Raw genomic sequence first — 109,978 nt, 5'->3', positions numbered from 1 at the left:
TTTTAATGATGCTGAGCTAATCCATTGTCATTGGCCATATAAGTACACCTGCCATATAATGGGAGCAATCCATTTTATGTTAACCAAGGAAAACCAGTTCTCTGCCGTTCTGGATTCTGACTTTTGACTGTCTGTGAATTTCAAGTTGAGCTCAGTCTTCTCTCCTGACTGTACTTCCTAGTCTCCTGACTAGATTCCTGGCATCTGGAATCCAGAGTCAGAGCCGATTTTCTATAGACCTTCTGCTTGTTCTCATATTGTAGACGTCAATTATTTGTTCTGTAAGCATATGCAACACACCAAGTGCCAGGCGGAGCTGATCTGGGTTCTAAAAAAAGGCAGATAAGTAAGACACAACACTTTCTCCAGTGTTAATTGGTCTCTAACCTGCTTATTTTGCAGTTTTGCTTCCTGTCCTGACTCTATCTCAAGTTTTATCTCTTGGTCTTGAGTCTTACCGTTTGAGGGTGGGACAGGGATGGGCTGGGCAGATGGGTGGGGAGAATAAAGAAGAGCTGAGGGAAATACTGTGGACCTCTAAGGAAAAGCTGATCAAACTTCCTAGAGTTTGCACATTCTTTTTCTAAGAAGAGATAAATAAAAGCTTCTCAATCATGAACTTCTCATGGCCAGTAGTTACCTTGCTTGTCTTCTCTTCTCTAACCATTTCTTCCTCCTTTATATCTCCAGAGCCTTCTTCCTCATGTTCAAAAATATAGCCTGTGGAAAAAACCAACAAAAAAGAGGCTCTGGATTTTGTTTCATTCTTTGTTTTCATCACTCCTTTAGTAACTGTATGTAAGATAGTGCTCACCTCATCAGGAATTATTGGTTGAAAAATATACACCCTTTCAAGGCCCCTCATTTAGGATGGCAAAGGGGAGCAGAGCAAGGAGACGGAATGGTCTTAGGAAAGAGTGCAGAGGAAGCATTGCCTTTTGCTGGCTTGCTTCTCTGAAGTCCATCGCAACTAGTTTCGAGGTATGGGTTCTCCATCAGCTGTGCCAAATTGCCCCCCACAGCCCTTGACCAACCAGAGTTCATCATGGACCAGTTCTCTGCAGGCTTCTTCCCACAGCCCATCTCTCCCATAGAAAGGAACTATGCTTTATCTTAACTTTCTGAGGCCAGGCTCTCAGGTGACCCTTCACAGGAACTGGCTAAGTAATTCAAAGAAAAAAATCCCTACAAACATAAGACTAGAGGGGAAATAGTCACCTCCATCCTCCCAGAGGGGTCTCTCTTCTGGGGTCACTGGTATGTTAGGCCTTTGGGAGAAGAGCAGGCAGGGCCCCCTACCTGTGCAGCCACCACAATGGGGGAATCCACGGCAGATGGAAGGGAGAGGAGGACCCTTCATCACCTCTCTGATGGAGGACTGATATCTTGCTCCTAAAATAGAGGTAGGAAATATGGTGTCTCTATCCATGAAGACAGGAGAAGTAATAGGAGGTTCCAAGGGAGGCCACGACGAGGATCAGGAGGCCTGGAACCTTGTCACTCTCATGCTGTAGATGTACGTGCTTCATGGAATAGTCCAAGCACAGCAATTTCCCTTTTCCCACGCTCAGTTTCTTCATTTGTAAGATGGGAGCATTGGATAGAAAGTGTTTTTCAAACCTCAAATCAAAATTCATTAGTAGGCTGTAAAATCAGTTTAGAGTTTTCACCAGCAGGTTTTTTTTTCCTCCATGGAATGAAATAGATGTGCTGCTGTTCTTAGCATCATAAAAAATTGTTTTGTTAAACTTTTATTCCATTTTGTGTGTGTGTGTGTGTGTGTGTGTGTGTGTGTGTGTGTGTGTGTGTGTGTGTGTCTGGCTGTGAAAGCAAATGTGTTTCTGTGGATCACGGTAAAAATATTTTAAATCCTCATGATTTCTGAGGCTCCTCTCTCCTGGTGTTTAGGTTTTCCTGTGTCTGCAGAAGGCACTCCCAATAGATTCACCTCCATGGTGATTTGGGAGAATGTTTCCATGACACCATCCCACACCCTCAAACCAAGCAGCAGTCTTTGCACTGAGCCTGTGATGAGCACAGAACCTTAGAAAGTAAGGAGGGGCTGAGGTGTAACTGTGAGCCCTGTTATTAAACAGTGGATTCCATGACATCGTGTGGGCTTTTTTATATATGGACAGAGTTTCTCACACATCATAGACCCTTTGGTTTTGTGGTGATGCTTTAGAAGAAACTCTTGCTTTAAGCAGGAAGTGAAACAAAATAATAAGATCCCTTCTCTAGAGGGAATATCTTACGATTTCAAGAAATATTTACATCTAAGGACATTTTTCCAGCAACAGTAATGCCACAGCCCCTCCGCAGGGAGGCACAGGTCACAGACAGCCTCTGGTCATTATCCCACTTCATCTCCTCAACAGTCCTGGGGCCCTGGGTCAGCAGCTTGTGAAGTGTCGAGCCAGGACTTGAGTTCAAACCTCCTCCGCCCAAAACCCTGTTAAATTCCATTGTACCACGTAGAAAGGGACTATTCTTACCAAATTTAAATGATCAAATATGTTTTTCCTTCTTGTGACAGTAAATTTAATTCCATTCAATATACTTCAACAAACATTAGCAGAGCCCATGCCAGTGGTGGGACACTGCAGTTGACAAACCTGTGCTGTGCTTTGGGGACACTTGGTGTAGATGGACAAAGCATGGGGAGCCAGAGGCCACCAATAGGATGCACCCTTACAATTTGGGATAGGGGTGGACAGTGTTACCCTCTGCAAATGAAGCTGATTAAGTATCTAATCCACAGTTCTCATTTCAGAATATTTGCAAAGGCAATGCTGCTAAAGAATGGGTTTCCCCAAACCTCTTTAGTGATACTAAAATATATCTGAGATAAACTGTAGTATGACTGAGTTAATGCTGTTGGAATGGAAGGATGGAGTGTGGGGTGGGTGGATTGGGGTTAGACGTTGAGGAATTGTGTTTGGGTCTCCAACAGTGACATGCAGAGAGGCAAGTGACTGAGCCAAGGTCACACAGATGGTAAAGTGACAGAAGCTCATCTTCTGATTACAAGAGCTCTTGCTTCCATAGCCTGTGTCTTCTGTTGTAGGGTGTCAGTGTAGCACAGCTTGGAGACATTTTCTACCCAAACACTATTCAATCTTCTCCTTCTCCTTCTCCTTTTTGGTGGGGGTAGATACTTAGGTTTATCTATTTTTTTATTACTTCCGGTGGAGGTACTGGGGATTGAACCCAGGACCTTCTGCATGGTAGGTCCTGGGTTTAATCCCTAGTACTCTCCCCCAAATTCAACCTTCTTAATCTGGTTTAGGATCCCCTACTAGAGGTTAGCAAAGGTTTATGAAACAATCAATAGTATGAAAACTGATGCACAGTATTTTGCTTTTAAAGACACTTTATATGAAAACAAAATACTTCAAGAAAGAAGTCACTGCATTACAAGTTATTGCATTAGAAAAAAAGGAAATGTTGAAGTTACTTTTAATTAGAAATGTAGAATGGGTAAACGTGTACACACAGTGAAAACTTATCCATTAAAGATGCAGGACTGGGTCTAATATCAGCTATAAAATGAAAAGAGTATCTGTATTAGGCTGGTGTTCATTGTCTTAATCTAGTAGAGCATATGCTTTACTGTCAAACTTAGACCAAAGTAAAAATAAAAATGTAATCGTTTTTACTGTGTTAGCAATAACCAGTTAGAAGTTCTCATGGAAAAAAAAAATCATTCACAAAAGTAGTGACAACAATTTCAGCAGCAACAAGAACATGAAAGTGAGCTGCCTGAAAATAATCCTGACAAGAGATGTGTGGGATCTACATGAGAAGCATCAACAGCATCAATAAGAAAAACATCAATTTCCCCGTTGGAAATTGTGGCGAATGACTAGCAAGAGACCATTTATAAAAAGGGATATACAGATGATTAATACATATGATCTTTGTCACTTTTAACCAAAGATTTGAAAAATAAACTAATAATGACATTTCATCTTAATCCTCAATTGGCAGGATTTAAAAAGTCGTATTTTTCCATGCTTCCTGAGGTGCACTAACATGGGCATGCTCATGTAGTGCTGATGGGAGTACATATTCATAAAAGTCACTTTAAATTTGATCAGTGTATTCAGTGCTTTAAAATATTCATATGCTTTTTACCAGTAATCTCACATCTAGAAATTTATCCTAAAAATGATCAGAGATGCTGATAAAGATTTGTGTGTAAGGGTGTTTACTGCAGTATTATTTATAATCCTGAAAAGCCTGAAATAAGTTATATGTGCAGTGATAGGAAGTGGTTAAATAAATTATAGGCTATCTCTATAGCTGAATCTTTTATAGCCAGTAAACTTTTTTTGAAGAATATTTAATAATATGGGAAGTTATTTATGACGTGGTGGGTTAAGTGAAAAAACTTCAGGTTACAAAATTGTATATCAATTTGCTAGGGCTGCCATAACAATATCACAGACTGGGTGGCTCAAACAATAGAAATTTATTTCTTGAAGGTCTGGAGGCTGGAAGTCCAAGATCAAGGTGTCAATAGGTTTGTTTGGTTTCTTCTGAGGCCTCTGTCCTTGGCTTGCAGATGGTTGCCTTTCTCCTGTGTCCTCACATGACCTTTCCCTGGCATCTCTCTCTCTCTCTGTGTGTCCTAATCTATTCTTCTTATAAGACCTCCAGTCAGATTGGATAAGGGCCCACTCTAATGCCTTCATTAACTCCTTTTTTTATAGGCCCTATCTCCAAATACAGTCACACTCTAAGGTACTGGGGATTAGGGCTTCAGGATGAATATTTTAAGAGGGGACACAATTCAGTCTACAACATTGTGATTCTGATTTTATTTAAAAATGCAGAGAAAAAAAGACTAGAAGGAAATGTAGTAGATTTGTGGCTTTGTCAGGAATCCTGAAGATTCATAATATATGGTAATTGCTAAATAACTTTGCTCATGTACAAATCTAAGTCACAAGGACTTTTTTGGAGGGGAGGGGGGTGTTAATTTTGTTTTTATTGTGCCTGACAAAATACAGTTATCCAATTGTTCCTCAATTATGTTATTTTAATAAAATAAATTAAATGTAGGTTTAATGGCTGTTTCCTCCTTTTAAAGTAATACTGAGCTCACAGGTTGAACTCCAATTGTTCATCCCATCTGGAGCAGAACTCAAGAGCCCAGAACCTCTGCTAGGAACAAGGGCCTTTGAAGGTGGCCTATGGTAAAGTCTACCAGGCATCCTCATCTCATTAGGTTTCTTTGTTTCATTCCTCATCTTATACGTAGCAATTTTCACTAAAAGTTAAAAGACTCATGTATTTTTTTTGTGATACATATACCATGTTTTATAGGGGAAATATGCAACAATTGTAGTTACAAAATTGATGCTCTATCTTCCATATATATATATATAATTAAAAACTATTAAGGGTTATGAAGTTATTTCAGTGGTACAGTAATAAACTTTAAATTTTTATTGTTTTAATGTAATTTTTATACATATAAAATATATTAAAATTTTATTTAAAAATTTGTTTTTAATGTATAATATAGTATCTGCTGTAATAAGTATTAATTTTATAATTTAACAAATTCATGTTGTTTAAAAAATATTGAATATTTTCCACCTGAAAATATAGGACCAACTTGATGTGCTCAATTTCATGCTTTGTGCTTTGTGATTCTCAAAATTTTTTTGCGTTCGATTCAATTTGGTTCAACAAATACTTGTTCTGTACCTACACTATGCATGGTACTATGGTTCAGCTCTATGAGACATCATCTGACCTGTCTGAAAGTTCTTACTCTAATTAAGGAGATTGAAAACCACTCTACTGACTGAGAAAACTGTTATAAATAACATGGAAGTCTGGAGGAAAATTGATAAAGGTGACTTCATTTTAGAGTTAAGCCCTGAAGATAGAGTAAGAATTCACCATTCAGAAAAGGGGAAAGGAGGATAGGCAAGAGTGTATTTATTCCTCCCTTATTTATGTACTTGATTATTTACTTAGATCACTATTGACTCATGGATATTTATGTTATAATTTGTGTTATAATCTGTATTTTTTTTGGATGTGCTTTCTTTGCTCAATAAAACATTGTGGACAATTTTCAATGTTCACAGAGGTGAACAACATAACTTTTAGTGGTTATATAGTACATATTTAATCAATTCTCTACTGATGCACATTTTTGCTTCCACTTTTTCTTTATTTCCAACAATGCTGGAATAACATCCTTGCACATTTATTTTTGTGCACATGTGTGACTATTCCTTAGTTTACCACTGAAACCTCATCTCTAAGACGTATTATACTTGAGCTTTGTTCCTTGTACCTCAAGCACATCCTGCTTTCCCTTAGCTAACACTGTTTTCTCCACCTAGAATGCTCTTCCCTTATCTTTGCTCACTGAAGTTGCCTGTATGATTCAGGGCTCGGCTCAAAGGCTATTTGCTATAGAACCTCTTCTCTAGTGTTTTGAAGAGAATTTAATGGTTTTATCCCACTTCTCTTTGTTGTACATGTATTATAACACATCATCTGAGCCTCCTATTTTAGACCAGGACTTCTTCCTACTAGTTTTTGAACAGGTAGAGGCAGAAATGAGATCAATCATACTCATTTGTGTACTCCATCATAAAGTAACTAGCTATTTTGACTTTGAAGTGAAGAATGAGTAACTGAGAAATTAAGAATTGTGCTCAATATTGCATAGCTAGTTACTCTTCCTTTCTTTTACATACATTGTTGGTCCATGCTTAGGGGAGACAAAGGAGTTGAATACAGGTGTTAGTTTTTGTTTCAAGTGCAAACAACTGTGCTATAGTTTAAAAGAAATGTTTTCTAGCTGTCAAAAATGTTATTTGAAGACTTCGGTGCAAAATGAGCCTCTTCAATATGCCAGATACTCATAGGAAACTGTGTATGAATTCAGGAGAAATGAAGTAATTAAATAAGGCCTCTGATCTTTCCAACTTCCTTTTTAAGTAAGCAGGTGGCACAACCTACCTTATATATTATAATCAGTAATAAGAGGTGAATGCCAAAAACCAAACCAAACCAAACCAAACCAGAGACAATGTTAGTTTGGCTGTGACGCTGTGTCAGTGAGCTGAGGTTAAAGAAGGCCCCCTACTGCGGTCCTGATGACCACCTAGTCTGCACCTAGGACACGCTCCCTGTCCGTTAACACCTTGAGGCCCGGTGACCTACACAACTGTGACCCCCACTGCGTAGGAGGCGGCCCGCTGCAGGCGCGCGCGTAAAATCCGTCACCTGGGTCCGCACGCCGCGGGCGGGGGGCGGGCCCCCTGCGCTCTTCCGAAGCCCAATCATCTGGAGATTCCGGGGCAGGTCCTGCCACCGGCCACGCCCCCAGGCGGCGGGGCCGGGGGCGTCTTTAAGAGCTGGCTGCCCGGCCGCCTGCTCAGTCCGGGTGCGTGACTGGGAAGCCGAAGTCCTATCTTTGCGTCGCCCGCCAGCCCGCCAGGGGCTCCACCGCCCTCACTTCGGCCTCGCTAGCCCGCCTGCCCCGCTCGGCGGCTCCTCCGCCAGCAGGCGGGGAACTCACGCCCCTCGCGCTCCCCCGGCGCCCGAGGGGGCCGCCTCGGGCCATGGTGCCCTCCCAGGAGGATCCCGCCGCCGCGCGGGGGACGAGCGAGGCGCAGCCGCCCGGCCCGGCGCCCCTTGGGGCCGCTCCGCTGCCCGGCCTGGGACCCTCGGACAGCCCCGAGGCGACGGCGGCCGAGAAGGTGGAAGTAGAGCTGGCGGGGCCGGCGGGCGCCGAGCCCCCCGAACCCCCTGAGGGCGGCTGGGGCTGGCTCGTGATGCTGGCGGCCATGTGGTGCAACGGGTCGGTATTCGGCATCCAGAACGCCTGCGGGGTGCTCTTCGTGTCTATGCTGAAGACCTTCGGGTCCAAGGACGATGACAAAATGGTCTTCAAGACAGGTGAGGAGCAGCACCGGCTGCCGGCAGCCCCGGGGGGCGAGCGCGAGGACCCCAGCGCATCCCGCGTGTGGAGTGCGCGTTGGCGCCGCGGCTTGCGCCTCGGTGGCTCCAGTGTGTGCTGGAGGGTGTGAGGGGTGGGTCTGTCCAATGGCAAAAGGAGCTTGCAGCTCCCGGGGCCTTGGTGCGCCTGTCTTTGTATTGAATCCTTATGTAGCGACTGGATTTGGAAGGAAGTCGGAAAACTTATTTGCCTACATTTTCCTGCTTTCCTCTCTGCAGAATAGGTGCTAAGAGTCTACGGTAGACTTTGTCTTGATTTTTGAAAACAAACGGAACCTTCTGAACCCAATTACACGCTCTGTCATTTTTACGGTCTCTTTCGTGACCATGACGGTTGGGTTTTTGTTCATCTGTCCCCGGCGCTGCAGAGGGTTGTATATACTGGGGGGAGGCAGGTTTGGCAAGATGAAAGAGACGTATTCCAAGGTCACGGGGAGTTCCGAAGGGAGCCCTGCAGCAGCCACAGTTTCGTGGGTTTTTTGAGGGGGGTGGGGAGTGGAGTGAGGGTCTCACCCTGCGAGATATAGGAAACATAGGAGGCAGCCAGATCAGGATCTGGGAAGAGCAAGGTGAAGGGTTGCCCTTTCCTGTTGTGTGTTTTTTTTTTTGGTCATAATTAACCATATACCAAACTAGATGAAAAAGGTGCAGACTCAACATTTTTTTTCCCCTGTAGAGGGCCATTACCTGATCTCTTGACTGATTAGGCAAAAAACAAGACCTTCTGCATGACTTTTTTATATACGTTATTTCACCTCATCCTGCAAGGCAGGCATTGTCCACCCCATTTAGGTGAGAAAAGTGAAGCTTGGTGAAATAATGCATCTTAGTGAGCCCAGAATGGAGATGGAACACACATCTTATGTCTTAAAGGGATAAATGATTTCCAATACTAAATCAGGCTCCCTCCCTACCGTTTGGGGAACTTTATAAAATAGTCTTTTTTTTTTTTTAAACTTTGATTTTCAAGTTTTTTACGAGTGAATTTTTCCTTAGGTTTTTTAGTGTGCATACAAGGTATATGCAAGACTGTCATAACAAATTCTAAGGGAGCGGTAAGGTTGAGAGTTTTAAAGCCTTAGGTATAAATAGTATTTATTATATGTATATTGTGCAACTTGCTTTTCTTCTCTTCTGCATTATGTTTGTGACTTTATCCCCTTAGTACCTCAATTTGAGCTGATAACATAAATTCTTTGCATTTTAACTCCATTCTCTGTTGTAAGAATATATTATACTTTATGCATTCTTCCTTTAGTAAACATTTAGATTACTTCTAGATTTACTATAGACAGTGCTGCCATGCATATTCTTATATTGTCTCCTTGCTGAAGTGAATCAGGTACCATATTTAACCTGGAATTTCTGTTCCTTAAATAGCTCTTGAAGCTGTTGTGTTATGCAGGTCACAGGGCTAGGTACAGAAGTGTTCAAAATGTAATACCATGTATTTCCTTGGAAGACAGGCATTGTGAAGTTTAGCAGGATAGATATGCATATGCAGTAGTGAACAAAAATAATTTTGTGCATTTAGAATATTCTTGCCCAGGATTACAGATTTTAATGTAGTCAAAACTCCAAGATAGAACAGTCTTGTTTACCACTGGTTTGGCAAACTCAGGTGAGTAGGTTCATCGGTGTCTATGGAGGTTTTCTTTTCTTTCTTTCTTTTTTTTTCTCTCCTTCCTTCATAACGTTTTTTGAGAGAGAGAGAGTGAGCAACTGCTAGAGAGAGACTATAACTTTGCCAGGGGTCAGAGTTTTGCAGTGTGGATGCCTCTGCCTTCCTCCTGTCCCCCAAATTCCCATTGATTACAATATCCCAATTCTGGGTAGCTGCAGGGCAAGGGAGGCCACAGGGACCTCCTCTCTTGAGCTTTTTGAAAACTCTAAACATATTTTCAGCTTTGAATATCTTTCTCCATTTACTCAGTTAAATCCTTTGCAGCTTTCAGTCATATTTATATATGTGTGGGTGTGTATCATATAAACAACTATACAGGTGTGCCAGTTAAACATTGAAGATCTTTGTGCTTGTCTGCGTGACTGCCATGTATAGTTGTGCCCTTGCACAAAGATGCACAACTCAGGTAAATGGTGACTGAAAACCAGCCTGCACTCTGCGTGCCCGTTATCTAATTCCTGCAAAGGGGCCCTGTGCACTTGTAGTGACCATGTGTAACACAGCAGCTGGATGGAACAACAGCCTGAACAACAGTCGATATGTGAAACATGTACAGCAGATAAATTTTAAGCTTTGAGGAAGAAAACAGATTTAACCTCACCTGTGAAAAAATGGTGATAGGATAGTCTTTAAAGCCAGTTAATGTTGAGATTTCTCGCTCTCCTCCACTGCTTTCTGTTTCTCCCTCCCTCTATCCTTCCCTTCCTCCCTTCCTTTCTCCCTTCTTCCCCCTCCTTTCCTCTCTCCCCACTCTTTTGCTGTCTCACACACAGGTGTTTCACATAAACTACATCCTCTACAACAGACATTGAAGTATTGGAGAATACCTGCTTTGGAGTTGGACTGTTCATACTTTTCAAATTTTGATATTGTAATGCTGAGTCATCCGTAATCAAACATATGCAAGCTTCAAGTACAATGCAAGGAATATCGCGAATTGTTTTGTTTTGTTTTTTAATTGGGAATTGTTTAAGGCTTTTATTTTCAAAGTTTTGGTCATTTTCTATTATCTTATTCATGTTTGAGAATCTGGGTATTAGAGGACAGTTAATTGTCTCCATGTGTTCATTAGCTTCTTCATAGTGAGTAGCCCAGGGACACACAGGGAGGTGGTGGTGGAAGGGGAGCCTAGACTTCCAAATGGTGGTTCACATTTCTTGAGAACTTCCTATGTGCCAGGCCCAGTGCCAAGCACTTTACATTCATTCCTGTTTAAACCTAACCGCAACTTCATGAGATAGGCTTTATTTAATCTTTCTTTTCAGATGTGGAAACTCAGGCTTATAGAGATTAAGCAGTGGAGCCAGGGTTCAACCTCAGGTTTATCTGAGTCCAGAAGCTAGGTTTTTGGTTGATCGTATTGCATGGGCTAGATAACATTCTGCTAATCCAATGTTCTTTATGTTTGATTAACTCAAGTGTTAGCAATTGATTGAATGCTATACCAATAATTCTGAGGTTAGAAAAGAAGTCTAAAAGATTAGGGTCCCTGCTTATTGGTCTTATTTTGCTGTCAGTAAACAATTGCCAATTGTTAATATTCATTGAAATAGATCTTTGAAGATGTTCATGGAGAAACAAGATCATTTCATAGGGCATTCAAGCAAAAGTTTGGAGTTTGCTTTGAAGAACCAGGCTCCTTTAGACTGATCTGCAGCAGAACAGTTATTTCCAGGCAGAACTGCAGAGGAGTATTCCTCAGTCTTACTTCTCTTTATGTAACTAATGATCCACCCAAAATTTCTCAGGAAAGGGCCTGAAGAAGTTCTTTCACACTAAGATATAAGTGAGTTTACTCAACGTTACTCCTCGTTCATTCTATGAATGTTTAGATACCCTCTGTGCTGGCCACTGGAGGTGGTAACTGAGAGAGACAAGGTCAGCTGTTTCCAAGGAGCTTTTGATCTGCTGTGGGGTGCAAATAAGTAAACAGATAGAATACTTCCCTTTGCAATATACTAGGACTCTAAAAAGGAAATTCCAGCGAATGGTGGAGGCTGGGAAAGGCATTTGATGGCCTCTTTCTCTGTGGTAATAAATCTCACTATGAAATTAAGACTTTGGAAAGAGGAAGCAAGCTGAACTCCAACTTAAGCAGTAGAACCAATGAAAAATGTTGAGTGCATCACAGCTCCGTTATATTATCCTGGCCGCAGATGACATGGCACTGGGAGACATGCCTTGCCCGTACTGCTGTTAGTAAGGTCCATCAGAGGGAGCAAGCTGAGCTTGAGCTGTCTCTTTTCAGATCAGTTTGCATCTGTTCACATGTGCATCCTTCTTGCCTGGGTGGGGGGAAATCAGACACTTTTGGGAAAACTTAAACAGATACTATAGATTAAGTGGAATATTGTTTTCCCTTAGACATTGCAGCTTTGCTTTCACTTTGCTGGTTGTTGGATAATCTGTTTTAGTTCCTAGGTTTCTTTTAGCTTCCTGATGAAGTGCCATGGACACTCTCTGGGATCTTACTAGGGTATTAATCTTGTTTACTTATCTGCTTTCTTCCTGGAAAAAGAAAAAAAATTGTAATGGCATATTGACATTTAAAAAATAACTATTTAAAACAAATATGTCTTCAGAATCAGTATTTAGGATCATTAATAATATTCTTCTGAAGAAAGCATGTCTTTATGGTCCAAAGTCTTGGTCACAAAGACCTCTGCTTCCCAAAATGTGTTCTTTAATAGCCTTTCTTTAAAGTAGGGGCCTGTGGTTAAATAAGTTTTGGAAACACTGCACATTATGTTCCTTTCTTGGATATTTCCAATCAAGGTAATATTTCAAATGTTACAAATCAAGGTATTAAAAGTTAAATAGTTTTAAAGGAAAGTGGGCTATCAAAAAAGGTTCCAAAAGGGAGGCTCTTTGGTTACAATCTTTAATGCAACCCTGCCATTCCTGTATGGAGGCAGATTGCTCTTTAGACAGTTACAATCACAAAGTAGAATTTACAGTAGCATTTAGGGATGAATGCATCTTGCAGCACCTCTCAGTATAGTCTTCCTGGCACCTCTGAAACTTTAAGTCAGATAATTATTCCTGAAGATTTTTTTTTTTTAAAGTTTTGCATCTACAGACTGATAGTCTGCTGTTATTTTCATACTGCAGTTGTATGCTGCACCTGAACTTACAGGAGGTTTTGACTGTAGTTCAGAGCTTGAACTGGTATGTCTGGCTTTTATGCTGAGGGCTTTATTTTTGGTGGGGAAAGCTCCCTGTGTAACTAACCATTCCTGTATCATAGAAAAGTTTTTAGTAGTGGTGCTTTGTCGAGATGGTTACAGTGAACAAATGATCTGGCTCATGGTCCCACACTGTACATCTTTCACTATTAGAAAAATACCTGTTATTTGCACTCAGAGCGAGGTTGCTAAGCTAAGAGAACTCACTTTTGACAGCTGTTAGGATGCCTGAATTTCCTTCATTCTCCTCTGTCTTAAAATATCCAACCTTATATTCCACATGATTCATCTAAACTGCTGCTAAAATAAGCCCTTAAACCACAAAAATGCTTCCAGGATTTTGGGATAATAAAGAAATTAGCATGGTGTGAGCATTTCATATTCCATTTCCAGAATGTGTCTGAATTCAGAGCAAGACTGAAGAGTGTAAATAGAGTATAGTGAGTTCTGATTAACTACAACAATGTGAGTGTTCCTATGGTGCTTTATTGTGGGATTTTTATCAATAAAACTAACTGCTAAAGGAACCAAATCTACCCAAGACAAAAGCCTAGCGAGTTATTTCAGGGAGAGGTTTTGAGATGGCTTCTAGAAGAAAGTGTTCTGGGTGCTCTGGGTGTGATCTGCTGAGTCGTTTTATATGGGTCCCTGTTGAACCCATGTTGCAGTTCCTGGAGGCTTAGTCGCAGGCCAGGTACTTGCATCACTTTTCCTGCCTTTCCTGCCTGTCTCACATGCCAGTGGCTCCAGCCACTTTCTTGGGGTTGTTATTTCCAAATACTCTTCTTTGTATTCAAGTCCCATACTAACTTTCTGGACAGGTCCATTTGGATGCATAGGTGCATCATACTCAACCTAAAATGAACTCATTTTTTAGCCACCCCATATAGTCTTCATCTACCACCAAAACCAACAGCCCACCTGTGGACGGGTGTAGCCTTCTTTCTGAATTCTCAGTGCATACATAGCACCTCTGGCTACTCAGGTCAGAAACCTGGAATCCACCTTAATTTCTTATTTCCCCCCTTTCCCTTCCTACTTTGTTAAGTCAGACGGAGTCCTTTTGGGTTTACCTCCTTAATGCATCATCCGTCAATCCTTCTTTTCCTTTAGTGCTGTGCCTTAATTCATGCCTTCATTACTTTTGGCTTCAGTTATTGTCTTAACCTATTAACTGGTCTGCCTGTCCTCGGTTATACACGTAAGTGATTTTTCTGAAACATTAGACCATATCATTTTTCTGTGTAAAAGCCATCAGTGATAACCCATTAGTTCTAGAAATATGTCCAACTCCTATGAAGGCATTCGAGCCTTCTCACCCTCTCGCCTTGCTTCTCACCTCTCTCTCTGTTCTGGCTCTTACGCTCCAGCCTGCCTGAAGGTCTTGCACTTTCCTAAACCGGTCCTGCTGTCTTCTGCCTCTGTGCCTCTATGTGTGCCACTCCTCTCTTCAGTGTGGTTGTTGGTCCTTAGAAGATTCTGACGAAATGGTTAGCCATTTTATTCCCTTTTATCATGGCTGTGGGGTAAACAGTGCTTTTATGCAACTGTTGTTACCTTTTTTTAAATTGAAGTATAGTTGATTTACAATGTGTTAGTTTCCGGTGTAGAGCAAAGTGATTCAGTTATACATATATATGTGTACATATGTATATTCTTTTATATGTATATTCTTTTCATATTGTTTTCCATTATGGTTTATTACAGGATATTAAATACAGTTCCTTGTGCTATACAGTAGGACATTGTTGTTTATTTTACATTGTTATATTTTTGATGCATATGTGCACATGGAATGTTTTGGGGGTAGCAAGAATTCAGATGGATTATGAATTAAGCTGAGAATGGAAGACAGAGAACCTAATTTCAGCCTATTCTAATCTAGCATTCTGTGAAAGACACTTTTAAGATGACTCATATTTAGGCGATAATTTGCATAGTCCTTTACCATAAAGAAAGAGCTTTCACATACATTACTTCTTTTTATTTTTTAGAGTAGTCCTGTGGTGTGTCATTACCTCCATTTTTAGATAATGAAGCTGTGACGTGCACATTTTTAGGGTTGGGGCACATGATATCAATATTTACATCCATTAAGTTGAATTAAAAAGCGTCTTTTTAGCTGGGTGTAATTTTATCCATATGTTAAAGTTGTCTTGAATTGTAGAACCCTGCCTTTTTCCCCGCCTTGAAACAATTTTCTCTGTACTTACCTGTATGTTGCCTAGAACCTTAATGGTGTCTCCTACCCAAGTTATCAGAAATCCTCTGAAGTTGTTTTTGGAATCAAATTCCATTTAGAGTTATCACAGCTCAACTAGGGATTTGATCTCATATTCAAGTGAAACAAACAAACCTTAACAAAAACAAACAAAACCCCAAACTCCGCTCAAAGAGAGCGCACCACAGCTCTGTGCCCTGGCCTCATCTGGAGCCACCCACGTAGGAACCGTGGGTGTTTTTGTTGGCAGTGATTGAGAAGGGCCAACTCCACCCCTCCTGGGAGCTGCAGGGAAGCGCCACACAGAGCCACCCTCCACCTCTGGGACTGGAATGGTGGAGAAAAGTAGTGCTTTTAGTCAACCGTGGTCCAAATGTGCTAATAAGTTTTCTTCATTAACAGCAAAAGTAACTCCCCGCCTTACACACAGGAACTACAGCTAAGGAACTGTGAAGATGACTTGCCTTATTCCCAAGTTGGAAGTCTTTTTTCGTTTCAGTAGTTTTTAATTACGGGGTACACATGAAATAAAAATTTGAAATAATATTCATGAACCAAAGCAGTGTTTCTAACCCCCTTTGTTCCCTCTTGATAAACATAAAAATCTTGCTGTGCTTGGACACTGTGATACACACCTTCAAGGGTAGTTTACCTTTTGAGTGAGATTCCCCAATAACCAGAAGATAAAGCGATGTGTCTGTATTTACCCACTAGCTAAGATTTTGTCACTTTACTTTTAGTGGTATTATGGAAGTGATTAGGATTCTTTTTTTTGTTTGTTTTTTTAAAATACAAAATTATAATATTGAATATGCTTTTTAAAACTGAACGTGCCTCTCTGGGGCCTTCCTCCTCCAGTCTTCCGACTTGAGAATCACTGACTGAAGTTTTACATTCAATTCAGGGTATGCTTTTCTATCATTAGATGGTTAAGTCTAAGTGAAAGACCCTGGTTAAATTAGTGGATAAAAGTCAGGGAAAGGTGCATTGGTCTGTAGTTCAGCTATTAATAGTTTTTTGTTTTTGCTAAAGAGTAAATTGCATCAAGAGAGTTCTGTATGTGATCTGAAAATCAAAATTTAGTCTTGTGACGAACTTAGATTGGATCCAAAACCCGGTTTTATGAAAGTAGAAGAAAACCACCCACTACTCATTAAGTGGGGATATTTATTGACTTTTCTGGGTAGGTAGGTATGAATGCCAAGTCAGGTGGGTTAGTCTGCTGACTGTTTTTAGTAGTAAAAACCTTTTCATCTTGCTTAATTATCCTTTTTATTAGTTTTGACTTCATGTTCCAATTTCAAATGGCAGCATTTCAGAGGATTCACATTTGTCCATGGTTGTTTAAACAGTGACATTCCACAAAGTTAATTGATGTTTTAGCACAAATAGGGGCAGAAAGTTGTGGTTGTCCTATAGTAATGCAGCACTTGACCTTTAACAGCAATGTCCCCAACTCCAAAGTTACCTCCCAGTGCCGGGTTTTTGGATTTCTTGCTTTCTGTTGGTTTATCTGTAGCTTCTAATTTTTCTATGTTGAACAAGTGTTACTTTTATAATAGCAAAATATTAATATTAAAAATAATTAACCATTAGCATTAGAAATATTAACTTTAATGACTATAATAGTAAACTTGTCCTAAGAATAAGCAGTTTTGTAGGAATAAATGATAGATGTATGGAGTTTTTGTTGTAGGTGTTATATTTTGTCTCCTCAGAGAAAAAATGTTAATTATAGAACAGGCTGGAACTGGTAAAGGGACCTGATTTTAAATAAGATCAGATTATTTGGCCACATTTTGTTTTGGATGAAAATGGAGCTACATAATATCAGATGGACAGTCGTTAAAAGTGAGATCATACAATGCCAATCACACCTGAGCCCTAGCCAGACACTGCCCATTAACTTCTTGTTGATATTTCTCTTTTTGGGGGTAAAGGATGATAGAGGAGCTAGGTCAGAAGAGATAATAGATGAGTATTTGTGTTTGTATGCATAATTGTATGGGAAACATTAAATCCAGAGTGATAATTCATAATCGAAAATCCTCTTGTTTGATAGTACTTGTGTGTTTCTGGTACACAGGCCCCTTGTATGGGGGCAAAGGCAAATAGAATGTTTTCCCACATTTTGCTGCTGGCCACCAGAAATAAAAAAATCTCAAAGACACATTTTGTTGCCACCAGGGGGGAAAAAACTTTGCCTAGTAAAAAAATGTTTACATATTAAATGTTCATTTAAACTAAAAGATTTAAAGTAATGCTTTTACATGGCTTAAATTTTAGATTAGTGTTCTTCATAAAACATGAGCATTTATCATTTCTTTTAATAAACTTGTGTCTTTAAATGATGCTCAGTAGGACAGAAGACTGACTGTTCTCCAGAAATGCTGTGAAATCTTCTTGAATCTAAGTAAAAAGAGAGAAGTTCAGTTTTATTGGTTTGGGATTTGGTTTGTCTTTTTCATACACTCCTGAAGATGTTAGCATTATAAGGAGCCTTTCTGAGAGAATACACTCCTTTTGAACACTTTTCAGCAAATCCAAGGAATATCAAACTTTAACTCTTTTACTTTATTTTTAAAAAGTTTTATTTATTCATTTATTTTTGGGGGGTAATTGGGTATACTTATTTATTTTTGGAGGAGGTACTGGAGATTGAACCTAGGACCTTGTGTACACTAAGAGTGTGCTCTACCACTTGAGCTATACCCTCCTCTCCTTTAAAATTTTTTTTGTGATTTTTTTTAACTTATTTTAATTTTATTATTATTTTTTATTTTGCCTTTTAACAGAAGCACTGGGGATTAACCCAGGACTTTGTGCATGCCAAACATGTGCTCTACCACTAAGCTATACTCCTCATGCCCCTCTTTTACTTTAAATTTATAACTGATGTCATCAGTACAGAGTCACAGTCCGTTATCTGAAACTCTTGGGGCCATTTGTGTTTTGGGATTTTTAAAAAGTAACCTGATTCATACACCTATATTAATACCTCACATTCCCAGTGAGTCTGAGGCAGCACCCTGTAATCAAATACACTGATGTTTCTGCCATAAAATGTATGGCTATTCAGAGCAATCAGAAACCATAAATAGCCGCATGGCAGCTCAGATCCTGTTTTGCTTCCAAGTGAGTATTGATACCATCTTACAAAAAACTTTGGGTTGAGGATTTCAGAATTGGAAATAAGAAATTGTAGGTTTATTTGTGAATATTTTGTTTTTCTGTTTCTCAATGAACAGAATTTTAGGTATGTTTTTCACATATCACATAATGTACCTGCTTCTGTTTTCAATATGTGCAGTGTTCAGCAGCCATGCTGACCTACCCTGGATTACTCAGCCAGGCCTCCTGTGCTGGGTCTTTGAATCATAGGCCGTGTTATGCAATGTAAATGGCGTATCTGTATGCATCTTTGAACAAATTATATTTTTTCCCCTTTTGGATTGCTTCCTTGGGGTATATGTCCAAAAGTGAGATTACCAGTTCAAAGGGAATGAACAACTTTATAACACGTGTCATACATTGCCAGATTGTTCTTTATAGAACTTGAGTCATTTTACTGGGCACCAGCAATATACTGGCTTCCTGAGAAACCTACCAATGTTAGCTTTTATTTTTATTAATATTTGTTAATTTGATAATTGCCAATGGGATTTTTTTTATTTTGGGGGGAGGTAATTAGGTTTTATATATTTGTTTTATTTGAATGGAGGTGCTGGAGATTGAACTAAGCATGCCGTCTATCACTGAGCTATATACCCTCCCTCTCCAATGGTACTTTTAAAAATTAGTTTTAAATCACATTTCCTTGCTTTTAGGGCAGTGCGTTTTCCAGCTTTTGAGCCCTTTAGAAGCAGCAAATGACTTGGGAATGATATCTAAGAGGACACACATCTGTGAATATATTGGAGTAAAACTTGGTTACCACAAGTGGGAACACTGGAAAGGCCTGAGATCATCCTGGGCCTTAGATTCTCATCTGACATACCTTGGCAGGTGGGGCATGCTCTTCTCTTGTTCCTTTTCCTCCACTCTCTCAGCCCAGGTGTCAATGAAGGCCTTTCTTGGGGTTGGGAGAGAGGATGGTAATTTAGCACCTGGAGACTTGGCCTCGAGGAGTTAGTGACTCCTTCAGGTGACATCTCATCTGCAAGAGCAGCCCTGTCTCATGCTCTCTGTGCTGTCGCCTTGCCTCAGCCTCCCTTGGACCCCGCTAATTTTGAAATAGCTTTAATTAATTAATTTGGTTGTATGTGTTTACAATTATTATTTGTGCTCTTATTTATTTTTAAAAGTGATACAGATATCATTTGAGCACGAACTGTACTAGGAGCCATGCACAAACAGGAATTTGACTTATTCCATACTCTTGAGGTTATGAGAAGAGAGGAAATGCTATGTACATAAATAACTCGAAGGCAGTGTGCCAGCCATGTTAAATGCAGTGTAAACAAGGTATCAGATTTTAGAGGAAGGCAAAATGACTTCTGACTGAGCTGATCAGGGAAAGCTTTCTGGAGGTAGCTTTAGAGTTAGGTTTTAAAGGATTGGTAGATTTTCCTCAGCAGATTTAACAGAAAAAGATATTCCAAGGCCTGGGTAGGGGCCAGGATGCAGTCTAATAACGAATGTGTTAACCATACTGCACTGTGTATTTTATAGTGTTTTATCTCTCCAGGAATCCTGTGGTATAACTGCTGTTATGACCCTCACGTTTTAGGTGGGCAACTGAGGCTAGAAAGTAGTGGAGCTGGGTTTGAACCTAAGTCTCTGGTATCACGATTCTTTATACTCGACTACACACTGGGCTCATTAAGTGCATGACAAGGAGTTTGATTTAGCTAGAGCCCAGAATATGTAGAGGAAAGTCCCAGAAGATAAGGCTGGGAAAGGAATGGTGGAGCTGGGGAATGGAAGGTTTGAGTGCCGAGTGAAGAAATGTGGATGTGATTTAATAGACAGGCAATGGGGAGATATCAGGGGTTTCTGAAGGGTGCCTTGAAAGGTTGTGACCGGGTTGCAGAGGGAAAGAAGTAGGAGGAACACCAATTCCAGAGTTCTTGGCTGGGAGCTGGGGTGGATTTGAGGTGCAGCAGTGGAAGCGGGCAGAAAGGGGCAGATGTGAGACATTTCAAAGGACAGACTGAGAGAAGTCTGGGAAATGATGGATGTGGACAGTAACACGGAAACAGAGATGATGCCTGTGTCTGGAGACTGCATCTAAATAGTTTTTGAACTGGGAGCCCCACATTTTCATTTTGTACTGGGCCTTACAAATGATGTAGACAGTCCTGGATGGTGCCATTGACAGGGCCAGGGGCATGTGGAGGAAGAGGTGACAGGGAAAGGCTGACTCAGATGCTAGACATGTGAACGTTAAATGCCAGCAGGACATCAGGGAATGATGTCAAGTAGATAACTGGGCATGTGAACTGGGAGCCTTTGAGTGATGCTGAGGCCGGAGGTGGACCACGCTTTGGAAGAGCCCTTGTCTCTAAGAAGAATGTGGTGTAATAATAGAAACTGAGAAATTCTGTCTCAAGAAGCCCCAGGGGCTGCTCCTAGGAAGCTTAGTTGGTTTCTATTGAAATCACCTTATTTAAAAGTAACAAAACTTCATTCTTAAAAAAAAAAAAAAAACTTCCCAGCATTTAGATTTCTCTAATTCAGATTTGCAGCTTTCCAAAAGTCAGATTGTATTTTTTACTATCATTGTCTTAAGTATGTCCAAAACTTAGTCCTAAGACTTATTTTTTTTTTCCTTTTAGTTTACATGACCTTTGAGACTGTTGGTATTTACTCTTGCATTCATGATGTAATTAAGCCAGTGTATAAATCTTACTTTAAAGATTTTCTAGACCAGGAGCCTGTGAGAATGGCTTAGAATTTTTTCAATTAATTTATATATTTCTCATTTAAATGTAAAGTATTGACAGTGGTGAAAAACTTGTTCAACAGGAAGATGTTATCTTATAGATCAGCTTTCACAGAGTTTAGGAACTGAGTCAGCTACTTGACTCACAATTCGTAATGAAAACAGCTCTTTTAGGTGTAGGCCCACTCTTTAAAAGCATTTTCTAGGAAAGCTACTAGAAAACCAGAATAAATGAAATGAAGTTCTCTGTTGACTAGGACTAGGATGGAATATTATACAGTTCCTTAAGAAACAGGACTTGACTGTGGCACATTCACTCCAGGCATCTGAGGTTTGATGGAAAGGAGGAGGTGTCATCTTGTGGTGCTCGCTGGCCAGGAGTGGAGTCAGTCCTAATTCAGATAAAAGCTGACGGCCTGGCTTCAAAAAAAGCCACTTGCAGTTTTGCTTTACCCGGGTTTCCTGGTGCACAGCGTAGCGGTAAGACTCCGGTAAGACAGTGGAACGTCACAGTGGTTTGGATGCACAGAGCACCGCAGAGATGTCAGACACTCTTGTTACTGAGTAGGTTGGCACACTGCCTAAATGTGGGCATGTGTGTTGACTCACGTGCTGTGCTGTAATCTCTCAGAATTCAGGTCCTGAATTGCTCTCTTGTGATTGAAACCCAGCTGAAGATGCTGGAAGTGCAGTGACCCTGGAGGAAGAACCAGTAAAAGCAGGGGGTGGATGAAAGGGAACTGATGGTTGTGCAAGAAGAGGGAGGGTATCTGCCTTATTTTGTAAGCCAGTACACCCCTACCCTTCCAGTAACCCTTTCGTCTTTCCATACCATTTGGCTTCTTTACAAGGTCTGTATTAAAGCGCCTGTCAGGGTTTGAGGCACTGTCTTGACCACGCCTGGCTGCTGTTGTGCTTGTTGAGATGAACTGAGGCCCTGGCTTGCTGACAAGTGAACTTGATATTCAGTAATTCTGGGGAGGGGGAGGCAAAGGGAAGTCAAACTAAAGCATTTTTCCCTCAAGAGTTTGGGAAACAGAAGTCATATAGCCTTTTAAATCCCGTGTCAACACACCAGACGGATATGCTAATTTCCAAGTTCAGGAATCACAAAAAAGCAATGTATGTTTTTTAGTATTGACTTCAAAATACACAGTTTTCTATAACTTAGTGTTCATTTGTTAAGTTTGTGCTATTGTAATTAGTTTTGTCTATGTGATAGTTGTTTTCTGTAACTTTGATTAGGAAACAGATATTGAGCTACTTAAATCAAAAGGCAGACTGTAACTCTTTTTGGAAAAAAAAATCAAGTAAAAGTAATGCTTAATCCAATTAATCTGTCTTCTTCCTCTAATTCATCATGATGACTTCAGGTGTCTGGTGGCAACTGAGAATGGATTATGGAAGAATGTCAAGGCAATATAATCCCTATTATTTATGGTCATTTAAGAAGATAAATTAATCATTGGTGACTAATCTTTGGATAATTACTCTGGTTAGCTGGAAATCTTCTTAGTTTTTTGGAAAGCAAGTCAGTGAGTCAGTAGAACTGTCAAAATCGATCTTTTCTAAGACTAATAATAAGTGAATGGAAACTAGTTGCCTTCAAGCTTTTCTCCCCTGCATTATAGCATGATTATTCTATAACTCTGGAAACTGTATGTACAACCACAGGGAACATACATTAATACACCATCTTGTGGTTTTCAGGTAGGCATTCATAACTCATCTCAGTGAAAGATTAAAAAGCTATCTTAACAGGTAAAGGCTTGTGACCTGTGTATATGTTTCTGGTTATTAGAATTAGGCAAGTTGATAACATTATAAAATTTGTTTAAATATAGACTGTTTAGGAAGTGAATCTTCCCGTGACAGCAGTTCCATTTATTTATGCATTAAATAAATAAATATTTTGAAGGAGTCAACATTAAGTACTGTTTACTAGGTGCTAGGGCTCGGGTGGGAATAAAGAAAAATGTATATTTCAATTCCAAGGAATAAAAAGAGGAGGAATATAGGGGAGGGTATAGCTCAGTGGTAGAGCACGTGCTTAGCATGCATGAGGTCTGGGGTTCAACCTCCAGTACCTCCATGTAAAAAAAAATAAATAAACTTAATTACCCCCCCCCAAAAAAAAAAGTTAAAAAAGAGGAAGTCCTTGTCCTGTATTTTCCACATAGGTACAGTGTCTCAAAGGCAGAGCAGTGTTCTCGCCTTTTGGAGTTAGAGGTCTTCCTTCATTCAGGAGTTTTCCTTATTTGAGAGTAAATGAGCAGGTGGAATCCGTGACATACTACCTAATTATCATAGTCAAAGTACTACTCTGTTGATGATAACAGAATTCACTCTTTTACGTTGTAAATTGTTGCCTTGATAAGGCTTCTGGAAATAAAACAGAATTCTATGTATTGTTTCCAGTCAGTTGAGAAGGAGTTGCATCATTATGAGAAACACAAGACTCTGTATAGGATTGAATTACCCTGGAACTACAATATGAATTAGGACTATGGAAAACAAATGCAGACTCAGAAATCTTAACTAGGATGCACTTTAGAAGACTCACTTTAATTAACTTCCAGAAGTCAACTTTATTGAGGGGTAATTTACAAATGATAAAATTCACTAATTTTAGGTTTACAATAATAGAGTTCTGACAAACGCATACAGCCACATAACCACCATCACAATCGGTATAGAGCCTTCTGCCACCCCCACGTTCCCATGTGCCCCTTTGCAGTCAGTCTTCCCCTACACTTCTGCCCCTGACAACCATTGATCTGCTTTCTGTCACTGTAGGTTTGGTTTTTCTAAGATTTTCTATGAATGGAATCACACAGTATGCCTTCTTTCATGTCTAGCTTTCGCTCACATGCTGCTTTTTAGATGCACCTGTGTTGTTGCACGTACAGTTGGTCCTCCCTATTCATGGGTTCAACCAACCACAGATAAAAAATATTTGGGAAAAAATTCTAGTAAGGTTCAAAAAAACAAAACTTGAATTTAACACGTTCCAGCAACTATTTACCTAGCCTTTACTTTGTATTCACAACTATTTACGTAGCATTTACATTAGGCATTATAAGTAACCCAGAGATGATTTAAAGTATGTATACAACAGGATGTACATAAATTATATGCAAATACTGTCATTTTATATAAAGGACTTGAACATCTGCAAATTTTGGTATTTGCTGGGGTCCTGGAACAACCCCTCTAAGATACTGAGGGATGACTGTGTTAGTAGTTCATTTTTTTTTTTTAGTGTATGCGCTGCCGAAATGAGCACAGTTCATTCTTTTTTTTATTGCTGAGTAGTATTCCATTGTATGTCTATGCTACAATTTTTTAACCATTCACAGGTTGATGGACATTTGGGTGGTTTCCAGTTTTTGCCTGCTGTGAATAGTGCTGCTACAAACATTTGTGTGAAGGTCTTTGTAGGGACATATTTTGGTGTTTCTTGTGTACCTTATTCCTTATTTTAATTTTATCCTATATGCTTATTTGTATTTTAAATTTTAACAGGAAGATAATACTATGTTTCATTTTTTTTTTTAAGTCAAAAGAAATCGTGACCGAATAAGAAGGTGAAGTAGTGAGAGAAAAACCTGGAGAGACAGGTTTTTGACTTGGGTGATTTTGGGTGAATGGTGGTCCTGCCAGTCAAGACAGTTGAATATGGCTAAGATTTTCTATTTTTAAAAAAGATTGAAGAGGACCCATTGAAATGAGTCAATGGGAAGTCACTGATGATGTCGGCCAGTGTACACTCGTTGGCCTGGGTGTGCAGGGAGTAGGGCCTGACTGTAGTCTGTGGAGCAGTGAATGGGAGGTAGGGATTGGGGAAATGAGGAAGGGGAGATAGAGGGTGGGAGCTAGAGGAGGGTTAGGGTTGGGATGGGTAACAATTTTTTAAACATGGGAGTAGCTTGAGGACCAGGAGCCTCTAGAGAGGGAGAAGGTAAAGTTACCAGTGGTTAATGGATGGGATAGGGTTCATGAGGAGGGCAGAGATGAGGAATCCAGAGCCCAGCTGGAGGGGTGGGGATGTTATTTGCCAGAGATGCCAGCTACTCAGGACCTGGAGAAAGGAAAGTAAGAACCAGAGGAAGTGGAGGTGGGGCTGGTGGGGGTGGGGAAGCCAGGGGGCCTTTGCTTTCCCTGAGGAGAGGATGTTGCGTACTAAGCGCAGCATGTGGGATTGAGTAGCAGATGAGAAAACGGCAAAGGTTTGGGAGCTGATTAGTGGTAAGGAAAGGGACTGATAACAGTTCTGAGAACTGAACCAAGATTGAAAACCATGAATTTGTAGTGAAACCCATTTTTCTAAGGTTGTGGCTTTTCTCCCCCCACCCCACAAGCTGTACTCTACAGGCTACAGGAGCAGGGAAGGTAAGCTGAACAGTTCAGTAAAGTTAGAAGAGAATCAAAGCATGGTAACTCCACGTTTTCTGTCTGGTTTCAGCTGTCTGCTGCCAGCTTCCTCTTCTCTTCACCTCTTCTGCACCATTCTGAGACCTGGAAGTACTCATGGGTTTTAAGTCTTTGGTGAAGCCAATTAAACATTTAACAACCGAATGCAATTTTTAAATGCTATTTTTTATTTTTAGTAAAATATATATATCATAAAATCTACCATTTTTACCATTTTTAAGTGTACACTTTGGTGGCATTAAGTACGTTCCCAATGTTGTGCACCCATCACCACTATACTACAATTTTAATTTGAAGCATGACTTTGTCATCTCTTTTCCTCCTTTGTATCACTCCTGATTTATAAACTAGCATAAGTCTTTTGCTGGGTAGACTATTTGTATTTTTGAAATTGAGGAGTATATACTGAGCTTAACTTTGGCAGGTGCTATGCGAGGCACAAATTGTGGCTTTAGCTTTCTTGCTACTTAGTAGTAATTATTTGTTAATGTCTGTCTTCTTTACTAGATGTATAAGGTCTCTGAGTGCAGGGGCTATCTCTGCCTACTTTGTTTACAACTGTATCTGTGTTGCCCAGCATAGTGCTTGGCAAGTAGCAGGTGTTCAGTGAAGGTTTTGAACAAATGAAAGTCCTTCACTGAGAGAATTTGTTTCTTTAATAAGTTCTTTCTGAATGCTGCATATGAAGTAGGCAAAACTTGTATTCACACATTAATGCAGATTATACAGCATGGCACATTCCAGTGTCTGGTTAATGAGTAGAAATCAAAAAGGGTTTATATTTGCAATTTCACCTGGCAGGGTATTAGAGCAGACTGTGCATTAAACAAATGGTTGTACAGAATTGCCAGCAATAATCCCAAAGTTTGAAGGCTGTAGGTTAATTAGGATAACTTGACAGAAAGTGAGTTAATCAAATTTGAGAGTTGACAGAATGTTCCAATAATTTATGTTGAAACACATTCCAAGTATGTCAGCAGGTAAAAGGAACTTTAGTTGCAGAATGCCCCCAAACACCAGAATACCAGTGGATTTTATGACTTACAGTAATGTTTTGGAGAAAGAAAACCAATAAAATGATTGGGAGCTGTTTGGTTCTGTTACCCTATATTAAGTAAAATACACTAGAGTTTAAAATATTACCTTTGTTAAAGATGAAAAGATGTAGTTTATTAATTAATTAATTTAGGAATTCTATTTTTTAAAGATATATTTAATAATAAATTAGTAATACTTTATTTAAGAAATATGTGTAAATATGGGCATTTCTGTTAGCTGCTACTCAATAAAGTAGTATCATATAATTATGGTTAAATGGAGGTAAAGGGGCAAAATACAAATTAATTAACAATATAACACATCCTGTAAGAGTCATCACAATATGTCCTCTGATTTTGAAAGGTAAGGGCTCTGTATATGTAGAAAAACCCACTGAGGCCCTTTGTAGAAAATAAAATCTGCCTCCACCAAGGTATTTTTGTGTCATATGGGAGCAGAAAAGAAAAAGCTATTAGGAACTCTAATTCTATGATTACCCTTTTTAACTCTTAATAAGCTATAATTCGAGTTTGGCTTTAGGAACCAGTAATGGAAATTTTCTTATGTGCCATCAGCAAAATCTATTATGGAGTGATTATTGTGGCTTTTCATTGATGTGTGTGTGGGAGAATGGACAGACAGATAGTGCACACAGGTCTTTGAATGAACGTCCTTAGTAAAGCAATAGAAGGAGGAACATAAATGAACAGGGAGAGGGGAGTGGAGAGAGGAGGTGGGAAGGAGAGGCAGGCAGGAACAGAAGCAGAGGAAACAGACTGAGGCTGCAGTCTCTGTTGTGTAAATGCCACTTGTTTGTCTCTCCATCCCTGTCCCCTGCCCTGCCTTATGCTGGTGTTGGGCCCCCTTGAGTGAGTGAGAGGAGTCTGCTGTGTAATGGCCGGGTCAGGGGTCTTAGTGCCTGCCTGGCTGACGTCTCTGGCTGGGCTCTGGAGTAGCAACAGCACAAATTTCCAGGCAACAGTTCCTCCTGTCATCATTTTTATTCTGAATCATCATGTTTGGCTATGCTGCTTTCCCCGGCTACTTACGTATCAAGGAAGCTGCTTCTGTTTATCTTCTTTCCTTCCCGTTTTTCCATCTTGTCACTCCTTTTAGCCAAGCGCACACATTTCACACATTTGAACAAAAATGGTTAATATTGCCACTACTTGCTCCTTACCTAATCCTGTGGAGTGTAATGGTTAAAGGTGATACAAATTTGTAACAACATTTGGTAACTCTCAAAAACATAGTTTTGGATGAAAATATGAAGTTGTAGGATGTTTAATGTGATAGCATTTACATTTCCTTTAAAAAAAACATGGAGAAAAATACTACCACAGTTAGTAGAATCTAAAACACTATTGATGCTAAAATGCACCCCAATTTTATGTACACTGACAAAGGGGAAAACCTACAGATTAAATTGTGATGTAATGCTTTATTATGGATTATAAAATGTATCCCAGTTTTAGAGATGTTATAATATGAAAGAGATGCACATTTTAGTATTGAATAAGGTAAATACATTTTATTGAAACATGCTTATGTAATAAAAATGTAAAAACATGCATAGAAATGATACAAAGCCAATTTAGGATGTAGTTCATCTCTGTAAAGGGAGGGAGGGGGTTAGATAGTGGGGCCACACAGGGAGCTTAAGATCTATAATTTATTTTTTTTAAATCTAAAGCAAATAGTGCAAAAAAAAATAAGATCAGATAGAGCTGATTGGTGAGTTCCTACATTTTTCTGTAAATATTTCATAATGAAAAGTATATATTTAGAAGCTACATAAAAAGCAAGTTGCAAAAGTCTTTGTATAGTGGATCCTATTTTATTTTCTAGTATAGTAGAGTTGGCCCTCCATGTATGCAGTTCTGCGTCTGTGGACTCAGCCAACTATGGATGGAAAATATTCAGGAACTGAAACTCCAGAAAGTTCCAAAAAGCAGAACTTGAATTTGCTACATGCCTGGCAACTATTTACATTGTATTAGATATTATAAGTAATCTAGAGATGATTTAAAGTATGTGGGAGTAGGTTCTGCATTTTCTAAGGTCCCCCCCACCACACACACAATCTCTTCCTCTCCTTGAAATATGAGAGATGTACATAAGTTATATGCAAATACTAAGCCATTTTATAGAAGAAACTTGAACATCCATGCAGTTTGGTATCCAAGAGGGTTCCTGGAACCAATCCCCCGCAGATACTGAGGGACAATTGTATGTGATTTTGTGTTCTTTCGGACTCTTTCCTATATCTGTCATACTCCAGTGGTGGGGTTTGTTTTTGTTTTTGTTTTTGTTTTGCTATTATTGGAAGGCTGAGAACTTTCTACATTTTCATTTTTGTGTATGAATTAAAAGCTGTACTGTGGTGTCTCAGTAATGATAAAAAGGAGAAGGTTGTTAATGATAAAGATGTTATAGGATACATAGAATTGACTGGTATTGTTTCTTGCTGTTTATAAGTAGCAAGATAATGTTTCCCTTTTTTTTGAAGCTGTTTTTCAGGTTGCTCCCTTATTTCTTTCTTAGTCATATGGTGTCTAGAGAAGTGTCAGGTCTTGAGAAAAAGAATTATTGTACAAATTGAACAAAAATAAGTACTATCACAAAATAAATAGTGTACTATTAAAATAAATAGTATCATGCCTAGAAATCAGATAAAGAGACATTTTTAAAATGAGGTCATGAAACTTACAAACATTTTTTTTACCCTTTTATTGAAACCTAGAAAGAGAGTTTTGCCCTTCTATCCCAGATGAAAGAACTGTAGTAGGATGTTTGCTTATTATACCCCAAGGATTTGAGGAGGGTATTTGTTGTATCACGCTACCTTTAGTGACCCACTGCCTCCTACAATAGTGAAAAAATAATATTTTTCATATTCCATAATATTTTTAGCATCACACTTAGGTATTTAATAGTCTTTACTGTTTGATTGAAAAACAATTTGGCAAGATCTATTAAAAAATGCAAAATATACATGTATCCAGAAGGAACCTTAATTCAAAAATATACGTGCACGCCAGTGTTCATAGCAGCACTATTTACAATAGCCAAGACATGGAAACAACCTAAATGTCGATTGACAGATGCATAAAGATATTGCATGGATAAAGAAATTGTGGTATATTTATACAATGGAGTACTACTTAGCCATAAAAAATAACCATAATGGCAGGGAGGGTATAGCTCAGTGGTAGTTTGTGCTTAGCATGCCCAAAGTCCTGGGTTCAATCCCCGAGACTACCATTAACATAAGTAAATAAACCTAATTACCTCCCTGCCCTAAAAAGGCAAACAAACAAAAAACACAAAACAACAACAACAACAACAAAAATAACCATAATGCCATCTGCAGCAACATGGATGAACCTGGAGAATGTCATTCTAAGTGAAGTAAGCCAGAAAGAGAAAGAAAAATACTGTATAATATCACTTATATGTGGAATCTTTAAAAAAAAAGCCAAATTAACATATTTATAAAACAGAAACAGACTCACAGATATAGAAAACAAACTTATGGTTACCAGGGGGAGAAGGGTGCGGGAAGGGATAAATTGGGAGTTCAAGATTTGCAGATACTAACTACTGTATATAAAATAGATAATCAAAAAGTTCCTACTGTATAGCACACGGAACTATATTCAATATCTTGTAGTAACTTACCATGAAAAAGAATATGAAAATGAAAAAAAAAAGTGCCAAATAGAGTTGCACCACTTTACCCAGAATCTCATTCTCTGAGACCTTGCCTAATGATTCATAAGAAAGAAAAAGCTTTATGCATGAAGATCTTAGGATAAAAAAGTAAAACTTGGGAGTCAACTTAAATGCCCTCAAATATAGAAGTGGTTAAATAAATGATGTCAGTCTACTTTATGAATTATGTTGCAACTGATAAATGATATTGACTTCTGTGTAGCAATGTGAAAAATGGTGAAAAAAGCAGATGTCTCACATGACTATGACTCTAAAAATGTGCATGAACGTGAACAAAGATGAAGGGGATATGGAAAAACAAACCAATAATAGTATTAGAATGAGAGAATTTTGAGTGGATTTCTCCCCTCGCCATTTAAAAAAATTGTACTTATTTTTTTGGGAGGAGCCAGATCTTTTAAAGAAAAATGTGAATTTCTAAAAAAAAATGGCAGATGTTAGGATGGGGGATACTAGAAAATGAAAAGTAGTGGCCCCTTTGATGATAAAACTGAAGCATTCTAAACCAGGATTGCTTTAGCAATGCACAAATTGATTATTTAAATTTTGTCTTTTAGAAGTAAGTTGGCTGAGGGCAGTTGTGTGGAAATCAGAATATTGAAGAGGATTGGTACAAGAAGTGGGAGGATCACAGCCAGTGTGACTGGCTTATTCTTTTGCTCTACCAAATAAACCAAAATTTGGACTGTGTCTGTGTCAGTCAATATTGGGTTATTTGCCTTGAAGCTATTTGTTTGCAATAATGCCATTAACATCCTCAGCAGAGCCAAAGTCTGATCCTGACGTGGTGGAATCTTAACTAATTTTATCATTTACATAGAATCCAAAGCTTAAAAAAATTTTATTTTTTATTTTTAATAGACTTTATTCTTTTAGATCAGTTCAGGTTCACAACAGAATTGAGCAGAAAATACAGAGTTCATGCATAGCCCTCCCCACCTACACAGATATACTCCTCTACCCTCAACATCCCTCATCAGTGTGGCATATTTGGTACAACAGATGAACCAACATGGACATATTATTATCAACCAAGTCCATAGTCTACAGTAGGGTTCACTCTTGATGTTGTACATTCTGTGGGTTTTGACAAATGCATAATGACATGTAGCCACCACTATAGTGTCATACAGAATAATTTCATTGCTCTAAAAATCCCTTGTGCTCCATCTATTCATTCCTCCCTCCCTCCCTCTTCCCAACCCCCTGGAAACCACGATCTTTTTATTATTCCTGTAGCTGTGCCTTTTCCAGGATGTCATTTGGTTGGAATCATGCAGTTTGTAGCCTTTTCAGACTGGCTTCTTTCATTTAGTAATATGTCTTTTAAGTTTCTTCTATGTCTTTCCTGGCTTGATAGATCACTTTTTTTTATTGCACATGTATTTTTAAATTTACATATATGTACTGTTCATTGTTTCTAAGAACGTTTAGAGCTTTAGCTTTTAAACTTACATAGTTATCAAAGGAATACAGCCAACCACAAAATAAGTAACTCAGAAAGATACATACACCCTGCTATTAACAGCAACATTATTTATAATTGCCAAAATATGGAAGCATCCTAAGTGCACATCAATACTTGAATAGATAATGAAGATGCAGCATGTATATATATATATATATATATATATATATAATACAACTCACTCATAAAAAAGAAGACTTTTGCCATTTATGGCCCTTCATTCACTTTTTTTTTCCACTTCAAAAACCAGAATTTTATAACTGGAAGAGACATTTCCATTACATAAAAAAAAACAGAATACCTAGAAATGAACTTAACCAAGGAGGTTACCTATACTCTGAAAACCGAAACGACACAAAGAAATGGAAAGATTTCTCATGCTCTTGGTAGACTCCAAAACTTTTGAGGACACAAAGGACTATTTCTTTTCCCTACACTTCTTGTTTTTGATGCTGCCAAAAAAAAAGTCATAATTAACATGTCAAATCAACTTGCTGTCATAGGTAGAACAGGGCTGGTGATGACTGAGGAAGTACTAGAAAAAGACTAATAGACCGAAAGAATTTTAGACATCTAATTCCTGACCAACTAATCCAGCCCCTTCACTTTATAGGTAAGTAAAATCTCAGGGACTCAGCAATGAACCCTGTGTCTTAAGGCTTCAAATCTAGTGACCTTTCTATTGTACTGCAAGGAGAGGAGGAGGGAAAGGGAGAGAGAGCAGAGCAAAATTATTGACCTTTTAGGGGCTACTTTTTCAGAATGGACAGAACATTGGATATGATACCATTATTATTTAGTTACAGCTTTTGTAAAAAACGACCACTCCAAAACAAAAATAGATAGAAGACATCAACAGATAATTCACCAAAGAAGAAATACAGTAACACAAAAAAATATGCAATGACATTGAAGAAATGTGAATAATAAATGCATCTTTCTGCCTCACGGTGAAACATTTACATATGAACTTTATTATTCAGACCATTGGTCTTAGAGGGCTTCTTGTTGATTAGTTCTATTTTTAGGAAATGTAATTATACTTGAGAAAACTGGTGCAAATAGTAAACGGCAAAGTACAACCTGGAAAGGGAATTTCATGAAAATTGTGGTAGCTTTACACCTCCTTATTTATTCGCTCAGTCCTGTCTGGCACCCATAGATGAATGGTCTCAGGGGACATTTGCCAACAGTGGACCATGAAAGGAAGCTGTGAGGGCTCCAAGTTGAGAATAGGTATCAGCACCCAATATTACTTTCCTCACTAGAAAAGCTGATTCAGATCTGACTAAGGGAATGTCCTCATCCCCATGCAGAAGATACTTCAGGGCCCCCAGGAAGACAAAGCCAAGGAAAGAGAATCATCCAAACAGAAGCAGGACCAAAGGCAAGCACGGTTACTAAAGGGTGTCCTGCTGAAGAAGACAGGGGTGGCACTCTGCTATGACTCTGAAGCCAAGTGTGGTTTAGTGAAGCCAAGATTAAGGGGACTGAGTGGGCTCTCTGTCCTCGGTAACCATGTGCCACATCTTCTGAACAGACCTTATCATCTGGGCTAAATCAGCCCAGGAGTTCTGATAAGAGGATTTAACTTGATATCACTGACACGCAAATAGTTCCCCTCAGATACTATATGGAAGTAAGCAGGGTAAAAGTAGTAAGTATTCCATGGTGCTTTCAAAACTAAATTAGACATCCTAGAGGTGGGCCCCATCAGACCACAAAGAGATGCTTCACTCTTTTTCATCGTCTGTGGCAGTAGTTGGCAAATGGCCTTTGTAAAGGGCCATATGGTAAATATTTTAGTGTGGGCCAGATGGTCTCTTCAGCACTGCTCAGCTCTGCGGTTGTACAAAAGCAGCTACACATAGCGGGTAAATGATGGGTATGACTATGTTTCAGTAAAACTTTATTGGTCACTGACATTTGAATGTTATATAATACTCATTTGTTATGATGTACTCATGATATTTTTTAGCCACCTAAAAATGTAAAAACCACTTTTAGCTTGGCTGTACAAAAACTGAGCAGATTTGGCCTGCAGGCAATAGTTTGTTGGCTCTGTAGCAGCACTGCCTATAGAAATATAACACAAGCTGTGAATGCCAATCAAGATCTTTTAGTAGTCATATTTCAGAAAGTAGACAGAAACAGGTAAAATTAACTTTAGTACTATATTTTATTTAACCCAGTATACCTCAGTACTATTATTTCAATATGTAATCAAGGTAAAAATGACCATTTTGTATTCTTTTTTTTTTTTGTATTGAGTCTGAAATTTGTTGTGTGTTTTACATTTATAGCACATTTCAATTTGGATGCTTGATACTGATCTTGTATTTAGAATTCTTAAAAAGTAAATTCACATACATAAAGTTTTTGCAAATGTACTTAAAAGTTTTCCCGTAACTAAATTGCATATCAGGTTTAAGTTTAATTTTCAAGTGCTTAATAACCACATGTGGCTGCTGGCCACTCTGTTATATAGTACAGCTCTGCAATATTCCATTGTGTGGATGTCCATAATTACCTGGACATCCTTTACTGTCCTAGACCAGTTAATTAAACTGGATATCTAACTGGTCCTTTTAATGGACCATGTATGGTTTCCAATCTTTTTTAAACAATGTTATAATGAATATTTTTGTACATATAAATTATTAACATATGTTGGTAAACTTGTAGATATATTCTGAAAAATGAAAGTTTTGAGTCAAAGGGTATGTGCATTTTTCACGCTTTTAAAAACTTTACTTAGCAGTAAAGTTTCAAGAATAAGAATAGTATAGTAGTATAAATATCTATAAACCCTTCATCACCTCCTAACATTGTACTCCATTTACTTTATCATTTTTGCTCTTCCCTGTGTCTCTCTGTGTACATATACATATACACACATATATTTGAGAAAAAAACATATTTCTGAACCATTTAAGTATGAGTTGAATATATTATAACCCTTTTCCTCTAAATGCTTAAGTGTATATTTCCTCAAAATTAGGATATTCTGTTATGCAACCACAGTGAGTTATCAACTTTAATAAACTGAACATGGATGAAGTACATTTCTCTAATATATATCATCTGAATTCAGTTTCATCATTTGACCCAACTATATCCTTTTTTGGTATGTATTTATAATTTTAATAAAAATTACCGTATTGTCTCTGTAGAGGTGGTGCCACTTTACATTCCCAAAAGCAGTACATGAAAATGCATAATTTACCCTCAACAACACCAACACAATTAATTTACACTTTCTTACAGTCTGTCAGAGAAAGAATGTTATTTTAAGTATGACTTGCATTTCTTTTATTCTGGGTAAGATTATATTATGAATAATTATTTGGGTCATTATTATGGTATCTTATACGGGTAATTATTATGAATAAAGTCGAGGATCTTCTCCTAGTAGACAAGGTCACTTGTATTTTTTCGTTTTTGTGAGCGGTTATATCTTTTGCCTATTTTTCTATGGGGATGTTGGCTTTTTTTTTTATTATTGATTTGTGGGATTTCCTAATTTATTGAGAAACTCAGCCATTTGTCAGTGACGCGAGTTGCAGATATTTTCCCCAGTTTGTCATTTGCTTTCTGTCTTTGTTTAAAGTGTTTTTTAAATTGTTGTTGCCATTTTTTTCATTTGAGGTGTTTTGAAACCATAATGTACAGGCAGGATAATTCGGAATATTTTGTATCATATTTAGATTTTACAGTCAAATCCACAAATGTGTTTATTAACATATCAGCAGATATCCTAATAAAAGAAAGGAAGAGGCAAGTTTTCAACTTTCAGTATAAGGCGTGAGTAATCCAAATAAAAAAGATGCATTTATTTTGGACTTAAATAATTGCTGTTAACCCCACTATGCCATGAGTTCTAAACTCTGGCTCTCAGGAGAAAAAAAAGTTATGGTGAATATATTTCATATTGTCTGAAACTTGATCATATCCAGGCCTTACCTAGGACTTGGAACTTTGGAAACTAAACAACACTGCAAAAGAACACTGTAACCTTACTGATTGGGAAACCATGATACTGGTATGATTTCTGCTCTTTATTTTTTTTATTCTGGATATCTTCCATCAAATATTATATTTATTCAAACTCATAATTTCCATGATAAAGGAATTTCTTTTAAATCATACTAAGGGCAGTTTTTAAATATGAAGTTGGTTTAAACCATTAAGCAGTGTTAATGGGGATAGCCATCATAGAAGTTAACTTAAAATATTTGGAAATATTAAAAATGTAGTCATAACTGCATTGCCTGTATCTGTTTCCATGAAAGCTTTATTTGCACATGTCTTCATATTGCAGAGTCAGACTGATCTTCAGAGAAACATGCTGACATTGTTCTTCCAACATCTCTAGTTTGGGTTTCATGAAGCATTTTTTCTATTTCTTCTTTTTCTCTGTGTAATACTTCCTCAGATTCTTGGAAAAATAATCAAGACATTTTCCTCTGGGTCTATTTATAATCATTGGCATAAAACCAGTGTGAAAAGTACTCATTAAGATTGTTTTAAAATATACATAAACATGCAAAAATGGGTCCCTACTTCAGAGGTTAGAGTTGATAAATGTCAGTTTTCCTACATGTCACCATTTTAAAGATTTAACTATTTAACTTAGTTTAGGGCCAGATAACTTTGGCAGCCTTTGCATTTTCAATATGTTTTTCTATAGTTAAGAGTTTGCACACAATATAAATTTCATACCTTAAATGGAAGTAAAATAAAATATCAATAGGAATCTAAAATTGTGTGTCTGTCTGCGGTCCAGAGTTACTGGGAAAAAAAAAAAAAGAAAAAAGCAGGCATATGATTGTAGATTTGTGTTTTCTATTATAAGTCTATCAGACATAAAAAATTACTATTTCAAATTGCTATAAACATTTCTAAGCACTATCAACTTTCTTTAGTTATCATGCCATTAACTGGTAATAGTTCATGGTCCAGTACCCATCCGTGGACCTCTTTAAGCATTGGTCTTGGTAACTTTAACTTCTGTTATTTGCCACTGGGTATTGTAGATTACTTGAAAGCCTTTTAAAAAAGAGGATGAACATCATGACTTCCCTGGTTATTAGTATTTGAACAAGATGGTAGAATTGTCTCAATCACTGCAAAGTGGTTAATGTGATTTTTTTTTTATTGTTGTTGTTGTTAAGAATTGATTTGACAATATCTGCCTGAAGGTGTCAGGGTTATTTTTACTCTTCAGAACTTCTGGTATAAACTGACCTACTCTGAAGTAAAACTTATTTTGTGGGGAATAATTTTTAAATTGTGTATGTATGTGTGTGTGTGTGGATATGAGGCAAGTAGGAATTTTATTTCCTTAATGGGAAAAAATCTATAAAGTGTTTTGTCAAATATTCATTCATTCATTCATTCAAAGTGTATTTGGAATGTTTATTACCAAGTGATTTTGGAATATACACTACGACATCTCCTTAGAACTCCAGTTTAGTGAGGCATAGTTCAAATAATGACTTGTAAAATATAATGACACAAACGGTTCTCACACTTTTTTGGAGTTCAGGTATCCTGGTTACCCTGTAGGCCTGGATTAGTTTAGTTCTTGGCACCAGCATTATCAAGATTTCATTTTATTTGGAAGAGCATAATTTTTGGAGAGATTCTGAGTAATTCTTCCATTTCCATTTAAAGCATAGTTTAAGGAAACTTGATGGAAAGCTACAGCCTAACCTAATTTCTTTTTAAGAAATTTTCATGTTATACCAGAGAATCAGGCAGGGCTGGCTTCCTAGGCATGACACATAGGCTCTGTGCTCAGAGGGGTTCTGTGCTTGGTTTAATGCTTCGCTGTCAGGATCTTGAAATTCTTAATAATTTTATGTTTGATCTTGTTCTATAAATGAAATCCACTGGGACAGTGGAGCCTGTGCTTTGGATTTGGGGCCTTGGCTCATGTGTGGTTCCGCCTTTTTACCTCCCTAGGAGGCCCTGCCCTGCTTCCCTTTTCCATCCACTGGCTATGACCACTGCCACCCGGGGTGGCACCTGGATCATGTTGGGGAGGAGGAGGCCCATGTTCTGCTGCCACCTTCCATGTCTCTCAGTGTTGTAGGGAGAGGTGGCAGCCAACCTTGTGACAAGCTGGCAGCCTTTAGCTCATCCTCAATCCATGTGCCTTGCGTTTTCAGGTGTGGAGGTTTAAAAACCTTTGGGCATCCCTTACCATGGATTACAATGGCTGACCAATGGTCTGGGGAGATGCCTGGCTCTGCTTCCCCACAGCCTTGGTCTTGGTCCATAGAAAGAAGGGAAAACCCAGCAGCCTCAGGCCTGAGCAGATACCTGCAATGCTCCACCCCCATCCCACTTGCCCCTTAAGAGTCCACACTTTTCCCATGAGTATCCTTGTGCCCAAAGGAGTGCTCCTATTGGTTCAGCTACAGGCCCGGGGCACCCACTTTTCCTCCTTCCAATGTTCTTGAGTCTGGCTTGAATTTGTCTCTTCTCGTTAGCTCGAGGTACCTCCTGGGAATTTCAGTGATTCTGCATATAGTTTAAACATTCCTATATTTGCACTTAAGACTGCCATTGCACAGCATAAAGATGATGGTGAAATTCATGTTAATTATTTAAAAAATGTACTTTAAATAAAAATGTATGACTGCGCAGTGTCAGTGGCATCTATTGATTTGTTTCAGATAGAAAGATAAGCTCTCTTCAAGTTGGATCATACAAACATACATGAAATCTGATGTATGATAAGTGGAGCTGTGAAGCTTTTTTGTCAAAAGAGTAATCTCACTCAATTTACTGTTTTCCCAGCTATATACAGTAAATTTTGCCGGAACACATCTTTCCTATACTAAGCATGCAGTTTTTACGTGAGCATGTAATGCCAGGAATGATTTCTGCTTCAAACTGAATTGCTTTGCCATCCCTGTGCCTGTCACCTTCCTGGTTTCTGATTGTGGGAGCCCTTGTCCTTTTTGACCATGGCTTGCCCTTGTGGTTGCTTGTGAGTCTCCTCGCCTTGATGGATATGGCCCTTCATTCATTCGATCATTCCCCTCTTTGACAGCCGCCTGTGTCTTGCTCTTGTATGTCCTGAACTTGGACCTGGCTCTGCCCCTTGGCTTTAGTCTCGTCTACTTCTCGGCATTCTCTAGAAACCCACCTCAGTTGCACAGACAAGGGAGATGCTTTGGGATTTTAAAGGTGGAACCCAATATGCTGACTATCAGAAAGGAGTTTTGATTCTGGCTTGGACTGGGTCACTGATTTTCCCTGCAAGAGAAACGTTAATGCTTGTTGCACTGCCTACCAGTGAGAACTGTTTTCTCCGCAGTGGCTGGCTGGCGAGGAACTCTGGCCTTTTATCTCACTGTGCTCTTTAAAGCTTCCAGGGCATGACTGAGATCCTTAGGTGCAGCTTTTCCACGCAGGCTTAGCACTTGGTTTAGGTGAGGCCTCTCGTTGCCCTGTTCTTACCGAGTTCTTAGCACACTCAACACAGCTTCTGCTTCCTGCTTCCCGGGAGAGAACTGGTGGGTTCTGTTTAGGCTGTTTGCCTGGTTGGAGTTCACCCTCAGTTGCTGACGGTCTCTTGGGAGAGGGGTGCTGAGTATAATCACTAGATACTGCTGTAGGTATTTTATTTACTACCAGTTCGTCAGTACTTAAGAACCATTTCATTTGGAAAATAAACATTGCCTCTCCTGTTCGTGGCATAATATTTTCACATTTGCATTCACTCACATGTGGCATATTAACTTTCCTTCTGAGAAGATCAGCGTGATCTTGGAGCTAGTGTGAGCTGGATCTCGTTACTCCCCATGTTTGTGTTTTTATCATCAGGCACTGCTTTGGACTCCAGCCCCATCTTTCCACCTGTCATCATCCTAATAGGCTGATCTCTGCCTGCTTCCACACTAACTTTGCTTTTGGATTTTAATTTCTTCTCCTTACATATTGTTTCCTCCCCTGTCAAATATGATTCTCTCATGAGCAACTGTGCCTGAGAATTGCAGTGTGAAGGCCCAGTATGTTTTAATGCTTGCAAGGAAGTCTCTTCAGATTATTGTAAAAGACTCCTTCCCCTTTCAGCATCTTTTCGCTTACCGGATCAATTATTTATTCACCTGTGTAATTCATGTCCTTGCTCAGGTATGTGTTGGTGTAGCACTGAGACTGTGGCTCCCTCTGGAGAAGGGTCTGTGCCTGACGTTAGCCTCCTTCCTCAGCGTCTCATTAGTGAAAACTAAACTGGGGAGACCTGCTAGCTGAGATTCACTGTTCCCTCAGTTACTTGGTTTTCTGTTTGAGCCTCAGAGTCAGGAGGTGACAGTAACTATGTCTGATCTGTTGTGTTCCAATAGACTAACAACTAGTAAACATTCCTGAATATTCTGATGTAGGTCTAAGGGGCAAATAGGAATCTGAATTGGAGCCCCTTATCAGGGATGGTTTCCCTGGGATGCTGGATTTAAGTCTTTGTCCTTCCTCATGCTAACTTCTGTGACTCTGAGCTCGAAGGGTCCTTTCTTACCTAACTGCCCTCCTGAAGAAGGTGCCAATATTCATGCATCAGAAGAAGAGCCGTGCAGTTTGTGTTATGTTACCATCAGGAAGATGCTGGCTTAAATCCCACCCTACCTTTTCTTTTTTTCCTTTTTAAATCTCCAAGAAATTGAGGGGTCAGGAGTGGATGAGAAGAAGCTGGAAGGTTAACCTGTCAGAGGTGGGAAGGAGCCAAGGGCCCCAGTGCTCTGCTCCAGGGCACGTTGAGAGGAAGCATTGGAGCAAACAGAACACTTCCAAGGTCCTGAGAGAAAATCGCTGTAAATTCAGGATGGTCTCATCCTAAGACATAAGTTGGAGGGGTTCTTGATTACCAGTGGGCTTTCTCATTGCCACGAAGTAAGTAAATGCTGGCTGATGGGATTGGCCTTGGAAATAAGTACACGGGGCCCTGTGCTTTCAGCTCTTAAGTTAGGCTTTTACCTCCTTATTCCGAGCTTAAGTGTTCAGGGTTGGTTGATGGCTGAGAAATAGACTTTTGTACTTTTGTTTGAAAAAAAAAAAAAAAAACTAACCAACTTTAAAAGATTTTCATTTTCCCCACTAGAGTGCTTTTCCTTTGTTGAATCCTTAAAACTCTATTCTGGCTTAGGTTATTGGGTGGGATTGGCTGTAGAGTGGTCATTTTTAGTATGATGTAAAAATAAATCTCTGAAGATAGGAAGTAGAAAATGTTCTTTACAGTCTTTCTATAGGAAAAATAAATGTTTATAAACTCTGCTTATCAGCTGTTTGTTTTTCCTACCTCTGCAGTTTCATCCATTAATAACCATAAGAGTTCAAATTCAGTTCATTGCACAGTATCTGGAAATTTTCCTCACTGTTAATTAGTAAGACTTTGAATTATATGTGTAACTGAGCGAGGGCTCGTGTGCCTGTGGTGCAGAAAGCCGAACTCTGACAGTGGGTGTTTGCTGCAAAGTAAGGGATTACTTGCAGGGTGCCAAGCAAGGGAATGGGAGATAAGTCTCAGATCTACTTCATCTTGGCCTTTGAGTTTAGGGATTTTTTAAGGGGAAGAAGAAAAAATCTGGGGTTAATCATCGTCTTGTGACATTTCTGAGTTGTAGTTTCGGGAGTCAGGATGTCTCCGGTTTACGATCCTCTGGCCAGGTGGTCCATGGTTTGGGAAACTTTGAGCTCATCTTGCCCTGGAGAGACAATCTGAGTTTGACGTTAATGATGATATCTGCAACAGCAATTTTAGTACAATAACGATGCTACTGACAACAGCAGTCTTAGTCATTTGACTCTGGTTGATTAGTGTTCAGTTGGCACAGGTTTGAGGTCAGAGGGGACAGAAAGGGAATAAAGTTTTGGATAGAGAGATTAATCATAAACTTGGTAAGGGAACTCAGTTTTAGGGGGGCTTAGTTTCTTAAGTGCTGATGGCTAAATAGCACAATTCATTAAATGAAGATAGTCATACTTTAGTACTGCTGTACTGGGAAGATGAAATATAATTAGAAAAGTATTTTATTAAAATATCTTAAAGTTTATTAATAAAATTAATTTTAACCCTGAATGTCTTTATTTTTGTTTCTAAATTCCTCAACTAGATCTAAATAGATCATGAAATCTCTAGAGACTTATTTTAATCCAAAGATCTTTCTGTTTCTATAACTGACAACACTAAAGCTCACATTGTCAGCCTTAAAAGCAATGTTACTAAATTTTGGATTATTAGTTCGTCTCCAGGGCTGGTGGAAGTAGTTTAGGGTGAACCTTTGTAGAAGTGGTAGTTACTGGGAATTATCTTAAAGTCTAAGAATCAGGGATATCAAGATTTTTGTTATTTGATTTTTTAAATTTTGTTTATTTTTTGTTTTTAATTTTTTTTATTAGAGATATTAAGATTTTGAAGGCTGTTCAAAACAGTGTCCTAGATTGTGTGTTAATCTCATTTTTCCCCACATGATGAATGAAGGAACCAATATGCCGGTGTTTGGTTATACAGATGAAGCTGACTTCACAAGGAGTGTTTCTGTGGTATCTATAGGTCCTCTTTTTGATGCTAATCCTTTGGTTAGCTTCTTCCCATACTGCATACTTAGGCCGTTGCAGCTGAAGGGTAGGTGGGTAGGACATGTATTGACTTACATTGAAATATCGCTAGGAGTGTCAGATTCATGGCACGGCTGACAGCTGTGCCAGAGATGAAGTGTGAGATTAAAGAATTTTATTCCATACTGAGTTTCTTTTTGACCTAGTTAGATGTATCCTAGGCAGTTTGTGACTATTTTAGGATTGTAATGTATCTGCCTAGCACTTTATATTTTCCAATCTGTTTTTATATATTTGCACCTCGTAATAAACCTGTTAAGTCATGTAAGATGACATGGTTAGTATCATATTAGAAATGAAGAAATCTGACTTGGAGATAGTACAGTACTGTGGTTAAGAATATAAATTTTTATATTTTTATATATTTTTTATGAATCAGACTAGAATCCTGGCTCTGCCAATTACTATCTGAGTGACCTGAGAACAAGTTAATCTCTCTAAGCCTTGGTATTCTAATCTGTAAAATGGGGGACCTTGTAAGGTTGTTGAGTGTTTAAATGAGATAAATGAATACAAAGTGTTTAGAACAGTGAAGGCATCAAGCAGTCAGTCAGTAAGTATTAGGTAGCGTTATCATCTTCAGGGGTTATTACTCATTTATTTATTAACTCCACAAAAATTGAGAGCCCTTTCTATGTGCTAGTCACTAGGCTATCAGGGACATGATGGTGAGTTAGACAGATAGGGCCCTTAGTCTAACAGAATTTACGCTTTAGTGATAGAAATGGTAAGTGCATCAATATGAATTTCATAGAGTGGCAAGGACTCTGAGGTAAGCAAAGTGGGACAGTGCTTGGAAAGGGCATTCTTGGCTGGGAAGTCCTGTGGCAGAAAGTGGCATTTGATCTGAGACCTGAGTGGCCACAGCCATGTGAAGGTCTTGGGGTGATAGTCTTCCAGGAGGAGCAAGACAGAAAAGTGTAAAGGCTGAGAGGAAGGATGAGGGCATCACAGAACAGGAAGTTGTTGTCCAGTGTGGAGAGGTAGAGGGGCCAGGGGGAAGAGCTTGGGTTTCTTCTAAGTGTGGGGTGTTGAGCAGGGAAGGGATGTGTCTCATTTGGGACAAGCACCAGGCCAGGTGTTGTGAAAGAAACAGAGGTATAGCTTAGAATCTTCTGTGTCATAAAAGAAGTGCCTGGCAGACGAGCAGTGGGAGCACGCACAGTGTTCTGCTGGTGTACGCCTCACCTGATAATGGGTGCTGTTCACGTATTCTTGTAGAGTCAGCTCTCAAGTGGTAGGGCTCTTGTTCTCTGCTTCTCTAACAATCTAAAGCGAATGGACGGTGGAGACAGTGGGGGAAAAGGGTAAAGAGGCTGTATCTGAACACTGGGTACAAAATAGAGATTAGGAAGTAGAGGAGTGAAGAGAAAAGCAAGATCCTGCTGTGCACAGAGAATGGGGGATGCTGTTTAAACAGTGACTCCTCGAGGTTGCCCGGTGAGCCTGCATGGGCTTGCTGTGAATCCAGGCACTGCAGCCTCCGATGTTGCTGCCTTGGCTCTATAGCCCAAGACGATGTATCTTTTCTCATCTCTACCGAGGACGAAAGGGGCAGGGATGCTCTTGTGTTTTCTTCTCAGACAGAACAGGGTTCCAGTCCCTTGGAAGTGTGTTTCTTTGAATCATTTCACCAGTTTAGCTATGATAATTATCAATGAACATTTTGCTAATCATATATCATTAACATGGTTGCTAACATATATTGAGTGCTTACTGAGAGCTAGTTACACTTTACCTGCATTATTCTCCTAATCCTGAAACCCTCCATGGTGGTGCTTTCCATTTTACCAATGAGGAAAACGAGGCAGAGAGCTCAGTTAATCTGCTTGTGGTCCCAGAGCAGGTCAGTGAAGCCAGGGCTCAAATCCATGCTTCACTCTAGACTAGAGACTATATTCTTAACACTTCTTCACACTTTTATATATTTATCAGTTACTTTAGAGGTCCCATAAGAAGAGGGGTGGTGGCGTTCTTCTATTGGGAAAAGTAGACTAACTGATCAAGGTAATACCAGTTGTTTTTAAAAAGGACTAATATAGAAGATAATTCCATAGCACCATACAATAAACCTTTCTACTCTGAGGGGTTCCACTTCTACACCACATGAAGTGCAATCCTTTAAGAAAAGCTGTTTGTTGAGGAGAGAGCTAATACCTCTGTTTCTTCAAAAGAGGTTGTGTTGTTCCTTTATAGAGGAGGGCTCACTCAATGAGAGACTGGGATTATTACCTCCTTGGTGTTTTTATTTTTTTATTGTACAAACAATATAATGATAGTAATGTATAAATCAAGAAGAATCTTCACCCCAGCACATTAACTGCTTTTATTTTTCTCACATTCACTTCCAAGTTCTTGTGTTTTTTTGGTGTATAATTTGTACATAGTTACAGAGTATTAATTTTTCACTTAACATTATGTTATGGGTTTTTAATTTAATCAGGAAGCCTCTCCAGTGAAAAGGACAGGAGTGAAATATGAAAAGGCTACAAGGCATTAATGATTGATTGGGGTGATACCTACCAGGCCGCCACGTCAGTTTTAGAGCCGGCCTTGGAAGGAGCAGCTGCATGTGTGTGTGTGTGTGTGTGTGTGTGTGTGTGTGTGTGTGTGTGCACCTTGGAAAGTCTTCATCTTTCTGTGCAGTCTGTCAGGCTTCCAAGAAAGCCAGGAGGAAATGGAAAAATACAGTGATTTGGAACCATGCGAAACAAACAACGTGGTTGAGCTCAGTGTTTGGAAAAGAGGAAAAACAATCCCTACCTGATATGGTACTTTAATTGAGGGTAAAGCTTTAATGATGCGACAGTGCATCAGAGTTTGTCAGAATTATCAATATTTTGCTCTTTTCGGTGGCTTTAATGGTTACTTATTGTTTATAAAACCAGCTTTATTGGAGTGGAAGAACAAAGTACATACTTGACAAATACTACTTGAGTGATAAAGCTGTTATTCTGTATTTGCATTCAGTTTAATTCAAAGTGTTTTTTAAGTTTCCAATTTGTGTAACTATAGACTGCCACTTGGCATTCAAGGCCTCCAAGATCTAAATCAGGACACCCTGAGGATGGAATCCCATATTCAGCATCTTTACCAATAGCTCCCCCATCCAAATTGCCCCCTTTCTCTTGGTCTCCTGGATGTGACAAGAGGTAAGTGAAAGGCAAAGTAGAAATCCTGTTAGACCTGTGTGGAGAAGGCCTGAGATGATTTTGAATTTTACTTTTTTTTTTTTAATGGCTTTGTCACATTGGATGCCATCTGGTTGAGGGAAAGTAATTTACATAAACTAGAATTCCAGAATCAGGTTTTATGTTAAATTCAGGCCATCACACTTTGAATTAAGGAAGCCTACATTTGAGTTATCAACTGGAGTATTTAATTATAAGACACATAACTGTATCAGAATATGTAGATGGCTTTAAAGCACTTCTTTGTGTGCTCTGAGACTTTTCCCCCTATAGACGCTAGTACTGGAGCATATATATAGGTCAGGGGCGTGTGTTCTAAATGAAATGCACCACAGTGGACAGCACCGTGAGATTTCTGGGGGAGTAGCTCTTCCTGTTCAGTTCACATTGAGGCTTTCTTCTGTACTTCGGAAACTTGTTTGTGTTACAGTCTTTGGTGTCCTTTGTTTACATATAAATAGTGCCTAGAAAGAAGCATCTTTCCCCAAGCTGTTCTATTTTGGGCTGGGCAGTTGAATGGCTACATTCGTACTCCGAGCACCAGACATCCTGGTGTGTGTGTGTGTGTGTGTGTGTGTGTGTGTGTGTGTGTGTGTGTGTGTGTGTGTGTGTTTGTATGGAGTGTATGGAGCTGCCTTGTGGTTTGGTAGGCATTACGCCTGCCCTCCGGGAGGCTGCAGCCTTACCAGGCCAGTTGTGTTTGCTGCTGCTGTTTACCAGTACCTCTCTTTCTGCAAGTGCACCCTCCTCCCTGGGCACCAGACTTGAGTTCCATTTGGCCATCATCCATGCTCCCACCTGCCCATGTCTGCTTTGTTCATGTCCTCTAAGGTAATAGAGTAGTGTTTCCCCACCAGGATAATCTTTTTTTTCAATAGACAGGCAGCGATGTATAGCAGTTAAAAGCACAATCCAACTGCCTGTGTTCGAATCCTGGTTGGATTACTTACTAGCTACGTAACCTTGGGCGAGTTACTTCATCTCTCTGTGCCTAGGTTTCCTTGGGTTAAAGGGGGATCGTAATGATGCCTTCCTCATAAGGATTATGTGAGTTAACATTAAAAAAAAAACCACTTAGAACTATGTCTGACATATGGTAAACATTATATAAGCATAAAGTGAAACAAATAATTTTCCCCCCAATTATAGAATTCACTAACATTGTAGAAGACTTGGAGAATTCAGAAAGGTTGTATTACTTAGTAAGAGTTGGAATGAGTAAATAAATGAGGTGTCAGGGTGGCAGGAATGTATTTCAGGCAAGGAAGTGTGTAATGTCAAGGGATTAAAACTAGAATCTGGTCTTTGAATCCTTAGCCTGGTTGTCTTACTCATCTTGTTGGTTCACTTGTTTTTCCAGTTCCTAGATCTTTCTTCCACTGTTGATGAATCAATAAATTTGGTGTATTTGATGAGTGAATCTTTAGCAAGCTGGCCCCGAGCCAGCACTCTACTAGCTAGCTCTGTGGCCTTTTGGAGAATTGCTTAATCTTTGTGAGCCTCAGCTTTATTACCAGTGAGGTGGAGCCCGTGCTCCCTGTCTGGCAGAGTTGCCGCAAGGATTAAATGACATTTGTATATGGAAAGCCTTTGGCTTGTGCCTGGCCAGGTGCTCCTTGGACGTTCTTTTCCCTTGGTTCACTCCCAGCTCTTCTGACAGTATTGGAGTTGATCACTTAGAAGGTCCCTGGTTGTCTCAAGGAGCGAGGAGGATCCTGGAGAGCTGTATGCTTGACTCAGATCCTCCAAAAGCTGAATTTGTATACAAACAGTGAATGTGTACTGACGCCACGTCACCCATACTTTATCTAAAGTTTAGTTGAAAGATGTGTAGTGTCCATCAGGGTCAAGTATTGTGACCCTCTGAGTTGCTTTTTCCTTTTCCTTTCCTCCTTCTTTTACTGTGAAATATAATCTTTGTACAGAAAAGTGCACATACATGTGTAGTTTGAAGGATAGTTATGAACCCCCTTATGAAGAAACAGAACGTTGCCAGCCCAGCCCACTTCTAAAGTACAAATGGAGTCCTGCATGCCTTCTGTCTAAAAACTCTTAAAGTATGCTCTCCACCTTGACAACCTTCATAGCAACAAAACTAGGAAATAGTTATGGCTTTAAATAATTGAAAGTTAGCAAAATACCAAAGATGACTGAATTTAATTGTTATTTCATGTATCTTAGTATTCTTTTAACAGGCCTGTGGTGTTTTGATGAGTAATAAATAAAGACATATTCAAAGATTACTATGTAATTATTCTATAAAATAATTGGCCTTTATTTCAGCAAAATCACTAATTATTATAATCATTATTATAATCAAGATATTTTGGTGTACTTATAACAAGATCTAGTTTCAGTAATGATTTAAGGATTAAAAAGTAATTGTATTCAGGCCACAAAATTTGGATGATTTTCAGCAAAGATGTAAATTAAAGTAAATACCAAAATAGATATTGTATGATTCCATTTATATAAAAGTCTAGAAAATGCAAAGTAATCTATAGTGACAGAAAATGAATCAGCAGGTGTCTGGGAAGGGACAGGAGGGAGAAATTACAGTGGGGCATGCAGAATCTTTTGGAGTGATAGAAATATTCAGTGTGGATAATGAATAATGATTTATAGAAAAATTCATTGATTGTGGCAATGGTTGGGTGAGCGTACACTTGTCAAAGCTTCTTATTGAACACTTTGTGTGCAGTTTATTGCATAACAATTATGTCTATAAAAACCAAAAAATAAATGAAAATTTTGTTTTATAGTGTTATTATTTTTCTTCTAAATATTAAAAATTATTAAGATAAAAACGCAAGCCAAGACAATTCAGTAGGGAAAATGATGGTCTTTTTAACTAGTGGTGTTGGGACAACTGGAGAATCACATGAAGAATGAAGTTGGATTCTTATCTCACACCATATACACAGATTAATTCAAAATGGATCAAAGACTTAAATGTAACAGCTAAAATTATGAAACTCTCAGAAGAAAACATAGGCATATGTCTTCATGACGTTGGATTATGCAGTGGTTTCTTAGATACGACATCAGAAGCAACAAAAGAAAAAATAAATAAATTTGGCTTTATCAAGATTAAAATCTTTTGTGCTTCAAAGGAAATGGGAAGAAAGTGAAGAGAACCCACAGAATGGGAGAAAATTTTTTGTAAATCATATTTAAAAGACTAGCACCCAAGAAAACAGAAATAGACTCATAGACATAGAATACAAACTTGTGGTTGCCAAGGGGGCAGAGAGTGGGAAGGGATAGACTGGGATTTCAAAATTGTAGAATAGATAAACAAGATTATACTGTATAGCACAGGGAAATATATACAAGATCTTATGGTAGCCCATGGAGAAAAAAATGTGACAGTGAATATATATATGTTCATGTATAACTGAAAAACTGCTCTACACTGGAGTTTGATACAACATTGTAAAATGATTATAAATCAATAAAAATGTTAAAAAAAAAAAAAGACTAGCACCCAGAATATATAACAGACTCTTGCAACTCAATGATAAAAAGACAAGTAACCCAACTTAAAAATGGGCAAAAGATTTGAAGAGACATATCTCCAAAAAAGATGTACAGACGGCCAATGAGCACATGAAAAGATGCTCAATGTCAGTAATCGTTATGCAAATAGAAGTCCAGTGAAGTACCATTTCACTCCCACTAGGGATAGGCATTACAAAAAAGGATGAACAAAAACAAATATTGTCAAGGATGTGGAAAAATTAGAACCTTCACACATTACTGGTGGGAATGTGAAAGGGTGCAGTCACTTTGGAAAACAGCCTGGCAGTTCCTTAGAAAGTTACCATAACACCCAGCCATTATGCCTGCAGGACCTTATACACAAACATTCATAGTAGCATTATTCATAATAACTGAAAAATGGAATCATTCAATAAATTGATAAGCAAAACGAGGTGTATCCATAAATGGAATATTACTCAGCCACAAAAAGGAGCAAAGTACTCACATACGCTACAAACTGTGTGAACTTTGAATACATTGTACTAAATGAAAGAAGCTGGACAAAAACAGAAGCACATTGTATTTCCAGCATAGTAGTTCTATAAAGACAAGTTAGAAAGTGGTTGCCTGGGCTGGGGGGGGTAAGGTATGGGAGTGACTGCTTATGGGTACAGGGATTCTTTTTGGAGGTGAGGAAGATGGTCTGTAATTAGATGATCATGATGGTTGTGTAACTTCGTGAGTATGCTAAATACCACTGACTTTTATATTTTAAAAGGTCAAGTTTTCTGGTATGTGAATGAAATTTTATTAAAATAGTTACATGAGGGGGAAAAAGGCAAAATACAGAATATAAATCAATAATTTATATTTCAAAATAAGAACTATAGCTGAGTTTGATTTATGTTTGAAATTTAACAGTCTTATTAAATAGCCTTTATAAAATCAAACTGTTCTAGTGTTCAGTGTCTATTAATTTCCAACACAGTCAGTGTCATGTTTCACTCATGTTAGTTCCACCAACATGTGTATGCATTTAAAAGTAATTGCTGTGGCTACTGTGCTGCTTAGTGAGAACCACCACCAGAACTGTGACCTGGAACAGGAAGAAAGGCAAGAAAACGACCACTCAGCAGTACTTGGAAGTGAAGCTTCGTTACGCGGGAATCCGTTATATTCCTGCTCTCGTGGAGGAAAGATTTTGCTTTTGTCTTACCCAAGTGCTTCCACCATTCAGGTCCTCTGCACATACCCAGTCAAGTCCTCTGTGGTGCCAGTGTCTGAGTTTGGCAGTGGCACAGCCACAGCTTTGTGACATTTGGATGAAATCTCTTTTTGTTTTATGGACGTAGGACAGCAGGTGTGGAGATGCGCTCCTCTGAGTTCTGAACGAGGGCAAGTGCTCAGAGTCTCACTGTATCTGTGCCGAGAATCCATGTGTTGTTTAATGAGATTTCCGTGAGCGTGTGCATCTGTGATCTGCTGGGCCCCTCCTGTGGAGCTCTGGGGAGTGTTGCTGATCACATCACACCACCTTTAGGCCGTATGTGGTCATCAGTCTACCTTTTCACTATTATACTGTCAATAAAATAGATGCCTGCTATTTAAATTTGATTTTGAGATTAAACAGAATGGCAGAGATAATTTTGATTTGTTCCCAAACAAATCTTTCTTTCCTTTCATGCTATGGACGAGAAGATCAAGATTTCTAGAACATAGTAGAAAGCAGCAAAGGGTGAATGGTTTAGTATTCTTTCTTTCTTTCTTTTAAGCAATTCTTTTTCCCTCAGTCATTCATCAACTCAACTTGTCTTAATAAATTTTTTAATATAAAAGATGATCTGGGTCCAATATCCACTGTCAGGGAGGAATATAATTACAGCCTTGTCTTGTAACCTGCCTATATGTGCAGTTTATGTTTATTTTGGCAGTTTAAATGTTACTTCTTAATTTCATGCCATTTAGTAGTGACTCTGGCAGATTGTAGCTTGGAATGCTTTATCCGAGTATCTTTGTTTAGTTGGTACCTAGGACAGGGCAAGGAGGCATTTGATTCACAGGGATAGGTTTCTACCTAACAGATGGGTTTCTACCAATGTGGGTTGATGTTTTCTTAGATAATCAAGACTTGTTTTGTACATGACAGTTTCAGGAGGAGGTGCCTCAGTGTGTTGCCAAAGGTTTGCTGTAGCTCTTTATAGAAGTTGGCTGCTCTTGGTGGGGAGTAAGGCGTGGTTAAGAACACGGCCTCCAGACTGTCGGGTTCCCTTCCTCCACTCTCATCTTTGGGGCCTTGAGCACCCTGTTTAATCATTCTTTGCCTCAGTTTCCTCCTTCGTACAAGGATAATAAGAGCACATCAGTCAGGTTTGTTGTAAGGATTAGACAAGTAATGCATATAAAGTATTAACTTAAACACATGGTAAGACCGGCACATAGTAAAACCTGTATAAATGTTACATAGCACAAAACTATAGGAAGTATATACGAAGTTCTGTGTTGGGCTACAGAAAGGGTGACGGTTTGAGAGTAACTGGAAATTTTACCTTGGGGCTTGTCCTAGACCTACCGGATTACTTGTACCCAGATAAACCCCTTGGAGTGCAGTGAGCAGTTCTTTCTTCCCTCTGGAAGGAAACAAGAAGACTGTGGCTGTCTAGGATGACCGTGTTACTCTGAGCTCTGCAAGGTGTAATGCTCCCTTTTACTTTTTAAAACAACTCAAGCTGCTGTTCAGTATTAAAGAGCAAGATAAAGCTTTATGATTTTGAATTACTTAAGTTCTTTAAAATCCCACAAAGGACTTTTTTTGAAGTAGTTGTCTTCCTCTACTGGTGCTGGCCTGATATCTCCCTTCCTGGGCAGAACTGATAAATTGCTTGGAGAAGCAGCCTGTTGGCAGTCAGGACCGTTCTCCAGCTTGCTGTCTAGCTGTTACTTTAACCCTCCGTTTCCCCTTCACATTGCAGATACTCTCATTGCTAAAAGAAGGACAGTTGTCTTTATGCTTTCAAGGGCTAGATGTCCTGGCAAGTTAGTACTTGCACTAAGTTTCTAGCTCAGACAAAACAAGTTATAAGCATAAGGTTGCTTTCTATTACCTACCTGCCTGCTCCCTGGTCAGGAGAAGCTGTGTTCTGACTTGGCTTAGGAATGACCTCTATCCTTGATGTTTGACTCACAGATTCAATATCTTCCTAGGAATTCGGATCACAGTTCTCAAATCTTGAGTCAGACCATACTACCATCATGACTCTCCTATTCCCAGTGGTTTGTTCTCAGCTTAGGCTGTTTGCTTGGGTAGTTTTATTAAATTATTTCATCATAAAGGGGTTGTATGGTTTTTAAAAGCAGAGACTTGGTATATGCCCTGATTAATAACTTCTAACAAACTTGGTATCAATTTTCTTTCTAAAATTATTTAATTTTTATGTTATCATGTAATTAGTTTTTATGTATATAGTATAAAAGACCCTATTTCTGAAAGGCTTATAACAGAAAGTAGCATTCCCCTGTCCCATTCCCCCTCACTCTGGGGCGTCCTGCTGCAAAGGCAACTGCTTTCAACTCTTGCAGCCGTTTCTTATGGTTATCTTCATATTTCTAAATGAAATGCTTATATGGTTGTATTTTGAATTTTTAGCTGAATCTATAGACTTCCTTCTTTAGAAGATGAAGATTTAACTCTTTCATCCTACTCCTTTTCTCATCCTATTAATGTAGGCTATATTGCAATTTTTGGTTAAATCATTTCAAAGGCAGTATAACATAGTCAGGGCTCTGGACTTGAATTTCAGCCTCACCACCCACTAGAATTGTATGCTTTTGAGCAAGTTTTTAATTTTGGTGCTTCAGTTTCCTCAAGAATAACCTGCCTCTTAGGATAGCTATGGCTGTTAAACAACTTAAGTATGAAGCACCCAGAATGTCTGGCACATAGTGAGTTTTAAATAAATTTCAGCTGTCACCATCATCATCAATATCATTAAGGTCTACAGCCATCTAACATCTCCCTCTGCTTTTAAAGGATGGCACTGGTGACATTTACAAATGAGCTGGCCACCTGTAAATCTCTCCTACAGGCTTTGCCCTGTAAGGTGTATCCTGGATGATCAGAGAGTTTGGACCTCCTGAGGACAAGCCACCAGGAAGGAGGAGAGAGAAGCCTGGAAAGGGGCTGACTGAGCCTGCTCAGTTCCTTCTAACAGCGGCACCAAGCAGGTAGTCCTCGTCCTCAGGAGAAGTCGCTCAGGGGTGGAGACAGGACTTGAGTTGACTCCACTGGAAAGTCCCCAGAATGGAAACTAGAGGCTGAGGAGTAAAGAAGGGTCCTTGTGGCAAGTCTCTACTCAAAAAATTTCAGGACAGATGTTTTTGTCCTATGGGAGCATATTTGTGATCCCCACGACATAACTGCTTACTCATGGTGTTGCTTTCTGGAATTTGTGACATCCAAACACCCAAGGGTGAGGTATATGCCCCCAGGACAGTTATAAACCTGTGTTAAATTTCTTTGCTTCTTTTTAACCAATTCTGTCCCTCAGGTGACTCGGGGAGCATCCAAAACAAGCAACAGTTGAGGTAGTTTCTGGCTTATTTGTCTTCCCCAACAATAATTATTCAAAATATGGAAATTGAGAAAGTGCCCCATAATATGGGAACCTTTGAAGGAGAATTTAATATAAAGCAAGTACTTCTTCCCTGAGGAATAATTTCAGAAAAAGAAACTTATCTTACATTCAGGAATATTGAGTAAGTTGCTGATGTTTTTTGGAACAGACTCATCATATTCCCCTTTCCTCACTCCCCAAACCTGATCATTTTATTTATTCTTAGACTCTGCCCCTCCACCACATTGTCACCTAGTCAGATCTTTTGAGTCAAACTTCTTGCTACTCCCTTCATCTTTTTATGTCTAATGAATCATAAGTTCTATTGACTCCATCTCTTCATTCGGTCTCTTTGAATACCCCACTACGTCAGAGTTCAGATCATTGCCATTTGTCACTTGTAGCAGCTGTCCAACTGCCTCCCTTCCAATCTCCCACTCTCCAAACTTGGCAGAAGTGAAGTTTCTAAAATACCGTGTGATCGTGTAATTCCCAGGTTAGAAACTAATGATGACTCCTTAACATCTAAAGGATAAAGTCTGCATTTGACAGGCAAGGTTGTGGTATGATTCCTGGCTGCACCCTTAAGCAGTCCCTTTTGGATATTAATTTGGTAGATGCTTCTCCCTCTATTTGGAATGTTCCTGCTTTCTCTTTCCTCCAGCCTTGCCTGATAAAGGCCTGTTTGTCCCTCAAGACAGTTTGGGTGGTACTCTGGAGGAAAGAGTGATCTTATAGTGATCCCATAATACACGATTCACAGCATGGTCAGTTATCACACTGTACACTGTTGTGTCCTTGTCTGTCTGTCTTGATTATGAGCTCCTTGATATTAGAGACTTGAGATCCCCAAGGCCCAGCAGAGTCTGTGACTTGGTATATATTTATTGCATGAATAAAGCTTTATTTCCCATTCATATTTGTCCATGTAATTTCCTGGACTCTACATGTAAAATGCTATATATTTTTTCTCCATTAAATTTCATTTTGTTGCTTTCAGTTTTTTCTTTATATGGATTTTGAGTCCTGATTTTGCCAATCAGCAAGTCAACCATCCTTCCTAGTTTTTTTGTGCCCTAGTTTTTTGCTCTGAATATAATTTTAGTGTTCCTAATGACCATTATTAGTTCAAGTTTTAATTTTTGGTGTAACCACTACCCATGGTTCCTGCAAGTAAGAAAAGAGACCAAGGTTCACCATGAGGGAGAAGAGGTAGACAGAAATAGGTGTAGGGAAAATGGCTGTTTGAAGGGGATCTAATTAGAAAAGCATTTTTCTTCATAGCCCAGAATTTATAATAATGTCATAGAGCCTTATTAGAAAATGATGATCAGGTGAAAAACAGTTTATTTCCTTGAAATTTTGAAGAGTATTTTTCAATACCGTATATAAGAATTCAGTAAAAGAAAAAAAAGAGTTCCTCTTGACTAAATTTCCCACTGTAGGCCATTAATCCTATTATTACTGCAGAGTTTAATCAACTGTAGTGATAACAGGGTTATATGTATATTAATTTATGCTGCCTCGTTCCGCAAAGAATTTGAATTGGTTTTCAGCAGTATAAAAACACTACACAAATAAAATGGTAAGGTGGGAACAGAAAATAAGACACCAGGAGCCATTGAAAATATATGGTATATGGGTAAGGCCAGGGGGAAAATAGTACCTAATCCATAAGCTGCAGGGCCTGTGTTATAATGTAATAACAAATTTGACTGTAAGCTTCCTGGCACCAAAATGAAAAGGGAAGCATGGTGGACATGCTTAAGGAGGAGAACATGTACCTCTTACTTAAGGAAGCCAGGTGTTTTCCCACTCTTAGCTTTCTGCGGGAAGCATAACAACTCACAAACCTTACTCCACAATAATTGGGGGTGTGTCAAAGGGTGACTAGAGCCAACTGAAAGAGCTCCCAATAGCCAACCAGATAAAACAGTATTGGGTTATGTCAGAGTATAAAGTAAACATCCACGAGTCTGTATTGATATAAATAATTGAATAAACAAGTAAATGTAGGAGAATAGATAATTCTCCCATGCAGAAGAATTCCAAATAATTTATGTAGGTAGACACTTTGCCCTCAAGGAAGTGGAGCATAATTCCTTCCTCCTTAAATGTGAGCTGCGATTAGTGACTTGCAGCAGTGCGGTATGGAAAAGGGGAAAAGAAGGTCCGCTCTGCAGTGGGGAAACCTGACAGACACTACCTGAGCCACGTGACCAAGGTTAATGTCTAAAGTGGTAAGTCATATTGGTACTGTGGACTCTTGATGTGATGTGATGAAATGGCACTTTACTTCTATAAGTGTCTAACTTCCCAGAAGCTCCTAACTGCAATCTAATCATGAGAAAAACATTAGACAAATCCCAATTGAGGGATATTCTGCAAAATACCTGATCAGTACTCCTCAATACTGTCAACGTCATCAAAAATGAGGAAAGTCTGACAAACTGTCACAGTCAAGAGGAGCCTAAGGAGATTTGTTGACTTACGGATAACGTGGGCTCCTGGATGGGATCCTGGAACAGAAAAAGCTTAAACCTAAGGAAATCTGAATAAAGTAAGGACTTTAGTATAGGCTGAATACTGTATCATTATTGGTTCCGTAATTGTGACAAGTGTACCATACTCGTGTAAGATGTTAATAATAGGGAAACTGAATGTGTAGTATATGGGCACTCTCTGTACTGTCTCCACAGTTTTTCTGTAAATCTAACACTATTCTAAAACAAAAGTTATTTTTTAAAAAGAAAAGTCTCAAGTTCGGACCTCATAGGTGAGATAAGGCTTGAATGTTTTTATCTGAAAATGAGGTTTCCAAGAATTATATATACCAGTTAGCCAGGCAGTCAGTATCAGTGAAACCACAGACTGTAACCTCAAATTACCTGTGGTTTTAAGGCATATGTACACCTTAGAACATAGTCGGAACTCTGATCTTAACTGCCAGCACCTGTGAACTTGTACCCCTCGCAAAAGATGCCTTTCTCCTCTGTAAACATCGTGAAATGTGATCAGTATACAAAAGTGATGGAGGGGGGAGGAGTAATAGCTTTTCCTTTGTATTTGTATTTGATGTTTTAAAAAGAGCCATTAATAATTGTGAAGTGAAGAGAAGCTTCAATTCCAGAGTGGTGGAATATTTGAAATTTAAAGGTTTCAATTTTGCCAAAATAATCTCTCATTTTTAAAGTGAGCTTTAGTGGGGAGGGTATAGCGTAGTGGTAGAGTGCATGCCTCGCAAGCTCAAGGTCCTGGATTCAATTCCCAGTACCTCCATTAAAGAGAAATAAATTTAAAAAACCCTAATTACCCCCCTGCCAAATAAAACAAAAACATAAAGTGAGTTTTAAAATGGAAGCAGTTTGAAATTGTTTTCCTTGTTTTTAGCCCTTTTTTGTAAAGGTATTTTACCTCTCCTGGAATAACCTTTTGAGGATCTGAAAACTAGCTTTATGTATCTTTTTAAAAAATTATTCAGTTATTTGAAACAAAAATGTAGAGAATAGTATAACAAATGCCTACTCTATATAACTACCTCTTAGTACTCATATTCAAATATTTTCTCCCTTTTTCAAAAAAATGTTTTTCTCTTGTCTGGGATAATTTGATTGATTGATTGATTTAATGTAGGTACAGGGGATTGAACCCAGGACCTTGTGCATGTTAAGCAGGCACTCTACCGCTGAGCTATATCCTCCTTTCCAAATATTTTCTCCTTTTTAAAAGATGTAAAACATTAGACTCAGTTGTTAGTCCCTTGTGTACCCTCCTCCATTCCTAATCTTTATTCATGCCTTCACAGAGCTAATCACTATCCTGAATTTGCTTTTATTATTCCCATCATGTTTTATACTGTTAATTCTTATGTGTGAATCCGTATCCCATTGCATGTGAAAAATAAATAAAAAAAGAAAAAGAAAATAGAAAAGAAAATAGAAAAACAAAAACCAAAAACCAAAAAAACCATGTCCCATTGCATGTATTAATACCCAGGTTTCTTTATTTGTTCTAATGGTGGTGGGTGGGCATTTACATTGTTCCCAGTCTACTATTATTAACAGTGCTTCCGTGAATACTCTTATTCGTGTCTCCTTGTGTACCTGTGTGAAGTTTCTCTGGAGTACATACCTGGGAGTGGAATTGCTAGAATTTGGGTATGCACATCTTGGCTTTTATAGATGTTGCCAAATTGCTGTTCACAATGGTAATTTCAATTTCTGTTGGTATACATAAGAGTTGTTATTTCCCCATCGTCTCACTAAAACTTGGTGTGGTCAGCCTTCTTAATTTTGGCCAAATTACGGTGATTTATTATTATTTTAATTTGCATTTTTCTGATTGCCAATGAGCCTCTTTGTCTGTAGCCTCCTCCTCCCCTAGAGGCTTGCAGAGTTCCATATCTTTAATGTGTATAGGAATCACTAAATTCTCACCTCTAGTGCTCTGTCACACGGTGTGGGAGAGTTCCAGCTCTGGCCTTAGTCCATGAGCTTGGCTCTCCTTTTCTGTCTCACAAGGAGCACTTTCAGTCCTCTTAACGATCGCTGATGCCTGCTTCCCGACCAGAAGCCCAGAAGGCAGGCCCAGCCTAGCCCAGTAGCCCATCCCTTTTTGCAGTGAGTCTGTAGCTCATGACTTCGTCTTTTTTGTGTATTTTTAAAAAGTAATCTAACTGTATTGTTAATTTGGAATAGAGGATGAATTCATTGATTTACTGTGTCATCTTGATTGAGGTCTGAAGTTTGTTTTAGTTTAACTAGATTGTGAGCTTCTCCGGGGAAGGATAGCTTTTCATTTACATCGAGCATGGTGCTGGCTATGGGTGCCTGGTGGGTTTTTAATGAAGGACTCTTGGGCATGTCTTCTTGTTCCTGTTTCCAAAGTGGTTGTTCGATTTTTATATTCCCAGTAGCAGCGTATGATAGTCCAGTTGCTCTGCATCCTTATGAACACTTGGTGTGATTAGCCATTTTAGCCATTCTAGTAGGTATACGTGGTTTTAATTTATATTTTCCTCATAACCCATGATACTGAGCATCTTCTCAGAAATGTGTATTTTTCATTTGTATGTCTTTTTTTGTGAAGTGACTGTTCTAATCTTTTGCCCAATTTTTTTGATTGGGTTGCTTGGTTTTTATTGAGGTCTGGGAATTATTTTTATAATCTGGTTACAGGTTTTTTAAATTGTATATATAACTTGCAAAGCTTTCTTCCCAGATTGTGGCTTATCTTTTCATTCTCTTAACAGTGTCTTTCAAAGAAAAATTCTTAGTTTTGATGAAATTTAATTTATCAGTTTTTTCTTACATGAGTTTTATTTTTGATGTTGTATCTAAGAAATCTTTGCGTAACCCAAGGTCACAAAGATTGTCTCCAATGTTTTCTTCTAGAAGCTTTATAGTTTTACATTTAATGATCCATTTTGAGGTAATTTTAAAGTATGGTATAAGGTAGGGATCAAATTTCCCTGCTTCCTATATTTCTGAAGCTCCATTCTATTAGGTATTCATACATTTATCATTGCTGTATCTCCCTGATGCATGGACACTTTTATCATTATGAAGTATCCCTCTTCTAATGCTACTTGTCTTGAAGTCTGTTTTGTTTGGTATTAGTATGGCCACTCTAGCCTTCTTAGGGTTATTTTTACATGGCATATCTTTTTCCATCTTTTATTTCAAAGTTATTCGTATTTAAAGTGCATCTCTTTAAACAGAATATAATTGATTCTTGATTTTTGAAAAAATCCAGTTAAACAATCTTTGCCATTTAATTGGGGTCTTTAGTCTATTTTTACTTGATGTAATTATTGATAGGTCATATTTAGGTTGGATGTTTTGTTATTTGTTTTCTATTTGTCTCAGCTGCCTTTTGTTCTTCTGTTCTTTCTCTTCTGCCTTCCTTTGCATTAATCAGGTACTTTTTAGTAATCAGTTTTAATTCCTCTATTGGCTTTCAAGCTATACCTGTATTTTTTAGTACCTTCTCTAGGGATTATAATATGCATCTTTAAGCTATCTCAATGTAATTTAAGACGGACTTGCTTAAGATAAAATATAGGAAACTTGCAAATTTTCATTTACTTCCATCTTTAGTGCTGATATCCTATATATAGTACATCTATATACAGTGTTAAAATTTTTGCTTTAAAAGCTATGTATCTTGTAAAGCAATTATGAGGAAACTGTGTGTGTGTGTGTGTGTGCACGCGTGTATGTGTGTGTACTTCATTCCTTCCTTTAGACCCAAGTTGCCACCTGATATCATTTCCCTTCAGTCTGAAGAACTTTCTTTAATATTACTTGTAGTGGAAATATCCTAGTGAAAAATTCTCTCAGTTTTTGCTATCTGAAAATACCTTTATCTTGCCATAAGTTTTTGAAGGCTAGTTTGGCTGAATATAGAATTCATGATTTACAGTTTTGTCTCTTTTTCAGCACTGTAAACATGACATTTCCAATGTCTTCTGTCCTCCATTATCTCTTATGAGAGGCCAGATGACAATGGTATCATTGTCCTCTCTGGATATAGGAGATCATCTTTTCTCTGGCTGCTGTCACAAGTTTCTCTTTATTTTTGGCATTCAGAAGTTTAACTGTGGCCTGCTTAGGAATGATTTGCTTAAAGTTTATACTGCTGGAGTTTCTTTGAGCATCTTAGTTACTGTTTTTCGCAAAATTTGTGATTTAGGTGGAGGGGTTCTTATTTCTTCATATATCTTTTTTTGCTCCTTTCTCTAAGACTTCCATTATATTATGTTGGGGTTCTTGATTTTTGTCCCACAGACCTTTAAGACTTTGATAATTTTGTTTAATATTATTTTTTTCCTCTGTTCTTTGGATTGGGTAATTTCTGTTCGAATTCCCAGATTCTTATCTTTTATTTCCAATCTGCTACTGTGTCTATTGAATGCATTTTTTTCAGTCATTGTACTTTTCACCCCTCGAATTTCAGTATTTTTTGTAGTTTACACTTTGCTGTTGAGTTCTCGTCTGTTCACTCAGTAAAACCATATTTTAATTTAATTCTTTGAAAACGTTATCCTTTAATACTTCTAACATATTTATAATAGACGTTTTTGTTTTGTTTAGTTTTGGGGGAGAGGTAGTTCGGTTTATTGAGTTATTTTTAACAGAGTTACTGGGGATTGAACCCAGGACCTTGTGCATGCTAAGCACACACACTACCTCTGAGCTATACCTTCCTGCTGCTTATAACAGACATTTTGCAATCTTTGTCTAATACATTCAACATCTGAGCCCATCCAGAGTCAGTTAATATGGATTACCTGTTCTTTGCATGTCTAGTAATTTTAGGTTGAATAGATACTGTAGATAAGATTTTGAAGCAATTCTGAATAAGTGTTGTGTTCTTCCAAGGATTATTGAGTTTTTGTTCCTAGTAGGCAGTTAGCTTGCCTGGACTCAAACCACAAAATCTGTCTGTGTGATTTGTAGCAGCTGATAATCTTTGCTCAGTTCATACACTTCCAACTGTTGCATTTTCCTTTTTGTCCAGCTGCTGCTTTTCTTTAACCTGGCCGCCTACTAATCTACCCAGCACCTGCATAGCTTCTTGATCCTCAGGAAACTTGTACTACTTATTTCTTCCAGTTGCAGCTTTTCAAGAGTAAACTCTCCTCCCACTTCTGTTTTTAGACATTTTCCAGTGTGTTTAAATAAGTACCCCCACCCCCAATTATATAATTATTATCTGCAGGAGGGTTTACTTAACCACTTCCCTCTGATATCATTAACATAAGTTGATAGCAAATAGTTTTAAAAACAGTTCTAAGTAAAATGTAACTTCTAAATAAACTTTAGGGTGGCAGTAAAATGGTTAAGTACAATCTACTCATTCCTGAATTTTTGTGTAGTTGCCAGACAACTCCATGCCCTAAAAGCCACTGGGACTTTGTTAAATAATATTTTGCATTTTAATCTCGGTTTTGCATAGTATTGCTTCATTTCGCTTGAAGCTATTATACCGATGTTCAGATACTATAGAGCAAAGCTGTCATCTTGAAAGAGGCCAAGATCAAGTGGAAATGGGGGTTGGAGCTATCAAAACAGGGCAAAAGAATATTTATCAACCTTTAACTGTAGTAAATCTTCCCTTTGGGTGTTTTCCATTGCAAAAACTTTGTCCTTGCGATCATTTACATCTGCATAATTATAACACCTTGTTTTACTTAACATGTGGAAAAGTGTTCTTAAATCTTAAACCTAACCACTTCCTCTGAGTGATTTGCATTCTCCTTTGGCCATACACTGAGAGCTGAGGGTTTGTTCTCAGCATGGAGTAGGAAACAAAGAGGGTCTGGATGGGGAAATTGGAAAGTTTTTAAGCTTCTTGTTTTTTAAAAAATATGTACAAGCACATTCTAAAGCCTTCCCTCCTTCTTTCCATCCTCCCTTTCTTCCTATGGCTAACTTGAATCATAGACGAATGTCAGCCTCAAAATCAACTTCTTACATACATATACCACCCCACAAACAACAGTAAATATATTCAAGTACAATTCATTGAGAAATAATATCGAAGAGGTACTATGAAGTCGTTAGTGTTGGCATTTCACTTAATTGTAAAAGTGCCTTTATCCAAAAATAAATGTTGGGGGAGGGTATAGCTCATTGGTAGGGTGTGTGCCTGGCATGGATGTGGTCTTGGGTTCAATCCACAGTACATCTGTTAAAAAAAAATACATAAATAAACCTAATTACCTCCCCCTCCAGAAACAAAACAAAAACATAGATAATCCAGTTTCTTAAAAAAAAGAAAAACCTCACAAAAGTAGATATTAATATGCTACTTCTAGTCTTCCTAGATGGTTTAGATTGTTTCATAAACATGATAGATGACTTAACTTTTTTTTAATAAGATTACATTATTATGCATCAGTGACATTTTAATGTGACATAGACTAAAAAAATCTGACTTCTCCTTGAGCAGACCCATACCGAACAGCTCTGCACATATAGGGAGGGGCTTGTGCTAATTTATCTGGCCAATCACCTCTCTCTCTCTCTCTCCTATCCACTTCTGAATCCCCCCACCAACACCTAAGTCAAGACTGCATTGGTTTTTACAGTCTCTTCATTGTGTTTTGTTTTAAGATCACAGTCTCCTTTCTTTCTGGTAAAGGAAGAAAAGAAAGAGAAATATGGCTGATTAAAATATAGATACTTTACAAAATAATTTAAAATGTGAGAAGGCAAAGAATTAAATGAAGTTGTTAGTCTGGTAAAACTCCATTTGGACCCTGGTTATTAAGAAGTGGTCATTTGCATAGTCTGGACTTACTTCCTTTGCTGAGGACATAGAGTAAGTACTATACTAGTAGACTGTCAGAGCTGGATGGAGCTCTAGAGATAACTTGTTTCATTTTATAAGACAATTTGTTACTGTTGTTAAAACTCTAAATTATTAAGTGCTTCTGTGCTAGATACTGAGGTTTAGATATATTTTCTCTAATTTTTAATAATTCTGGAAATGTATGTGTTCCATCCTTTTTCAAGATGAGAAAACAGACTCAGGAGAAGAGACTTGGTGAAGGATGTGTTATAGTTACAGAGCTGGACCCAGAGCTGTTTGTTTTACATAGCCCATGTTCACTTAGGTCCCCTTAGCTTATTATACCTTTTAAGGATTTACAGACCTGATATCCTATAAGATCACTCGTATCTTTGGCACAAATTTGTGATCATTTGTACTTGATGTGTTTCTCTTTCTTGTTTTCCTTTTATTTTGGTCTTTACAGAATCAGAACAGGAAATTAGGACTTCCGATTCCTAAATCTTCTGTTGTGAAAGATAACATACTTTCAGAAAAGAAGATAAATACCTAGTAACTATTGTCCAGCTCAACAAATAGCCTACCTGTGTATGACTTGATTCCATTAACAAAAGCACCAAGCCTAGGCAAATATTCAGTTTGCAATTACTGGGTCCAAATGATTATAATCCCCTTTCCTCCCCTGTCTTGGTCACCAGTGTCTTGACTTCAGGGGTCATTATTTCTTTGTGGTTTGATTACCTAGGCATACATTCAAAAATGAATTTTCGTGGATTAAAAGTCGCTTAAAATCATAGATACCAGGATAGAGATTGGTAGTGTTTAGGTCACAGGAGACTGGCTTATTTAAGAATCCAAACCTTGAAAAGTTCAATTAAACACAAATAATTACTATGCTAATTACAATGAGTATTGGCCAATCCTTTGAGCTTTGATTCAAATTTGTTACCAGCTTACTCCAGTTTCTCCCCATTCATCAGTCTGGGTGATATCTTTTTTGCGACAATACTTTTCTAAATATATATTATGTCCTATGAGATAAAAAGAAACAGAATTACCATGTCATAACGTCCTTTTCCCCCCCTCTTTTACAGCATGGGTAAGTTCTTTGTCCATGGGGATGATTTTCTTTTGCTGCCCAATAGTCAGCGTCTTCACAGACATACTTGGTTGTCGGAAAACCGCTGTCATGGGTGCTGCTTTTGGATTTGTTGGACTCATGTCCAGTTCTTTTGTAAGGTAAGGACTTGGTTTCTTCATGTTGCTTTTCAAAAACTGTTAGATACTTCAGAGTCTTCCTTTCAGACACTTTGCTGTTTACAAGGAAAAATTCTCCTTTTCGTTGCTAAACTTTAAGCAGTATCATTTATACATTGTTGTCCACAGCAGCAAATCAGAGTCTGTGAGGTTGAATGCTGTTGCTTACAGTGTCTAAGAGTTAGGTGTCAGCGGGATACCTGTGTTCCCTGGAGCCAAGAAAAAATGTTTTCTCCCGCTCACATAAAAATCCTAAAGAACTCACGTTATAACAGTGAGTTGTCTAAAGCAGTGGCCTTTGTTTAAGGTCAGCTCAGTCCGAGGCCCAAAGGGTAAAAGAAGTGGTATTTTGGAAGCATTGTTCATAGGCTTGATATGAAATATTTTTATTAATGAGATAAAAGCTTTGCTGTTTATTTCAGCTCAGGTAGAGAATTCCTGTCTGCATTTTTTTTTTTTAAAAAAGAACGTGATGAAATTTAAAAAGATCATGACAAAATGAAGTGGTCAAATGCACCTTAAAATAAAACTTCCTATCAGTATACTTTGCCTGTGTCTATTAAAAGATTCAGCGCACTGCAGAGGAACCAAGTGTAAGGAGCTGATGGGCACATTGCTGTGGAAGCGCCTCTCCCTCCTGCTCCAGCTGTGCCGGTAAATCCCCTTTCATTGTTAAAGTAATCCCCAGTTAGAGAAGCGCTGGTTAATAGGTATCTCTGGCTAGCAGGAGGTGATTAACAAGAAAACCCTTAGGATGACTTCCATCCTCGGTCTCTGTCTACTTTAGTGGTTTATCTTCATTTCCTGTCCCTTTCCCTTCCCTAGCTATCTTCATGCTCTAGTTGAAAACATTATTGTGGTTATTAGAGAAAAAAAATCACACTTACATTTCTTGCCCTCTATATTTTTAAATACCCGGGATTTAATCAACAGAATCCTTGGTTTACTGATTTTATCTCTCACTCCCCCGACGTCAACACTGAAGAGAGCCTCTTTCTTTCACCTAACTTAGAAATTTTATTTGTTTTCTAAACAACTTTTTTTATGAAAGTATAGTCAGTTGTAATGTGTCAGTCTCTGGTGTACACCATGTTTCAGTTGTACATATTACATACATATATTCTAAACAATTATTTTTATTTCTTATTAGAAAATAAATATTTCACTTTTAAAATGCCTTTGTGATTTCTTTTTTCTTCTTGTTAAGTAATTTTTTAAAGAAACAAAACCCAGTTTTGTTTGGAATAAGATTCTGCTTAGGTAACTCTGTGAAATCATTTACTTTTAGTTCTTCTTTATCAGTGATACAACACTGTTTTGTTACTGCCTCATCAGATACCTGCTTTGACCTGGAAGCCTGTAGGTACCACTGTCAGTCCCTGGGATCCTAGCACTTGCCGAACGTATTAACACTCAGGTTTCGGTGGAGGGAGAACTAAGAGATAGCAAATCCATGTAACTTACTACCTAGTTTGGTAGATAAAACACATGTACACAAACCTACTTACAGCAAGCAGGGTTTCTCAAACTTTTTTGACCATTGAGAAATAAAAATTATGAAGTGTATTTTACATTGCGACCTTGTTCTTTTTTTCTCTCTCTCTCCCTCCCTTTCTCTCCCTCGTCCCTAGTTGATACAAAATGTCCTGAAGCCATCTTTACCTTACTACACATAATGTCTCATATTTTCTATTCTATTTCATTATTTAACCCACTGATCAAAAGCTACTGAACTTTCAGAGCAATACATAGGAGCAAGGAGAGATGTGGTATAAATTCTAAGTGCTGAACAGTGGACCAACCCTCTTTTCCTCTAGTTCAAGTTCTGCCTTCTTAGGAAAGCAGCCTTCCTCTAGAGTAATGTCAGGCCACACCATTGTCCCTTCTTTGAATCCTTTTTGCACCCATAATTGGTATCTTTCTGATTTACGTTGCATTTATTCTGTTGTCAAACTTCAGCAATTTGAATCATCTGTTTCTAAGAGAAAATTTAGAAGTGAAAAAGTTTCCAACGGGAGTGAAAACACCATCACAATGTGTAGGAGAGATACAAAGCTAGTATTACCCAGCACTCAGTATTTAAGTGCTGTGTAAGAGAATGTTTGGATTTATGTCCGAGGCTCCCTGATTTTCCAGCTGACAGCACAGTACAGCACCGTGGTATAACTTTAGAAATTGATGTCCATGTTTGCGATGAGAACTGTGTTGTCAATGCTATTTTTAATATATACTTTGAAGAAGGCAGAGAAATATATTTAGATTTAGATTTTTCCTTTAAAATTGTTAAATAAAAATAAATTAGCAGCTAGAGAAGTTAAGTGGCAATTATCTGGAAAACTACTAATGTGGAAAAACTGATGCAGTGTGGATGAAGTATTTATATTTTGTTCTGTATTGTAGTATTATTATTGTTTGGGGTAGATGTCTTTTTTCACTAAGCAGACTAGAAGTAGGGCATAACCACATTTTTAATATTTTTTACACCAAGTATCTGGAATATAATAGCTGTTAAATATATATTTATTGAATAAAGCATGGGGATTCAGTAAAGGGTGATCATAGTGAGGTAGGCTTCATTTGGGAAAGTCTGGGAGTGATTCTTGAGCCTGATGTGAAGATGGTGCTAACTGTGGATTAATAGAGGGGGAAAGGGCATCTCAGAGAGAGAGGATTGCCAACAGAATTAATTTTATCAGATTTAGAGTTCCTTCTGATTACCTCAGTGTATTGCTCAGCTAGATATTGTCCAAAATTTAATTATTAACCAACTTTATCTTAGTTTCTAATAAATAGTTTGCCTTTACTACTGATAAATAACCTTTTGAATTGAACTTTTCAAAGGAAGAGAACTTTAATTTTCTTTTTCTCCTTTCTTAATTGTTTCAAAGAATGTAATGCTATGTTCCTTTACTTTTGTAAGAAGGATGTAATTAAGTTATTTGGTTAAACTATTAAATTCTTAATCCTTTATTATTCTCTTGAGACTTACGTGCCCTAACACTTAAACCTGGAATCAGTAGTGAACACGCTTCATTTAGTCCTCCTGCAGCAGAATGTGATTTCTTGTTATCTTGCACAACAGTGAGAGCCATGCAGTCCAGGGCGAAGGTTGGTCTGCAGCACTTAGGCCAGCAAAATGCGACACATCTGCTCCTCTGTGCAAACGATCCTGACATAACCCTGGGGAGGAAATAGCAAATGCAGCCTTTTCTTTGAATAGACTGCTTAGCAAGTGCCTGGAAAAACTCCATAAAATAGTGAATTTTCATAGTTAATTATAATTTTTAATAACTTTTATGGAGACTAGGCTTTTTGTTTGTTAGTTTCATCTCGGTCATTTTTACCGAGGCCCTTCCTGGCACCGTCCTTTATTCTGAGTTGTGGAAGGCACACAGTTTTTACCCAGTGCTGCATGGTTCACCTGAAATCCATAGAAAAGGGGGGACGAATCAAATCACTGATGACCTTAGGGGTCTTTTTTCACATACTTGAGGCATTTTTTAAATTATTCATTCAGATTAAATTTAAATGTTGGTTTGCATTCTTGATTAATTAACTTTTTCACCTCTGTCTTTGGCTTTTATTTGTAGAAAATACATTGATTAACGGAAACCCACTCTGTCTGACTATAAGGTTTTATTTTACTAAGCACATGATAAAAATAATGAAAGCTGCTTTCCGTCTTTTCCGTCTTTGCACAGCTCCATCGAGCCTCTGTATTTGACCTACGGAATCATATTTGCCTGTGGCTGCTCCTTCGCCTACCAGCCGTCGTTGGTCATTTTGGGACACTACTTCAAGAAGCGCCTGGGACTGGTGAATGGCATCGTCACTGCCGGCAGCAGTGTCTTCACAATTTTGCTGCCTTTCCTTTTAAGGGTTCTGACGGACAGCGTGGGCCTCTTTTACACACTGAGGGTCCTCTGCATCTTCATGTTTGTTCTCTTTTTGGCTGCCTTTACTTACCGACCTCTTGCTTCCAGTGCCAAAGAGAAAGATAGTGGAACCAAAGGCGGCAACAGATTCTCCCTCTTTTCCAGGAGAAAATTCAGTCCTCCAAAAAAAATTTTCAATTTTGCCATCTTCAAGGTGACAGCATATGCAGTGTGGGCAGCTGGAATACCACTTGCACTTTTTGGATACTTTGTGCCTTATGTTCACTTGGTGAGTATGCTTCTCTGGCTTTACTGGTAGTGGGTATTATTATTTCATACACGAAAACCTTTTAGAAGAGCAAGGTAGATCAGGTTGAAGTGGCCTTAAACATTATCCTAGGTGTATTGCAGGGACTCTGGAAAATTCAAGGTCTCCTGAGACAAAGTCAGCACATCCACCAGATCATTAAACAGTGAATATGCTTCATGGGCTTTGGTATTTTAACAAACACCAAGCCTATATAAACAAAAACAACTTAAAAAAAAAAAAAAGAGAGAAGGCGGCTAAAATGTTGGAACACAAGTAAGTCATCAATACAAAAATCTTGAGAGGTCACTTTTTCTTCAAGTGGCTTACAAATCACAATCAGGGACAGAGATGCTGCAATGATTTTGTCAGCATCAGTAAATTGTTTTTCAAAAGGGTGCACAAATTAGTTACACAGTAAAAGCCAATGTCTTTGACACAAAGAAGCATTACATCTACTTGGGGGACACTTCTGGGAAAGTGGGAATTCTATTAAGAGGATTATTTGAGAAACGTTACAAGTTCCAAGTGAGAGGGGAGAACAAGGGTTTCATAGGAAATTAGGATTTCAAGTGCTCAAGCAATTTATATGGTTTATTTCTATTTCAAAGGCAAATTTCAGCCTCTTTACAATGAAATAAGAATAAGCAGTGTCTAAAGTATTTGCCCCTGGCAAAATGTGCTCCAGAGTGCTTATTATGTTTCTTCCTTTTTAAAAAAAAAACTCTTGTGGCTGAAAATGTATTTATAGTTCAACATAGTTGATAAATGATAAATAAAAAATGATACTAGGGTACATTATTCTTTTGTGTGAACTTGGATCCTTTCTAGCTTTCAGTCTACTTTTAGAATTTGTGCAGTTTTTCCTTAAAGTTTTGGCACAAGTTGGCAATGTAGTTCAGAGAATTATTGGGCTCGAGGGGTCAGCTAGTAAACTGTATCATCAACCCGTTGTGGGTTCCTACATTTAGTTCAGAAAGGAAACCCAGAGGGAGGCGGTAGGCTGTCTGGGATCTAAGGTGATTCTGATTTCTCTGTTCTCCTTGTTCCCTTTGTGCTGGAAGTACTGAGGAAGTGGTTGGGATGACCAGTGGGGAGACAAGGAGAGGACTAGTCTTTAGTACTCTGAGCCACTTGGCATTTGGCAGAGACTGAGGTGCAAGGTGAAATGCTCTAGTCTGTGACCTCTGTCACAAAGGCAGTCTGTGGCCACATCTTTATCTGATAGTCCATTTTCACACTTTTACGAAGGCATAGCTGAACCATCTGAGGCTATTTTTTGTTGAAATATAGATCCTTTGTGGAAAGATCAACTTTACCAATTACCTCTTCCGTAGTTTCTGTAGTTAAGAAAACATTTGTTGTCCTTCTCAGAAATAAGTAGATTAAAAAAAAAATTCTCATTGTTGCCACAAGAACACACCCAGAGAAATTAATATCTCAGCTTTGCCAATACCAGACATTTATCAAAGGACAAGTGGTAGGTGATTATCTGGTTATTTCTGGGGATATAATTTTTTTTCCCCTTCCCTTCCCCTCTGGTGATATAATTTGTAAATTAATCTCACATATATTATTTCATTTGACTCTCACAATAACCCTGTGATATGGGCAAAATAAATAATGTCAGCTTACATTTTACAGAATGGAAAACAGATCCATCATTAACAAAGATGTTAAGTGACTTCCTGAGAGCCACGTAGCAGCAGAGCAAGGGTTGGCTGCCTTGTGGTCTGCTTACCTGGGAGTATATCTAGCACAGTCTGACTCTGGGGCGTATGGGGTCCCTTCCTACTGACCACCAGATATGTCCGTCTTATTGTGGGAAAAATGAGTATGCCTGAGGAAATTTAATAAATGTGCTATTGGTCTTAAATGAAATTTCATAGTGAGTGATGGGTTAGGCAGTGTTAGTTAACTGCTGTCATCAGGCGGCTGTGTACTGGACAGTACATAGAACAGTTAAGTCTCTGTTAACTCAGATAACAGACCAGGCCTTTTTCTGTTCTCCCTCCTTCCAGGCATGTTTTCTTAGAAAATATGTTGAATTTTTCATTTGGGATTTTCTCTTCGTCAGACTGTTTTGGCACTGAAGGCCATGTTGGAGAGCAAACACCAGACAGCTGAATGCCATGCAGGCTGTTTAAACGTCATGTTTTGTGGGTACACTGAATTTGTCACTGTATTGTAATTTAAGGTTTGAATTATGGATACTTAATCCAGGCTTCATGTAATGGGAGAGTACTTTCCTCCTTGGAGGGAGAATAGGTGTCTCAGATCTTTCTAAAGACTAGGAGACGATGTTCAATTTATGGTAAACCCTTCACTGGGTGTTGAAGGGGTTACATGTAAGGCATGTAACCTGTTCCGAAGGAGCATAAAATCTATTACATGTAATAATATAAGCAGTTACAGTTTATAAAAGACTTTTACATACATTGTCTTTATCTTCATGACAATGCAGTACCTGTAATGTGTCATCCTCATTTCATGGATGAGAAGACTGAGGCACCGAGAGGTTTACAAACTTGTCCAGGGTCGCAAGACACAGCGAATGAAAATTATTAGTGTAGTACTTTTATACACAGGGCATTATTGTGCAGTGTGTAAAGGTAAATAAAGGCTCTGAAGTAAGACAGATCTGGGAAAAGCTGGTTTTGTCCCTTACTAGTTTCATAATCTTGGGTAGCCCCTCTAAGCATCAGTTTTTCATCTGTAAAATAGGGATTAAACCCAATTTTGTACAGTTGTAAGGATTAGAAAATCTATATAAAGTATCTATCCAGGTCTGGTATAAAAATGAGAGTTATTTAAACCTAAGACAGTGTGATTGTTGATTGACTGGTTTTAGTTGGGGCTACAGAAGACTCAGAGGAGAAAGATGATACCATTTGGAAAAGTAGTTAGTAAAAGCTTCACAGGAAGGGAGTTGGTCCTTAAGCATGAGATTTGTTGTTAAAACTGGAGCCTTTTTCAACTAGGGGACTAATTTATCTATCTAGGTCTCCTTTGAAGATTCAGAAATACAGTGAAGTGTTGTCATGGTTATGTTAAAAATTCTTAAGATCTTTACTTGTTCATTAGACTATACATGATGATTTGAGAGAAAATATGTATGCTTTGTGGCATTCTTGCTCTCAAAGCAAAGTTGGAAGTTTTCTTTTAGCAGTTGAATTTTTAAAAAAATGAAGAATCAGATTGCTTCCTGGAAGCAGTCAAATGGTCTCTTTTAGGACTACACACTTAAAATCTCATTTTAAGGGTATGAATCCTTTTTTTTCTTCCAGTTTTACTGAGATATAATTGACATACAGCACTATATAAGTTTAGGATGTACAACATAACGATTTGACTTACATACATCATGAAATAATGATCACAACAAGTTTAGTGAACGTCTATCATCTCATGGATGTAAACTTAAATACAGTAAGGGTACAAATCTTACAGATCACCTTAGGTTGATCTAGTAGCAGTGGCTTCTGTTTTTATGAATTGCTCCTTTTGCCTGAGAGTTGTTTTGTTTTCTGGGTTAACTTTTTATGTCTCTTCCTCATCCGGTTTTCCTTCATTAGCTTCCAGAAGCACAACATGCTCTTAGTTTCCTCCTACCTCTCCATCACTCCTCCTTAGTTTCTTTTCTGGTTCCTTCTTGTTCACCCTGATCCTGAATGTCAGTATGTTCTAAGGCTTGCCCCTTGGTCTTTTTTCCTACTCATTCCAACTGATGGTTTCATCCAGTCTCCTGAGTTGAGACGTCACATATATCCCAGTGACTCGAGATTTGTATTTCTAGCCCAGACCTCTCTGCTGAATTCTCCACCAGACTTTTGTAGCCAACTGCTTAATATCTCCACCTGGATGGCTGCTAGATGTTTCAGGTTTAACATTTCCAGTCCTGAAGTCCTGATCTCACCCCCACCTGGACCCTGCTCTGCTCCCAGCCCTCCTCCTCTCAGGAGATGGCAGTTCAGCTGGGCCCAGAACCTTGGAGTTGTCCTGGGCTTTCCCTTCTCCCACACCGCACTCCTGATCCAGTCTGGGAAGCCTGCTGCTTCTCTTTTCACAGTGTATCCAGCATCCGTCCAGCTGTCATCATCCTCACTGTGACACCTCACACCGGGCCACCATCTCCCCTAGCCTGGGTCACCACAGTGGCCTCCTGCCCGTCTCCCTGATTCTTTCCCTGCCCCCTGCAGTCTGTTCTCTACACAGAAGCCACTGTGTTCTTTCAACACATGTCACTTTGCTGAAAATCCTTCTATGGCTCCCTATTGCTCTGAGAGTAAAAACTAATGTCCTTAGAGTGGCCTACAAGGTCCTCTGTGGTCCGTCCCCTCTTAATCTCATCTTCTCGCTACTCTGGCTTCTTTGCTATCACCTTTCAGTGAGGCTCACCCTGACCACCTGGTTAAAACTCCCACCTTGCCTCTCCCCTCCAAAGCATTCCCAGCCCCCCTCACACTACTCTGTCTCTCTCCAGAGCACTTCATACCCACTAACATGTTATGTAGGTTACTTGTGATGATTCTGGTTTGCTCCCTGTATGTATACCTCTGCTAGAACGTGAACATCACAAGGCTGAGGGTTCTTCCCTCTCGTGTTCAGTGAATGACACCAAGCACCTAGCACAGTGCCTAATGTACAGTGGGTGCCCAAATATTTGTCAAATGACTGAATAAGTCCAGAGTGATACTGTACAAGCAACATTCATTTCCTCAACATTTTGATCTTTAAAATTCTCTACTTTGATACCAGAATGACGTTTCATTTGTTATACATGTAGGACATTATGGTAGCAGATTCATTCAACACTTAACGAGTAAGCTCAAACTCAGCAGACCTCAGACTGAATAACACTAATGCCATCCGTTGATGGAGAGGAGTTGATGTGTTTTGCTTTTGAGCCAGAGCTTTATATGCATGTTGAAATTAAAACTTGACAAATGGAAGAGATTTCTGAGTCTCTGGCACTGTTGTAAGTGTATGGAAGGAGGGAGCAGGAGTTCTTGTGGCCATCCGCATTAACAAGGAAAGCTAGATGACTGGTGTCTGCTCTGCTGTAACAGCTGAAGCTCTCCAAGAGCGCGGGATGGTGTGTGAGTACGGAATGGGGATGCAGGGGTCGGAGCCTGACCCAAGTCCGCGTCGCTGTGATGGGGCACTTGACCACAGCCACATGAGTCAGATGACTGATAATGCCTACAGATGACAACAGAGAAAACATTCTGTCCTCTGTACAGGATGATGCCTTCACATCCCTCCATCACTACTCGCCTTGAAAAGCAGCTATTTAGCGCCTCTGTTCTTTAATTCCAGAACATATGCAGTCAAGTTCTAGTTTTTAAGCTTTGGCCCACATAGTTTTCTGTCAAGAGAGAAGATGACTAACTCATGTGTTGAACTCTGCAATGTGTGTTTAGTAGCCTGCTTTCAAAAAAACTCCATAAGATGAAAGTGTGCCGGTTTTGTGGCAGATAGTAGTAGTTCTCAAGAGAAAATCTGATCTGATAGAACGATCCCATTTATCTGATACTGTGATTAAAGCAACATCATTTACCTGCTAACAGGGCAATTAATTTGACATGAAGTCCAGTTGTAATTGGGGACAAACAAGTTGTATTTTTAAACTAGGAAGGAGATTTTGAGGCAAACAAGTCAATAAATGGGGTGTGTAGTACCTCAGGAGATATTTTATGGCTTTGATTAATGCCAGATGCTCTGGCGGGTCAGTACTGGAATGTGGCTGCTGGACCTCACTGGGCAGGGCACCTCTGTGCATGTGGTGGTCACAGCAGGAGTACTGCTCCAATCCAGAGCTCAGGGCGCTGAGCCGTGCAAATAGGAAGCACAGACACGCTTTCATCTCTCTGTGGCTTCCTCAGAGGGAAAGCCAGATAACATTTGTCGAGAATCTATCATGTGCGAAACATTTTCACAAAATCTTACAACCATCACAGGGATGGGTATAGTAAGTGTAATAAATAACCATATACTTGCACCTAAGGAAACGACTTACTTAGTAAAGTAAGCCATGCTTGTTGGAAGTCACTCACTGAGTTGTGCTCAGAGCTGGGATTTGAACACAGGTCTTAGACTCTAAATCTCACATTCTTTTTATAAAAAAGTCTGCTTGTCCTTCATCAGGTCACCTCAAGGGTGGAGTTCTTGCTGCCTGTTGTCTGCTGCACTGGGCCTGGACAGAGTTTTCTTTGCCTTGCGAGTTTCCCCTCTCTTCTCTGAGAACTAGGAACAGAGGAAGTGTGGGACCAGCCTAGCACTCAGAGGTTGCTGCACACCACGGAGACCACTCCCGAGGAAACGGGCTACTGAAGTGAGAGGGTATCTCATGTCCTCTTTCCTGCCCCCACATCTCCTCTTCTAGTGTCTAGTATGTTGTGAATATGAGGAAACTGAATGGGTTTTCACAGCCCGTGACAAGCAGAACATGGAATACACATAGTTCATGTTCAGTTTTATTTCTTACAGTGAGCATTAAACACAGCAGAAGAAAAAATGGACAGTGTATGAATTTATAGCAAGTGCTATCTTATATTTGATTAATAACATAAGTACTTTTGTAGGGAAATGGAAAAAAGCAAATGAAATTTAGTGTTACATATAAACTCTCTGAGGCCACTGGTTGATCATTAAGTGTCCTGAGAAAGCCCTAAACAGTTAGTGTATTGGCAAACTCATTCTTCTCCCTTGGATAGGTTGGTTTCTTTTTCTAGCTATGTCTATAATGCTTTTCTTTTTATTGAAGTGTAGTTGATTTACAATACTAGTTTCAGGTGTACAACATAAATTCAGTATTTTTATAGATTATACTCCATTAAACGTTGTTATAAAATATTAGCTATATTTCCTGTGCTGTATAATGTATCCTTACAGCTTATTTATTTTATTTTTTATTTTTTAAACTTTTTTTATTGAGTAATAGTCATTTTACAATGTTGTGTCGAATTCCAGGGTAGAGCACAATTTTTCAGTTATACGTGAACATACATATATTCATTGTCACATTTTTTTTCACTGTGAGCTACCACAAGATCTTGTATATATTTCCCTGTGCTATACAGTATAATCTTGTTTATCTATTCTACATTTTAAAATCCCAGTCTGTCCGTTCCCACCCCTTGTCCCCTTGGCAACCACAAGTTTGTATTCTATGTCTATGAGTCTGTTTCTGTTTTGTATTCATGTTGTTGTTTTTCTTCTAGATCCCACATATGAGCGATCTCATATGGTATTTTTCTTTCTCTTTCTGGCTTACTTCACTTAGAATGACATTCTCCAGGAACATCCATGTTGCTGCAAATGGCATCATGTTGTCGGTTTTTGTGGTTGAGTAGTATTCCATTGTATAAAATATACCACCTCTTCTTTATCCAGTCATCTGTTGATGGACATTTAGGCTGTTTTCCATGTCTTGGCTATTGTCAATAGTGCTGCTATGAACATTGGGGTGCAGGTGTCATTTTGAAGTAGGGTTCCTTCTGGATATACACCCAGGAGCGGGATTCCTGGGTCATATGGTAAGTCTATTCCTAGTCTTTTGAGGAATCTCCGTACTGTTTTCCACAGTGGCTTTCCTTGCTTTCCTCTCCCACTCTTAATGATTTAGATATCTTCTTTTACAATTTTGTGTTTATTCTATTTGTAATTCATGGTAGTTTTCTCCTTTTCAGTTATGAGTTTCTCATTTTTGTAGCATCCCTCTTCTTTTCTATTTAGTGTAGACCTGTCAATATTTCTTTTAGCATGGGTTTAGTGTTGTTAAACTCTTTTAGTTTTTCCTTGTCTGTGAAGTTCTTTATCTCTCCTTCTATTCTAAAGGATAGCCTTGCTGGATAGAATATCCTAGGCCGCATCTTTTTTTCATTCAGGACTTTGAATATATCTTGCCACTCCCTTCTGGCCTGTAGTGTTTGTGTAGAGAAATCAGCTGAGAGCCATATGGGGGTTCCCTTGTAACTCACTCTTTGTTTTTCTCTTGCTGCCTTTAGGATCATTTCTTTATACTTGACTCTGGCCATCTTGATTATGATACGTCTTGGTGTGGGTCTGTTTGGGTTCTTCCTGTTTGGGACCCTCTGAGCTTCCTGTACTTGGATATCTGATTCCTTCTTTAGGTTTGGGAAGTTTTCAGTCATGATTTCTTCAAATACCTTTTCATTCCCCTTTGATCTTTCTTCCCCTTCTGGAACCCCTATTTTGTGTAGATTGGCTCACTTTATATTATCCCACAGGTCCCTTATATTGTTTTCATTGTTTTTTATTTGTTTTTCTCTCAGCTGTTCTGATTGGGTGCTTTCTGTTGTCCTGTCTTCTAGGTCACTTATTCGTTCCTCTGCATTATCTAGCCTGCTTTGTACAGCCTTTAGGTCAGCTCTCATCTCAGCAAATGAGTTTACTAATTTTACTTGGTTCTTCTTTATAGCTTCTATTTCATTTTTGACATATTTTATATCTCTAAACACTATTTCTTTTAGTTCCTTCAATACTTTGATCACTCCTTTTTTGAAATCTTGATCTAGTAGGCCATCAATGTCTGTTTCCTTGATCGTGCTTTCAGGGGATTTCTCTTGCTCTTTTAATTGGGAGTGGTTCCTCTGCTTCTTCATATTGCTCATATCTCTCTGGCACTGTGGCCAGTGGGCAGGCAGGTCACTCTCCCTCACGATGCCCCGCAGTCAGATGCTGCGCTTGGGCGAGGCAGATGGGTGGATCGCGTCCCCTCCCAGCACCGTGGTCAGGTGCTGCATTCCTGCCAGAAAGGCGGGTGGTCACCCTCCCTCTCCCGGCACAGGTCGCTTCGCTGCTCTGTGCAGCTGCTCGCTCCGCCTCCGGTCGGCGCTCTGTAGGTGGGCTTGGGGAAGACCGCGGAACTGCCCCACCCCTGCTCCGTGCCAAATCTCAGCTCCTTGTCTGTCTTGGTGGTGCGAGTTCTCTGAGGTGCCAGGGCAGAAAGATCCTATCTGCCTCGGCCTGTAAACAAGTCTCAGTCCTGCCTAGGAGGTTGCGGAGCCTCCGGGTGCAGATTCAGGGCTCGGCCCCGCCCCCGCCCGGGCGCTGCGCACAGGAGATGGCAGCTGTGGCTTAGCCCCACCTCTCTTTTCGTGAGAAGTGCCAGTAATGGCACCATGGGTCATCTGAGGAGACAAAGGCTACGGTGTCCCTCCCCCACAGGGCACACCAGCCTTGTTGCTTTGCTTTTTTCACAATTTATGGGGACCGAGGTTGTTCTGCTCCGTATCCCCTCCCAGCCACGGCACGCAGCACCCTGCAGTCCCCTGGGGCTGCCTCAGTGCAGCTGCCTCAGTCCTCCGCCCCGCTTGGGCAGCCTGTCCAGGACCCCAGCTGCCAGCTTGCATCTCAGGCTGGGTGTCGCACGGACCCTCTGTGTCTGTTTATCTTAGTTCTGTTGGTCAAGGGGTGCTCGGGGCAGATCTGAGCCTCGGAGGCTCCCCCTCCATCCTGTTGCCCTCTCTGTTGGAGAGGGGAGACCCAGCAAACAAGTGCTATTCCTCCTTTGCTGCTCCCTCCCTGTGGGGCAGGTCCTGTACTGTTTTGTTTTTTCTTCTTTCTTTTTCCCTTTTCTCCTACTAGACTTTTGGTGTCTTTGTCTTTCTAAGAGGGCGATGTTCCTTCGGAGTTCGGCAGGTGCTCTGGTTGGCTGAGTAGGTCCGTAAATGTGAGTTTTGGTGTATTTGTGGGAAAGGGTGAGCTACAAGTGTCTTACTCTGCCATCTTGCTTCTCTCCTCACAGCTTATTTATTTTATACATAATAGTTTGCAACTTTTAGTCCCTTGCCCCTCCCCTTTTCCCTCTCCCGACTGGTAACTACTAGTTCTCTGTATCTGTGTAAATTTCACCAGGTTTTTTAATTTTGTTTTTAAATGTCTCTGGTTTTACTTATTAGAATATATTTTTTAAACATTTTTTATTGATTTATAATCATTTTACAATGTTGTGTCAAATTCCAGTGTAGAGCACAAGTTTTCAATTATACATGAACATATATATATTCATTGTCACATTCCTTTCTCTGTGAGCTACCATAAGATCTTGTATATCTTTCCCTGTGCTATACAGTATAATCTTGTTATTAGAATGTATTTTTGAATAATCTTAAATTCTAACTCTAATATGGATATTTGCTTAACCCTCAAATCTTTGGATTAATATCAGATTAAATTTTGAGGGACCTAAATTTAGCTGGTAAGGGTCCTGTCATGATTTTTATATCAACTAGAAAATTTTTATATCAACTAGATAGAGGATAAATAAAAACAGAAATCTTAATTTGAAGACTCTTCCTTTGTGAGGCACAGGCTTTTACCCCAGATTTACCAGGTGGCTCTGCTGGGTGGAGAGAGTTGTCTGACCCATTGAGAGTACATTTCTGCTAGTTTAACCTTGTCTCTAAATTCTGGGGCATCTCTTTGGAAAAGCCCTCGTAGACACTAACTCCAAGGATTACAGAGCATCGGAGCAGGGGGCTTATGTATTCTTGCCATAGGAAAGTGTCTTTAGATCCAAGGAAAGTTTGAGGGCTGCACATCTCTTACGCATTAGCCCCCAGAAGCCCACGCCACACTGTCCACTTCTCCTTTGCTTTTCTCCCCATTTTCTCTATCTAGTCCCCCTGCCTTCCAGCCTGTTGACAGCTCACATGTAATCAGAAAGTTTATAGTCCTTTGTAACAAACTGGAGAAAAGCTCACTTAGTGGTAGGCAGTGCCTACCATTTGGAGGCAGAATTGCAAGCATGGACAGCTGGTGTGCAGTTATGCAATCCAGCTGTGTCTGTGTCCATGTCAGATTGAACTGATTGCTTCGTACAGTAACATGGCCAGAACAACTGTAGCATTCATGCTTCAGAGCATGGTTTAAGATTCCGCATACTCCGTCCTCTTGGCCATACAAGGATTTGTTTCAAACTATAAGTTTCTTTTAAACAAATGTAATATTTATTGATTTCCCACATTTTTATGAACATTTAGTTTATAAGAAGCTCCCACAAACATTATCTCTCTTTGGAGCCTCGGGGCCACACTAGGAGGTGGGTAGGATCAGTGTTTCCATTTAGCAGGAGAGGAACCAGACTTGGGATCTTAAGACAGTTTGCTCAACTTGCAAGGCTGGAACGTGGTGCAGTTGGGGCTTAAACCTGGTCTTTTTAAGAGTGTGACTTTCAAGTAAAACATTAGGTGCCTGCAAAAAAAGTATGACAGTAATCTAGGAGTTGAAGGGAAATATAGGTCATTTAATTGCACTTTTTTAAAAAATTAAATTAACATTTTTTTGTGGGGGGGTAATTAGGTTTTTTATTTATGTATTTATTTTAATGTAAATACTGGGGTTGAACCCAGGACCTTGTGTATGCTAAGCATGCACTTTACCACTGAGCTATACCCTCCCCCACACTTTTTTTTTTTTAAGACTGGTAAAGGAACTAAGGCTCAGAAAGATTAAGTTGCTTGCCAAAAGTCACATAGTTATAAAAGTGGCAGAGCCAGGTGTAATATCCAAGAATATCCATGGAAAATAAGTGGAAGTTTGTTGTAGCCTAAAATGTAAACATGTACATAGCAGAACCAGAATTATTAGAGGACTGAAATTTCTTCACCTAACATAACCCTTTAGTCATTTTATAAGGTTCATTTTCCAGTCTGAAGGTTGCTTTGCCATTTTGACACAGTCCAGTTCTTCAAAGTTGCCAGTAACAGTTGTACTGGGTTTGTTGTCTGTCTTTCATGGATATATTTAGAGCTCAGGGTCAGGCTGTTATGTGGCAGTGCCCTGAGAATGCAGGGCTCATAGCAGAACCCTTGTAAACCAGAAGAAGTTCTTGTGTATTGGGCCAGGACTGGCTGCTGAACGGACCTCTCTTGCTGTGTTTATCTGTGTCCACTCTAAGGTTCTGACAGGGGAAAAGCCTTGGGGCCCATTACGCGTCCTCAGCCTTGGGGATGATGGATGCAGGGTTTTGGAAACATTTTCAAAATGATTTACAGTGGAGTTGTATAATCTGAAGAGTTGCCCTATCTCAGTCTTTTTGGCAGCCAGATTAAAGGTAGAGCTGACATTTTAATTTTGTTTTTAGCCTGGAGGCTAAACACTAGATTCTAAATACTAGGGGCTAAAGTTTCATTTTTTCCTTCCCTTCCTTCTTTCTTTCTATTAGATTTTGGTTTATTATCCTGATTATCTTTATTATCGCTTTGACTTTTTTTTGGCTATGCAGAATGTTTTGGCACTTTGCAAAAGAAGAAGTAATCACATTGCTTTTTCGCCAAGATTTTTAAAGTAATTTTTGTTTTTCTATTTTTCATTAAAAAATAGGCTTATGACACAAGAATACTTCTTTGTATAGTGTATTAATTTAATTATCAGAATTAGGCATTGAGATTCACTGTGATTATATACACACATGCCCATCCCCTACGTATTTTTTTGTAATGTGGTCTGGGAATGTTTTGCTGTTCTTTCATTTCCATTTCCTTTCATTCATTCATTCTCATCTCAGTGAACTTCCACAAAAAGTATGACGGTAATTACACATAGATTTTCTGATTCAACTCTTAAAGCAGCCTTTCATGAGGAAAGCAGGAGAACTGAGGAGAACTGATACTGGTTCTCCCACTAATAGATAAGAACCTTGATGATTAGAAAGGTTTTATTTTGCTCAGGGTTGCACAGTACGTGGCAGGGATGTTATTAGAATAGAATAGAATGGGTTATTCCATTCTGTTGCTGTTGTTTTTCTCTTTTACATGTATGTGACTTCCTCTGATTACAGCTCAGTTGTGCAGATTCAGGTTCACCAGATTCAAGCATTCATCCATTTGACTGAGTACCTGTTGGGTGTCACTGGCATTCTAGGTGCAGGGATGCAGTGGTGAGAGCAGATGTAGTCTCTGCTCTCACCAAGCTCAGTGAATAAGTAAACATAAATAAACAAGGTAGTTTTCAAATAGTAATACTTCCCTTGAAGGAAATAAAATGAGATGGAAGGTGATAGTGGGAGGTTACTTCAGTTTCGAAAGTCAGGGACAGCCTCTTTGAGGGCTGGCAGTAGGTGCATTCTCTGGGTGAAGGGCAGTATTAGGTATTTGGAAGACACAAAAATAAGACAGCTTCCTATTGTCTGTGAGAAGCCTATGACATAGAATTTCTCTAGTTTCTGTCTTCAAGGCCAGCCAACAGCTGATGAATTTTTTAATCCAGCTTATTTTTATCTGATGTGTTATATTAAAATATGCATGTTAAAAATTAAAAATTCTCGCATAGGACCCAGGCATTGCTTTTCCTCCAGATACTTCACTACTTACATCTTCTAATAATACACTTCCTCAGTTCTCATGTAGTTATTATGTGAGTGAGTAGACATCCTCTCTCCATCACTTTATCCCCACTTTTTTCAGATATTTTCAATGGTGTCTATGCTTTTCTTGCTTTTCTAACCTTGCATTTATTTCCCTGCAGATCTCAACATCTGCTGCAATTTGACTGCTCAGGTTAGTGAAAATTTGCCCATTTATCAGTTTTGTGCCTTAGGCAGTATTCACCAGCATTCTCCTACTTGAGATGGATAAGGATCTTTACTTCTGGCCACTTGTGACTCACTAATGGGGAGGTTAAATATCTACAGAACTCTCATCAAAACAAGCTAGTTGGGGTTTTTTGTTTTTTTTTTTTTTGAGTATTTTTTCCTTTCAACTTGTAATACACTAGCATAGGAACATGATAGGAGAACACTCCATAATTAATACATAAGAAATCTAGAAAACCAATCATCTACAAAGAAGCCAGAACAGAGCTGCTGCTTTTGGTAAGGTGGAGTAAGTTTGTCATGTGTTCCAAATTTTATTTAGCTAAAAATAATTATTTACAAATAATTCAACAGTAGTTTTTAGAAATGATGTATGGTTTATTCAGGCATGAAAATTATCCCTAGAATGTAGGCCCAAACTGCTAAAAGATTTATAATACATGGGAGAGAAAGAAATCCACAACCATTTAAAAATAATTTTAACTTAAGTTGGAAAGCAGCTGTAGTGTATTTTTGTTAGGCCCTCACCGTGAATAATGTATTCAATGTAAGTATGGGAAAGGCTGGTGAACACTGTGGATTTATCTCCAAAATACATTGGGGAGTTCTGTGTGGGAAGCGTCCTAACACCTTAGGGCATGATAAAGAAGCAACAGGTAACGCAGACTGGACACTTCATCAGGTAGGGACAGCGCCCCTTCATTGCTCCATCCCAGCACTGAGCTGTGCCTGGCACTCAGATATTTTCTGGCCAATTTCAGGCTGAGATTATACATTGGTTGAATTGTTGGACTGTGATGTCTCCTCACTTCCCTACTCATGACCAGCTTTAAATTCGAATAGCACTTCATGTTCTTCAAATTCTGTTTTCATTGATCTTCAATATATAGCCCTTGAAGGTGGGAAGTTTTATTTCCATTTTACAAGGAGAGGAGTTAGTTGGCTTAGAGATTGAAGTCATACACATATAGTGACAGGGCGTGGTTTAAAGCTTAAATCATGGAAGTCAAAGTATGATCATCTAGACTAGTTTCAGTGTGGAGTAATTTAAAGATACAGAAGTGGGTGGCTAGAGGTACACAGTCATCCCTGCTGAAGTTAAATAACACGTCTTATGTTTTGTACCTACTCCCGAGCTGCTTCCAGGAGAATGAAACACGTGAGGTGACCAGAGCCCAACAAGAAGGCACATAGATGCCCACACCCCTCCTGACCCATGCTCATACCTGTGAAATTTAAAATGTTGCCATATGTTGATCATTGGATCTATGAAGCATTGTAATAGCCTCAGCATAAATCAGGTGTCCCTGTCCCTACTTAATGGTACGTCTGTGAACACATAGTTTCCTTTTACATGTTTCTTACTCCTCAGGAGTTGTCTCAGGGACTTTTCACAATTCTCTGCTAGTGTCTTCTGGCTCCTGTTCTCAGCCGTTGGGGTCAGAGGGGGAACTGCCTGTTCCTAGGGTCTCCGTCCTTCCTATTCCTTTTGAGGTGCTTTCTCAGCCCTGTATCACATTCACCTTCACAACAACCTTGTCACATATCTAGAGCAGGGTGTCAGACCCAGTGCCTCCTTTTCTCTCCTGAAACAAAATCCCTAGACCGTAAAACCTACTTATACACATAATTTAAAAAAATCAATAATGCCCCACTTGTAACCTAAAGGAGAAGTAAAAAGTAAGTTTTGAATAATAATGTATTTTAAAAAGTAATGCTTGGGATACTAGCAACAACGTGGATTAACCTTGAAGACATGCTAAGTACGTAAGCCAGACACAGGTCAAATCCTGTATGATTCCACTGAGATGAGGTACCTAGAGCAGTCAAATTCATAGAGACAGAAAGTAGAATGGGGGTTGCCAGGGGCTTGGAGAAGGGGAGGTATTGGGAATTATTTGATGAGTACAGAGTTTCAGTTTGAGAAAATGATGAAGTCCTGGAGATGGATGGTTGTGATGGTTGCACAAGGTGGTGAATGTACTTAATGTTACTGAACTGTACACTTAAAAATAGTTAAAATGATAAATGTTAGGTGATATAAATTTTATTTAAATAATTAAATTGGAAAAAAAGGTAATGCTTGGGCAGAACTCTGTGAAAGATCAAAAGAGCCTCCACAGATTTCCAAAACGCCCCCAAAGGGGCGGTACTGCCCGCACTGTAAAGCTGTGTGCAGCACAGGCTTGAAACCAGAAAACGGGTGCCCAGCATCTTACTCAGGAAGGAGTAGAGCTCATAATTTGACTCTAAAGACTTTTTTCCCACTATGCCTACACCTTTCAACTCTCAGTTCACAGAAGTTTTCTCTGCCACACCAGTGGCCTTCATCCAGACCACTCAGGTCTTTTACTTTCTTATCAATTCTCCTACAAGGGTGCGGTCCTTTTCTTCCTGAACACTTTAAAATCACAAGACAGAACTGAACACATTGAAAATAATGTTAATCACCACCTCCCTCCAACTCTGAAAAAGTCTTATTCTTAAGAAAGGGTCAAAAAGGGTAAAAAACTGGGGTAGACAATCTCAGAAGTGTGTGAAAGTGACAACAGCGGAAGGAAACTGATCCAGGCCTAATCTTAATTTTGTATCTTCATTCAGATAACATTTTTTTTAATTTGATGTGATACTAGGGAGAGAGTTGGCAGTTAGATAACTCAGAGTTAATAGAAAAGACTCAATACTGTGTACCTCACAAAGACTGGAGGAGAAAGGAGGCTTTGGTAAAGGGGTTCTGTAGCCAGTGTCACTCGTCTGAGGGAGTTTTAGTGAGGAGAGGTTAGAAGAAGGTAGAATTTTCATGGAAGGATCAATCTTTTTTCACTTTAGAATTAAGGGCAAACTTTAAACTGAATGAGAACTAGTAATGCTGCAATTTCTCTGCTTCTCTCAAAAATCAGATCTACCTTAAACTAAATAAATTAAAATTTCAGTAAGCCAATAGTCTACACATCTTTCTCTGTTCAAGAAGAAATAGAACCAATTTTGATAATTTACAAAATGTCTGGCTTATTGACGTTAGAGCCAGGGTCATTAAGTAAAGTTATAAAGTTATCCAGAATCTCCTAGTGATTTAAACAATGCTCTTTGAAATTATCCCTTCCTATTTTAAGATGAAGTCCATCTTAAACTTCTAAAATTTAGGCTTAATTTTACTAACCTTTTGCTGGATGCATTTGTTCATTTTGGACTACTTTTCCCAATTCATGCAATTCAGCTACTGATTAGAGACTCCATAACCCACACCTGTCTTTTATTTGCATATACATTTAGCTAATAGGTGATTTTCTCACCAGATAAACCCAGGAGTAAGTTTAGAAGAGCAGATCCCTTTAAAAAAACAAAACAAAACAGTGCAAACATGAAAACACATGATGCCTCAGAGAAGCACTGATGATATCCAGGAGTCCATGTCTGCGGAGCCTTGGCAACCACCATGTACCTTCAGAGTGCTCTGCTGAAGCACTGGTCAGGCAGCCATGCAGGCGAGCTCTGGACCATGGCTGAGCCTGCCCTGCCATCCTAATGAGCAGAGTAGAGGTAGTCTACCTGTTAACAATTCACAGTTCATTGTGATCATCCAAACTAACCTGGAACCAAGGGTCTGAGAGTGGGGAACCTAGTATGCCAAGAATGAGACTTCAGGACAGAAACTGTTCAGAATCAAATTTGGATTTAGGTGGAATGAATAAAAATTTAAATAAACCAACAGATTAACACCTTTCATTCTTTAGGAAGGACTAGAATAATTTTTGATAATTTGAGAAATATCTGGCACAGGAAGTATTGTCAGGGTCACTAAATAATTTCAAGTTACCTAAAAATCCTAGTGACTTATTTTCTATTTTAAGATGAAGTTCATCTTAACTTCCAAAATTCAGGATTATTTGAGCTAAATCCAAGTTGGTTCTAACTGATATTTCCTCTAAAATATTTTGCCAGACTTTGAGCTGATCTAAATAATGCTATATCAAGGATGGACTTTTTTTCTTTTAGTCTAAGGAAAAAAAATTTTCAATGGAAAAATAATAAAAGCTTTAAAGACTTTTTAGAGTTAAATAATGTTTTCAAAATCATACGAAGGTTTTGCAAACCATCAGCCATCTTCCTTCCAAACTCTTCTTTTTCTACTCTTTGGTGGCTGTTAAATAATCTTCACCCTGGAAACCCTTCCCTGTTTTTTCCCAGTCCCTGACTTTTATGTGTCTTAACAGCACCATGTGTGATTACTGGCACCATGGAAATCCATCTTAATGAAATGGAAAGACTGGCCATTTAAAAAAACAAACAGAACCAACCACCCATGCCTCCTGACGTCCTGTCCGGCCAAAGGTCTGCTCTCCACTCAGTCAGCTGCTGAGGAGGCAGGAGCACCTGCACCATGGATTTAGTCACAACTGGTATCTTATTAGTAAAGTGACACTGGGCTGCCTAAGATGTTAGTCCTTAAAAATGCTGGCAGGCAAGGAACTGTTTTCACTTCAAGCACATCTTAGAGCCATTTTATTTCAAAGCACAGTTGATCAAATTTAACAAGTTAAAATTGTGTTTTGAGGCTGACGTAACAATGATCTTAATAATAAAGTCCTGTTTCACTATTATATGATGTAAAGCACTCAATTTTATGTACCGAGATCTCTGGACTTAAGTTTTCTGCCACCTTTAGTCACCTCAGCGGGCTTGTACAGTGCCCATGTAAAACTTCCCCCGGCAGTGCCCTGCTGCTCTTACTTCCTTTTCTTTTCTTAGTGAAAACAGATAGAAAAAACACAGTTGTTTAAAAAAAGAAAGAAAAAAACCAAACCCTCTTCCGTTCAGAAGATTTCTGTTCATCTTTCTTTGAAGTCAAAGGGTAGTGTTAAGTTTTGATGTGCAGCGAAATCTGAGATTATCCATTAACCACCCTCGCAGGCCTTTTACTCCCTTTCAAAGGTACATGTAACTTTTAAAGGAGCCAGGCTCTTTTCTTTGTGTTTATTTATTTATTTTTTAAGTACATTTAAGTAGAATGGTCTCTTAAAGTTATAGAGTAGCTTTTCAGATGTTGAAAGGATATATTCTTTGAAATTACTCTAAATTGCATGCGAATGAGGCAACAAGCTGAAATTGCTAATCCCGGGAGTGAATAGCAAGTGAGCAGAAGTGCTCTGAACTCAGCATCCCTGTTGGGAAGTAGGAAGCTGCAGAAATCATTCTGAATTCCAAACCCCTGAAAGTACTGTGCAGCGTTTATTACCCCATTTTTGGACGTACCATGTGGACGTACCGTGTAAACGTACACGGTACAGGCCCTCCACCCCCACCAACAGCTGATTCTCTCAGAGGCAGAAGGAGCACACGTGACTTCCGTTGTCCACCTTTTCAGTTTGATGGTGTGGATCTGCAGAGGAAGGGCCGAGGACCAGGGAATCAAATCCTCACACACAAGGACAGATGATGGCTGTGTGCCTGGAATCCGTTTATCTCCCAGAGGGCACAGTAACTGCAACAACAGTGCACGATAAATACTGTTTCGTTTTTTCCCTCAGTTTTGCAAAGGCAGTTGTGGTTCTGTTAGTCCCACAGTCTGCAGTGCTCAGCTTTCCTGGCCTCCCTAAAATGCTGCCCTTGTTAGCACTTGGTACTTGAGTTAGTCAGCTGTTCCCATAAGCCCACTGTCAGAAATAAAGTTATCTTTGTTTTATGTCCCCTATAGTTTTCCTCCTTTCTTAACTACTATTCCCCAAAGATATACAGTTTAACTTGTATGTACCAAGGTTTTATATTTTTATGTAATGAATTATATAAACATTACATAAAAGACATTAAACAGAAACCCCCGTCCCCTTAAAAAGGTGGAGGAGAAGGACAGTGAGGCTACTGTCATAGCATGGCCAAATAACTCAGTCTTAGAAAACATTACTGTTGGACCTTTTGGACCAGTGACCTCCTTGCTTTGCAGATGTGTAGCACCACTGGGTTTCAGGAGCTCCATAGATAAAGTGATTTGGGGTCTCCTGTTGCACCTTTTTCTATTGTGAAACCATTTGTTCAGAAGCTTGAGTTCTAATGCTGTTACATCAGCTGTATTGGAGCTGGTTTTGTACTGTGGCCACCCACTGAACTTTCTTCATAGTTGACTCTCTGAGAGCCAGGGGACTCAGCCTAGGTCCTCAGTGGGAGAACACTGTCTGGCTCTCCAAATGTTTGGCACTGTGGCTCCCCTGTTAGGGAGAGGTGGAGAAGGAAGAAACCAGGGCTGAGGCCAGTCCAGCGAGATGGTCACCACCTTAGGCTGCTCCCTCTGACTTCTCACAAACAGATCTGCCTCTGGGCTCTAGTGAGGGCAGAGGAACTTCTCTCTTCAGGTGTCTGGTCAGAAGCATGTCATCCATAGAGAGAGGCTGTATCACCATTTAAGGTAGGGATGGTTAGGGGAAGGGCTGTAAACTGTGAACCAGTTTTGTCTTTTTTCCTTCTTCCACCCATGGGTAAGAAATGAGCAGATATTATGAGATTTAAGTTCTTGGTTATCTTTGGATAACAGAACAATAAATAGGGTTTCACACAATCCAAAAATGGCTTCTGTGTTTAGCAAAAGTTGAATGATGGAAAGTTTCAGGAGCAGGCGGCATTCAGGCTGTCAGTCAGCAAGGCTATGGTAATCCCTGAGGTGTGCAGTAAACAAGTGTTTGAGAACATAAACGAAAGACTAATTTCTGCCCTAAAGGCACACATTTGAATAAAGTCTACTTTAAAGAACTGCTCTATAAAGTGATGTTATTCCCGGGGTAGATAATGGCTTCTAGTATAGATTTTGTATTGGTTCAAATAAGTTAGGTTAAATATGGAGATACCTGTTAAACATTTTCGAGTTCCTACCCGACTCTTTATTAGAAATACCAATTTTACCCAATATTCATGCTTTCTGCTAAACTAAAATGTGTGCCAGTCTCCAGAGGATGAGAGATGGGTGGGGATTCATGAAATAGTTTGCAGCAGTCATGGACGGCTTAGGCCACAGGTAGAACCCACCAGCTCCCCTGGGTGCTGCCCCCAGTGAGGAAGGGTCTCCAGGACCCAGAGATGCAGCATCCGCGGATTCTATTCTCCCATTCCCCAGATCCCCTTTCTGACAAAAAAGAAAAGAAAAGAAAAGAAAAAAAAACCTTTTATTTTGCAAATTTTGGCTGAAGGTGGCAGAGTGGCTGTCAGCAGCTGAAGTTCTTGCTTTATTTAAACAACAATAATTCAATGAAATAATGCCCCTTGTAGTTGAAGAGCTAAGTTTCCACTTAAGCATTAATTTGATTTTACCAAATTTATTTTCTTTTGAAAGACCCAAAACATTTCACCTTATTAATCCTTTTAAGGATTACAAAGTGGATGGTGGGGGGGAAGTAATCCACTGATAAAAAGATTATAGCAATTTGGCTGGCAGGTGCTTTTAGTTTCATCAAAAGAATGATTGGTAAATTGTCTTTTTTGAATACTAAAGTATGTCTCTTAAAAAGTTATACTAGATCCTTTGGGTGTTTCCTGAAGTGGATTTAGTACATTAGAATCTGGATTCAAATTCCAAATAAAGCTGATGAATACACATAATTATATGTCACCTGCCTTAAGATCAGGTTATTCGTTTTCTTCAGAATTGAGCTGGAAACCATTTTTTTCTACTTTATCTAATCTCACTTCATGGGAGTGATAAGGACCTAGAGGAATTAGCCATTTTGAGCTTTTATCAAAAGCTGTTTTATCTTTGCAGCCACAAGTAGATTTCTTGGACCAGCACTGTGCAACAGAAATATAATGCAAGCTATGTATGTGATTTAAGATTTTCTAGTAGCCATATTTTAAAAAGTAAAACAGACAAAAACCCCACAAATGCAATTAGTTTCATAATTTAAGTAGTAGAGCCAAAATATTATTCCAATATGGAATCAGTGTTTTAAAATTACTGTGATATTTTGCATGCTTTTTTTTTTCCACTAAGTCTTGTAAATTTCTGTGTATTTTACACTTAAAGTACATCTCAATTCAGCCTAGTTACATTTCAAGTGCTCAACAGCCCGCATGCGGCCAGCAGCTGCTGTCCTGGACAGCACAGTGCGAACGTGGTGTGTGTGAGGTGGCAGCTGGATGTGAGGCTCGGTGCAAAGCAGGGAGGCTTTATCAGTCAGACCAGGAGTTGGAGCTTTATCCTGAAGACTGTGGGGCCATAGAAAGATCCTAAGCAGAGCAGTGTTATTTTTAATTTTGAACTTAACTTGGTGGCCTCAGGGAATACAGGTTGGAGCTTTGGGAGTGGGGGCTCAAGCACGAAACATATTAAAGGCTGTTGCAGTGGTCCAGGTAAGGAGTGATAAGACCCGGAACTAAAACCCTATGGGAACACAGACCAAAGGAAGTGTGTCTGAGAGATTTAGGAGGTAAAATCATCAGAATTTGGTGTTGACTACTGGATGGGTCTGAAGGGAGGGAGGGGGGTAATCTAGGATGGTTGTCTGCTTCTTTCTGGGAACTTGGGCCAAGAGCCTGGTGTTACCTGAAGTAGAGGGGGCGGGTTGTGCAGGCAGGTGAGTGCAGCAGGGGCGTGGTGGCTCTGGGGTGCCTCGGAAATAGGCAGGTAGATGTCTAGTTTGACATGGAAGAGTTTACTCAAGAGAATGTCTAGAGTTAGAGGCGAGAAAGGCTGGGTAGGAACACTCAGTACTTAAGGTGCCGGTGAACACTAGGCAGTAACCAGAAGGGGATGTAAGGGTGAGGTAACGGAGGGCAGAAAAGGTGGGACATAAGCAGAGTCTTAAAGAAGGGTAGAAGAGGCAGCAGAAATGTAGGGAGATGAGAAGGTATCAGACATGTCGAAGCGACACCGTGAATAAACCCTGCTGAGCCAGATTGGATTAGGGCTGAGATCAAAGCTGGCCTAATGCAGTTTGCAGACATGTTTTGTTTGGCATGCATGCGGTTGGATCACGCAGTGTTCTAAATTTAAGTTAGGTACCAGCATTTCCACACAAAAATCCAGATTTCTGACTTCTCTTTAAAAGGTGGCCAGGAGGTAGATTTTGACAACACTGGTGGTCCTACATGGTAAAGATTATCTGAGTGGATGTCCCCTCACTCCAGCAAGTCTGTTTTACTCCTTTATGTTATCTGCTTGAGTCCTATAGACACTGGCGTTTTCTGAGTCAAGGACTGGTAGGTAATAAAGTTACAGAGGTAGACTGGTGACAGATTATGGAGGGCTTTTAATACCAAACTGAGGGGTATAAATGTAGTCAGTGGGCAACTGGTGAATAAGGGATTGATGAGATTAAAGCTGTATTTAGGATTATTCGGGATCAGTGTGAAAAATACCGAAGTCAGGGAGAACAGTTAGCCAGTTTTGACAGGAAAGAGACAGATGCCATGGTGTTGGCAGATCCAGGTAAGCTTAAAAATGCAAATAGAGGTCTTCTGAGGAGATAACCATCCAGAAAGGCTACAAGTGCCACGTGGGGACCATCTGGGCCTTTGAGCTTTCTGGGAAATTTGCTTTGCAGGCTTCCAGAATTCAGGCCAACATTTGGTGTAAGGGACAGTGAGTCTGATTGTTTGAAACAACTGTGTTTGTTATAATAGCTCAGTGATTTCAGAGAAAGCAGTCAGAGCACAGACTTGCTTTCTCTTTTTGCTGTGAGCACAGATAGGTGATTCTTGAGAAAATGGCAGTGAGCAAGGGGTGGACAGCGTAGAACTTGGGGGCTGTGAGAACAAAGCGTGTGTTAGACAGTGGGTGCTGAGCCGCGTGTCTTGTCACCCATTAGAACACCTGCTAGTCACATCCTTTTAAAACATTGTCAGGTTGTAGGTTTGCAGTCACTGTTCTAAGTAGACTGTAAATTGAGGGAAGATATCCTTTAAAAAAAAAGGCTAAAATTCCTATCTGATCACGATTAACTGTTCTTTACACAAATATCCAATCCTTGCCAGCACTCTCCTGGAACACTGTTGCCATCTCCATTTTATAGAAAAGGAAACTGAGGCTCTAGAGGTTAAGATCTTATCCAAGGTCACAAGGCTTATAAGGGGTGGGACCAGGACTTGAATGCAGGCAGTCTCTCTGGGGACCTTTCTTCTATCCCCTGTGTTAAACCGACTCTGTGTCTTTATCTGTGCTAATGCCACACAAATAGGCAAACCCACAGGTAGAGAACCTTATGCTTTTATCCTGGAAGCTCTAGTACAACTTATTTCAGTTTGGTTCAGGCCCTCCTAGAAGAGATGAAACTCCAGAATTAGGCCTTCAGCTGCCTTGCAGAGGGGCAGACAATGTGCTGGGTCCTTGGGCGACCTTGAGAGGACCAGGCGGCGTGGTGTGTTCAAAGGTCTCTTCTCTCCCTCTAGCTCACGGCCTGCTGGTAACTGAGGAATGTGTGCTGGTTACTTTTTATTAAAAGAAATTTTTTAACCCTCATAAAAATTCTTATTTTATTTATGCAAGCTAAACCATGTTAGCTTTTCTTCATATGTTCTCGTGAAAAAACTATCAGAACAAATTCTATAAATCTTTGACTTTGGAAGTGGGTGAGAGTCCATAACATGGTAGACACACAAAGCTTCCAAACTTGTCAAGTTGTCCTACCATCCTTACTGTGGCTTCCTTCTCTTTGGTCTACAGATGAAACATGTGAATGAGAGGTTTCAAGATGAGAAAAATAAAGAGGTGGCTCTCATGTGCATTGGCATCACTTCAGGCGTCGGACGGCTGCTCTTCGGCCGGATTGCAGATTATGTGCCTGGTGTGAAGAAAGTTTATCTACAGGTACTTTCTTAATAAGCCTTTTTTTTTTCTCCAGCAAATGTATCCTTATCACCTAATGGCTCATTGTATGCACATATTTGCTTAAATTCTTCTGTAAAAATAAGAAATATTTTCTAGAACCTAATCTTTACCAACAATTTTCCAAGGGCAAAATCACTTATAAGTTTTGGGCTTCTGACATGAGAAACTGGCAGACAAACAGCAGTCTTCTTTGTTTTGTCATGGAACTCCAGCAAACCAAAATGTTTTTTGCCCATTGCATTTTCTAAGAATGTTTTATTTTTGGCATAGTTCTCATAGTCATGTGCCTTTTGCAGTACCGTGTGAAATTCAGGCATGTGTGTGTCTTTTGAGTTTCTTTACTGCAGGTTGCCTCCAGGGCGTTGTGGGATGTGCTCTTCCAAGGTCATATGGACACTCATTTGACAAATATTTAAGTGACTCCTCCATGCCAGATACTGTGCTAAATGCTACAGGTGAAACATGGTCCGTGCCCTCAGTAGCTCAGGGACTCCTGGGAAGACAGATAACGCAGTGCTGCAGCACAGTGGGATAGCAGGTGTGCAAATGGGTGCCATAGGAACACAGTCACAAAACATCTGAATCACTAGAGAGCGTCTGGGCAGGCTTCCTGGGCTGGGGGAGTGTTAAGAGATTAGATAAGGAAAACAGAGAAGGATGTTCCAAGCAGAGGAAGCCACACAGGCAAAGAGATGGAGGTGTGACATAGTATGCTATACCTGGGAAACTGAATGAATGGAATAAAGAGAAGAATTAGGTTGACTGGCTGGGGGGCAGGCAGGAGTCAGGTTGGGAAGGGCTTTTATGAGCATAAAAGAGGCTGAACTCTATCTGGAGCCATTAAGGATTTTAACCAAGGGAGTGACATGACGTGAGTTGTATTTCATAAAGCTTAACCAAGTAACTGTGAAGGGTGGAATGAAGTGGAGGAGAGGGCAAGAGTTCAGTCACAAAAGGCCACATACTGTGTGGTTCCCTTTAAATGAAGTGTCCAGAACAGGCATATCCAGAGACAAAGTGTAGAGCAGTGGTTGCCAGCAGATGGGGGAAGGAAGGAACGGGGAGTAACTGCTACTGGGGGTTTCTTTTGTGGGGGAGAGAAATACTCTAAAACTAGACAGCAGTGATGGTTGTACTTGATAATGAACTAAAACCCATTGTGAATAGTTCACTTTAAATGGGTGAATTTTATAGTATGTGAATTTTTTTCCCTCTTAGCAGTCATCTTTATTTTTAAAAATTTTTAAATTGAAGTGTAGTTGATTTAATGTTGTGTTTGTTTCTGATGTACAGCATGGTGACTCATTTACACATATATACATCTTTAAAATGAAGACCCCACACTAATATATAATCAGAGGGTTAGATGATTCTGTGGGACAATTTTTTTCTTCCACTTACTTTTTTTTAATAACATAGAATTATGTTTTGACATTTTACTTCAATTCTTCAGATTATGTCAAGAAAAGAGTCTATTCAGAAACATAGACCATTTACATTTCTCGAACGAATTGCTCTTTTCACAGTGAAAGATCAGGCCTTGGGCTCCAAGCATTTAGAAGGCAGTGCTATCTGGCAAGAATTATGATTAAAAAAAGTAGTTTAAATTGTCTCCTGTTTATATCCAATAATACTAATTGTTATAAGTATATATGGTTTCCTTTAAAATTTTTTTCTTTTTTTTAATTGAAGTATTATGGCATGTTAATTTATATTTCAGTAAAGCTTTTGGAGGCTTGGGGACTAATTGGAGAATATTGAAACAGTCTAGGCAGAAAAACCAAGGCAGAGATGTTGGGATTGATGAGGAAGTTAAACAGGGATACAGGGAATGAGACTTCAGTGGGACCACCTGGGTCTGGGGTTTATGGCTCGAGTAACAGTGAACAGTTTTGCTGTTTTATCAAGATCAGTAATTCAGTAAATCAGAGTAGGATGATGAGTTAATTTTTGCCATGTTAAGTTTGTGGTGCTTGTGGGAAAGCCAAGTCGAGTTTGGAGCTCATGAGAGTATGGCTAGGAGACCCGTGGGACTCTGGCTTTTATGCACTGTGTGGGGTGAGTGGAGGGTGTGCCAGGGAGACGGTAAGGTAGGGGCCAGATTGGTAGGAAAGAAGCCGGGCACACAGTGTTTCTGGGGCAGGAGGGGCCAGCGGTCAGTAACTAGTGAGAGTGTAGGCACGTTAAACACTAAAAGATTTTCACTGGATTTAGCAGCAGAGAGTAGTTGCAGTGGAGGGGCAGATACAGAAGACTGATCATGATCAGTTGATTAAATGGAAATACAGGCAACTTTGTCCCAAGGCTTGGCTGTGGAAAAGAAGGTAGAGGGGAGCCAAAAGGGGAATTTGGGACTGAGGGTTGAGCACGTCTGTTCACTGTAGAGATGAGAGGTATTTGAGCAGGGCTTTGAAGGGAGGGTGGAACGTGGGTGCATGAAAATGATTGGAAAAGGAATTTGTTACAGATAAATTGCCATTAATTGATTTGAAGTAAAAAACCATTTCCTGAGCAGTTCCTCATGGCAGACAATGAACTAAGTGCTCTACATACATTATCTCTTTTACTCCTCAGCCCAGCTCCTTGAGGAAGGTACTTCCACTAATGGATGTGGACACAAGGAACAGGAACAGAGAGGCTGCTTCACTGTGGGGGTGTGTGTAAGGTGCTGGCAGTCAGCCGCAGGAAGGAGTCTGGTCACGCAGCGAGGAGGAAGTGCAGACAGCTGGCAGAGTGCAGCTTTTTAAAGTATTTACTGTGTTATGGTCATTCCCTCTTTTAGTAATACCTAACTGGATATCCCTGTTGGACATTTAGTGGAACAATGTCTTGTTCTCAAGTGTCAAGGGAGCCCTCTAATGGACATTTGTTGCATTGCAGAGTTTTAGCTTCCTTTCATTTATTCAAAAAATTCCAAGTGCATACTGTGCCCCAAGCACCGGCCTAGACTCTGGTGGGGTGATACAAACACGACAGACATGGTCCCTGAGTTCCTGGAGCAAGACTTGAGGCAGGAAAAGCTGGGTGTGTCTGGGAATTCAAGAAGGCAGGGAGAATGGGCTGGGAAGAGGTTGGAAAGAGTGTGGCACAGGAAGAGAAGGGGCCAGACTATACAGGGCCCTGAAACCCAAGATGAAGAGGTTTTACTTTCAGTGTAGTGGGTCTTTGCTGGAGAATAACGTTTTACATTTTAAAGTCTGTGTGTGGAGGATGGATGACTCAGAGGGGTGCAAGAAGGGGAGGAAACCCAGTTAGGAGAGCAATACAGCGGTGAAGGTGAGAGAGGCTCAGACGGAGGTCTATGATGGATGAAGTCATGGTATGTTTCATATGGCAACACTTTACTCCAAAACAACTTAAGAAAAATTTCCTCCCTACAGGTGGGGCAGTCAGGTCACTTACAACATTTTGGGGGCACATGTTAGTACTTCATGTAATTTACAAAAGAAGATATGGCCTTTCCTAACTAGTCCCATGCTGGTCTGCATTTACATGGCAGTGAATTAAGAGTATTTTCATTTTGGATGAAAGGTTAGCCACAGCCTGGCTGCTTGTCTGTCGTATCTGGTATTTTCCATCCAGATGTGGTGCAGAGAACCTGGCAGTATGTGCTGAGCCACAGGTGAGATGACTGCAGTCCAGGGAGCCCCTGGAGGAGAAAGGTGGCCTTCATGTGTCCTGTGATGCCAGGAACCACCGATGGGCTCTGTCCTGTGAACACAGCGGCACAGGAGGCAACACAGGCCCAATCCACGCAGTCTGCTGGGCTCGCTCCTTTGTATCACTACCTGCTCTGTCTCCTTTTCCTGGCTTCCCTGCCCCGACTCCCAAACGTTCAGTGCGTTTTTATTCTTGGCCCTTAATCTTGTCTGCTGCCACCAACTCCAGGCTTGCCCGTTTGCTCTGTCCTCACGCGCTCTCCCTGCCCGCTGTCTGCCCTGTGGCTGGAAAGCTCCTGCTGCTTGTCTTCCTGTCCTTCCCATCGCTGGTGCCGTTTTCCCAGACGTACCCACTGCCGGCTTTCATTGGTTACAGCTCAGCCGTTGTGGGGCTGTGGCAGCTCTCTTCCCGCCCTGTCCCCCTGACGCCAGTCATCTTGGGTTTGGGGGCTGCAGAGCAGGGAAGCACAGGCTCCGGGTGAGGGATGGCTTGTCCCCACACCTGGCAGAGGGCTGTGCGAGGATTCATGGTGACAGCTTATGGAAAGTGCCGGCTCAGAGCGGGTAATTAATGAATCCTTGCTTTTATTATGTTTTAATATTTTATTAAACACTGAGGCAGATCCTGGTTTGGAACAGGTCTCAAGAAAGGAGACCTTGTTATCTTGATTTGGGGATCTCTGCTTATAGGTAACAGTTTAGGAATGTATCTTACACTTTTGCTGTAGAGTTCTGAATTTAAACTTCCATCAGGGTCCTGGGTTCCAGGTATTTTCAGCCTAACATTTCTAAATGTTGAGCGAAGAGATGACTGAACTGCATTATGTAGAATAATGGTTAATGAATGTCTTTGCAAAGGTTCCTGGGGTACATACCCTATTACGAGAGGAAAGGCTGTGTCCTGGTATCTTCTTAACCATCTATTTTAATTTCACAGGCCTATCTTTCTAGTCACCATTAAATTACTACAGATTTGTGTCTTTAATATGTGACTGTTTCAGAGGCTTGGAAGTTATAACTCTAATGAAGGAACTGAAAACTTTGCATTTAGATCACTTTCCCATTGTGTCATATTTCTCTGTGACATGGACATACTGAAGTGTGGACAGCATATCCCTGTATGTAAAGCAGATAAGCCCAGACAACGCGTGTGTGCACAGGGAAGGTCTAGAATCACCAATTGTTGAGTGAGGTTATTTCTGATGAGGGCATGGGTTGAGGGTGGGAGGGGGTTGAAGACGACTCACATGTATTACTGTATACATTTTTCTAAGGTTTGAATTTTGATAAGAATGTATTCATGAGTTACTTTTGTAATACAGAAAAAAATTTTGTAACTTAGAAAAACTAATCACTTTTAGATCCATCTTCCTATGTACTGTGTACTTCTGGTTGAAGGAGAATGAACTGATCAGTGTTGCCCAGTTGTTTTTTATTTTGTGTGTGTGGGGATGTTGTTGTCTTTTAGCATTTTACATTTTCCTAAAGATACCTTGGGATAAAGGTATATGCTTTTCCAAACAGAAGCTGTTTCCAAAATGGTATCCAAATACTTAGCAATTCCTCAGCCTGAATAAGAAACCAGACTATGGCACTCTGTTCTCACCTGGGCTGTGGCACAGGGGCTAGTTCCTCCGTCAGGCAGGAACAGTGGTACTCATGTACCCTGGGGAAAGCTGAAAGCCTCCCTGTGAAGCACTTGGAAAGGACTCTATGCTTTAGAAGAAGCCAGCCTCTCGGCTGTGGCCTAAACGCTTCCTTTTAGTGTGATGGACCAGTAGACTGCTGCTGCCAACTATGGGATTCCTAGCCAGAGGCTCTGAAGGTCTGGAAACTTTATATTGAATAAATTTATAGGAGCAACACTTGAATAACTGTGGCCAATTGTGCATCTGCTTAAAGTGCCTCCCTGCTTATTCAGGTGCAGCTTACTTTTCCTCTTCAGCCATATGCTTGGATTTCTGAGCAAAACTTCCACTGACATTTCTCCAAAAATGCTCTCTGTGACAGAAATGAGAAAGGTAACAGCAAAAAAAAATTTTTTTGGTTTGTTTTTGGTTATTAGGTATATAAACTAACTAAGCAGGGGGTTATTCTAGAGCTGTAATGTTATGAGAGAAGCTATTTCCTTGTATGATTTTAAGAAAGCAGAAGCACAAAAGACATCTCAACAGTCAAGGCCTTATTAAATGGCAGTGCCGGAGCCTAGGAGAGATGTAGGAACCTTTGAGTCCCTTATTTAAATCTCATCAGAGCTTCTGTGTTTGGGGGAGATTGTATGTAATACTAAATATATTCATCTTTCAAACTGGGGCCTGCTGTCTACAGATCAATAGATATTTGGGAGGCAGTGAACCTCCTATATGCATATGTGCTCAACCTCGCCCGTGCTCCTCATGGCTGGAGTGTCCCTGCCTGTAGGGAATAGGTTTGACCTTGCCAGCTCGTCTTGCTTACCTCCTCATTTGGCTACTTTGGGGGTAGTTACACCTGCTGGAATAGAGCAGTGTTTCTCACTACTACAGCGACAAATAAGGCAGAAATAGCTAGGTAGTTTCTGAGAAATGCTAAAAAATATACGTGTAAATTTTTATAAATTCAATTCTTAAAGAAAAAATAAGGAATTTTAAACAATTTTTATTTAATAATTGTTATTAAAATTTAACAGCTTTAAATAACAACAATTAGTGTCAGATAATTGAAAAAGAGAATATAAATTACTGTAATTTGAATTAAGAAAAATGAGAACTTGCAGTTAGGTAAAATATTAAAAAGTAATATGCTCAAAATATATAATAATAAATTTGAAACTCTTACATGAATGATCTCTTACAAAACTGACCAAGAAACAAAAATTTGGAGGGGCCAAAAATGGATAGAAAGATCAGGATAACTACCGTAAGTTAACTACCTGGGTCTCATGTTACATAAATTGGTCCAAGAAAACATGCATTTATTGAGCAAAACTGACTTTGTGCTAGGCTTTCAGCATTCACTTTGGTTGTCTTGTCTGTACTGAACAGAACAGGAAAAGAATAGGAAACATGCAGAACTAACCTAGTCTAACTACAGTGGTGCTGTGGGATTATTTGATCGATGGCTTTACTGATTAAACCCACTGAATCTGGTCCCATAATGTCCTAACATTTTATTCCAGATTCTCTGGGATGTGTGATGAAGGATTAATTCCTAAGATTCAAATGTTTATCTCCTTTTGTGTTTATAGATAGAATAAAAATGTATCTAATTAAGGATATTAGGATTTGTCTAACTAGTTTTTAAATAAAAATAACTCCTTAAATCTTTACCTACTTGTTAGTTTCAAACACTTGCTCCATTTTGATATATCTTTAGGTCTCTTTTTGTATAGATGAGAAGCATCAAGGAGTCTTTTTATCAAGGTCACAAACAGCTAGAACCTAGTCTTGTCCCTGTAAGCCTTAGTTCTTTCCAGCCTTCCAGGCTGCAAAACCAGGACTTACCCACTACCGAGAAATTATGCTTAGTTGTTAATGGAAATCGGATTGGAGAAAAAGATGTTTAAGTAGAAAATAAAAAGTCAAAATGGGGAGATTGTTCTTTAGGAAATGTGAAGTACCAGACATATTTTTCAGATAGCCAACTCAGAGTCTTAAACTAATTCTACCATGAAGCCATATTTTAATAATGAAGAAAAATGAATTCAGCTATATAATATGATGGTGTCAAAAAGAGACCAACCTGGAGTTTGAGACCTTTTTCAAGAGTACATTTCTTATTGTGGGGCCAGGGGACTACCTGTGTCAAAGTCACCTGGGAAGCTTATGAAAACCACCATTCTCAGATCTCTGCTCCTCAGATGATCCTGAGGTGCACTAAGGTTGTGAGGGGCTGCCCCGAGGCATGCTGCCAACCTTGGTATGCCTTGGATGTGCCTAGTGCGTCCTGGGAAAAATAAAGCAGATGAAGATGGTGGTCCAGACGGCTGCTTTATGTGGTCTCTCTCTCCCTCCCCAGCCCCACTGTCACAGGAGGGTACCCTCCAGGAACCATTCCATTGTTGCCTGCTACTTACTGCCAATGCAGACCACGGGTTCCAGGCTGGCTCCATCCAGGGTTACTACTAAACCTCCCAGCATCAGTATCACTATCTTCATCTGTAAAATAGGGAAAACATTACTACCTACCTCAAAGTTATTAGGAAGATCACCATCTAAAGTTCTTAGAACATTGCCTGGCATTTAATAAACACTAAATAAATTATAGTTGCTACTATATGCATACTTTAAAAAAACTGATTCTTTTAGAAACATTTCTTCTGCTGACAAGTGAATTATCCAATTTTAACTAGTTCTTTGCCTAAAAAAGTTGTTGAATTGTCTGCTCCTTTCTTTTTGGTATTTACCATAATTTGAATATACAACTATAGCACATCAAACACTTCACGTGCATTTATTTATTTAATGGTCAAGTCCCCACAACCCAAGGTAGGAACCAGGTCTTATTCACATAACACAGTAGCTACCAACGTGGCAGGAAAAATTAAGTGTTTCACTCTATTAATTAGTCTAACACTAAAATAAAAGTGTTTTTAATAGTTTAAAATATTTCTCAGCCTCAACTTGGGTGCTTAATAGGGTATATCTGTTTCATCAGAAGACATAATATTTGAAAATATTCTTTGATAATAATATATTGATTCACACTGTCAAAGTAATAAAATTGGATTATATAATTAGTTCTTAGGATGTTATAGTAGACTATGTTTACTGTTTTCACTGCATATTATGCATCCTATATTTCCTATGACAGTCAAAATTTAATTAGAATTTTAATAATCAAAATTCAGTATATATTTATAGAATAGCAAATCATAGTTACTTATTCTAATCTCTCTCACTTGGTCTAACTATGCTCACCGTGTCTGGAATATTAGTGGGTAAAATATTACAGGTTATTTACATCACTGTATTCCCCAAACTGGGAGAATGGATCTGGCTGCCATATTTTCATTTTGCAAAGGACTAATACCAATAAAGTTCATAGAATTTCAGCAGTAAATTTTTAAAATCATGTTTGATGAGTAAACTTGAGCTGATATTCAAAGAACAAATATTTATTGAGCACTAACAAGGTGCAGCATCTTTAAACCTTATGTAATATATAGTCCAAAGATGACTTTTGTATAGATTCTGGCCTCAAAGAGCTTTCTTTTTGTCCTTAATGGAAATACTGAGAGAATGCTGGAGAACTTGGGGGAGATGATTATAGGAGTTGATTATGTATATAAAAATCAAGGTCAACTGGGCTGGGAAGGCAACTAATCAGTAGCACTCAAAAGTCCTAAGCATGTGCATCACTCTTCCTGAGAGCCAAGCTGACACTGTGGTGTCTATCCCAGGTCCTCTCCTTTTTCTTCATTGGTCTGATGTCCATGATGATTCCCCTGTGCAGCGTCTTTGGGGCCCTCATTGCCGTCTGTCTCATCATGGGTCTCTTCGATGGATGCTTCATTTCCATCATGGCCCCCATTGCCTTTGAGTTAGTTGGTGCTCAGGATGTCTCCCAAGCAATTGGATTTCTGCTTGGATTCATATCTATACCCATGACTGTGGGCCCACCTGTTGCAGGTAAGTTAAATTAATTTATAACATTTTCTATTGTAGGTCCTAAGTCTCACTTATATGTAAAGTACATTACAGTTTATTGATTACTGGTCTCTTGCTTTTGTATGTGCTTTATTTATACATTTTTAATAAGACCCGCTATAGAGGGCATGTTGGAAAAATCTGCTGAAGAGGCTCTCTTATCCTTATTTATATCCAAAACACTCAGTAAAATATGTAGCAGTTAGCTTCTAGACTTTTAAGCTTTCAGAGTTCCTATATTACACTTAGTATGTGTTTTGGAGGAATGGGAATATGATTTCTTGTTTAGAAGAGGTAGAGATTCTGAAAGATTTCTAAATATGTATGCTTTGTGTAAAAGATCATATCCCCCTGAGAAATAGTGAAAAGTAACACTTAGTGGAAACAATCCAAATATCTGCCAGCAGATGAACGGATAAAATTGGTATGCCCATATGATGGAGTATTATTTAGCCATAAAAAAGAATGAAGTACTGTACTGATACCTGTTACCAAGCAGATGAACCTCAAATATTAAGCTAAGTGAAAGAAGCCAAATACAAAAGGTCACATATTATATGATTTCATTTATGTGAACTACCCAGAATAGGTAAATCCATAGGAGACAGAGAACAGATTGACGGCTGCCAGGGGATGGAGGGAAGGAGGATTAGGGAGTAACTGCATAATGTATGGAGTTTCCTTCTGGTGTGAGGAAAATATTTTGGAACTAGACAGAGGTAGCGGTTGTACAATATTATGAATATGCTAAATGCCACTGAAAGGTAGAAATCTTCTGAATATAAAGATGTCTCATGTTCAGAATTAACTGGGTACCAGTGTAAATTATTATGGTAAGAGTTGATAAAATTATTATAAAATTTAAATGTATGTACTATCATCTGTGGCTGGTACATGAGAGGCTCAGTGAAAGTTCAGTTCAATTCATTCTCATATTCAGAACCACACATATCAGCAACTTTGCCAGTTGGGAACCTAGTCATGAAATCACACAAGCAGGGCCACTACTGAGCAGACTAAATAAAACTGAAGTTCTAAAGATCACAGTCTCCTTGTAGGAGAACCGTCCAGTCCTTCCTCTCTCCCCAGGTAGCAGACTATTTACCCTGCTTTTACATCTTATATGCTTAGTTTGTTAGGGTTTCCAACTCCACAGCAGATTACAAGCAGCACTTTAGCAGAAATGGTGTTTGCTACTAGAGATGACTATAACAGACCAAGAATTAAGGAAGTAACAGGAAACTTCCAAAGCAGGCAGAAGAACACCAGGTGGTTCGGAGGGATCATAGTATTACAGCCAAACGTCGTAATTCAAATTCATAAGAATGAAAGGTTCAGTTATATGTGTAATATTCTGATTCAGAAGATATGAAAGGCATTTGTGTAGATATATTGTATATTTAAGGTTTCAATCCAGAATGACTGTACGCATTTTTTAATGTGCTGGTACTTACCTGGACACGTCCTCGGCTGTTTATTTAGCAGAGTCAGATGTTCAGCACAATGTGTTCCTGGGACATTTCAGATAATAGGTTGCATAGTAAAAGTTAAAAGTTACAAAAGTTTAAAACATCAAGATAACTTTTAAAATCTGGATTTTGTTAGAGAAATTAGAAATAAGGAGTGCTCAGTTTTCAGAAGAAGAGGACCTATTAGATTACCACATGTATTCTTATATTTTCCTCCCATGTGCTGACAAACCTTAGTATCTTTCTGAGATGTATTTAACGACCTAGCCTTTTCATCCTCTTAGATATATAATTTTTCATGGTTTTGGATTATGACTTTAAACAGTTTTATGTTATTTCATAAACAGGCCCAAGAAAGGTTTGAATTGTAGACATTCTGAGGTCAGTGTGTATGAGAGAAATTTCAGCTTGGTGGTCCGTCCACCTTCAGCTGAAGTAAGGACCTTCATCCCACATGTCAAAATACCCCAAATGGCCTCTAAGGAGTTTTGAGAAAGCTGAAGCTTCGTTGCAGATATTTTTTTCCATGTAATATCTTGGTAGGAAAACCCAGAGGACTATCACAGACCTGTAACAAGATTAAAGAAATTAGATCTTTTCCTGCCTTACAACAGAAAAGGTTTATATTTCAGACCCATTTCCTTAAAAATGTCTGATATCTGAGATGTTTGAATTAGTCCTGCTGAGATGAAGTTATTTGGCTGGCACCAGGCATCAGAGTGACCGAGACCCCGAAGAGCCATACTTGTTCTCTCTTGGTGACAGTTTCTTCCCTTCCCAGGGTTACTTCGTGACAAGCTGGGCTCCTATGATGTTGCATTCTACCTCGCTGGAATCCCTCCCCTTATTGGAGGTGCTGTCCTTTGTTTTATCCCATGGATCCACAGTAAGAAGCAAAGAGAGCTCGGTAAAAGCACTGAAGGAGAAAAGATGGAGAAAATGTTGGAGAACCAGAACTCTCTGCTGTCGAGCTCATCTGGAATCTTTAAGAAAGAATCTGACTCTGTTATTTAATGTCATATACCTCCACCAGACTGGACTTGCTTTCAGAAGTTTAAGCAAGTTTTCCTTTTATATAAATTGCAAATTTCTTATTTTTTTAATCACATCTTAGGAATAGCACAATAATCGGGAAATAGAACCCTTATTACTACAAGAACCATTTTCTGCCATTGAATAGCTGTCCGATATTTCCATGAGTCTGAGGGTGGAGACTCAGACTCCAGTTTTCATGTACAAGAAAACATGTCTGAAAGTCAGATATTGTGGCGATATGAAGCTCTCTCAGTAAAAAGCAACTCTGGAAACTGTGAATGCTGTTTAGCTTGTACAAATATTTAAAAATACCTCAAGCTATACGGAAAGGGTTGCAGTTTGGTTAGGACTGGAAATATTGTATGTTGTCTCATGTGGTGTTTTTCATTTTGGTATCTGTTTTAATTCTGCTATTTGGGAGCTTCTTAACAGTATTAAGCGTGGATTCTAGATACTATCAGATCTACTAAACCTCAAGTCTATGTTAAAATTACTTCCCTGCTGTTAAGAAAGCTATGAAATTAAGTTATTCAGACTTGCTCCAGTGTCAAGGGACCTTCATGGAGCAGGTGCTAATAGTGTATTCAGAATCAATCTGTGAGATGAACAGGATCCTGTTCCTAAGGGCAGAGCAGTTCAGAAATCAGACTTTTCTTCCATTTATATTTTTTCCCTTCGGATTTGCAGTGTGTTTCACTCAAGCAGCCAGAAACACCCCAAATTTCTGAATTTGTTTAAATTGTAACAATGAAGTAAAATAGAATGATTGAAAGGTAATTCTGGCATTTTTAACTTAGAATTTTTCTGACTTCTGAATTTGCTGCACAAGGACCAGACATTTAAACAAAGTCTTACTGAGTATGTTACCGATTTGCTGTTTCAGGCACAAATGGGAAAAAACATCTTTGTGAAGAAAATACATATTTCTGATAGGAAGAATTGCTCAAATTGGTTAAAGAAATTAATGGTTCTTGAAAGGCTAAAAGCATTTACAAAGAGAAACAACTCCTACATTTCCAAAAGTTCCTGGAAAAAATTTGCATTCGTGTGTATTTATCCTAGTGTGTTCCTCATTAATATTCCCTGTATTTTTTCTATTGTAAGAAAGCTATTAGAGTTTTAAAGACTTAAAGCTGAAGTCATGCTATGACCCATACTCATCTTTAAAATATAGGAACACTTCTCTCACCCTTGAAATTATTTTAGTACATTTTTTAAATTTAGGTCTTTAAAAGTTAATAATATGCAAAGCATATTTAAATCCTAAATAGAGATGTATATTATATATTCCTCAAATGTAGCTTGTTCACCTGGGGAGAATACTGTCTTTTTCTAAAGCACCTCCAGATCTGGATCTATTTCTAAATTCTCTGTACTGAGAGAAACAGTCTATTATCTCCCTACTTTTCTTTTCAGCTTCTATCATTTCTGAAAGGCAAAGTCCCTCCATTCCTGTCTCTTGCTGAGGATGGAGATGCTTAGAAAGCATATGGGTTTGCAGTCGTTGATGGAGGAGGAGAAGGGAAGTGAGGCTGTTAATTAAACAGAAAACCCAATAATTTTTCCTTTCACTATCAGCTTTCTCATCTGCAACCTTGAAGGTTCAACGTGTAAAAATGCTAAGTGTGGAATTTACTTTTAATAGGATTTTAAATAATTTTGATCCTTGAAGACATTCAGCAACTTACTATGCCATACACACAGCCATAACTTAATACTTCCACCAATACTTCCGTATTTCATATTCAGGGGACTTAGATAATTTGTGTTTTGGAAGGTTCTGTTACATTAAAAAAAAAAATACATTTTGACCATCCTGCCCTTTCATGTTCTTATTTTAAGCCTGAACAAAATGACTTAAATAGCAATGTAATACATTATTAGGTTCTTCATTTATTCATGCCCAGTTATATAAAATATTTTTTCCTTGTTATCAGTGCCTTTGAGATCAGCAAAAACATACACAACTAAGAACAGTCATCAGAAATTATAAAATGCTTATTTTTTTTTTTTACAGTTTCAGCACAGACTGCTGACTCCCCTGCAATTTTATAGAAGTAGATCTAAAATAGAAAATTTATTCTGTAAAGACCTAGAATGTTTTTATTTTCAAAATTTGGCTAATTTTAGGAAAAGGGAAAAAAAGTACTAATCTGAAATTCAAAGATTTGATCTCGCTTGGTATTTTCCATAATAAAAGATCAACATGACAAGTATTAATAATAAAACTTAGATCTCAGAATATTGTGTTTGTGTATAATATTATATGTAGTTTTCAGTCTGATGGAATGAATCAAACAGGATCTATAACACTGAAAAAGCTCTACTATAATAGACTGATGGAGGGTGCTGTGCTGATATAAAGTTAAAAAGCATAAAAGGTAAGATGCTAAACTCCATACAGTGCATATTTAGTAATATGCTGTTTGGTACAAAAAGTTCTAAAAGTCTAAAATATACAAACTAAGAACTAATCACAAAGATTTTAGACCAAGAAATATTTAATCTTTCAAAGTAAATCCTTTCTAATTTCTGAACAGAGTATTACTATTGCAGTAAAGTGACCTGATGGGCCTACATTTTTTTGTTTGTTTTTTGTTCAATCCAAGACACTTTTCTGAGAGGAAAAGAATAGAGACAGAATTTGCTTTCTCATTTCATCATCCTAATTCTAATAGGACTCAGCAAATTCTCAAATTTAAAAGGTTCTGGCATTTGAGGCCAACAATAACATAAGAAGGGGAGTAATTATTTCTCTTTACAGATCTGATACTTTGCAACAGATGCCCAAGGATCTTCAGAAACATTTTGGTTAAGTTTTATGGCATTGGATATTGTTGGGATGCATCCATTTCAGCCACCCAGATTACTGATACTGTATTCAAAATTTATAAGGCTCTTTGATCACAGTTGCAATGCTTCATCTATAGCCCTACTATAAGACTTGTAATTTCCACTGAAAATTGCATAGTGCTTGCATTAAGCTTCAATTTATTTATAAATAGAAATAAGACTTCATTTGCATTTCATGATTCATATATTATGTGTTTATACATGTTTGCAGACGATCCCATGGGCTCTGCCCAAGTATGGAAAACCTTTAACGCTATTAGCTTCAACTTTACATGCTTTTAAAGTAAATGAATGCTCACTTGTAAGGTAAACATATGTTTACTTCTGGTAATTCTAATCCTTTTAACTGTACTTAAGAACATTTTAATTTGTGCCATTGTTATTTGTAAACTGTCCCATATCCAGATGACTCTTCATGTTAAATCAATAGGAGACTGAATAGAAAATGTGGTGTAAGATTAGGGATAGGCAACCTAAGGCAAGGGTGGCTGTGAGGAGTTCCTGGTGGTGCACTTCCATGCCCTTTCATATGCCTCTTTTTTCCTTACTCTTTATATATTCTCTTTATCATTCTTTTTTCCTTGCCTTCCCCCCATCCTTCAAAAACCTGCTGAAGAGTCACTGACATCCTTGCTTAGTGCTCCTGGTTGCTTAGCTGCACTACTTACTTGTCCCTATGGTTTCAGAGGATGGAACCACATCCAATTTTGTGTAACCTGGAAAATGGCTTGCTCGCAGCTTTCAACTTAAGAGTTCTAATGGTACACTGAAATTTTTTTTTTAATTATGTGATTAAAATTGGGGGGTAATCATATAATTGTCACCTTTTGGGCTAATGTATAAAACTTTATTTAAATGTTTAAGGTAAATGCTTTGAGAGAAAAGACTGCCAAGTTCTTAGCATAAATATTTTCAGAGAGCATGCTTTTTAACTTTGATTTTCATATTGCATTAAAGTTTTATACAATCTGAGTCCTGAGAGCACATCATGGAGGATGCCTTGGACTGTAGCGGGCCTCTGGGTACAGTTCCTAATGAACCTGCCTTAGACTTAGGCTGGGTTATACTTTATGGTGAATGGTATTAAGAGTAAATTCCCAGAATCAAGAGATACAAGTGGAAAGTATAAGCTAATTAGCTCCAATTAAAAAATATGTAAATAATTTAAATAAGTGTTTAAAATTCTTCGTGAAATTTATAACTATGAAAACTTCATTGTTGCTGGAATACACATTAAGGAGCAAAGAATAACAAGGTGGAGAACAGCAACACACAGCTCCTGGACTTACTGTGATATGACAGCCACAGCCATGTTTATCACTTTGTTGGCAGAGACGAATGCTTTGTTTTGTAAATACACTGCAAGTGATAGGTTTCAATTTCCAAGAATAGCTAAATGTGAAATCTGCACATAATTTAGAATCATAATTATTGAACTACCATAAATAAGTAGTTTTACACAATGACTCCTTCTGAGACAATAAAGACCCATGAAACAATTCATTGCCACATCTCTGAACTACTCAAACCTTGAAACCTGGGGCATAGTAGTTTATTTAGCTTGTCCTTTTAAAAATTATTACTTTTTAGAAAGCAAACATTAATCATCTTGGTCTCTATACAAAGAAATCCCCCATGGTACTACTTTTTTGACAGATATAAAATAATATAGGAAGCTACCTCATTTATGAAACAAGATTTCAATTTTTTATTAGTACGTTGGAAAGACATTGGGAATGAAATAAAACCTCTGTAAGTACTCGATCATGACGCTTACTTGACCACGACAGTCTATCTACCTCAGCTTTCGGTGTCCAGCTAAAAGCCCAGCTTAATCAATTGTTGCTTAATCAGAAGGCAGCTAATGGTGATTAAAAGGCAAGGGAGTGCAAATTGTTGAGGGGGTTGAAATATCAGTAAAATTTCTTAAGAGCTTTGTTCTGATAAATGGATTTAAAAGGAACAGAAATGGATTAGACTGTATGCTTGTGCCTTAACCTTACAGCTTACATGTTAAACTCCTGTAAGAGGCACCCCCTTTCTAGTGGGACAGGGACTGTGGCAATGAATTTTTGTCTCGCTGTAGTTTTTGAAAATGCTATCTTTGAATGTGGCAATTGTGTAAGAGTTAATCCACAAATTCTCAGTCTAATTAAAGATGTCTGTAGCCTTTTCAGAATGGGTGCTGTGAAGAGTATTTTAGAGTTGAATGGCACTAAGCATGTATGTGATAGAACTATCAATATAAAATAACATTTCAGAAGTCAAATTGGGTCTGTGATACTATTTTGGCATCTCTGATAATACTTTTATTCTTTACCAGATAATACATTTCAGTATGTCAGTTATTAGAAGAGTCCATTTGCTAAATGTGTGTATAAACACATAAACCATTTCTACTGTGATCATCCCTAAATGTAATCTTCCATAGTATGTTCTAATATGCTGGAAAGTAATAGGTCAACATATCTCATAACTCAGCCTATATTGGAATATTTCAGGGACCCAGGGTTTGTTTTGAGACTGCTGTATTTTGACCCTGGACTATGAACAGACTGTATTTGGTGCCTTTTTTTTTCCTACCAGAGAAAGACTGGTGCTAAATTTCATGCTCCTTTCAAAATTATTTTTTCTTTTTAAACATATGTAACACAATAGGAAACATGCAGATCTAGCA

At 39.0% G+C, this 109,978-nt stretch overlaps 1 protein-coding gene across 1 annotated transcript; it reads left to right on the top strand.

Moving 5' to 3' along the window:
• Nucleotides 1-7,386: 7,386 nt before the first annotated feature.
• On the top strand, nt 7,387-108,922 carry SLC16A10 (solute carrier family 16 member 10). The gene is made up of 6 exons (XM_074368480.1): nt 7,387-7,935; nt 63,946-64,090; nt 67,810-68,272; nt 92,494-92,637; nt 101,698-101,926; nt 104,195-108,922. Exons 1-6 carry the CDS (start codon nt 7,599-7,601, stop codon nt 104,425-104,427), a joined length of 1,551 nt encoding a protein of 516 aa, XP_074224581.1. The 5' UTR covers nt 7,387-7,598; the 3' UTR covers nt 104,428-108,922.
• Nucleotides 108,923-109,978: the final 1,056 nt, after the last annotated feature.

Source organism: Camelus bactrianus, chromosome 8 (assembly GCF_048773025.1).
Source record: "Camelus bactrianus isolate YW-2024 breed Bactrian camel chromosome 8, ASM4877302v1, whole genome shotgun sequence".
Lineage (NCBI taxonomy): Eukaryota > Metazoa > Chordata > Mammalia > Artiodactyla > Camelidae > Camelus > Camelus bactrianus.
Note: the sequence above shows the minus strand (reverse complement) of the source record. Positions and strands in the feature narration are given on the sequence as shown.

Excerpts from the sequence above, each read along its gene's own strand:
- SLC16A10 (XM_074368480.1), top strand. The coding sequence starts at position 7,599 with ATGGTGCCCTCCCAGGAGGATCCCGCCGCCGCGCGGGGGACGAGCGAG. Across the intron at positions 68,273-92,493 it reads TTGTGCCTTATGTTCACTTG|ATGAAACATGTGAATGAGAG; the intron begins GTGAGTATGCTT and ends TTTGGTCTACAG. Across the intron at positions 101,927-104,194 it reads TGTGGGCCCACCTGTTGCAG|GGTTACTTCGTGACAAGCTG; the intron begins GTAAGTTAAATT and ends TTCCCTTCCCAG.